The sequence below is a fragment of the Crinia signifera genome, chromosome 1 (genome assembly GCF_055691185.1).
Source record: "Crinia signifera chromosome 1, ASM5569118v1, whole genome shotgun sequence".
Lineage (NCBI taxonomy): Eukaryota > Metazoa > Chordata > Amphibia > Anura > Myobatrachidae > Crinia > Crinia signifera.
This window is the reverse complement of record NC_139217.1, coordinates 11,525,482-11,669,660: the sequence shown is the minus strand read 5'-3', so window position 1 is coordinate 11,669,660 and position 144,179 is coordinate 11,525,482. Positions and strand designations below refer to the sequence as shown.

At 45.7% G+C, this 144,179-nt stretch overlaps 1 protein-coding gene across 3 annotated transcripts; it reads left to right on the top strand.

Moving 5' to 3' along the window:
* Window positions 1-41,832: 41,832 nt before the first annotated feature.
* Window positions 41,833-140,055, top strand: LOC146062752 (uncharacterized). Of its 3 annotated transcripts, none has more exons than XM_083174867.1 (5): window positions 42,223-42,339; window positions 67,702-67,929; window positions 88,523-88,760; window positions 112,528-112,802; window positions 133,196-140,055. In XM_083174867.1, the coding sequence occupies exons 2-5, from the start codon at window positions 67,852-67,854 to the stop codon at window positions 138,275-138,277; spliced, it is 5,673 nt and encodes a 1,890-aa protein (XP_083030993.1). In that variant the 5' UTR covers window positions 42,223-42,339; window positions 67,702-67,851; the 3' UTR covers window positions 138,278-140,055. The 3 variants fall into 3 exon arrangements, with proteins under 3 accessions (XP_083031020.1, XP_083030993.1, XP_083030934.1); XM_083174808.1 differs by having other exon boundaries at window positions 42,236-42,411; XM_083174894.1 differs by lacking the exons at window positions 67,702-67,929; window positions 88,523-88,760 and having other exon boundaries at window positions 41,833-42,339.
* Window positions 140,056-144,179: the final 4,124 nt, after the last annotated feature.

Sequence of the window (144,179 nt, the reverse complement as noted above, 5' to 3'; positions counted from 1 at the left end):
TCACAAAGGACCAAGGGACATCACTCGTCTGCACGGATCGTAGCCATGCCCAACGCGTTTCGACAGAGGTCTTTGTCAGTGGGTGTGGTTATCTCCTGGTAACCAATCTCTTATATACACGTATAGCTAGTGCCGCCAAGCGAATACAATTAAAACAAGACTATTACATATAATTACTAATTAGCAAAAGGATAACATTGTGCACGCTGCTACTCATTTAAACGTGTTCGAAAGTACAATAATATTTCATAAAAATAAATAATAAAGTGCAAAAACTCCTAATGAAAAATAATATAATCTATAAACTGTACATTTAATTAATAATAAAGTGCTAGTGCTTAACGAATTATTATATATACAAAAGTATTTAATTTTGGACTATAAGAACTTATTTAAATACTATAAACAATTTAGTTTCGGAAGTGCCATTATTAGTTATTAAACCTATAATAATATTTTCATTGCTAACATTGTTAAACCTATACTATTTTTAAAGTGCTGACAAATATATACCAAAACACATTCATCGGTAGCAGCCTGCAAAATTTACAAAGGTAAACAATAAAAGAGAGAAAAGAATTATATATTATACAGACAAAATATATATACATAAAAATTGGCATAATAAAAATACTTATCAGAACATTTAATAAATCAAAACCGTATGGGTACATAAACAATACATTAATATCCCTAACCATAAAATATTATATTTCATATCAGTCAATAGAACAATAATTTAAAAATATTTTGAAAAAGAGAGAGAAACATTTGAATCAAATATACTAAGAGGCATGGTATAGTAGAAATTATTATAAAATCTCATCCGGCACACAACAGAGGGAAAGAGACCACAACTCAGCATCAGGGCGCATCAGACAAGACCGTCATCACATCAATGAGTGGGGCTATTTACCCAACTACACTCACGATGCTACGATTAGGTCAGATCACGCCATTACTGCAGAAAGGGAGTGATCTCACATCCTTCGTTCATACCAGATGGACTGTGTTCCTAATGTGTAGATCCAGAAAGTTTCGCGTTTTCCGAGTTTAATGCTCAGATCGCCACCTCTACTATCCAGCTTCACATGTTCGATAGCCTTAAAGGAGAAGTTACAGAGATTGGATTGGCAACAATTAAAAAAGTGCCTAGGTACACTATGGTGTGACACATTATTCTTTATATTCCTAAGACGCTCTAGGATACGGATCTTAAGAGGACGTTTGGTTTTACCAACATAGTGTTGGCCAAAACAACATTCTAAGAGGTATGCCATGTTTTCAGTAGTGCATGTTAGTTTACTCTTAATATCAAACGACTTGCTTTTGTCATGATTCCATACTTTAGACCTTTCTTTACTCGCATATTTGCAGGTCTTACACTTGTTACAAGGGAATAAAACTTTGAGTTGCTGTAACCACCCTGATACATTATTGATTTTCAAATTACTGGGTGCCAGCACAGACTTCAATGTGTTTGCTTTCTTAAACACTAACTGGGGTTTCCTTGGGAGAACCTCAGCAAAAAGAGGGTCAAGCAGCAAAACATCCCAATGTTTACTCAGTATATTTCTGATTTCTTTTTCATAAGAAATATACTGAGTAATAAACTGTATAAAAACCTCTTCTGTCTTGGAAACTGTAGCAGATCTTACATTGTACTCAAGTAATTCAGCTCTGTCTAGATCTCTGGCTCTCTTCTTGCAATTTTCTATAAGTGTGGGAGGGTATTATTTATATTTAAATCTATTCTCAAAAATGATAGATTGCTCATCGTATTTGGCGACAGTATCACAATTTTTCCTTATCCTTCTAAATTGTGAATAAGGTATGTTTGATAGCCATTTTGAATAATGACTACTGTCATAGTGTATATAACTATTACTGTCGACAGTTTTTATGTGAGTATATGTCGACACTCCAGCTCCTGTCGACCAATTACTCACATCCAACACTAGATCCAAATATTCGATTTTTTCCAAACTGCAGTTAGAGGTAAATCTCAGATTATACTGGTTGACATTCAGTTTATCAACAAACAGTTTGAATGATTCGATATCACCATCCCATATAATTAGGAGGTCATCGATATAACGTTTATAACACTTACTTTTAGATTTAAAGATGACATTTATTTCCTCATTGTTCTCCTTCCATTCACCTAAATATAAATTGGCAAGGCTAGGGGCATAAGGCGTCCCCATAGCCACGCCCCGTCGTTGCATAAAGAATTCTTTTTGAAAGACAAAATAGTTTTTCTCCATCACAAGTTTCAGACAATCGAGAAGGAAAGCACAAAACTTCTCATCAATATTTTCATCTTTTTCAAGGAAGTATTGTACTGCCGCATAACCACCTTCATGTGGTATCGACGTGTACAAGGCTTCCACATCAATTGTACATAGTAAATAGCTAGGATCCCATTGGAAATCCTTTAAAAACATTAACACTTGTGTGGAGTCCCTTAGATATGAACCAAGACTGGTAACATAGCTTCTGATATGCAAGTCAATAAACTCAGAGAGCGCAGAAGTCGCTGAACCTATCCCGGCGACTATTGGCCGTCCAGGCAGTTTAGTCAGTCGCTTATGGACTTTTGGCAGAAAATAAAATGTCGCCACTGTAGGATGTAATCTAATAACATATTGTGACTCTTTAAGGGATAAACATCCATTTTTGACACCGTCATTAACCAATGTGACAATCGTATCAATCACTTGACTAGTCGGATCAGTCTTGACCCTCATATAAGTTTCAGTGTCATTTAACAGGTGATAAGCTTCCTCTAGATCAAGGCTGGGCAATTGCGGCCCTCCAGATGTTGATGAACTACACATCCCAGCATGCCTTGCATCAGTTTCAGCATGGCCACATAGCAAAACTAAAGCAAAGCATCCTGGGATGTGTAGTTCATCAACATCTAGAGGGCCGCAATTGCCCAGCCCTGCTCTAGATAGTCGTCCTTATTCAGGACGACTATCCCCCCTCCCTTATTGGCCTGCTTTATAATCACATTATTGTTAGTTTCCAAGTTTTGTATAGCAGAATATTCATGTTTAGACATATTTAATTTCTTATTATTTTGAGTCTTACACAATTCCTCAAAATCTTGTTTGATGAGGCTTGAAAAAGTGTCAATATAACTCCCTCGAGACTCAACAGGGTAATAAGACAATTTAGGTTTTAACCCAGATCCTGAATCATGCGTTTCAATATTAGAGCATGAAGGAGCACTATCGCCCTTTTTAGCATAATGTCTTTTCAACGTCAATGTTCTGCTGAACTTGCTAGCGTCAATGAATAGATCAAAACCATTAGGGCCTTTGGTAGGTGCAAATGAAAGGCCTTTTGATAAAAGCGTTATTTTCTTCAGGTTTAAGCTCATAGTTAGACAGATTAAAAATACCGGTAACATTTAGTGATTTTGACGTCTTATTTTGTGACCCCTTTCCACCTCTTTTTCCCCGTCTAGTGGGTCTTGCTTTCTTTTTTCTTTCACCACTGGGCTTTCCCATCGATTCTTTTCCGATGGGTATCTGCCTCTGGGCTGTAATCTGTCTAAAAAAACATAATTTCTAGAGCTTCTATCATTTGCATTTACAAGTGGTTGATATCTGTTAGTAAGTGGAACCTCAAATTTGTCACTCCTAGAATATCTTCTAGGGTTATTTGTGTACCTTGGTTTTTGCCAACCATTAGTATATTCTCTATTATGGTCAGTATCATGTTGTCTAAATCTGGTGTTTCTATTACCGAAATTTCTGTCCTCTCTATTGCTACGTGCTTGCGGACAATTTTTAACATTATCATTCCGATAGTCCAAGACAGTGGTGGCCAACCCGTGGCTCTTGAGCCTCATGCGGCTCTCCCCCTTGTAAAGTGTGGCTCCTGCTCCCACTGCTGCCCGCCGCCCACCGTCCGTCCCAGTCCCCCCTGCTGCCAGTTCCCTGTATCCCTTCTCCTTCTGAGGGGAAGAGAGTGCGCATCGCGCATCTCTCCTACCCCTTACTGTGCACCCCTTACTGTGCACCCCTTACTATGCACCCCTTACTGTGTATCCTTGTGACTGGGCCGTCCGCCAGCGAGCTTTGATTGGTGGACAGCCCAGTCACAGGGAAGTGAGGGGGGAAGGAGACACGCGGTGTGCTGTGCTCTCCTCCCATCAGTGACATGACAGGAGGACTGCAGGGGGGACACCAGACTGTCCTCTCCCCGCCCGGCAGCAGCAGCAACAACGGTGAGTGCTGCTGCTGGAAAATTTTCACTGTGGGTGCATAGCAGTTTGTGGCACTGTGGCGGCATAGCAGTTTGTGGCACTGTGGGGGCATATCAGTGTGTGGCACTGTGGGGGCATAGCAGTTTGTGGCACTGTGGGGGCATAGCAGTTTGTGGCACTGTGGGGGCATAGCAGTTTGTGGCACTGTGGGGGCATACCAGCTTTTTGGCACTGTGGGGGGCATACCAGCTTTCTGGCACCATAGGGGCATACCTGGCACCGTGTGGGGGCATATGTGTATCTGGCACTATTGGGGGCATATGTATATATGGCACTGCACTATTTGAGGCATATTTGTATCACACCCACCCAAGGGGTCAAAATAGACTACGCCCCTTTTTTTGGCGCATGCGCCTTCGGAGCGCGCATGATGTCGGCTCTTTAGCTTGACTACCGATATGTTTCGGCTCTTTACCTCTGACCGGTTGGCCATCCATGGTCCAAGAGATCCCTCTTGAACTTCTTTACTTTGGTCTCGATGACCTCTTCCTCGATTTTATTTATTTTTGTATCACTTGCTCTTTTTAAAATGATGAATTCTTTAAGTTCTTTAATTGGCTCTGTTTTCTTCTCAAGTAGTGTAATTTCAGTATCTACATCAGTCTCTTTTTTTCTCTCGCTAATAATTAATTTCATCAGCTCAAAAGAGCATGAATCTAAAATTTTAACCATGTGTTTAAAAATTCTTTCCTTTCGTTACCAAACGTGGGATTCTTTAAAATTCTCAACCCTCTGGGTATACGTTTAGAGGCTATGTAATTTTCTAGGGTGGTAATCTTCCAACTTCATTTCATTTATTTTAACGCTAATTTCTCTAATTGGGCACATATGGAATCCAGGTCACTGCATTCATCAGTGGCTGAATTCACATTGTCCTGTCTAATGTCCATAGCTTCATTGAACCTTTTATGACAGTCTTCAAAATATTTAAATCTCTTATCCATGATCTAATTCAGGAGATAGGGGCTAACAATCCAATGCAATTCAAATAGATATATAACAAGTGTGTATAACACAGATAAATTGAACTAAAATGCGGCAATTGGTAATACGGTAAAAATAACATTTAATTAAAATTTAATTAAACTGGATATTTTTTCTATTATTTTTTCTTCTATCCAGTTTAATTGTTTTAATTAAATTTTAATTTTTATTATATATATTTTATTTTATTATAATTTTTTTTATTTTTTTATTATTATTATTATTTACACTATCATTATCCTGATCACTATTATTCTTTATGATCTTCAATCATTATTTTAATTTATTTTAATTTATTTTTCTTTACGTCCTTTCCGACTCTTACTAACAGAGTATCTTCCCATTTGATCAATTTTACACGTACACATATACATATCATTTTTTCAATATATATTTTTTCAATATTTTTTCTCGGTATTATACCCCCCTCTTTTTTGCATATACAGTCAATTCCATACTGTCTCGCAGAACCACATCACACCTTCACACGTTTAGCCATTTATTAATTCCTTACCCACGTCCCTTCACTGTCACCACACACTTTAGCTGTGCCTGCCATAGCACACACCGTAGCCATGGTCTATATATGCACCCTTTTTTACCTCCGGCACACCTATCTCCATGTTTACTTTATCTCTCTCACATTACCACTCACCAAAGCAAATATTCCCCTTCTTTTCCCATTACACTTCCCGAATTTTCTTAACTATCCATCACTCATTACACAGTGATTAATCACATTCTCATTCAATTACTTCTCACCTAGTGTGACAGTGCCCCTGTATGGTGTGATGCAAGATGGCGTACCTGGACTCTGGACTTGCCGGCTTCGGATCTTCACGGCCTCTTCTTGGAAGAACCGGTGGCAGGGAATGGCACAACCCAAGGAGGACCCACAGAAGCGACACTACTACAATTAGCAGCAACAAAGATTTATTTCAAAGAAGATACTTGTACCGGTTGCTGCAGTGCATTTACACATATATAACCATCAAGAACAGGTGTAACATGTAAACGTTCACTTTAAGGCATTAAAGAGTTAATGATTGCAAATAGAATGACATCATGGTGATAAAAATATAAAAGAGAAGAGACATTAAAGAGAATAATATTACGTCACTAAGACACTATACTGCATATATAACACTATCACAAAATATCCGACCGACAGGTGGCGCTATGCACCCTGTGTGTACTGAACTGTAGTCCCTGGTGCAAAAAAGTCACTGCACTTGAAGAAAGGTCCCGCGACGGAAATCCTCACAAGAGAGAATAGTCCCTAGCTTAGTGTGCACACTAACTTGTGTAGAACATAAAAGGTTAACAATCCTCTCAAGAGGGACAAGCAGATCCCCATCCCTTAGGGCAATCTCCTGTATCAGAGGCAAACAGGCAGTCCTGTTAGTGGGGTATCCAACACCCCAGTACCTGAATAATCAGCTGCAGTTGCTAGCTCCTGCTGCTCACGACTCCTGGGTGGCCACTGCCTAATTCTGTGCTGTAGGTCTCCTACAGGGCTCTATCTCCCTTCACATGCTGCTCACCCCTTCTTCTGGTCGGCAGTGCTGGCTGTCATTCACTGCTGGGTCCTTGCTCCCAGTGCCTGGTCTCAGATGTGGGCTTCTCTCTGCACAGCATCTCTGTATCTCCTTCCAGCCTGCATCAGCACATGTCTCTCTCTCTTCCTGCTTCTCATACTGCTGCTGCTGAAATCTGTTCTCTTCCTCACAGGCCCTGGGCAGCCAATCAGGGGAGGGGATGTCATGCTCCCTGCACATGCATAGGAGCTGGTGTCTTGCTGGGTCTGGTAACCCCTCATAGCCCTGCAGCTGCACATAGGAGGAAGCTTTCTCTAAGCAGCATTGGCTGCAATTAAAAGGGCTCCATAGAAGTACAGGAATAAAAGGGGGGTATAGGAATAAAAGTCGTACCCTCTGGAGCAGAGTACCACATACCTCCCTGCTTGAATTTTGCCTGTCCCCAGGCAACCAACCAGGGGCATTAAATCCTGACAAAGTCCTGTCAATGTCCATTTTAACACATTTAAATGGTGCCCAAGTAAACAGGTGAACACACACACATTCAACACATATGCATCGCTACCTCTCTGTCACCTGATTATCTAATGTGGGCTCCCTAAGCCAACCATCCCTCTGCCACAGGACTCCCATCCCTCTGCGGTCCAGGTGCTTCAGTGCTGTAAATTGATGACGCCCACTCTCACGGTGTACGACCGGCACTCAAGCACGTCTCACCTCTCGATCTCGCCTCTTGGATCGCAGAATCGCCTGCTGTATCTGGAAGGCAAATTCACCATCAATCACGGGCTTGAAACAGGTTTCGACCTTCTCATCCCTCTTTGACATTTCTCTATTGACCTTGGGTTCAGGTAATGGCATAGATGGTTCCGCTTCTGATGGCTCCACTGTCTCTGTCGCAGCCATGTGGACCACAGTTTTGAGGTTTCTCTCTGGTTCAGCCATTCTGGCATTTCTTGGCCTTAGATTCGCCACCCGGTAATCGGCATCGTCCATCTTGGGCACATACTCCCCCGTCGGCTCTGGAGAAAGTGGAGGCCTGGTCGCGTCTTTCCAGTTCTGATGGACTGCCTCACTCCGCACGACCAGTTTCTCATTTCCTCTCGGCAGTTCGCTTTGCCTCATGACGTCATGTTCTGGTGGGCGGGGCATCTGTTCCGGTCGAGGGCGGTTGACGCTAACCCTTTCATTCTCGCACTTGATCTCCCTTGGTTCGGCTCTACTTCCACCATGGCTGTACTCTTGCTGATAGTACGCTGGAGGCTCTTGATGGCGTGGGTAGTGCTCTGGGGCGCGTCTGTTACATGGCACCGGTGTTCCATCTGGCCTGGTCACGTTGGCGGCCTTGGTGCTTTTCTTCCCGCTCGTCAATTCAAATTCAACGGCTTCACCATCGCTCAGGCTCCGGAAGCTGTTTTGGGGATTGGTATGCTGGATGGCGGTATAGTGCATCTACACGCTATGGCCGGTGTCTGCGTGCTTAATGAAACCATACCCACGTGGACCACAGGACACGACCTGAAATTCTTCTTGGGCTGGCTCGTGGTCTACCCCTCGACGGTATCACACTGGCTCGTGGTCTACCCCTCGACAGTATCACACCGGATGTTCTTGTAGTGTTCTGAAACACTGCCGGTGGACCTCCTCTCCCGTGTCTTCTCACGGTCTGTGGGCATACATTGGTTCGGTCAGTGGGTAGTCGTCCTGACCTCCATGGGGGATTCCGCTGCTGTCTGCGCCCTCCGCCACATCACTTTGCTGTCTTTCCTGTTCATCCTCCGCCCATTCTTGACACATTTCACGCATCACCTTCATTACTTCGAGTAATGCACAGGCTATGGCCACGATGGGTTCCTGACTGGTGTCGGCTTGTGGAATGGCGGTTCCTTGCATCTCCTGGGGTTCTGCGTACTGTGAACGCCACATCTTGCCGTTCACAGCGGTCTTTTGCAATCCTGTTCGTAGACGCCAAGTGTGACAGTGCCCCTGTATGGTGTGATGCAAGATGGCGTACCTGGACTCTGGACTTGCCGGCTTCGGATCTTCACGGCCTCTTCTTGGAAGAACCGGTGGCAGGGAATGGCACAACCCAAGGAGGACCCACAGAAGCGATACTACTACAATTAGCAGCAACAAAGATTTATTTCAAAGAAGATACTTGTACCGGTTGCTGCAGTGCATTTACACATATATAACCATCAAGAAAAGGTGTAACATGTAAATGTTCACTTTAAGGCATTAAAGAGATAACGATTGCAAATAGAATGACGTCATGGTGATAAAAATACAAAAGAGAAGAGACATTAAAGAGAATAATATTACGTCACTAAGACAATATACTGCATATATAACACTATCACAAAATATCCGACCGACAGGTGGCGCTATGCACCATGTGTGTACTGAACTGTAGTCCCTGGTGCAAAACAGTCACTGCACTTGGAGAAAGGTCCCGCAACGGAAATCCTCACAAGAGAGAATAGTCCCTAGCTTAGTGTGCACACTAGCTTGTGTAGAACATATAGGGTTAACAATCCTCTCAAGAGGGACAAGCAGATCCCCATCCCTTAGGGCAATCTCCTGTATCAGAGGCAAACAGGCAGTCCTGTTAGTGGGGATATCCAACACCCCAGTACCTGAATAATCAGCTGCAGTTGCCAGCTCCTGCTGGTCACGACTCCTGGGTGGCCACTGCCTAATTCTGTGCTGTAGGTCTCTGCAGTCACTCCTACAGGGCTCTATCTCCCTTCACATGCTGCTCACCCCTTCTTCTGGTCGGCAGTGCTGGCTGTCATTTACTGCTGAGTCCTTGCTCCCAGTGCCTGGTCTCAGATGTGGGCTTCCCTCTGCACAGCATCTCTGTATCCCCTTCCAGCCTGCATCAGCACATGTCTCTCTCTCTTCCTGCTTCTCATCCTGCTGCTGCTGAAATCTGATCTCTTCCTCACAGGCCCTGGGCAGCCAATCAGGGGAGGGGATGTCATGCTCCCTGCACATGCATAGGAGCTGGTGTCTTGCTGGGTCTATTAACCCCTCACAGCCCTGCAGCTGCACATAGGAGGAAGCTTTCTCTAAGCAGCATTGGCTGCAATTAAAAGGGCTCCATAGAAGTACAGGGATAAAAGGGGGGTACAGGAATAAAAGTCGTACCCTCTGGAGCAGAGTACCACACTACCGCTCCCTTTATACACTTGTACCCTTCAGACATCTGACTACACAGATGCCACCACATACACCCATCATTATACCCTTATCAAACCATAAGCATAATCCACATTATCTTTCCAGTGATCAGTGATTAAGTCTATTATAACGCACACAACATGTTTCCCGTGCGCATTTAATTAAATGACCGGCAGAGGATCAAACAGTATACATTACAATTAGCAAAAATACACTTCTATATACACCCTAATTTGTACTAGCCTACTCTTCCTAATTGCAGGACACATTTTCTATCGCTACCCATCCATCATATTAAACACGGATAAATTATGTGCCGTACCAGACCGCACCATGGGTGACATTCTATGGAATGAGATTTTTTTTTTTGCGATTTTTTTCTCAAAAACGTCCGGAATCGCATGTTTTTCCATTTTTGCATATTTAATGAGCTGCGAAAATGTGAAAAAAGTGCGATTTTGGCCAACAAATTGGACATTCTGGAAATGCGATGGCTGTTTCTCACAGCACATCGCATCCAGATGTTTTCACATTGAAAAATATACAAATCGCATATTTAATGGTATGCGATTTGTATAAATGTGTCTAAAATTCGCCCAAAAATCAGACCAGGTTCTGATGGGCGAATTAGCCAGAACCTTGCACAGATCATTGAGATCTGTGCATGGTTCTGGTGGAAAAAAGGGGTTAAACAGTTAAAAAAAAAACTGCGCAGGGTCCCCCGCCAGAGCATAACCAGCCCCAGGCTCATTGAGCCGGTGCTGGTGACATAAAATCACGGTCCCCGACAAATAGGGGTCCCCTTGATTTAATGAAACCAGCACCAGGCTCAAGGTCCGGCGCTGGTTCCCAAAATACGGGGGACAAAATGACTAGGGGTCCCCGCATTTCAAGAACCAGCACCAGACCCAACCAGCCAGCAGGGTAATGCCACAGCCGGGGGACACTTATTATATAAGGTCCCGCGGCCAAAGCATTATCCCCCTGGCTGGTCAGCATGGGCAGGGGTCCTGGGGAAGTGGGGACCCCCCCAAAGAAGGGGTCCCCCCCCCTCCAGGACTTACCAGCCCATGCTGAAAGTCCGGGGCTGTCCCCGATGCCCCTGGGCGGTAGGCATCGGGCTGATGAAAAGTGTAAAAAAAGAATAAAAACTATTGTCTTATACTGTAGAACTATGAGTCCCAGCAAGCCTACCCCGCATGCTGGGACATGGAGAACCACAAGTCCCAGCATGCTGGGCATTAAAGGGCCCGCTGGCACTTGTAGTTCCACAGTACAAGAAATAGTTAAATAAAACACAAACTGACACCCAGAAAAATGGGCACGCATGGGAATTTAGAAGGTTTTAAAATGACTTGTACACATGCCGGCTCCTTATGTTAGTCGCAACAATCCTGGCTCAGGGGTCATACCCTCCACTGGATCTTGTGGAACACATTGTTTGCCCGGGAAGGGGGCATCCTACTAAGCTCTGGTGTGGAGCATCCGGTGCTGTGTGGATTTACACAGGTTTCTGCTATCACTGCTGTGTGGAATAAGTGATAGTTTTGTGATTTGGAACTGTGATGCTACAAGGACTGCCATTTTGGACTGCTACCCGATAACGTTTATATGCTACATTTGCCTCGTGTTCCTGTGTTTGTCTACCTGTGTGTGCTTTGGAAAATAAACCGATATTTTGGTTTCATCTGCTCGGTGTCTGAGTGATTGAAGAACTCGTATCCTCACAGACCCCTCCCGCAATTCGCTGCACCACCCCCCCCCCCAACTCCCGCGATTCGCGGCACCCACTCCCCCATCCCCTGCGACCCCCCCTCCCGCAATTCGCAGCACCACCTTCCGTCCCCCCTGACCCACCCTCCCGCGATTCACGGCAAATCCAGGATTAAATGGCACAAGCAAAACACTGACATGGCTATGGTCGACAATGAAAAAGGTTGACATGAGTTTTTTAATTTATTTTTCATTTTTTGAATGTTTTCATATTCATTCTTATGTGTCGACATGGACACCAATGAAGTGCCATTCTGTGTTTATTTTTTCATGTTGCGATTCGCGGCAACCCCCCCACCCCATGACCCCCCACCCCACAATTTGCGGAACCCCATCCCCCCGCGACCTCCCACGATTCGCGGCAACCCCCGCGACCCTCTCCCTCCGACGATTCGCGGCAACCCACCGGTCGCCCCCCCCTCCCGCGATTCCCGCCCCCCGTATGCCCACACACCCCTATCATTACCCAGCTTCCTGCTCTCCTGAACTGTAACTTCCACCACTGGGGAGTCGCTGACGCTGTGTTGCCCACATACCCCTATCATGCCTCATAGCCCAGCCTCCTGCTCTCTTGCACCCTAACTCCCACCCAGTAGGAAGAGACACTGACTCAGGGCCACCGTCCTGTACTCCTGTGCTGCCACGCTGGACCCCCACCCACTGGCAGAAGCTGCACAGTGTCTCCCACCCTCCTCTTTAGTCCCCCTTATGCCCACACACCCCTATCACTGTCCTGCCTCCTGTTCTCCTGCTCCGTAACTTCCGCCAGTGGGAAGCCGCTCACCCTGTGTTGCCCACATTCCCCTATCATGCTTTACCACCCAGCCTCCTGCTCTCATGCACCCTAACTTATTATTATTAGATAAAGAAACACAGAAGGCTGATTAAGCCTGAGGTGACATAAACCACTGAGGGTTCTCACAGGGTACACCCTGCTGTTGGTCACATGTTATTGTAATGAGGATGGGCACAAGGCCTATCAGAGCAGGGGGAGGGTTTAGACAGGGTAGGAATGATCACGAGTTAGAGTGATCACCCTCTGTCCAAGAAGTTGTCTGACCAGGCAAGACCTCCAGTGCAGCTTCCCCTGCGAAAATCAGTTTTTTTTTCGTTTTAGATTTAGATTTAAAATCTCCTATTCTGTCCCTCTTTCTATCCTGTACCTTGTTGGTGCTGCAGTTTAGACAGGCAGCCATGCCCCGTCCGTCCAGGGTCTCACGGCCGCCCGCCCGCCTTGCCGATGCTTCCTCCTGGGCTGGGGGGGCTGCTGGGTCCGGCTCCGCTTCCCCTCCAGGTCCTGTGGTCCGGAGGGGTGCACGGCCGGGATTGGTGGCTCCTGGCTCACGTGTGGGATGCGGCGAGCCAGGCGGGGTGCAGAGTGATGACGCGGCCAGGCGCCCGCGGCTTCTTCTCTCTAAGGGGGGTCGGGCAGGTGTAGCACCTGTGGTGCTGCTCGTCACGGGCGTGGGCTGGGCACCCGCCACCCATCACCCTCAGTGAATAGGCAGGCGGCGACCAGGTCTGGTACCCGCCAGGCGGGGAATGATTCAGGCCTGGTCGCGCCTGCAGCCCCCATTAACCCCCGATTATACAGTGATGTTGTGAGGGGAGGGGGGCACATTATGGCCCCAGGGGGCACCCTTCCAGCATTCATAGGCTGGCCAGTAGACTGGCCCAGCCTGCTGGGAGGGATAGCCAGCCCCCTGTGCCCCCTTCTGGAATTCCCAGATTAGCCAGCAATCTGGCAAGGGAGAGGGGGGCCATGTCAGGGGAGGTGCAGGCCTCAGAGCCCCCTGCAGTGGTTGCCCCCGCTGCCACCCCCACCCGTACAGGGAGGTTGGCGGCATTGTCCCAGTTATGCCTTGCTAGGTGCCATTTATTGCAGAGGTCCAGACGGGCCCCCCAGCGTACCGCAGGGAGTGGGTCTCCATTGGTCCCCACTGTAGGGCCCCCGCCTGTAGCTCAGGTGGCCCAGGGTCCCCAAACACCTGTAGCGGGGGAGGGCATGCAGCAGTTCATGGCCCTGCTGTCTTCCTTTATGGGGCAAGGGCAGGCTCCCAATTTGGTGTCTTCCGCCACTGCATCCACCCCTTCCACAGCCGTTTTGCCTGGGGTGGCGGCCTCTTCAGTGGCAGTGTCCGTCGTTTCCTCCCCTCTGAGTGCTTCCACACGTCTTCGGCTGTGGCTGTCAGGCCATCTGCCCCAGAGGTTACTGCCCACGGTGGACCTTTGGAGTTAAGTGTTGTGCCTCGAGACGGCACCTCAGGTGGGTCGCGCAAAAAGGGCAAGCGGCGCAGGCGTAGGGACTCCCGTACCTCCTCCTCCACCGGGCAGTCAGACTCCGCCACGTCCGGGGAAGAGGGAGGACGAAAATTACGTAGGCATCGGCGTCGCCATGGTCGACATCGCCGCCATTCCAGCTCCAGCGGTAGCTCGGGTTCCCCCCTTTACCCTAGGGGTGAGGTGGTGCATTGCGAGAACACTGCCGTGCTTAGGGGCCTGAGACACAGCGTGCAGGAGCGAATTAGGGATGGAAAATATGTTAGCTTTTTAAAAATGACAGTCCAAGACGAGAAGGATTACCGCGCAGCGACGCGAAAAGGGGGGATTGGCGAAGAGGCCTTCTGCACCTACCACCGGTGGCAAGCGGGCCTTTTCATGTTCGCCGCCTGTTACCTGGAAACTAGGCCCCAGGAACACATGAATATGGTGTGATACATGCACATGATCCATGCTATGTTCCTTTCCAATGGGGATTCGTCATGGCGCTCCTATGACGAGTGTTTCAGGCGTAAACAGTCGGGGCTGGCAATCATGAACTTTGGTTACAAAGATGTGGAGATTTGGATGGGCCCCAAACCAGCGGCTGCTCCGGCCGTTGCACCCCCCTCCAAAAAAGGCCCCGGCGCCCTTTCGTGCGGGAGGGGGGGCGGGGGGATCCTCCGCTGGTCAATGCTATGCATACAATGGAGCGGGCTGTTCCCTGGGTGCACGATGTAAGTACAAACACTGCTGCGCAAAGTGCTGGGGCCCCCACACAGCGAAGGAGTGTAGGAAGGGAAAACAGGGAGGCACACCTGCGGTGCAAGCTGCCAGAGGGCACCCTCAGTAAGGCCCCTTCCCCCGTTAGACTTGACCGCCTGGCCAGTTGGCTGGCGGCATTTCCCCGAAAGGGGGAGGTCGCCTCCTTGCGGTCGGGATTTAGCGAGGGTTTCCGCCTCACCGTCGACGGGGTGGTGGCGACCTCGACTCCCCGTAATTTGAAGTCCGCCATCCAGATGCCCGGGGTGGTTTTGGAGAAGGTCGCCAAGGAGGTGTCATTTGGTAGAATGGTGGGCCCTTTCACGGACCCCCCCCCCCCCGTGGTCGATCTGGTTTTCTCCCCAGTAGGGGTGGTTCCCAAAAAGGCGTCGGGCAAGTTTCGGCTTATTCAACACCTGTCACACCCTGTGGGCAGCTTGGTGAATGACACTATCCCCGAGGAGTTGTGCTGGGTGCGGTACCAGTCCTTCGAGCAGGCGTTGTCGATAGTTCGGGGTTTTGGCCCCGGTGCGCTGCTGGCTAAGATCGACATTGAGTCGGCCTTTCGCCTCCTCCCCCTGCACCCGGAGTCGTTTCGGTTCATGGGTTTTCACCTTCCCACAGGCTTCTATGTGAACAGGTGTATACCTATGGGCTGTTCGATTTCCTGCGCCTTTTTCGAGTGCTTTAGTAGCTTTCTGCACTGGTGCATGGTTATGGGATCGGGGGAGTCCGATGTGGCCCATTACCTGGATGATTTTCTGTGTGTGGGTCCCGCGGATTCTGCGTGCTGCGGGGCTTTGCTGACATACATGCAGGGCCTGTTTCAGTATCTGGGGGACCCCGTTGCGGTGGACAAGACGGAAGGGCCGGTGTCGTGCCTTTCTTTCTTGGGCATTGAAATTGACACCGTTTCCGGGTGCTGCAGGCTTCCCCTCGACAAGCTGGCGCGTTTACAGGCTGCGATATCCCTTGCACTCTCCACGGGTAAGCTTCAGTTGCGCCAGATGCAATCGCTGCTGGGTTTGCTACATTTTGCCTGTAGGGTAATCCCCATGGGCAGGGTTTTCTGTAGGAAGCTCGAGATATCCGTGTCGGGCATACGGCACCCTCTACACTTAATTCGGCTTTCAGCTGAGCTGAAGAGGGACCTGCGCATTTGGCTTTCCTTTTTAGAGCAGTTTAACAGGGTCCTTATATGGCCTTCTCCTCCCTGCGACAATGCTTAGCTGCAATTGTTCACTGATGCCGCAGGGGGGGTGGGTTTTGGAGCCTTCTTACACGGGTCATGGTGCGCCGCTCCGTGGCCTGTGGAGTGGGTAATGGAGGGCCTCACAAAGAATTTGCTGCTCCTCGAGCTGTTCCCCATAGGGGTGGCATTGGAGCTGTGGGGTGACAGGCTGCGCAACACTAGCATAGTGTTCTGGTGCGATAACTTGGGGGTGGTGCATGCGGTTAACTGGCAGGGTTCTGCCTCCCTTCCGGTGGTTCGCTTGCTCGCGTGTCTGGTTTTAAAATGCCTACTGCTTAATATACATTTCGTGGCAAGACATATTCCCGGAGTGGAGAACTCCGTGGCAGATGCCTTGTCCAGGGCTGACTGGGTTAAGTTCCAGACCCTAGCACCTGATGCCTCCCCTATTGGTGAATGTTGTCCCTCTTATGTTTGGCAGATGATCAGGCCGGAATGGAGGGGCTAGCCATGCGGACTATTGCGCCCAGGATGCTGCAATGCTATCGTGCGGGTTGGCATGAGTGGGAACAGTTCCAGGCTGTCTGCACCTCAAGCAGGTAAGACACCTAGTGCGGCCATGGTGGCCTTCGTTCGGAGTTTGTACTCTTTAGGTCGTTCTGTCGCCTCCGTGCGCAGGATGCTCGCAGGGGTGTCTTTTTTTCTGCATTGCAGGGTAGGGTGGACCCGTCCCGGTCGTTTTTTGGTGTCAAGAGCATTGCGTGGATGGCGGAGGGCCTCGCCGGCACTCCCAGACCGTAGGCGTCCGATTGATTGAAGTTGTTACCAGCTTTGCTGGGCGCCCTAGGGGACATTTGTTGGCCTGCCTATGAGGTCCTTTTGTTCTGAACGGCATATGCAATGGCTTATCATGGAGCCTTCAGGGTGCCTTCACCATTGTCCGTGGAAGATTTGGTGGTCCAGGTAGATTCGGTGCTTTGTCAACTGCGACGATCCAAGATGGACCAAGCCGGTAGGGGGCGGTGGCTGTCCCTGCTCCCATGTACGGTGGAGGGGGCATGCCCTGTGACGCTGGCTACGGCCTTTGCGCAGGCACGCCTGAATCTACTTGGTGCATGGTTGATGCACGAGGATGGGTCACCTCTCACCGAATACCAGTTTTGTCATGTTTTGGGATGGGCGCTGGAGGCCATGGGCCTTGATCCAAAGGAATTTGGGTCGCATTCCTTCCGGATCGGGGCTGCTACCTCGGCGGCTGCGGAGGGCCGCTCCGATGCAGAGATTCAATCTCTGGGTCGATGGCGCTTGGCAGCATTCCGCAGGTACATTCAGCCAACATTATCTATCACTGCTCACCATGGTCGACTGGACGCATAAGCGCTCGCCAACTTCCAGTAGGGGCCTTGAGGTGTTTTTTTACATTCGCCCGGGGGCACAATTTGGCAATCAATTTCAATCTGGCATGGCGTACCTGTTAGTTTACTCCGGGCGGTGTGTTTTGTGCCTCAAGAGCTGGTTGGCCACGGTTTTCTCTTCCCTCTCTCTCTAACCTGGTTGGTGTGTGAGTGTTGTTGTGGTGGTTCTCCGGCTAACTAACCTCTTGTGTGCATATTACAGGTCGACGGGACGTTAAGTCCGTGTGGATGTTTGGCCATTCCTTTGTATACTGGGCCTCGCAGGCGGCTCTCGCCTCTGATGTATGCATGTTTCCTCAAGCTGGGGAGGTTCGGTGGTTAGGAGTGAGGGGCATGAAGTGGTGTGCACTGCAGGCCCAGCTGATGCGGGTCGTGAAGCAGTTTGGGGTCCCGGAGGTCGTTATATTCCACTTAGGCGGGAATGACCTTGGGTGGGGATCCGCTGTGGAGCTGTGCTCTGTGATTGTCCGGGACCTCCACATCATTGCCCAAGTTTTGCCATCCTGTATGTTAGTGTGGTCCTCCATGATCTCCAGGAGAGTATGGAGGAACGCGAGATCATGCCCCCGCCTGGAGCGTTCACGCAAAAAGGTGAACTCAATGGTTGAAAGATACCTGCTAGCTAACGGTGGGGGTGTCATTCGCCATGACGCCATCGGCTTCCAGCGTCCTGAGCTGTACAGGAGCGATGGAGTTCATCTGAGCCCGGAGGGAATAGCTCTGTTTTTAGACAACATTTTTTCTTGGTTAGTGGCACGGTGCTGAGCGTTACTAGTGGTGGCGGTGGCTGCGGTCTAGGGCCTGGCTGTGGCGGTAAAGAACGGTCATTCTTTAAGAACTCTGTGTGTGTGTAGGTAGTGGGGTGCACTCTCCCTCGACATCGATTGTCATGGGCCATGCTTCTGTCTGGGGGATGGCCATCACCACCAGGCCTGGTGGCTGACCAGGGAGAGTGGTCACCCAGCGTTGTATGTATGCTTAAGTGATCTTTAACCCCACCTTTCCTATAGTGACCGTTCATTAGTGCCGCAACCATTCATAGTCTTAGTTTAATAAGGCGCCTAGAGAATTATGCTGCTTTATCCTATACCTTTATCTAACACTTAAGCCTAGAAATAACTCACACTGACACCTTAACTATAAATAAGACATGGACACCAACTGCGTAAGTTTAAAGGTCATCTAGAATATTTATTGAAAGATGGTATGACCCTAATTGTTTTAGGGATGGCAAGAAGAAGCACTTGAGACCAGCACCCTCAAAACGCGGATGCCCCTCATGGTGGCGACCAGGTCGCCCCACTCGCTGGCAACACTCAACAATTGTGTGTACAGCCCGCTCCGCAGCGGCATGCCACGCCCCTCCTAGGGCCAGACGCGGGCACTTCCAGGAAGTGTCCAGCGCCCCACCGCGTTGAGTCGGGACTCGCCTACCTTCTTGGCAGAGGGGCGGGCCATACCCCACGGAGACCACCTGACACCACACCTGAGTGCTGGTCGAGAGCGCTCAACCGCCACTGCCTTGGCACGCCTACCCCGCCGGGTCAACCAGTGCCACAAGGCCCGCCACCCCAAAACAACTACCTACGCCCTAACTACGCTAAACACAAAAGAATATCCTGCAGGAAAATAGCCATACCGGGGTCCGATAGATGAACCCCGTCCGGCCTATACAGCCTCGGGTTGTCTTTTACAATGGTGGGATGCCTGACTGCTTTACCACCCTTTGCCACTATGTATCTGGATACGGCGTGGTTCACTTTCTTTCTGGCCTTCTCAACAGCCTCTATGCTCCGACACCCCCGCCATGTGAAACGGGGAACTATGTCAGACCAAACCAGCAGTACACCTGGCCAACGCTCCTGTATCCTCGCCATGTCTTTCTCAATTTGTATGGTCAACGCAATGCCGGTCCGCTTGACCAAGTCATTGCCTCCCAGGTGTATAACTAACACATCTGGTCTGCCTAATCTCCGGGCTTTGGAGACCAGCAGGTCCCACAGGCCATCCCACTGAAAACCCCTAATGCCTAGCCACTGCACCTCCCGGGCCTGAGACAGCTCCGGAGCCGTGGCTGCCAAAGGGTGCCTAGCAGCCCAATATATATAGGAGTGCCCCACTAACCAAACCCTGCCCAGAGTCATTAAGGGAGGGGGAGGGGCTGAAAAAGAGAAAACCTAAGGTTAGCATATACCTTATACTGTAAAAACACAACTGAAATGCATTGACTATAGACCCGAGTGAAGGGAAAAAATCTTAAAAAACCTCTGGTGGACTGATGGGGGGAAGCCAATTGTAATTAAGTCCCCTGCAGAGGAAAAAGTAAAAAAAATTCCCTTCACACCGTCGATTCCGGAACGCTAACCGTTCCAAAACCGATTGTAAACAGTATGTTTTCGGGTCAGCGCAACAGGCGCTATTTACAACTTATCTAACCTTACATATTTCTTATAGGCGGATGACTTCCACCTCCCCACCGCTTGAACTGAGGAGGGTGGAAGCCCCGCTGCGGCTGCGCAAGTTGCCGCCCCGATTCGGAACGAATGCGTTCCATTTTCTTTCTCGGGGAGACCCAAGGCCGCGACACACCTCCGAAACACAGCCGCAAACTGGAATCGGGTAAGTGGCCCCACCTCTTTGTGTGCCAGGAACTGTGCCGCGGTGCCCGGTCCGCCCGAGACATACTCCTCAGCCAAAGATACAGGACATATCACCTTATTGCAGTGCGCTCTCAATGTTATCCAGACGCCCTTACCCGCTTGGTCTGTCTTTGACTTCCCTATCTTGCAAAGTATCTTCCCCTCGCGGAAAACTACATTTTCTTTAAGAAGCCCTGATAGCGCGTGTTTGTTAGCAGCCACTAACTCGCTTACCCTAAAGGCTCCAAAAAATGCGAAGGAAAACGCTACTTTGAAGAGCGCTGCCTCATATCCATTCTCAGCTACCTTATTTAAACACTGTATAAGGTCCCCCAGCATGCTCTCGTCAATTGGGTGACGGGAGTCTGGAACCCCCGGCTGCGCCCTAGCCCACCCTTTTAAAGCTTTAGCCAGCACAAAAGACCTAGTAGGATCGGGTTCACCTAGCAACTTGGAATGGAAAGCTATCCCTGCCAAAGCCGCCGCCATAGCCGACTTTGACCTGCCGTTTTTATAATGCTCCCAGACGATGGCTAGTAACCGGTCCTCGACCGACTTACCATAGGCCTCCGGTGAAACCCGAAAGGCTGACCAATCCCTCCAAGCCGCCCCATAAGCTCTACGTGTGGACGGGGCCAAAGATAGCAGGGCCAGTGACTTCATGCCGACTCTATGACCTGCCATACAAAAGGGGGACAGCTGTGATAGCCGCCTCTCGAACTGGAACCTCGAGAGTGCATCGACTCCCGGGACGTGTCGGGCCCTAAAGTGGATATTGTGCTGCAGGCAATGCAAAACTAGGAGTCTCAGTAGGCGTAATGCCTCTGGAGATGTGGCCCGCTGGTTATTAATCGCATGGACCACGCCTAGGTTGTCGCACCAGAACACTATGTTCTTGTCTCCCAACTGGCTGGCCCACAACTCTACCGCCACAATGATGGGAAAAAGTTCCAGCAGTAATAGATTGACCGTGAAACCACGGTCAATCCATGACTGCGGCCATGGCGCGCAGCACCATTCTCCCTGCAAGTAGGCCCCGAATCCCGTAGGGCCTGCAGCGTCCGTGTAGAGCTGTAGCTCTACACTGGAGGCTGGGTCCGCCGGCCACAGCAGCTCCCTGTTAAATTGCTCCAGGAAACTGGACCAGACCGCTAGGTCTCCCTTAATCTCTTGCCCTAGCCTAACTGTATGGTGCGGGTCTCTCACCCCCGCTGTGGCACTCTCCAGCTTCCTGCAGAAAACCCTACCCATCGGAATGATGCGGCAAGCGAAATTGAAAGATCCTAGCAGGGACTGAATCAGCCGCAGCCGGACCCTCCCCTTCCGCCGGCACTCCTCAATAAGCGCCTGCAGCTTTGCTACCTTATCCTCCGGCAGTCTGCAACATCCACCCTCAGAGTCTATTTCAATACCCAGATATGATAGCACCCTGGTGGGACCCTCCGTCTTGTCAGCTGCTATGGGGACCCCTAGAGCCGTCAGTATGTCCTTGGCCCCCTCCAGTATGCGCCGACAGGTGTCGTCCTCTCCCGGTCCCACAAAGAGAAAATCATCTAAATAATGAGCAACCCCTTTGCAGCTCACGCCTTCCTGTATGCACCAATGCAGGAAGGTGCTGAATTTCTCGAAGTAGGAACAGGAGACCGAGCACCCCATCGGCAGGCATTTGTCTATAAATATGCCCCCCTCCAGCTTAAAACCCATAAAACGGAAGGAATTGGGGTGCAAAGGGAGCAGCCGGAAAGCGGACTCTATGTCCAGTTTCGCCATGAGTGCCCCTTGACCAAAACCCTTCACAATCTCCAGCACTTCATCAAAGAGCTGGTATTGCACGCTACACTGGGATTCCGGAATGGCGTCGTTGATGGACCCTCCGGGGGGGTAAGACAAGTGTTGTATTAACCTATACTTCCCCGGCGTCTTCTTAGGGACTACGCCTAAAGGGGAGAAGCACATGCGGGGCAAGGGTTCGGCAGCAAAAGGGCCTGCCATCCTTCCCAGTTCTATTTCTGCATACACTTTCTGTCTCACGACCCCCGGAAAATCCCTTGCCGATTTGAGGTTCTTATGGGATATCACCAAGACTGACTCAGTGATGGGTAATTGAAAACCGAACTTAAAACCACTATATAAGAACTGTGCCGCCTCTCTATCAGGGTAAGAGGCTAGGCGGCGAGCCAACTCGTCCAGAACTATGATGGTGCCTTACTTGTTGCTAGGCCCTGCGTCACCCTGCTCCTGTGGCCTCCCAGACTTACAGAATTTTCCCGAGTGTCCTGCCCCGCACCAACGGCATTCATGCCTATAGCGGCACTTTGCGCCTCTCTCGCATTTGCCGTCGTTAAAGGCGAAGCATCTACCTTTGCCCGAAGACTTCGCCCCGGGTTTCCCCCCGAGAAAGGGCTTCCTGCCAGATTGCCCTGTGGATGGCTGGCCTTTCCCTATCACCTCTAGCCATATTTCCATGTGTTTGCAACCCATAGGCATACTTGTGGACCCCTCATGAGCCCGGCGGAACTTCTCATCATAGTCCCGCCAGGCCCCGTTCCTGTAGCTAATGAATGTTTCGTTTACCAGAAATAGGTAACGAAGAACATTCAAATGTTCATCCGGCCTGGTGCTAAGGTAGCACGAGGAGAAGATGAGGAATCCCCTGAGCCAATTGTGGAAGCTCTTGAAGGCGAGCTCCCCGTTGGCTGAGGATTTCTTCGCCTTATCGAACTCCTTTTTCATGTCGGCCGTTAAAGTAAAGAGGTCCACAAACTTCCCCTTCTTAATCCTCTCTTTCACTCCCCTACGGAGCCTCCGGGAAATGGCCGTGTTCGAACAATGAACCTTATCCCCAGCCGTGTCTGTAACGGGGGGGGGCGCGTCCTTCTGTTTGCGCTTTGTGCCTCTGACCCTCTTTGCTACTGCTCGCGCAACCAATTTAGCAAGCTTGCGCGGGCGCCCTGACTGCCCCTCGTCCCCGCTGCTAGCTGTGGAGTGGTAAGATGAGGATTCACACAAAGAATTGTCAGTGTTCTCACCCTCAGTGGATTCGGCCCCTTCCTCAGGCTCTGCCTCCGCCTCTTGCGTCACAGGTTGTTCTGAAGGCCTGGGCCTTGACGACCCGCCAGATTGTTCGGCGTCCCCTGAGGCGCCCAAAGGATCCCTGCCGCTGGAGGTCGCCGTGGCGGTCGGGGTAGATGACCTTGGAGCCGACCCGGAGGCTTGCAAGATCCCTTGGATGGCACTCTGTGTAGACCTCATGGCCCTCATGGCCCCGTCCGAACCTGTTGATGTTTCTGGAGACAAAGGCAAGGCATTACCCATGGAGCCTGACGTAGTGGAAAACCCTGCGCCACCCCTGGATGCCCGCCCCCTTTCGGCACTCCCTGTGGGTGAATAATGCGGCCGTGGAGGGGCGAAATTTGGCTGCTGCCCATATGGGTGGGGTTGACCCCCGCTCTGATAAGGATGCTGCAACCCTGAAGCCCAGCTAGCAGTGGGCTGCTGCTGGAACAATGGCCAAGCTGACCCGTAAGGCACCTGTGGCGTCCCACTGTTTTGGTGGAAATATGGGAAGCTGGGAGGTTGGCCCCAGGTAGGCTGGTGTGCCATATGGTGCTGCGCTGGTGGGTACCCCGGGTGGCCGGTTGCAACTGTTGTAGGGAAAGGCCAGGCCCCTTGTTGGTGGGGATTAGCGGGGGGCTGCTGCAATTGCTTGTACCCAGGATGAAATGAAGACGGGCCAAACCCTTGGTGCCCTTGCTGCAAGGGTGCTGGGGGGGCGAACATATCCTGTGGCGCCTGGGCTTGCCCAGAGCCCTGGTGCCATGCTGCTTGCTGCCCTGTAAACAAATGCGCTGTGGCAGGCCCCGTGCCCTCCCCGCTGCTGCGTGTTAACACTGGTTGCCCCCCAGTAAAGGCTCCTGCCTGCGGGGCGAAACTGCCCGGCAGCAGGGGATCTGCAGTGTGCGACAGGGAGGCCTGCAGTGTGACTATGGGCGGCCCCCTGAGGATTGTAGGCAGCCTTGCTGGGCCTCCTGTAATGACCTGCATGGGGCTGGCACTGGGTGCGGGAGGGGTTGATGCACCCCCGCTGCCTGCGTAAGGCAGCGCATAAACGGGGATACCCGGAGCTGGAGGAGGTGTACTCATGCCCCCCTGCTCCTCCTCGCGGTGAATCAAAGCCGCGTGAACCCCCGCCCTGGTACCAGGTGAGCCCGCTGTGTGAGCCTCAGGGGCCGCCAGCGCCTCGGCCGAGGTGCCTGGCATATCCCCGCGTGTTGGCGTGTTGTAGACACTACCAGCCGCGCTAGACGCGGCCTGGTGATGAGAGCGGGCAGCCGCCGGGGACCGCGTGATCCCCGCGACGGATGCTCCGCTGCTGCTGGGACTGACTGCTGAAAGGGGAACAATTCCGCGCTGCAGCGCCGGGGAGAGAGGGCGCACAGAGTCGCGCTGGCGCTCTGTGGACGCCATGTACTGGGCCGCAGCTGGTGTTTTACCACCCCCACGCCCGGCTACTGTGATCAGGGGGCGGGCGGCGTCCGCCAGCCAACGGGGGGGGAGCGCTGCGCTTAGGACGCCCTGACATCTTTAAGGTAATGAAACTAGCTAATGGACCAGATAAGTAAAATACTTAGCTTTTAGTGTCCTTGCGCTTGGTCAAACAGGATTGTCCCAGCAGAAATCCAGACTCAAAGAGGAAGTCCTTCCTGTCTGCTTTCCTATAAGTACCCCTCTCTAAGCTGACGCCCCCCAGCTACCTGATAGGGCAGATCTAACTGCCACTCACTATTTGCCTCCGGCCTTATCTTAATGTTTACAACTTTATTTAACTCTGCCAATTCACAGGCTCTTAATTACACTCGGGCCTATGCGGCCCTTGTTACATCTTGTCAAAATAAATTTGACATTCTTTTGAAACGCCAGCACTTTGTGTCGTGTCTTTATTTTAAGTTAAGTTACGTAAGGTTTAAAGTTACGTTTGTAGTTAAGTGTATCAACCGACAGGGTGGGCCAGGGGGATACCCGATGGTGAGTTTGTGTAGTTTGTTGATGTATACAAATTTAGAGATTGATGTTGGTGATGGAAATGTTTATGAAACATCAATGTTCCCTTGAAGATGTGATCTTAAATGTTATATGGTGATGGGTGTAGTTTGTGTGAATGTATTTGCTTGTGTTTATTTCTAAAATAAATTATTTGCATTTTATTTATTTATTTGTGGTGTAGTGGTTTGGGTGTGTGTTGAAATGAGTCTGTTACAACACAAAGTGCATTTATCTGTTACAACACAAAGTGCATATGTGAAGTGGTGTATGTTTTTATTTTGTGATTTAGTGTCATAATTTGTGGTCAGATATTAGGATTTTATTCAAATTTAACAATGTCCCCAATTTTTACAATTATAGACCAGGCCCAGAGACGTCACACGGCAAGAGGAGAATGCTGAACCATCCCATCCTCTTTCTCCTCTTCCTCCCAGCCTGTCCCCAGAAGTGCTCCCCAGCCATATCCTCTCCAAACCCAGTAGCTCCCAAAACTCCTTGCCCCTAATGACAGGGGCGGGTGGGCCTGCCGGAAAAACCGGGCATTTTCCCGGTGGGCCGGCCCATAATAGACATAGAGAGGCTGCTCACTCCCCTGGCTGGGCCACGGACCACACGGCCGTCATCTTTTTGCAGCTAGCGGCCGCGGCCGCAGCAGTTTTCCCCAAACAAATATGTCCGCAGCCAGCACCACCAGCTCTCTTACAGCAGCTGGCCGCGGGAGCAGCTGCGGACGGCCGCACATACGCACCAGCCCTCCCGCAGTTCTGTCCCTATGCATGTGCACCTGCGTGCAGGGAGGCGCCAGCCATGAGATGTGCCCTCCCTGCTGTCCATCCCTGCTGCTGTACTCAGGCAGAGTTGATCTCCCTCCTGGCTCGTCCCAACCCCCTTTGATGTCAGAGGATCTAAAGGGGGCAGAGCTACACGGGGAGCACAGTTAATGAAAGCATTTTAAAGAATTGATATACTGCCAGCCAGTTTTTAAGGTAAATAAAATGGTGGTGCTGGCATTATGCAGCACTAGTAATGTTGAGCATTATGCAGTGTCACTACTGTCGGCAACTCGTGTGGGCATTATGCGGTGTCACTACTGTAGGCAAGTGGTGTGGGAATTATGCGGTGTCACTACTATTGGCAATTTGTGTGGGAATTATGTGGTGTCACTATTGTCGGCAACTGCTGTGGGTATTATGTGGTGTCACTATTGTCGGCAACTGCTGTGGGCATTATGCGGTGTCACTACTGTCAGCAACTGCTGGTGGGCATTATGCGGTGTCACTACTGTCGGCAACTGCTGTAGGAATTATGCGGTGTCACTACTGTCAGCAACTGCTGGTGGGCATTATGCAGTGTCACTACTGTCGGCAACTGCTGTGGGAATTATGAAGTGTTACTACTGTCGGCAACTGGTGAGGGCATTATGCGGCGTCACTACTGTCGGCAACTGGTGTGGGAATTATGCGGCGTCACTACTATCGGCAACTGGTGAGGGCATTATGCAGTGTCCCTACTGTCGGCAACTGGTGTGAGAATTATGTGGTGTCACTACTATCAGCAACTGGTGTGGGAATTATGTGGTGTCACTATTGTCGGCAACTGCTGTGGGTATTATGTGGTGTCACTATTGTCGGCAACTGCTGTGGGCATTATGCGGTGTCACTACTGTCAGCAACTGCTGTGGGAATTATGAAGTTTCACTACTGTCGGCAACTGGTGAGGGCATTATGCGGCGTCACTACTGTCGGCAACTGGTGTGGGCATTATGCGGTGTCCCTACTGTCGGCAACTGGTGTGAGAATTATGTGGTGTCACTACTATCAGCAACTGGTGTGGGCATTATGTGGTGTCACTACTGTCGGCAACTGCTGTGGGCATTATACGGCGTCACTTCTGTCATCAACTGGTGTGGGCATTATACGGCGTCACTACTGTCGGCAACTGGTGTGGGAATTATGCGGCGTCACTACTGTCAGCAACTGGTGTGGGAATTATGCAGCGTCACTACTGTCGGCAACTGGTGTGGGCATTATGCAGTGTCACTACTGTCGGCAACTGGTGCGGGCATTACACAGCGCCACTACTGTTGGCAACTGGTGCAGGTGTTACCCAGGGCTAGTACTGTCAGCAACTGATGAGGGTATTAAGCAGCGCTACTACTGTCGGCAACTGGTGTGGGCATTATGCAGTGTCACTACTGTCAGCAACTGGTGCGGGTATTATGCAGTGTCCCTACTGTCGGCAAATGGTGAGGGCATTATGCAACGTCACTACTGTCAGCAACTTGTGTGGGCATTATGCGGCGTCACTACTGTCGGCAACTGGTGTGGGCATTATGCGGTGTCACTACTGTCAGCAACTGGTGTGGGCATTATGCAACATCACTACTGTCAGCAACTGGTGTGGGCATTATGCAACGTCACTACTGTCAGCAACTGGTGTGGGCATTATGCAGTGTCACTACTGTCGGCAACTAGTGTGGGCATTATGCAGTGTCACTACTGTCAGCAACTGGTGTGGGCATTATGCAGTGTCACTACTGTCAGCAACTGGTGTGGGCATTATGCAGTGTCACTACTGTCAGCAACTGGTGTGGGCATTATGCAGTGTCACTACTGTCAGCAACTGGTGAGGGCATTATGCAACGTCACTACTGTCAGCAACTGGTGTGGGCATTATGCGGTGTCACTACTGTCAGCAACTGGTGTGGGCATTATGCAACGTCACTACTGTCGGCAACTGGTGTGGGCATTATGCAACGTCACTACTGTCAGCAACTGGTGTGGGCATTATGCAGTGTCACTACTGTCAGCAACTGGTGTGGGCATTATGCGGTGTCACTACTGTCAGCAACTGGTGAGGGCATTATGCAACGTCACTACTGTCAGCAACTGGTGTGGGCATTATGCAGTGTCACTACTGTCAGCAACTGGTGCGGGTATTATGCAGTGTCCCTACTGTCGGCAAATGGTGAGGGCATTATGCAACGTCACTACTGTCAGCAACTTGTGTGGGCATTATGCGGCGTCACTACTGTCGGCAACTGGTGTGGGCATTATGCGGTGTCACTACTGTCAGCAACTGGTGTGGGCATTATGCAACATCACTACTGTCAGCAACTGGTGTGGGCATTATGCAACGTCACTACTGTCAGCAACTGGTGTGGGCATTATGCAGTGTCACTACTGTCGGCAACTAGTGTGGGCATTATGCAGTGTCACTACTGTCAGCAACTGGTGTGGGCATTATGCAGTGTCACTACTGTCAGCAACTGGTGTGGGCATTATGCAGTGTCACTACTGTCAGCAACTGGTGTGGGCATTATGCAGTGTCACTACTGTCAGCAACTGGTGAGGGCATTATGCAACGTCACTACTGTCAGCAACTGGTGTGGGCATTATGCGGTGTCACTACTGTCAGCAACTGGTGTGGGCATTATGCAACGTCACTACTGTCGGCAACTGGTGTGGGCATTATGCAACGTCACTACTGTCAGCAACTGGTGTGGGCATTATGCAGTGTCACTACTGTCAGCAACTGGTGTGGGCATTATGCGGTGTCACTACTGTCAGCAACTGGTGTGGGCATTATGCAACGTCACTACTGTCAGCAACTGGTGTGGGCATTATGCGGCGTCACTACTGTCAGCAACTGGTGTGGGCATTATGTGGCGTCACTACTGTCGGCAACTGGTGTGGGCATTATGCAGCGTCACTACTGTCAGCAACTGGTGTGGGCATTATGCGGTGTCACTACTGTCAGCAACTGGTGTGGGCATTATGCGGTGTCACTACTGTCAGCAACTGCTGTGGGCATTATACGGCGTCACTACTGTCGGAAACTGCTGTGGGCATTATGCGGCGTCACTTCTGTCATCAACTGGTGTGGGCATTATACGGCGTCACTACTGTCGGCAACTGGTGTGGGCATTATGCGGTGTCACTACTGTCAGCAACTGGTGTGGGCATTATGCGGCGTCACTACTGTCGGCAACTGGTGTGGGCATTATGCAGTGTCACTACTGTCAGCAACTGGTGTGGGCATTATGCGGCGTCACTACTGTCGGCAACTGGTGTGGGCATTATGCAGCGTCACTACTGTCAGCAACTGGCGTGGGCATTATGCGGCGTCACTACTGTCGGCAACTGGTGTTGGCATTATGTGGTGTCACTATTGTCGGCAACTGCTGTGGGCATTATGCGGTGTCACTACTGTCAGCAACTGCTGGTGGGCATTATGCAGTGTCACTACTGTCGCAACTGCTGTGGGAATTATGAAGTTTCACTACTGTCGGCAACTGGTGAGGGCATTATGCGGCGTCACTACTGTCGGCAACTGGTGTGGGCATTATGCGGTGTCCCTACTGTCGGCAACTGGTGTGAGAATTATGTGGTGTCACTACTATCAGCAACTGGTGTGGGCATTATGTGGTGTCACTACTGTCGGCAACTGCTGTGGGCATTATGCGGTGTCACTACTGTCGGCAACTGCTGTGGGCATTATGCGGCGACACTTCTGTCATCAACTGGTGTGGGCATTATACGGCGTCACTACTGTCGGCAATTGGTGTGGGAATTATGTGGCGTCACTACTGTCGGCAACTGGTGTGGGAATTATGCGGTGTCACTACTGTCAGCAACTGGTGTGGGCATTATGCGGTGTCACTACTGTCAGCAACTGGTGCGGGTATTATGCAGTGTCACTACTGTCGGCAACTGGTGAGGGCATTATGCAGCATCACTACTGTCGGCAACTGGTGAGGGCATTATGCAGCGTCACTACTGTCAGCAACTGGTGTGGGCATTATGCAGTGTCACTACTGTCAGCAACTGGTGTGGGCATTATGCAGTGTCACTACTGTCAGCAACTGGTGTGGGCATTATGCAACGTCACTACTGTCAGCAACTGGTGTGGGCATTATGCAGTGTCACTACTGTCAGCAACTGGTGTGGGCATTATGCGGTGTCACTACTGTCAGCAACTGGTGTGGGCATTATGCGGTGTCACTACTGTCAGCAACTGGTGTGGGCATTATGCGGTGTCACTACTGTCAGCAACTGGTGTGGGCATTATACGGCGTCACTACTGTCAGCAACTGGTGTGGGCATTATGCGGTGTCACTACTGTCGGCAACTGGTGTGGGCATTATGCAGTGTCACTACTGTCAGCAACTGGTGTGGGCATTATGCGGTGTCACTACTGTTAGCAACTGGTGTGGGCATTATGCAGTGTCACTACTGTCAGCAACTGGTGTGGGCATTATGCAGTGTCACTACTGTCAGCAACTGGTGTGGGCATTATGCAGTGTCACTACTGTCGGCAACTGGTGTGGGCATTATGCAGTGTCACTACTGTCAGCAACTGGTGTGGGCATTATGCGGTGTCACTACTGTCAGCAACTGGTGAGGGCATTATGCGGTGTCACTACTGTCAGCAACTGGTGTGGGCATTATGCAACGTCACTACTGTCGGCAACTGGCGTGGGCATTATGCAGTGTCACTACTGTCAGCAACTGGTGTGGGCATTATGCAGTGTCACTACTGTCAGCAACTGGTGTGGGCATTATGCAGTGTCACTACTGTCAGCAACTGGTGTGGGCATTATGCAGTGTCACTACTGTCAGCAACTGGTGTGGGCATTATGCAACGTCACAACTGTCAGCAACTGGTGTGGGCATTATGCGGCATCACTACTGTCAGCAACTGGTGTGGGCATTATGCGGCGTCACTACTGTCGGCAACTGGTGTGGGCATTATGCAGCGTCACTACTGTCAGCAACTGGTGTGGGCATTATGCGGTGTCACTACTGTCAGCAACTGGTGTGGGCATTATGCGGTGTCACTACTGTCAGCAACTGCTGTGGGCATTATACGGCGTCACTACTGTCGGCAACTGCTGTGGGCATTATGCGGCGTCACTTCTGTCATCAAATGGTGTGGGCATTATACGGTGTCACTACTGTCGGCAACTGGTGTGGGCATTATGCGGTGTCACTACTGTCAGCAACTGGTGTGGGCATTATGCGGCGTCACTACTGTCGGCAACTGGTGTGGGCATTATGCAGTGTCACTACTGTCAGCAACTGGTGTGGGCATTATGCGGCGTTACTACTGTCGGCAACTGGTGTGGGCATTATGCAGCGTCACTACTGTCAGCAACTGGCGTGGGCATTATGCGGCGTCACTACTGTCGGCAACTGGTGTTGGCATTATGTGGTGTCACTATTGTCGGCAACTGCTGTAGGCATTATGCGGTGTCACTACTGTCAGCAACTGCTGGTGGGCATTATGCAGTGTCACTACTGTCGGCAACTGCTGTGGGAATTATGAAGTTTCACTACTGTCGGCAACTGGTGAGGGCATTATGCGGCGTCACTACTGTCGGCAACTGGTGTGGGCATTATGCGGTGTCCCTACTGTCGGCAACTGGTGTGAGAATTATGTGGTGTCACTACTATCAGCAACTGGTGTGGGCATTATGTGGTGTCACTACTGTCGGCAACTGCTGTGGGCATTATGCGGTGTCACTACTGTCGGCAACTGCTGTGGGCATTATGCGGCGTCACTTCTGTCATCAACTGGTGTGGGCATTATACGGCGTCACTACTGTCGGCAACTGGTGTGGGAATTATGCAACGTCACTACTGTCAGCAACTGGTGTGGGCATTATGCGGCGTCACTACTGTCAGCAACTGGTGTGGGCATTATGCGGCGTCACTACTGTCGGCAACTGGTGTGGGCATTATGCAGCGTCACTACTGTCAGCAACTGGTGTGGGCATTATGCGGTGTCACTACTGTCAGCAACTGGGGTGGGCATTATGCGGTGTCACTACTGTCAGCAACTGCTGTGGGCATTATACGGCGTCACTACTGTCGGCAACTGCTGTGGGCATTATGCGGCGTCACTTCTGTCATCAACTGGTGTGGGCATTATACGGCGTCACTACTGTCGGCAACTGGTGTGGGCATTATGCGGTGTCACTACTGTCAGCAACTGGTGTGGGCATTATGCGGTGTCACTACTGTCAGCAACTGGTGTGGGCATTATGCGGTGTCACTACTGTCAGCAACTGCTGTGGGCATTATACGGCGTCACTACTGTCGGCAACTGCTGTGGGCATTATGCGGCGTCACTTCTGTCATCAACTGGTGTGGGCATTATACAGCGTCACTACTGTCGGCAACTGGTGTGGGCATTATGCGGTGTCACTACTGTCAGCAACTGGTGTGGGCATTATGCGGCGTCACTACTGTCGGCAACTAGTGTGGGCATTATGCAGTGTCACTACTGTCAGCAACTGGTGTGGGCATTATGCGGCGTCACTACTGTCGGCAACTGGTGTGGGCATTATGCAGCGTCACTACTGTCAGCAACTGGCGTGGGCATTATGCGGCGTCACTACTGTCGGCAACTGGTGTGGGCATTATGCAGCGTCACTACTGTCAGCAACTGGCCTGTTGGCAAATGGTGCAGGCTTTACACAGTGCTATTACTGTCGGCAACTGGTGCGGGCATTACGCAGCGCCACTACTGTCGGCAACTGTTCTTGTCTTACACACACACATATGTATCTTCCTATCTACTGTTTTTTTTAGAGCCAAACATATGACCAGGGAAAAGCTTTGCTCTAATATATATGCCTTCCCCCCAAGTATGAAGGAGGTTCTCCCTTAATAAGGGGAGGAGCAGCATGCGGTATGTAATGTAATGGTGGTGCTGGGTGCACTGCTCGCCTTTAATACAAAGTACAGCAGGAAGCACACACCTCATCTCCTGCAGCAATGGTGCACGGATTTATGTATTTCTTTATTAACAGTTTATTATATAGCATACATATTTCGCAGCACTTTACAGAGAATATTTGAACATTCTCATCAGTCTCTGCCCCAGTGGAGCTTACAATCTATATTACAATCTATATTCCCTACTAGTACACGCACACAGACATTCTGGGAGCCAATTAGCCTACCAGTATATTTTTTGAATTGTGGGATGAAACCGGAGTACCCGGAGGAAACCCACGCAAGTACGGGGAGAATTTACAAACTCTGCACAGTTAGGGCCATGGTGGGAATCGAACCCATGACCTCAGCGCTGTGAGGCAGTAATGCTATAACCATTACACCATCCATACTGTCCCGTATATATAACACATGGTGGGGATAGAACCCATGACCTCAGTGCTGTGAGGCAGTAATGCTATAACCATTACACCATCCATACTGTCCCGTATATATAACACATGGTGGGGATAGAACCCATGACCTCAGTGCTGTGAGGCAGTAATGCTAACCATTACACCATCTGTACTGCCCCGTATATATAACACATGGTGGGAATCAAACCCATGACCTCAGCGCTGTGAGGCAGTAATGCTATAACCATTACACCATCCATACTGTCCCGTATATATAACACATGGTGGGGATAGAACCCATGACCTCAGTGCTGTGAGGCAGTAATGCTAACCATTACACCATCTGTACTGCCCCGTATATATAACACATGGTGGGGATAGAACCCATGACCTCAGCGCTGTGAGGCAGTAATGCTAACCATTACACCGTCTGTACTGCCCCGTATATATATAACACATGGTGGGGATAGAGCCCATGACCTCAGTGCTGTGAGGCAGTAATGCTAACCATTACACCATCCGTACTGCCCTGTGTATAAATAACACATGGTGGTGATAGAACCCATGACCTCAGTGCTGTGAGGCAGTAATGCTAACCATTATACCATCCGTACTGCCCCGTATATATAACATATGGTGGGAATAGAGCCCATGACCTCAGCGCTGTAAAGCAGTAATGCTAACCATTACACCGTCCGTACTGCCCCGTATATATAACACATGGTGGGGATAGAACCCATGACCTCAGTGCTGTGAGGCAGTAATGCTAACCATTACACCGTCCGTACTGCCCCGTATATATAACACATGGTGGGGATAGAACCCATGACCTCAGCGCTGTGAGGCAGTAATGTAACCATTACACCATCCGTACTGCCCCGTATATATAACACATGGTGGGGATAGAACCCATGACCTCAGCGCTGTGAGGCAGTAATGTAACCATTACACCATCCGTACTGCCCCGTATATATAACACATGGTGGGGATAGAACCCATGACCTCAGTGCTGTGAGGCAGTAATGCTAACCATTACACCGTCCGTACTGCCCCATATATATAACACATGGTGGGGATAGAACCCATGACCTCAGCGCTGTGAGGCAGTAATGTAACCATTACACCATCCGTACTGCTCCGTATTTATAACACATGGTGGGGATAGAACAGCAGGCAGTAATGTAACCATTACACCATCCGTACTGCCCCGTATATATAACACATGGTGGGGATAGAACCCATGACCTCAGCGCTGTGAGGCAGTGATGCTAACCATTACACCGTCCGTACTGCCCCATATATATAACACATGGTGGGGATAGAACCCATGACCTCAGTGCAGTGAGGCAGTAATGTAACCATTACACCGTCCGTACTGCCCCGTATATATAACACATGGTGGGATAACACATGGTGGGAATAGAACCTCAGCGCTGTGAGGCAGTAATGCTAACCATTACACCATCCGTACTGCCCCGTATATATAACACATGGTGGGGATAGAACCCATGACCTCAGCGCTGTGAGGCAGTAATGTTAACCATTACACCATCCGTACTGCCCTGTATATATAACACATGGTGGGGATAGAACCCATGACCTCAGCGCTGTGAGGCAGTAATGATAACCATTACACCGTCCGTACTGCCACTTTTATATAACACATGGTGGGGATAGAACCCATGACCTCAGCGCTGTGAGGCAGTAATGTTAACCATTACACCATCCGTACTGCCCTGTATATATAACACATGGTGGGGATAGAACCCATGACCTCAGCACTGTGAGGCAGTAGTGCTAACCATGAGGTGCCATCCAGTCAGCGGCGTCTAGATGTTTGAAGTAATTAGAAAACCATCTATTTATTTTAGGAAGTAAAAAATATATATATATATATATATATATATATATATATATATATATATAAAATCCACGAACTGCGGCACTCCGGTCTGATTGAAGTCTCCAATTGGTCTTGTCTCCAGTCTTAATGAACCAAATCATGGTTTTGATGCACCATGATTTGATTCTTCATTTGCACACTTCAATCAGACCGCAGTGCCGCAGTCCGTAGATTATATCCCCTTCCCGACATTTGACATATATATATACGTCATGGCCGGGATGTACTTCCCGACACATGACGTATATATACGTCATGACTTTAAACTGTCCCCGCGTCTATAGACGCGGGGACAGAGGGACGATGTCTGCTGTCCCTGATGCCACCCCCCCGTCGGCGATCGCTGTGATTTCCATTCGCAGCGTTTTCCTGTGTTACCGGCGAATCAGACGCTCGGTAACACAGGTGTCAATCACCGCCGGGTGTGAGGGGGCATGAGGGGGTCATCGGTGACGACGACACCTCACCCCACCTGCCCCCAAGGCTGTGATTGGTCCGTCGGACCGACGGACCAATCACAGCCATGGCGCGCCATTTAAACTAACGGTGACTGCGATGCAGACGCCATTCCGGTCTGGAATTGCGTGCAGAGCGGTCACCGGCCAATCTGTCGTGATATACATACCTGAGCCTTGCCTGATACTTACCTGATCACCGCTGGTAGCGTGCTGCCAGCAGCTGGATGCTTCCTGGATCTTGTGACTTCCTGTGTGCTGCTGCTGCAGTGTCATAGAGTCACAGATAGTGATAGATAGTCAGAGATAGTGAGAGATAGTGGCATAGAGTGATAGAGAGTGCTATATTTTGTGTCTGCTGCACCCCCTTTTGTGCTGATCACTATATCTAAGCTAATCAGCAACTTTTTGGGGGTGCAGTGTTTTTTTTTATATATATACCTGTCAGTTGCACCAAAGGTTGTGCTGCCTGTGCAACTGACTGCTGCCCCCCCTGCTGCCCCCCCTTTTGTGCTGATCAGTTTAAATTAATTAAGATCAGCAACTTTTTGGGGGTCCAGGGTTTTTTTTTTTATATATATACCTGTCAGTTGCACCAAAGGTTGTGCTGCGTGTGCAACTGACTGCTGCCCCCCCTTTTGTGCTGATCAGTTTAAATTAATTAATCAGCAACTTTTTGGGGGTCCAGGGTTTTTTTTTTTATATATACCCTGTCAGGTTGCACCCACAGTTGTGTGCCTGCTGCCCCTCACTGCTAATCAGTGTTGCATCACTGCATCACTGATCTGCAGTTTTTTTTTTTGGAGAGTGCAGTGGGGTTTTGTTTTTACACCCACGTTGCTTTTGTGGGTGTCCTGTGGCCGCTGAGTGCTGATCAGTGATGTACAATCACTGAACAGCATTTTTGGCACAGGGTTGATATGATTTTTTTTCTGCAGTTTTTTTAAATTGTTTTTTTTTTTGGAGAGTGCTGTGGTATATTTTTTTTAAATTGTTTTTACACCCACGTTGCTTTTGTGGGTGTCCTGTGGCTGCTGATCAGTGACGTACATCACTGAACAGCATTTTTGGCACAGGGTTGATATCATTTTTTTTCTGCAGTTTTTTTAAATTGTTTTTTTTTTGTTTTTACACCCACGTTGCTTTTGTGGGTGTCCAGTTGCCTTTGAGCGCTGTTCAGTGACGGACGTTACTGACCAACATCTGTGCTCAATTTTTGGCACAGGACCTTTTTTTTTTAACCCCTTCAATTTTTTTTTTTTAATTGGGATCAAATTCCTGTATAAAGTATTTTTTTTTCTGCACTACATACACACTACACACTACATACCCCCCGTGTTGAAATAAAGTTTGTATCCCCCCTACACTATACACGTGTTGAAACATTACACTTACAGAAACACAAAAATAAAAATGGCATCCCAAATGTCATCCCAAATGTCATCCCAGTCATCCAGAAGAATGTATTCAGCGGAGGAGGCATATGCCATGCTTGCCACTGACTCTGACACAGCCAGTGATGCAAGCGGGGAATTTGAAGGATTCGTCTTAAGCTCCTCTTCCTCCTCTGGTGATGAGGGACCCCCTCAAAGATGCCCCCGTAGAGCAGCTGAGACCCCCCCCCAAATGATTGATCCCTTATGGACCCCACCACCAGACAATTTTGAGCCCCAGGTTCCTGAGTTTTTGGCCATCCCAGGAATCCAATTTGATTCAACAGGTCTCAGAGAAATTGACTTTTTCAAATTATTTTTCTCTGATGATTTTATAAATTTAATGGTGGACCAAAGTAATTTATATGCCCAGCAGTTTATTGCTCAAAACCCCACGTCATCATTTGCTAGGTGGACCCTTGTAGATGCAGTAGAGATGATGACGTTTTGGGGTCTGGTGTTACATATGGGCATAGTAAAAAAGCCAGAAATTAGGCAATATTGGAGTACAGATGTTCTGTACAGCACCCCATTTTACCGTATGGCCATGACTCGGACTCGTTTTGAGACAATCCTTACATTTTTACATTACACCGATAATGCACAGTGCCCACCCAGAGATGATCCCACCTTTGACCGGCTATTCAAAGTCAGGCCGGTCATTGATCATTTCAGTGCCAAATTTGCAGAGATGTACATCCCTGAAAAATGTATTTGTATCGACGAGTCCCTTATACATTTTAAAGGAAGGGTTAAATTCCGCCAGTACCTTCCCAATAAGAGGGCAAGGTATGGCATAAAAATGTATAAGCTGTGTGAAAGCACCTCAGGGTACACCCACAGGTTTAGGGTATATGAAGGGAAGGATTCAACAATTGAACCGGCAGAATGCCCCCCCTCCCTCGTAGGTGTTAGTGGAAAAATTGTCTGGGATTTAGTGCACCCCTTCCTGGATAAAGGTTATCACCTCTATGTGGATAACTTTTACACTAGCATCCCCCTGTTTAAGGCCCTTGGTTCAAGAGGTACAGCAGCTTGCGGTACTGTGCGCAAGAACCAAAGAGGCCTCCCAAAAACGCACATTGCCCAAGTACTGAGAAGGGGTGATAGCAGGGGAATATGCACCGAAAATATGTTGTTGGTCAAATATAAGGACAAGAGGGATGTCCTTATACTGACAACAATTCATGGAGACAGTACCACCTCCGTCCCTGTACGAGGTACCAGTACCCACACCTCAAAACCTAATTGTATCCTAGATTACAATAGATACATGGGCGGAGTGGATCTTTCAGATCAGGTACTGAAGCCGTACAGTCCCCTGCGGAAAACAAAAATCTGGTACAAGAAGCTGGCCGTGTATATCATCCAGATGGCACTGTATAACGCTTACGTGCTATTCCGTTCTACCGGCCAGAGGGGGACATTTATGCACTTTCAAGAGGAAGTCATAAAGGGCCTAATATTTGGGAACCAGCAGGCAGAGGGCCCCAGTACTTCTAGTACTGGCCCCCGTATTGTACCAGGGCAGCATTTTCCTAACGAAATCCCCTCCACTGCAAGAAAGGGCAGGACACAAAAAAGGTGCAAAGTTTGCTATAAAAAGGGAATAAGAAAGGATACTATTTTCCACTGTGAAACTTGCCCCGACAAACCCGGCCTATGTATAAAGGAGTGTTTTAAAATATACCACACATCTATGGATTATTAGGTTCATCATTTCACCGGGCTTCGGGGGTCTTGCTAATGCCACATAGCACCCACCATTCATTCCACCAGAATCTGAGCTGCAAAATCCAAAAATCACTCCTTCCCTTCTGAGTCCTGCCATGCACCCAACTGGTATTTTTTGGTCACATATGAGGCATTGCCATACTCAGGAGAAATTGGGGCACAGATTTTGGGGTGCTTTGTCTCCTTCATACCTTATGAAAATGAAAAATTTTGAGCCAGAACTGCATTTTTGTGTAAAAAATTTAATTTTTCATTTTCACTGCCTAGTTGTACCACAATTGGTGAAACCCCTGGGGGTTTGAAATGTACACTATACCCCTAAATGAATTCCCTGAGGGGTGTAGTTTGCAAAATGGGGTCACTTGTGGGGGGGTTCCACTGTATTGGTGCTTCGGGGGTCTTGCTAATGCGACATAGCACCCACCAACATTCCACCAGAATCTGTGCTGCAAAATCCAAATATCACTCCTTCCCTTCTGAGTCCTGCCATTTTTTGGTCACACATGAGGCATTGCCGTACTCGGGAGAAATTGGGGCACAGATTTTGGGGTGCTTTGTCTCCTTCATTCCTTGTGAAAATGAAAAATTTTGAGCCAGAACTGCATTTTTGTGTAAAAAATGTAATTTTTCATTTTCACTGCCCAGTTGTACCACAATTGGTGAAACCCCTGGGGGTTTGAAATGTACACTATACCCCTAGATGAATTCCCTGAGGGGTGTAGTTTGCAAAATGGGGTCACTTGTGGGGGGGTTCCACTGTATTGGTGCTTCGGGGGTCTTGCTAATGCGACATAGCACCCACCAACATTCCACCAGAATCTGAGCTGCAAAATCCAAAAATCACTCCTTCCCTTCTGAGTCCTGCCATGCACCCAAATGGTATTTTTTGGTCACATGTGAGGCATTGCCGTACTCGGGAGAAATTGGGGCACAGATTTTGGGGTGCTTTGTCTCCTTCATTCCTTGTGAAAATGAAAAATTTTGAGCCAGAACTGCATTTTTGTGTAAAAAATGTAATTTTTCATTTTCACTGCCCAGTTGTACCACAATTGGTGAAACCCCTGGGGGTTTGAAATGTACACTATACCCCTAGATGAATTCCCTGAGGGGTGTAGTTTGCAAAATGGGGTCACTTGTGGGGGGGTTCCACTGTATTGGTGCTTCGGGGGTCTTGCTAATGCGACATAGCACCCACCAACATTCCACCAGAATCTGAGCTGCAAAATCCAAAAATCACTCCTTCCCTTCTGAGTCCTGCCATGCACCCAAATGGTATTTTTTGGTCACATGTGAGGCATTGCCGTACTCAGGAGAAATTGGGGCACAGATTTTGGGGTGCTTTGTCTCCTTCATTCCTTGTGAAAATGAAAAATTTTGAGCCAGAACTGCATTTTTGTGTAAAAAGTTTAATTTTTCATTTTCACTGCCCAGTTGTACCACAATTGGTGAAACCCCTGGGGGTTTGAAATGTACACTATACCCCTAGATGAATTCCCTGAGGGGTGTAGTTTGCAAAATGGGGTCACTTGTGGGGGGGTTCCACTGTATTGGTGCTTCGGGGGTCTTGCTAATGCGACATAGCACCCACCAACATTCCACCAGAATCTGAGCTGCAAAATCCAAAAATCACTCCTTCCCTTCTGAGTCCTGCCATGCACCCAAATGGTATTTTTTGGTCACATGTGAGGCATTGCCGTACTCGGGAGAAATTGGGGCACAGATTTTGGGGTGCTTTGTCTCCTTCATTCCTTGTGAAAATGAAAAATTTTGAGCCAGAACTGCATTTTTGTGTAAAAAATGTAATTTTTCATTTGCACAGCCCAGTTGTATCAAAATTGGTGAAACCCCTGGGGGTTTGAAATGTACACTATACCCCTAGATGAATTCCCTGAGGGGTGTAGTTTGCAAAATGGGATCACTTGTGGGGGGGTTCCACTGTATTGGTGCTTCGGGGGTCTTGCTAATGCGACATAGCACCCACCAACATTCCACCAGAATCTGAGCTGCAAAATCAAAAAATCACTCCTTCCCTTCTGAGTCCTGCCATGCACCCAAATGGTATTTTTTGGTTTGAAATGTACACTATACCCCTAGATGAATTCCCTGAGGGGTGTCGTTTGCAAAATGGGGTCACTTGTGGGGGGGTTCCTAACTTTTAGCATCTTATGGTGCCTAGAAACCTACATGGTGCCTAAAAAATAATCTCATAAAAAGGAGGCTCCAAAATCAAGTAGGTGCTCCTTCTATTATGAAGCCTGTGGTTTGGTCAACGTGCACACTAGGGCCACATATAGGATATTTATGAAAACAAAAGAATTGGGGGAATCAATTTTTAGTCACATTTCTCTAGTAAAATCTACTGTGTTTCTTAGAAAAATGTATTAAAATTGCAAATCTGCAAAAAAAAATGAAATTTTGAAATTTCACCTACACTTTGTTTTAATTCCTGTGAAACACCTAAAGGGTTAACAAACTTCCAAAATGCTGTTTTGAATACTGTGAGGGGTGCAGTTTTTGAAATGGCATCATTTATGGGGGTGTCTCACATACAAGTCCCTCAAAGTCACATCAGAACTGAACTGGTCCCTAAAAAAATCAGTGTTTGAAATTTTCTTGAAAATTTGAGAATTTGCTATTCATATTTTAAGCCTCCTAGTGTCCAAAAAATTTAAAAGGAAGTTGAAATAATGATGGAAACATAAAGTAGACATATGGTCTATGTTAGTTAATAACTATTTTGAGTGGTATGATTATTTGTCTCACAAGCAGAAAATTTAACATTTTGAAAATTGCTAAATTTTCCATTTTTTTACGACATTTTGGTATTTTTCACAAAAAAACACAGACTGTATCGACCCAAAATTTTCCACTAACTTGAAGTACAATGTGTCACGAGAAAACAATCTCAAAATCACTGGGATAAGTAAAAGCAAAAAAAAAGTTGTCCCCACTTAAGTGATACATGTCAGATTTGAAAAAAAGGGCTCTGTCAGGAAGGCAAAAACTGGCTGCGTCAGGAAGGGGTTAAATGTGTGAGCCGTTGTGATATATATGAGGATAGATAAATAGACATATAGGGGGAAATATACTAATATGCAGAGCCGGCCCTAGGCATAGGCAGGCTAGGCAATTGCCTAGGGCATCAGCCTATGCCTAGGGGCAGCAGTCTCCTATGCCCTGTGCTGCCGAGAGAGGGAGCGGGTACAGTTTACTAAGCCCGGGTATGTTAGGGGGGCCCGGCTCACCTCCCTCCTCCTCCCTGGATCCCAGGTTTCTCGGTGGTGTGGTCGCTTAGAGCACCACCACAGTGTCCCTTTTGCAGCTTGTTTGTTACGTATCAGAGGCTGAACAGAGGCAGCCGGCCAACCAGAGCAGCAGGAACATTGGCATCATGGGATATGTAGTTTATCGTTTTCTGGGTCACATTTCAAGCAGTTAAGGATAAACTACAAATCCCATGAGGCCATTGTGCCCCCCTGCTTTGACTGACAGAGAGAAAGGAGCCGAGGAAGCATGTCTGGAGTCTGTGATAAGGCTGTCGTTTCAGAAGGGAGTCAGCCCTGCAGTTCTCTGCCTCCCCCTGCCTCCTCTGTGTTTATAAAACCATCAGGTTAGCAGCATGACAGCATCAGTAAAAAGACTCCTCCATTGTGCACAAATATGTGCTTTCATCACTAACAGGGTAAAGATCCATTTTATCTCTCTCTCTCTCTCTCTCTCTCTCTCTCTCTCTCTCTCATGTAAATAATATACATATAACCATACATAAATAAAACAATTAAAAACAATTGATATCCAGCATTTCTACAGATGATGTTTCAATTAATTCAATGGTATAACTTTTTATGATGGATTTGTTAATACAGTCCCTTGCTTTTTGTTAAATACTTTTGATTAATTGAGATCAGTTCACATATCTCCAAAGATTTGTATAGCTCAGTTCCCATTTAAGTGTGACAGTTCATGTCACACTTAAATGGGATTTAGTTGCATATAGGATTTAGTTGCATATAAGTGTTTCGTTAATTATTAGCACTGTGGAGTTCGCCGCAGGTCACTCTCAGCGTGCGGCCAAAGTAGCGTTGGTCACAGGAACCAGTTAGAGCAATAGGAGATGGAGCTGAAGTTGGGGGCGATGTGAAGCAATGTTGGTAGCAGAGTTAAACGGCTTGATGCATTTCTCCGTCATCAATGGCTGACGGTTTCCTTTACATATGCTCATTGCCTGGGGTTTCTTGCTCATTGCCTGGGGGTCACTGCTCATAGTGCACTAGTGATCCATGGGAATATAGATCATTATGCATTGTGTAATGTGACTATGGGTCACTACAGGCTGTGTAATGTGACTATGGGTCACTACGTGCTGTGTAATGTGACTGTGGGACACTGTGTCCTGTGTAATGTGACTGTGGGTGACTACGTGCTGTGTAATGTGACTAGGAATGGGATCATTCGTCAGACTGCATTTAGGTCTACAGTCATTAGGTCGACCCCACTAGGTCGACTGGCAGGAAGGTCGACCTGACTTAAGGTCGACATGGGCCAAGGTCGACATGACTTAAGGTCGAATTTGCATAAAGGTCGACATGAGGAAGGTCGACTGGTCATAAGGTCGACATGGGTTTTTCACTGTTTTTTTATCCGAATGTCGACACAGTCGACATGGACACAGTTGGCAATGAGAATCGGACCCTCGCATCGCTCGCTTCGCTCGCGATGCTTCGGGCACGGTGCCTCGCTGCGCTCGGCACACTATTTTATTCTCCCACCACGCCCTAGTGGATGGTAGGGCATGAAATACCGCCTGTCGGCACATGTCGGCTCAAAAAACAGTGAAAAACCCATGTCATTCTATTTACATTAGACAGCATGTAGTGACCCATAATCACATTACACAGCGCATAGTGACCCATAGTCATATTACACAGCACATAGTGACCCATAGTCATATTACACAGCACATAGTGACCCATATTCACATTACACAGCACATAGTAACCCATAGTCATATTACACAGCACATAGTGACCCATATTCACATTACACAGCGCATAGTGGACCATATTCACATTACACAGCACATAGTGACCCATATTCACATTACACAGCACATAGTGACCCATAGTCATATTACACAGCACATAGTGACCCATATTCACATTACACAGCACATAGTAACCCATATTCACATTACACAGCACGTAGTGACCCATAGTCACATTACACAGCACGTAGTGACCCATAGTCACATTACACAGGACATAGTGTCCCACAGTCACATTACACAGCACGTAGTGACCCATAGTCACATTACACAGCCCGGAGTGACCCATAGTCACAGGGATGCCGTCATCTATTAGAATGAACTTAGGTCTACAGTCATTAGGTCGACCCCACTAGGTCGACTGGCAGGAAGGTCGACCTGACTTAAGATCGACATGGGCCAAGGTCGACATGACTTAAGGTCGAATTTGCATAAAGGTCGACATGAGGAAGGTCGACTGGTCATAAGGTCGACATGGGTTTTTCACTGTTTTTTGAGCTGACATGTGCCGACAGGCGGTATTTCATGCCCTACCATCCACTAGGGCGTGGTGGGAGAATAAAATAGTGTGCCGAGCGCAGCGAGGCACCGTGCCCGAAGCATCGCGAGCGAAGCGAGCGATGCGAGGGTCCGATTCTCATTGCCAACTGTGTCCATGTCGACTGTGTCGACATTCGGATAAAAAAACAGTGAAAAACCCATGTCGACCTTATGACCAGTCGACCTTCCTCATGTCGACCTTTATGCAAATTCGACCTTAAGTCATGTCGACCTTGGCCCATGTCGATCTTAAGTCAGGTCGACCTTCCTGCCAGTCGACCTAGTGGGGTCGACCTAATGACTGTAGACCTAAGTTCATTCTAATAGATGACCGCATCCCTGTGACTATGGGTCACTCCGGGCTGTGTAATGTGACTATGGGTCACTACGTGCTGTGTAATGTGACTGTGGGACACTATGTCCTGTGTAATGTGACTATGGGTCACTACGTGCTGTGTAATGTGACTGTGGGACACTATGTCCTGTGTAATGTGACTATGGGTCACTACAGGCTGTGTAATGTGACTATGGGTCACTGCGTGCTGTGTAATGTGACTGTGGGACACTATGTCCTGTGTAATGTGACTATGGGTCACTACAGGCTGTGTAATGTGACTATGGGTCACTACCGGCTGTGTAATGTGACTATGGGTCACTACGGGCTGTGTAATGTGACTATGGGTCACTACGGGCTGTGTAATGTGACTATGGGTCACTACGTCCTTTGTAATGTGACTATGGGTCACTACGTCCTGTGTAATGTGACTGTGGGACACTATGTCCTGTGTAATGTGACTGTGGGACACTATGTCCTGTGTAATGTAACTATGGGTCACTACGGGCTGTGTAATGTGACTATGGGTGACTACGTGCTGTGTAATGTGAATATGGGTCACTACGCGCTGTGTAATATGACTATGGGTCACTATGTGCTGTGTAATGTGAATATGGTCCACTATGCGCTGTGTAATGTGATTATGGGTCACTACATGCTGTGTAATGTAAATAGAATGATATGGGTGCAGGGTGTACAGCGTGTGAGCCCCCAGGACCCAGGGGACCATGTGCGCTGCACACCTTGCACCCATTATGGATACATCAGTGGATGATGGGTGTTGCTGGCTTCTGCTGAGTTATATATGCTTTACCGGGAGAGGGGAGCTGGATCAGAGATAGAACTAGCACCAGTGCTGGGGGGCACCAGCCAAAATTTTGCCTAGGGCATCAAATTAGCTAGGGCCGGCTCTGCTAATATGAAAAACCTAGTTTTTCGTATTAGTATTTCCCCTACGACTGCATACCGCTGTTTCAGTCATATGCAAAGTCGTGTTCCGGAGGGGAATGTACAAAGCAGTCAGATACGACTGCTTTGTAACCCTCCGATGGTGTAACAATTCGTATTAGCTGGCCATATATACGGTCGCTAATACAAATTTTTCTGGCAGTCTGCACGGTCAGATCCGTGCAGACTGCAGAGTGTAAAATAAAATAGAAAAAAAAAAACAGCGTGCCCCCCCCCCAGCCATAACCAGCACCAGGCTGAAAGAGCCGGGGCCGGTAATTAAAAATCAGGGAACCCGACAAATAGGGGTTCCCCGATTTTTAACAACCAGCCCCAGGCTCTAGGTCCGGGGCTGGTTCCCAAAATACGGGGGACAAAATGACTAGGGGTCCTCCGTATTTTAAGAACCAGCCCCAGGCCAAACCAGCCAGCAGGGTAATGCCACAGCCGGAGGGAGACTTTTTATACAAGTCCCCCCGGCCAAAGCATTCAGCCCTTACCGACCAGTCAGCCTGGCCAGGGGCCCTGGGGGAGTGGGGACCCCCCCAATAAAGGGGTCCCCCCCCTCCAGGACTTACCTGACCAGGCTGAAGCCTGGTGCTGTCCCCACCGGGCTGATCTTGGCCACCGGGCTGATCTTGGTGTAAAAAATAGAACAATAAACTATTGTTTTAAACTGTGGAACTATGAGTCCCAGCAAGCTTCCCCTGCAAGCTGGGACTTGGTGAACCACAAGTAACAGCCTGCGGGGCATTAAAGGGCCCGCTGGGTCTTGTAGTTCCACAGTAAAAAAAATAGTTAAATAAATACACACTGACACCTGAAAAATAAAAGTTTAATACATACATTACACACACACTGATACTTACCTATCTTGATCCTGTAGGTAGGTCCCAGAGTCTTGATCCGGTGCCTTTTCCTGGTTCCGGATCTATGTTGGCATTCTTCACCATGTCGATCTTCATGTCGGCGTCAGGTCCGGGTCCGAAGAAATCTATGGTGAACCTGTGGAAGGAAATCCAACTCACCCAGGTCCTCCATGGAAGTTCTTCTGGCTTGGTCCAACGTTGTCCAGGCATTCTTCCATCTTCTTCCATCTTCTGGCTTCCTTTTCAAGCTGCCGGCGACTCCAGCAAAGCTCCCCGAAAAATTTGTGGTTTTTTGTGCTTCTCTATACATGTTGATTATTGCCTTAATCCATATACGGGCGATCCAGTCCGATTTGGGAAATTTGATGCTATATATGCATTGTTTAAGTATGAAAATTTAATAATTTGAGTAGATACTTTTGTGTGTGAATTCACGGAATGGGCAACAGTAATGCATAAAAAAACAGTAACCTGAGCTTGTATTCTCTATAGGGAAACTTTGTAGCTATATATTTAAAATACAATCCAACCAGACTTATATTGTACCAATTCTGTGTTCTGTACACACTAACCAATCTATAAACATTAGAATCCACATATTCTGTGGACTTTCTCAATCTTTCCTTTTCTGATACTTATTCAGAGTTCACTCATCGGCGGGTTAACAAAGGGCTAGATGCCGACAGCAGTAACTCCTTAAGAGCTGTCAGGATTCTGAGACACGGAGCTTAGACACTGAACCTCCCTCTCCGCTGTTACATACATGAGAGGAACCAGTAAGTGTTAGTGGCTAGTCCTGTACAAGCTCCCCTTTAATATTCTCCAATCCTTTTTCTGCTCTGTTTTCTATATTAAAAAATATAAGGTTTTTTGGTAAGCAGAAGAAACTCATGCTGTATCCAATGTAATTCTATATGATGCAGCACAGCAGGTAATCTGCTCTGATAGCCTTATCTTTTCTTACTTGTACTATCCACTCTTACTTTCCACAAATAGGATTTAAGTTACAATATAATTTGTTGCAATATACTTTTGTGTGATACATAATATCCAATTTCAGACTTACCAGATCACAGGGACATCTCTAACTTATTAAAGTGGTAATACAATTTTCTTACCCATATCTTCTTGAATTCTAATGTACAATTCTTCGCCTAGCACGGTTCATTCTACTTGATTTTTGTGCTACACACATAGATAAAACATATATATTAGTAGCACAAACTAATCTCGCACTGTATGTTTGTCTTAGTTATATGTGATGTATGTTTTTTTATCAAAATTGAATAAAATATTTTAAACATTGTATAGATTTAGTAAGTAGTGCCCCAGCAAAAAAGAGTTTCTTTTCTCTTTTCTTTTTGAATATTTAATTTAAACTCTATGGGAGCACCGCCAGACATGTTATTTAGTTTATAAAATAATCCTGTAGAACATGGTTAGGGTCTCCATAAATTAATAGGATATACCCTTATTTTTCCAAAAATTCTGGCTGAATGAAATTGTTTTAGCCTGTGCATAGTAACAATCCCCCCCTTTTTTTTTAAAGCTCCCCGACTGTCAGAGCCACAGAGATCCTTCCTCCTCGGCATCTGGACTAAGACTGAATTCTGTCCAATCAGAAGCCGACTTTCCTGGCTCCTGATTGGCCGCTAGGCAGCTTGAAAAAGAAGCCAGAAGATGGAAGAAGATGGAAGAATGCCTGGACAACGTCGGACCAAGCCAGAACTTCCATGGAGGACCTGGGTGAGTTGGATTTCCTTCCACAGGTCCACCATGGATTTCTTCGGACCCGGACCTGACGCCGACGCCGACATGAAGATCGACATGGTGAAGAATGCCAACATGGATCCGGAACCAGGAAAAGGCACCGGATCAAGACTCTGGGACCTACCTACGGGATCAAGATACTGTAGGTAAGTATCAGTGTGTGTGTAATGTATGTATGTATTAAACTTTTATTTTTCAGGTGTCAGTGTGTATTTATTTAACTATTTTTTTTACTGTGGAACTACAAGACCCAGCGGGCCCTTTAATGCCCCGCAGGCTGGGACTTGTGGTTCACCAAGTCCCAGCTTGCAGGGGAGGCTTGCTGGGACTCATAGTTCCACAGTTTAAAACAATAGTTTATTATTCTATTTTTTACACCAAGATCAGCCTGGTGACCACAGCCCAGAGTCACCGGGGACAGCACCAGGCTTCAGCCTGGTCAGGTAAGTTCTGGAGGGGGGGGGGACCCCTTTATTGGGGGGGTCCCCACTCCCCCAGGGCCCCTGGCCAGGCTGACTGGTCGGTAAGGGCTGAATGCTTTGGCCGGGGGGACTTGTATAAAAAGTCTCCCTCCGGCTGTGGCATTACCCTGCTGGCTGGTTTGGCCTGGGGCTGGTTCTTAAAATACAGGGGACCCCTAGTCATTTTGTCCCCCGTATTTTGGGAACCAGCCCCGGACCTGGAGCCTGGGGCTGGTTGTTAAAAATCGGGGAACCCCTATTTGTCGGGTTCCCTGATTTTTAATTACCGGCCCCGGATCTTTCAGCCTGGTGCTGGTTACAGCTGTGGGGGGGACCCCACGCTGTTTTTTTTTTATTATTCATTTTTTCAATTTTTTTTACACTGCAGCATGCACGGATCTGACTGATCCGTGTAGGCTTAAGCCAAATACGACAGGAACATCAAGGTGTATTTTCCTGTCGAATTTTGGTGCCTGTTTTACACCACTTAGCAGCCGTATTATCAATACGGCTGCTTAGTAAATCAGGAACCACCATTCTTTTGAATGGTGATTCCTGTCGTATTCTATCGATGGTGTAGACATTCGTATTTGTAAATACAAATACGAATGTCCCATCATTAGGACTACGAATTGTTGTATTTTCGGGATTGTAAATCCCGAAAATACAAATGTGTAAAAAATAGGTTTCTGCCTACGAATACACCTATTTTTTACGAATCCATTTTGGTAAATTTCCCCCATAGTGTCAAATGTGATTGCTGTTTTCTATTTTTGGCACCTCTCAATGATTTTCTTTGCTGTTGTGGAGCCCAATGTGTTTTTATGTTATTCCTGTGGGGGCTAGCGTTTAATGTTTTTTTTTTTTTTCTGGTGTCACTGTGTTTTTTTCCTGATGGGACCACCAATGTGTATTGTTTTCTGTTTGGGACAATTTTTGTTTTTTCTTTGGGGGCCAGTGTGGTTTTTTTTGAGGGGGGGGGGGGGGGGGCATAATATATTTTTATTTTCTTTGGCGTCCCCCCCCCCCTATTGGGGGTCAGTATGTTTGTTACCTGTTGTGGGTCAGGTTTTTTTCCTGTGGGGTCAATGCTTTTTATGTATTTGGTGGCCATGCTATGGTGTCCGTACAGAGTTGCTGATGGGCGTGTTGTTATCGGAGTGATATGGGCGAGTTGCTGATAGTGGTGGCACATAGAGAAGCTGATTTGCATGTATTGGAGGCCATACTGAGATGGATCATCTGCACCTAGGATAATGCAGCCAATGGTGGCAGCGTAGCAGCATTAGCATAAAGTCTCATATGCAACTGCATCAAAAAATACAAGGAAGGCCGCAACTGCATGCAACTCTAAATCAGATTCTATTAGTAGGGATCCGCCCCCTCTTGACAGGCTCCACCCCTTCAGCAGACCCCACCCCCCAGGGCTGCTTCCATACATTTTTACGGGCTGGTTTTACATCCCAATCCACCCCTGCCTAATGATCATTATTTTCATTTAGAGTTTGAGAGGACTTTCAGGTCATGCGTAAGAAGCCTTAATGGGATATGTAACACCGTCTATGGGATATGTAGATACACATGCACATGTTGCCTTCATCCCATCCCCATAAGCTGAATTCCAATTATACTGTATTTCCCATATTTTTGGCCTGAGATCTCGGTATGTAGAAACTTCCAGACCAGCTTCTGAGTACAGACTAGGGGCGAATTGTAATAGGGTGCGATTTTTAGACATGTGTGTTTTTTGGTCATAAACTTCAGAATTTGCACATTTTTACCTGTCAAATTTTTGATACACTTCAATTTGCATCCAGATATTTTCCTATTTTAAAGTATACGTGCAAATGTAATAGGGTGCAATTTTTGGTAAACGTTACCAAAAATCGAAAGTTCAGACAGACAAGTTTGACAGAACCATGTACAGATAGGTACACCATGCGCACTGTGGCTAGTCAGCCCTGGATGTGGTACCTGGAGAAGTGGGGACCCCCCCAATCAGTGGCAAACGCAGGATTTTAAGAAGGGGGTTTCCAAAGGGGCGGAGCAAAGCACGGAGATGGACACTTAGGTGACCCAGTATATGCTGGGTCAGTTAAAGTATTATAGATAGACCAAATGTATATAAATAATAATAATAATAAAATAATAATAATATATGCACACACACACATATATATATACATGCATAACAGCAGTGTAGACCCCTGGGCATAGCAATGTATTGGGGCCCCTACCGATCCTCCAGCGGTAGGGGTGGGGGAAGCTTTGATGTCCCGCGGGTGGTAGGGGGTATTATATCAACCGCTCAGCATGTAGGGCCTGGATCAGTAATTTCCACTAATTACCCCTTTACTGCACAGATGGTGGGAGATGGGGTGGAAGAAGGGGGCATTGGGCTGAATGAAGGGGCCCTGATACATAACTTCCAGTGTGGTAGAGGATGATTAATACACAGAGGAGGGGTGTATGGTGGAATGGGCTTATTATTCATAATTTTCTGATGGGAGGACAGCTTGCTTGACTGCAGATATCTCCAGTTCCCAGATATAGATTTCTTAGATTTTAATGGAATTAAAAACTAGAGAATCCCACCTACCAAATGGTATTGGGAACTAGGGGATCAGAGTTCAGGAGGCAAAGCAATCTGCCAACGAGTATATAAAACTACATACCAGGTGTGTGGAGCTGGAGCAGTAACCAGCTGCTGGAAGGCTGATATCTCTGGTTCTGGGAAAAGTAGAGACAAACTTCTACTGTCATTCAAAGGGGGAGAGTCCCAGCTTTTAGAATATACCCTCAGAAAAACTCTAAGAGACAGAACCTGAAATATCTGACTGGGAAGAGCAATTAACAGGCTTGGACGGGGACCACTGTTTTGAAGTCAGATATCTCTGGTTCCCAAGGGCCGATTTTTTAAATTCTTGTACCCATGGAAAGAGGGGACCCTCAGCTTTCAGCCTAGGGCCCTTAGACTCCTGGGGGGTTTCTGGGTACTCAGAACCCCCCCCTGCGTGCGCTACTGCCCAATGAAGGGAACCACCACAGGCTTCACCTGTCCAGGGCTGAAGCCTGGAGCTGTCCCTGGAATCCCAGGATGGTGGATGCCAAGCTGAAATTAGAATAAAAAAATTATGCTTTTTACAGGTGAACTACAAGTCCTAGCATGCAGGGCATTAAAGGGCCCCCTTAGACTTGTATTTCACCTGTAAAAAAAGAATGTTAAATAAGGACACACACACTAGTAGAACTTTATTACACACATTTAACACAAATATACATTACCCTTCCTGTCTCCAGTGGTGATTCTCCATCGCAGCACACACACACACACACACACCCCGGAATTGACTGCGGACTGATATGGGTCCCCTTGCACTACTGACATTGGGGAATGCTTCGGTCATTGTGCTGGGGAAGCCGCACAACCCTCACCTGGCTTTATTTATCTCCATGGAGATGCTTCTAGCAAATCATTGTTGGGCTGCTTCTCCAGTCAGGTGAGCTGTGACAGAGAATCACAGTGTGCATATTGATTAATAATATGTGTAATAAAGTTCTACTATTATCAGTGTGTGTGTGTGGGTGTGTGTGTCTTTATTTTAACATTCTTTTTACAGGTGAACTAAAAGTGTAAGGGAGCCCATTAAAGCCCTGCATGCTGGGACTTGTGGTTCACCTGGGGAGGGACCCTTTATTAAAGGGGTCCCCACTCCCCCAGGTACACTGTCCAGGGCTGACCTGCCACGGTATGCATGGTATTGTCGGGGGACCTTATGTAATAAGTGTCCCCCGGCTGTGGCATGAAACATCTGGCTGTTGGAGCCCGGTGCTGGTTTCAAAACATGGGGGACCCCCAGTTTTTTGTCCCCCTGTTATTTTTGAACCAGGAATGGTCCAAGATTCTGGTGCTAATTTCTGAACTACACATTTTTCACTTGGATTTTTTTAAACCAGGACCGGTTCAATGAGCACGGGGCAGTTTATGCTCAGGAGGGGGGACCCAGGTGTCCCCGGGCCTCATCTCATCTCTAGCCACCAGAACTCCTCTGAGAACTAGTAGACATCTCCAGACCAGCTTCTGAGCAGAGAACGAGTGTCCTCGGGCCTCATCTCATCTCTAGCACCAGAACTCCTATGAGAACTAGAAGACATCTCCAGACCAGCTTCTGAGCAGAGAACAGGTGACCCCAGGCCTCATCTCGTCTCTAGCCATCAGAACTCCTTTGAAAACTAGTAGACTCTTCCAGACCAGCTTCTGAGCAGAGAACAGGTGACCCCGGGCCTCATCTCGTCTCTAGCCATCAGAACTCCTTTGAAAACTAGTAGACTCTTCCACACCAGCTTCTGAGCAGAAAACAGGTGTCCCCAGGCCTCATCTCATCTTTAGCCACCAGAACTCCTCTGAGAACTAGTAGACATCTCCAGACCAGCTTCTGAGCAGAGAACAGGTGTCCCCAGGCCTCATCTCGTCTCTAGCACCAGAACTCCTATGAGAACTAGAAGACATATCCAGACCAGCTTCTGAGCAGAGAACAGGTGTAGCCGGGCCTCATCTCGTCTCTAGCCACCAGAACTCCTTTGAAAACTAGTAGACTCTTCCAGACCAGATTCTGAGCAGAAAACAGGTGTCCCCAGGCCTCATCTCATCTTTAGCCACCAGACCTCCTCTGAGAACTAGTAGACATCTCCAGACCAGCTTCTGAGCAGAGAACAGGTGTCCCCGGTCCTCATATCGTCTCTAGCCACCAGAACTCCTCTGAGAACTAGTAGACTCTTCCAGCCCAGCTTCTAAGCAGAGAACAGGTGTCACCGGGCCTCATCTCATCTCTAGCCATCAGAACACCTCTGAGAACTAGTAGACATCTCCAGACCAGCTTCTGAGCAGAGAACAGGTGTCCCCGGGCCTCATCTCACCTCTAGCCACCAGAACTCCTCTGAGAACTAGTAGACATCTCCAGACCAGCTTCTGAGCAGAGAACAGGTGTCCCCGGGCCTCATCTCGTCTCTAGCCACCAGAACTCCTCTGAGAACTAGTAGACATCTCCTGACCAGCTTATGAGCAGAGAACAGGTGTCCTCGGGCCTCATCTCGTCTCTAGCCACCAGAACTCTTATGAGAAGTAGAAGACATCTCCTGACCAGCTTCTGAGCAGAGAAAAGGTGTCCTCGGGCCTCATCTCGTCTCTAGCCAAAATAACTTATCTGAGAACTAGTAGACATCTCCAGACCAGCTTCTGAGCAGAGAACAGGTGTCCCCGGGCCTCATCTCGTCTCTAGCCACCAGAACTCCTCTGAGAACTAGTAGACATCTCCAGACCAGCTTCTGAGCAAAGAACAGGTGTCTCTGGACCTCATCTCACCTCTAGCCACCAGAACTCCTCTGAGAACTAGTAGACATCTCCAGACCAGCTTCTGAGCAGAGAACAGGTGTCCCTGGGACTCATCTCGTCTCTAGCCACCAGAACTCCTCTGAGAACTAGTAGACATCTCCAGACCAGCTTCTGAGCAGAGAACAGGTGTCCCCGGGCCTCATCTCGTCTCTAGCCACCAGAACTCCTCTAAGAACTAGTAGACACTTGCAATGGGGCAGTGGCCATTTACCAGCAGTATCATATTGCACAGACATAAAGCTTTGTCCGCAGCATCTTTATCCCAGTGACCTGTGCTGCGCTGTACCTGCCACTGACTTCCTGTAATTCCAGAGAGGTAAGAATTTTGTACGAGTGGGTGTAAGGAGTGGGCACCCCAGGGCATTGCCCCTATTGTACTGTATATACACCACTCCGCACAGTGTTACATTCTGTGTTAGATTAACCAAGAAAACATGACAGTTATCCCTGGTATGTGGGTTAGGGTTACATGGCAGTTACATTACAGGTAAAATTCCTGAAATTCAGCAGACACAGGTATCACTATGACAGAGTGTTAGCTACTGTATATAAGGCCAGTGTCACCCAGTCTGAGCTGTATGTCAGGGCTCCTGCGGTCAGCTATCTCTGGTGAGTACAGTCTGCAGTACATGTGTCTCTCTATATACTGTATATAAGGCCAGTGTCACCCAGTCTGAGCCGTATGTCAGGGCTCCTGCGTGTCAGCCATCTCTGGTGAGTACAGTCTGCTGTACATGTGTCTCTATATACTGTATATAAGGCCAGTGTCACCCAGTCTGGTGCTGAAAGGGGGGGGGGGAGCAGGTACATTTTATCCGGACCTGGGTCTGTCAGGGGGGCCCCGGTATGGACACACATTCTTTTTTTAATTTGGTGGCGAGTGTGCCGGGTCTGAGTGCGCCAGAGTCAGCTTTTCAATGGCGGCATTGGGAGTGCAGATGTGTTCAGACATTGGGGCAGCAGCATCACAGAGGTCCTTTTATTGGGGAGGACAGAGAAAGGGTGTCTTTGGTTGGTGCACCAAAAGAGAATTTTATAATAAAACATGACTTTTATTGTTTTCATTAAAATAGTTGCAAAGATATAAAAAAATACGAAAAAAACATAGGATAACATTAAGTGATTTAAAAAGGATATAGTATATCCTCACCTAGTGGGACCCCACTTCATACTGTCCCTGAATAATTTTATAAAGCACGGTGGTTGAAATTTAAGAGTGGAAAAGTTATGTCTGGTATTGACAGTTTTACAGTGTGTGTGCTCATCCAGGATGTAACAATTGTCAGATACAATGTATATAATCCTGGGGCTCACTATGCAGTAGCAATAAGCGCCTGAACACGGGTGTGATCCCGTTTCAGCGCTACCGCTGGCTGGCTGGAGCCGCTAGTGCCACAGCCTGTGTGCTGACCGCAGAGCTGTGTCTGAGGTGTGCTGCTGTGCACTACTTTGCTCTTGCGTGTCAGATCAGACAGGAGTGTACACGGCTCTTGCGTGTCACTGTACTACAGGGAACAGTGTGCTACGGATACCCTGTGTCACCACCGGCCTAAACAAATCAAAATACAATCATATGGGGGGAAGGGAAGTGGGGTTTAACACACTAGGTGTGCAGTCAAGCGTACGCTTTCGCAAAAGCTTCTTCAGGGTCCTGCACACGATTCCCTGTAGTACAGTGACACGGACTCTAGCGCAAGAGCCGTGTACACTCCTGTCTGATCTGACACGCAAGAGCGAAGTAGTGCACAGCAGCACACCTCAGACACAGCTCTGCGGTCAGCACACAGGCTGTGGAACTAGCGGCTCCAGCCAGCCAGTGGTAGCGCTGAAACGGGATCACACCCGTGTGATAGTGAGCCCCAGGAATATATACATTGTATCTGATAATGAGAAGGGATAGGAACATGCAGCTTGCACTGACATGTACTACCAGGGAGCGCTATGGTGTGTAGCACAATAATTACCACTATTTCTTATAACAATGTAAAATTTTTTATTAAAAATAAATAAAATATCAACAATAAGAATACATATATGTGCACTTCATAAGTATTTCATTTTGCAATTGCAAGACAAAGACGAACAGGACTCACAACATTTAACATAAAGAGGCTTTTCTTATAGCTTGATTTGCTGATATGAGGCTGGATTTAAAAGTCAATCAAAGCAACAAATTTTGTGCAAGCAAGGCTTTTTGTATAGTTACCAGTCCCGCATAGTTGGAGGAGACAAATCTCCAAATGGTGTGTCCGGCTTGTTTAGTGTCCGTGCTGTTAGGTACACAAATTACCTCTGTAGAGTGAGAGGAGCTCTCCTGTTTAATACGGAGTAGAGATGGAAAAGCTCTGCATCACCAATAAGTCCAACAGCTGCTCTGGTCAGTGTGGCAGCGATTATCTGCGGAGATGGTATCTGGCTATCAGTGGTCAGCAACAAAACGCGTTTCTCCGCCTTAGGGTCAGCGGCTTCCTCAGTTGTGCACAACTGAGGAAGCCGCTGACCCTAAGGCGGAGAAACGCGTTTTGTTGCTGACCACTGATAGCCAGATACCATCTCCGCAGATAATCGCTGCCACACTGACCAGAGCAGCTGTTGGACTTATTGGTGATGCAGAGCTTTTCCATCTCTACTCCGTATTAAACAGGAGAGCTCCTCTCACTCTACAGAGGTAATTTGTGTACCTAACAGCACGGACACTAAACAAGCCGGACACACCATTTGGAGATTTGTCTCCTCCAACTATGCGGGACTGGTAACTATACAAAAAGCCTTGCTTGCACAAAATTTGTTGCTTTGATTGACTTTTAAATCCAGCCTCATATCAGCAAATCAAGCTATAAGAAAAGCCTCTTTATGTTAAATGTTGTGAGTCCTGTTCGTCTTTGTCTTGCAATTGCAAAATGAAATACTTATGAAGTGCACATATATGTATTCTTATTGTTGATATTTTATTTATTTTTAATAAAAATTTTTACATTGTTATAAGAAATAGTGGTAATTATTGTGCTACATACCATAGCGCTCCCTGGTAGTACATGTCAGTGCAAGCTGCATGTTCCTATCCCTACTTGTTCTGCTTGAGTTACACAAACTCTAACAGGGAGCAGCAACGGTGTGCATTGGTGTGATCTCTCAGGTGCATAAAAACCAGCGCTTCTATATAGCCCTTTTAGGGCTTCCCCTCCATTGTATCTGATAATTGTTACATCCTGGATAAGCACACACACTGTAAAACTGTCAATACCAGACATAACTTTTCAACTCTTAAATTTCAACCACCGTGCTTTATAAAATTATAAAATTATTCAGGGACAGTGTGAAGTGGGGTCCCACTAGGTGAGGATATATTATATCCTTTTTTAAATCATGTTGTCCTATGTGTTTTTCGTGTTTTTTTATATCTTCGCAACTATTTTAATGAAACCAATAAAAGTCATGTTTTATTATTAAATTCTCTTTTGGTGCACCAACCAAATACACCCTTTCTCTGTCCTCCCCAATATATTCATTCTGTGTCTATGGTAGCACACCCTCGCATATCGAAATATTGAATACTAATAGTGCACAAAGAGGGTCCACCCGCATAATAAGTTTGTGATTTCTGTGCGACTGGCACATCTCTCCCCAATTTCCATCACAGAGGTCCTTCCAGTCTCTGACTCCAGGGCCTGCTGAGAGCCAGCCACGTGACTTGGGAGTGACTTGGCTCGGCAACAGGAGGATACTTTGGGTAGGTAGTCCCTGGGTCTCAGGAGGAGCTGGATCAGAGAAAGGCCACCTTCCATGGGAGTACCACCCACTCCGCAGAATCCAGCCCACCCCGCTCCCCACATTCCCATCCCAGCTGTCACCAGCAGCAGCAGGTGTCGTGCCATGTCTCCAGTCCAGCAGTCCCAGACCTGGTTCCCCACCCATGTCCAGGTCACTGTGTTCCAAGTTGGAAGGTGGGTGGCTGGTTGCTCTGTGTCTGCTGCCTCCCTGCATGCTGCTGGGGCTGAGATCCAACTCTGGAAGTCAGCATGTCACCCCTGGCAGAGCATGTACTGTAACTCCATGGCAACAAGCATGTTAACCCCTGGCAAAGCATGTAACCCATGGCAGATCATGTAACTCCATGACAACGAGCGTGTTAACTCTTGGCAAAGCATGTAAATCCATGGCAATGAGCATGTTAACCCCTGCAAAGCATGTAACATATGGCTGAGCATGTAAATCTATGGCAACAAGCATGTTAACCCCTGGCAGAACATTTAACCCCTGGCAGAGCAGGTTAATCCTATGGCAAAGAGCATGTTAACCCAGGCATGTCCAAAATATGGCCCGCCAGCTGTTGTGAAACTACAAATCCCATCATGCCATGCCACAGTTTTGCTTTTAGGGAATGCTAAAACTATGGCAAGGCATGCTGGGATGTGTAGTTTCATAACAGCTGGAGGGCCATAGTTTGGACATGCCTTTATTAACCCCTGGCAGAGCATGGAACCCCGAGCAGAGCATGTAATCCCGAGCAGAGCATGTAACCCCGAGCAAAGCATGTAACCCCTGGCAGAGCATTTAATCCCATGGCAAAGAGCATGTTAACCCCTGGCAGAGAATGTTAACCCCTGGCAGAGCATGTTAACCCCTGGCAGAGCATGTAACTCCAGGAAGAGCATGTAACTCCAGGCAGAGCATGTAAACCCATGGCAACGAGCATGTTAAGCCCTGGCAGATCATGTAACCTCTGGCAGAGCAGGTTAATCGCATGGCAAAGAGCATGCTAACCCCTGGCAGAGAATGTTAATTAATTAATTAATTAATTACTCATAAGCATTGAGTCTTGTTGGCAAGCACTGCTTTCAATCATGATGTCATAATTAAACCAACACCCAACTACCTTGTTACTAGGGAAAGATTTAGTGGCCCTGGGGCAGGGGCTGATGTGACTGATACGCTCTCTGTAATGTGTGTACATGTGATAGATAATATAGAGTGTAAGCAGCACTGGGGCAGGGACTGATGTGACTGATACACTCACTGTAATGTGTGTGTACATGTGATAGGGAATATAGAGTGTAAGCACCACTGGGGCAGGGGCTGATGTGACTGATACGCTCTCTGTAATGTGTGTACATGTGATAGGGAATATAGAGTGTAAGCAGCACTGGGGCAGGGACTGATGTGACTGATACACTCACTGTAATGTGTGTGTACATGTGATAGGGAATATAGAGTGTAAGCACCACTGGGGCAGGGGCTGATGTGACTGATACGCTCTCTGTAATGTGTGTACATGTGATAGGGAATATAGAGTGTAAGCAGCACTGGGGCAGGGACTGATGTGACTGATACACTCACTGTAATGTGTGTGTACATGTGATAGGGAATATAGAGTGTAAGCAGCACTGGGGCAGGGACTGATGTGACTGATACACTCTCTGTAATGTGTGTGTACATGTGATAGGGAATATAGAGTGTAAGCAGCACTGGGGCAGGGGCTGATGTGACTGATACGCTCTCTGTAATGTGTGTACATGTGATAGGGAATATAGAGTGTAAGCACCACTGGGGCAGGGGCTGATGTGACTGATACGCTCTCTGTAATGTGTGTACATGTGATAGGGAATATAGAGTGTAAGCAGCACTGGGGCAGGGGCTGATGTGACTGATACGCTCTCTGTAATGTGTGTACATGTGATAGGGAATATAGAGTGTAAGCACCACTGGGGCAGGGGCTGATGTGACTGATACGCTCTCTGTAATGTGTGTACATGTGGTAGGGAATATAGAGTGTAAGCACCACTGGGGCAGGTGCTGATGTGACTGATACGCTCTCTGTAATGTGTGTGTACATGAGGTAGGGAATATACAGTGTAAGCACCACTGGGGCAGGGGCTGATGTGACTGATACGCTCTCTGTAATGTATGCGTACAAGTGATAGATAATATAGAGTGTAAGCACCACTGGGGCAGGGGCTGATGTGACTGATACGCTCTCTGTAATGTGTGTACATGTGATAGGGAATATAGAGTGTAAGCACTACTGGGGCAGGGACTAATGTGACTGGTATGCTCTCTGTAATGTGTGTACATGCGATAGGGAATATAGAGTGTAAGCAGCACTGGGGCAGGGACTGATGTGACTGATACACTCTCTGTAATGTGTGTACATGTGATAGGGAATATAGAGTGTAAGCACCACTGGGGCAGGGACTAATGTGACTGGTATGCTCTCTGTAATGTGTGTACATGCGATAGGGAATATAGAGTGTAAGCAGCACTGGGGCAGGGGCTGATGTGACTGATAGGCTCTCTGTAATGTGTGTACATGCGATAGGGAATATAGAGTGTAAGCAGCACTGGGGCAGGGACTGATGTGACTGATACGCTCTCTGTAATGTATGTACATGTGATAGGGAATATAGAGTGTAAGCACCACTGGGGCAGGGACTAATGTGACTAGTATGCTCTCTGTAATGTGTGTACATGCGATAGGGAATATAGAGTGTAAGCACCACTGGGGCAGGGGCTGATGTGACTGATACGCTCTCTGTAATGTGTGTACATGTGATAGGGAATATAGAGTGTAAGCACCACTGGGGCAGGGGCTGATGTGACTGATACGCTCTCTGTAATGTGTGTACATGTGATAGGGAATATAGAGTGTAAGCACCACTGGGGCAGGGGCTGATGTGACTGATACGCTCTCTGTAATGTGTGTACATGCGATAGGGAATATAGAGTGTAAGCACCACTGGGGCAGGGGCTGATGTGACTGATACGCTCTCTGTAATGTGTGTACATGTGATAGGGAATATAGAGTGTAAGCACCACTGGGGCAGGGACTAATGTGACTAGTATGCTCTCTGTAATGTGTGTACATGTGATAGGGAATATAGAGTGTAAGCAGCACTGAGGCAGGGGCTGATGTGACTGATACGCTCTCTGTAATGTGTGTGTACATGTGATAGGGAATATAGAGTGTAAGCACCACTGGGGCAGGTGCTGATGTGACTGATACGCTCTCTGTAATGTGTGTGTACATGAGGTAGGGAATATACAGTGTAAGCACCACTGGGGCAGGGGCTGATGTGACTGATACGCTCTCTGTAATGTATGCGTACAAGTGATAGATAATATAGAGTGTAAGCACCACTGGGGCAGGGGCTGATGTGACTGATACGCTCTCTGTAATGTGTGTACATGTGATAGGGAATATAGAGTGTAAGCACTACTGGGGCAGGGACTAATGTGACTGGTATGCTCTCTGTAATGTGTGTACATGCGATAGGGAATATAGAGTGTAAGCAGCACTGGGGCAGGGACTGATGTGACTGATACACTCTCTGTAATGTGTGTACATGTGATAGGGAATATAGAGTGTAAGCACCACTGGGGCAGGGACTAATGTGACTGGTATGCTCTCTGTAATGTGTGTACATGCGATAGGGAATATAGAGTGTAAGCAGCACTGGGGCAGGGGCTGATGTGACTGATAGGCTCTCTGTAATGTGTGTACATGCGATAGGGAATATAGAGTGTAAGCAGCACTGGGGCAGGGACTGATGTGACTGATACGCTCTCTGTAATGTATGTACATGTGATAGGGAATATAGAGTGTAAGCACCACTGGGGCAGGGACTAATGTGACTAGTATGCTCTCTGTAATGTGTGTACATGCGATAGGGAATATAGAGTGTAAGCACCACTGGGGCAGGGGCTGATGTGACTGATACGCTCTCTGTAATGTGTGTACATGTGATAGGGAATATAGAGTGTAAGCACCACTGGGGCAGGGGCTGATGTGACTGATACGCTCTCTGTAATGTGTGTACATGCGATAGGGAATATAGAGTGTAAGCACCACTGGGGCAGGGGCTGATGTGACTGATACGCTCTCTGTAATGTGTGTACATGTGATAGGGAATATAGAGTGTAAGCACCACTGGGGCAGGGACTAATGTGACTAGTATGCTCTCTGTAATGTGTGTACATGTGATAGGGAATATAGAGTGTAAGCAGCACTGAGGCAGGGGCTGATGTGACTGATACGCTCTCTGTAATGTGTGTGTACATGTGATAGGGAATATAGAGTGTAAGCACCACTGGGGCAGGGGCTGATGTGACTGATACGCTCTCTGTAATGTGTGTATACATGTGATAGGGAATATACAGTGTAAGAACCACTGGTGCAGGGGCTGATGTGACTGATACGCTCTCTGTAATGTGTGTACATGTGCAGGGGCGGATCCAGGATAAAATGACAGGGGGGGCACCATGATAAAAGAGGGTTTAGGTGGGGGAGGGGCAGTGTTAGTGGTGCCAGTGTACATGCTAAGAGAGCGGCAGAGAGAGGGTGGGAATGGGATTAAAAATAGGCGCTGGCATTTAAAGTACTCAGGCCCTTCATGGCGACAAAAGCGAAGGATGTAGTTGAACGCGCGCCGAAGGCGCGCTCCGGAAAAGGGGTGTGTTCACTCAACAGAGGTGTGTCCTTGAGTGTAGTCTACAACACCATATACAACTTCTACACATTATGCAACAAAATACTAGACCCCTTTATACTTCCCCCTTACACATGATGCCAAATGGATTGAGCCAAAATTCACATAATGCCACATGGATTGTGTCAAAATTCACATAATGCCACATGGATTAAGCCAAAATTTACATAATAACACACGGATTGAGCCAAAATTCACATAATGCCACATGGATTGTGTCAAAATTCACATAATGCCACATGGATGGAGTCAAAATTCACATAATGCCACATGGATTGAGCCAAAATTCACATAATGCCACACAGATTGATCCAAAATTCACATAATGCCACACGGATTGAGCCAAAATTTACATAATAACACACGGACTGAGCCAAAATTCACATAATGCCACACGGATTGAGACAAAATTCACATAATGCCACACGGATTGAGACAAAATTCACATAATGCCACATGGATTGAGACAAAATTCCATAATGCCACACAGATTAAGCCAAAATTCACATAATGCAACATGGATTGAGCCAAAATTCACATAATGCCACATATATTAAGCCAAAATTCACATAATGCCACACGGATTGAGCCAAAATTCACATAATGCCATACGGATTGAGACAGAATTCACATAATGCCACACAGATTAAGCCAAAATTCACAATACGCTTCATAAACAGGGACATTGTCCACCAAAGGCACGCATTACACATTTACACCATAATGTCCATTACACGTTAAGTTACACGCCATTATGTCCATGATGTATTATGCCAAACACCATAATGTCTATTAAAAATTATGCTACATAAGTGCTGCTTATCTACATGCTCACTGCCAAGGGTTCCATGCTCATTGCCAGAGGTTCCATGCTCGTTGCCATGTGGGATTACATGTTCATTGCCAAGGGGGAATACATGCTCGCGGTAAATGGGGGACAGCCGCCGCCAGGCAGAAGTGATAGCCACTGACAGTGGCAGAGCCTGGCTGTATTCAGAGCACTGCAGGTCCTGGCTATTTGAAATAATACCCCTTTCACACCAGAAAATGCATTCCCAGTTTGGCCCCTTTTACACCAGCCTAGTTCCTGCATTTTCTGGTGTGAGGGGGAGAGAAAACCACCCCTCCCCCCTTTAACCAGTTATCTAATTTAACCGGCTATATCTTCCGAAGCAACTGACCCATTTACATGAGTATCATACTGAAGAACTTTTGAGTAGGCTTTGAATGATTTTGGTCCAGTGAAACTGGAACGTTTGGTTCTAGAGTAATCTGCCCTCAAAGAACATGAACAGCCATGAAATTACATTTAAAAAAAAAACAAATCGGTTTACACACAATATCTCTGGAACCGATTGACCGATATGGACCAGCCTGGTATCATATTGAAGGCCCAGCGATTTGGAATTAAGGGAGATCAACCACAAGCTTCTCTGTTGCCAGGGCGGGAACTGGCAGCCATCGGAACCGGGTGGGGGCCGGAATTGACGGTCCCATATTATCCTATGGGGAAAAAACGTTACAGCTTTGCCAGGTGATATCTCTGGTTCCCGGGGGGCTAGAGACACGGGGCTGGGCTCGTTGGAAAGCCCTGGTCCTCAGCTACCCCCCCCCCTGAATCCGCCACTATACATGTGATAGGGAATATAGAGTGTGCACATGTGCACCAGTTACATGATCTAGGAAATGTGACAGTTTGTAATGTCTACATCTGTGCACCAGCTAGTTGGTCTGGGAAATGTGACAGGTAGTAATGGATACTTCTGTTCACCAGCTAAGTGGTCTGGGAAATGTGACAGCTAGTAATGAATACACATGTGCACCAGCTACATGATCTAGGAAATGTGACAGTTTGTAATTGCTACATCTGTGCACCGGCTAGGTGATCTTGGAAATGTGATAGTTAGTAATGACTGCAACTGTGCACCAGCTAGGTGGTCTGGGAAATGTGACAGTTAGTAATGACTACACCTGTGCACCAGCTAGGTGGTCTGGGAAATGTGACAGGTAGTAATGGATACTTCTGTTCACCAGCTAGGGAAATGTGACAGTTAGTAATGACTACACCTGTGCACCAGCTAGGTGGTCTGGGAAATGTGACAGGTAGTAATGGATACTTCTGTTCACCAGCTAGGTGGTCTGGGAAATGTGACAGCTAGTAATGAATACACATGTGCACCAGCTACATGATCTAGGAAATGTGACAGTTTTTAATTGCTACATCTGTGCACCGGCTAGGTGATCTTGGAAATGTGATAGTTAGTAATGACTGCAACTGTGCACCAGCTAGGTGGTCTGGGAAATGTGACAGTTAGTAATGACTACACCTGTGCACCAGCTAGGTGGTCTGGGAAATGTGACAGGTAGTAATGGATACTTCTGTTCACCAGCTAGGTGGTCTGGGAAATGTGACAGCTAGTAATGAATACACCTGTGCACCAGCTACATGAACTAGGAAATGTGACAGTTTGTAATTGCTGCATCTGTGCACCGGCTAGGTGATCTTGGAAATGTGATAGTTAGTAATGACTACATCTGTGCACCCGCTAGGTGGTCTGGGAAATGTGACAGTTAGTAATGACTACACCTGTGCACCAGCTAGGTGGTCTGGGAAATGTGACAGCTAGTAATGAATACACATGTGCACCAGCTACATGATCTAGGAAATGTGACAGTTTGTAATTGCTATATCTGTGCACCGGCTAGGTCAGGGGTCTTCAACCCGTGGCCCGCGGTCCGCAAGTGGCCCGCTGAGTTGTTTTGACTGGCCCGCCTGTAAATGCCGTTTAAAAAAAAAAAAAAAGCTGAAAGTGCCGTTTGAAAAGGCCAAAACCTTCCACGCTCATCCCTTTACATGGGGGACGCGGCGGAGGAGGACGTGCAGTGGCTGGGGTGGACGGGACATGCGCATTGTGGATTTCCTGAAGCTGCGCACATGTCCCGCCCGCGCCCTTTCAGAGAAGACAGCCGCGCGAGTGACAACCGGCTCCAGACCTCTGATGCTGCGCATCCGTCCCTGCCTGCCTCCTTCTCATTGAAGACAGCCGCTGCCGCCAGCAGGAGCGGCCCTCTGAAGGGGACATGGAGATTAAGTCAGGTTTCTTAAGGGGAGGGGGGTGGGGGTGAGCTGCCTGCCTGCAATGCGGTGCTGACTGGGGGGGTGAGATGGCTGCCATGCGGTGCTGACTGGGGGGGTGTGATCTGGCTGCAATGCTGTGCTGACTTTCGGGGGGAGGGAGGTTAAGCTGGCAATGTTGTGCTGAATATTGGGGGAGGGGAGCATCTGGCTGCGCAGTGCTGACTATGGGGGAGGGGGGCTGGCAGTGCTGTGCTGATTATCAATGGGGGCGGGGGGTCGGCTGTGCGGAGATGCCTATGTTTGGGAGGGAAGCTGTGCTTTCTATCTATGAAGGGCTGTGCTTTATGGGGGCTGTGCTGGCTATCTAGAATTACCCCTTTCTGACCAGTGACACTACTGGTGGTATTTTATGAGGGACACTACTGGTGGCATTTTATGAGGGACACTACTGGTGGCATTTTATGAGGGACACTACTGGTGGCATTTATGAGGGACACTACTGGTGGCATCATATGTATAAGCCGGAACATTGGGGGCATTATAGTGCAAGGTGCAATGGGCATCATGGTGTGTGGCATAATGTGTAATGGGCATTATGGTGTGTGGCACAATGCGTAATGGGCATTACAGATGAACAGTGTATATTGATTTAAGTAGCCTGTCATTGCTTGGGCTTGATTTGTGAGGAGTACTAGGTCACTGTGTGGGCCTTCATGTTTATATGTCACTGTGCAGCCTTTAGCCAGCCAACTTAAGCGTGGAAGGACAACAACCATTCCTGCGGTAACCAATGTCTGGTCATGCAGGTTGCACAAGTGAAATGTCAGGTAATGGTTTTCCTGCTAGTTCACACACTTATAATTAGACCACGCCCTTAGAATTAGGCCACACCCCTTTTTGGGAGCGCGCGCCTACGGCGTGCACAATTTCTTCAATATAATATTATGTGTGGGGGGCTGCTTTTTTTATTTTTGCACTGGGACCCTAATTGTCTAGAAATAGCCCTGGTGCTGACTATATATTGGGGGCAGGGTTTATGTGAATGGGCAGCTGTGCCAACTATTTATGTGGGGGCTGTGATGTCTATCTATGAAAGGCTGTGCTAAATACCACAGTAGAGATTAGTGGCCCTCGAACTTAGTTTAATTTTTTAATGTGGCCCACACTGTCGTTGAGGTTGAAGACCCCTGGGCTAGGTGATCTTGGAAATGTGATAGTTAGTAATGACTGCAACTGTGCACCAGTTAGGTGGTCTGGGAAATGTGACAGTTAGTAATGACTACACCTGTGCACCAGCTAGGTGGTCTGGGAAATGTGACAGTTAGTAATGGATACTTCCGTTCACCAGCTAGGTGGTCTGGGAAATGTGACAGCTAGTAATGAATACACATGTGCACCAGCTACATGATCTAGGAAATGTGACAGTTTGTAATTGCTACATCTGTGCACCGGCTAGGTGATCTTGGAAATGTGATAGTTAGTAATGACTGTAACTGTGCACCAGCTAGGTGGTTTGGGAAATGTGACAGGTAGTATTGGATACTTCTGTTCACCAGCTAGGTGGTCTGGGAAATGTGACAGCTAGTAATGAATACACATGTGCACCAGCTACATGATCTAGGAAATGTGACAGTTTGTAATTGCTACATCTGTGCAACAGCTAGGTGATCTGGGAAATGTAATAGTTAGTGATGACTGCAACTGTGCACCAGCTAGGTTGTCTGGGTAATGTGACAGTTAGTAATGACTACACCTGTGCACCAGCTAGGTGATCTTGGAAATGTGATAGTTAGTAATGACTGCAACTGTGCACCAGCTAGGTTGTCTGGGTAATGTGACAGTTAGTAATGACTACACCTGTGCACCAGCTAGATGGTCTGGGAAATGTGACAGTTAGTAATGACTACACCTGTGCACCAGCTAGGCGATTTTGAAAATGGTATTAGCAACACTTTACTGAGCCCATTGTATTTATTTTTTTACAGAATGTGCTGTAAACTGATTAACGTGTTAATTTCAGAGTTCTTTAATTTGTGTGTATTATGCTTCTAGTGCCATTTTCGATCAGATAGAGGAAGAGATCTCTAGAATATAAAAAGCCATCCCCAGGGATAGAAGGAAGAGTATCCACCACTAGAGGGCAGCAGAGGTCCAATACTAACGGAGAAGTAGCAAGAGATTTGCAGCAAGGAAATAACCACAATGGGAAGGCTCACTATTAAGAATGAGACACCGTATGATTTTACATATTTGCATGGCCTAATTTGGTGGACAGGAGAGGTGAGTCTATAGCTCCAATTCCAAATCAGGGGCAAATGCAGAAATTATGAAGGGTGGGTTTCTGGATATGTGCGTGATATATATATTAATATATATTATAATGGGCTGTCAAAGTGACAAAGGGGCATTTGGACCCCGAACCATTGGTTCACATGGTTTCTACTTAATACATTTCTGCTTTGTAAACAGAGGGCACCAAAGCAACTGTACAAGGGCTTGATTTTGCACACCCTAATGCCACTTACATATTGCATCACACACCATAAGACGTCACACAATATATAGTGATTGTCCATTAACACTAGCTTAACTCTCTATATTACCCCTAGAAATAAATCATACAGACACATCTTATCACTAAAGATAAAAACATGGACAACCACTGCATAAGTTGCATAGGTCATGGCTAGTTAGTAACTGGTATGACCCTATTTGTAAAGGGATGGCTAGGAACAGCGCTTGGAGACCATCTCTGGTCAATTGGTGTTAATAATGGCAGAAACTAAAACACCCCAACCTATAACAAGGGCGATGAACACCCCACCTATCTAAAGGTACAAACTATGCTGTGATGATCTCACTGCCCCTTTTATGGCATGGTGACGACATTTCCAGGAAGTGGCCCACATCCCCCCACAGAGGTAGAACTCACCAGCCGTCCTGGTCAAGAGGGGCAATACCGCACAACAACCACCTGTACCTCAACATGACCTCCGGTGGAGAGCTCCTTCCGGCCACAGCCCAGTTCTAAAATTACCCCTCCAGGTTAACCACTGCAGAACCGTGGCCCAATAACGCGTAAACACAGCTGTAAACTAAAAGTGCAGTAAAGGCAGAGTGTCATGTGCTAAAAACTGCAAGGCTGCAACTGTCCTACATGGCACACAAGCCCTTGCCAGCAGCACTGGGCAGATGTCACTGGAATCCTGGGCACCCAAAGACACCCAGCAACCCTTGCCTAGCTGATCAGTCTTAGAACGGCGGATCTTGCCCATTGCCAGTCCATACTGGAAGACCATGTCTTTGAACAACAGACCTGAATCATGAGACCTCTTATCAGCCACTACCAGTTTGCTAATATGAAACACACCGAAGAAAGCAAATGTGCAAGCAACCTGAACAGGGTTTCCTCAAAACTTGCTCTCAGGAAACCAGGGTGAGCATGCAATAAAATTACGCCCCAAATCCATGCAGCGTCAGTAAACAGCTGCAGTATGGAATTAGGGGATGATTTTGAGGGCCACAATTAAACTGAACCAGGAAAGTGGACCAGAAGACCAGGTCCTCATGAATCTCCTGGGACAATCCAATTGTATGATGTGGGTCCCTGACTCCCAGGGCCGTTTCTAGACAATTTAGCTCCCAGGGCAAAGAAAGAAAAATGCGCCCCCCCCCCCCCCCCCAAATACATAACATGACATAGAAGAAATTGCACGCGCCTACGGCGCGCGCGTCGGAGTAGGGGGTGTGGTTTATTTTAAATGGGGTGTGGTTTAATATAAGGGTCGTGGTCTAGCAGGAAAACTATTACCTTACATCTCACTTTTGCAACCTGCATGTCCCGACATTGGTTACCGCAGGAATTGTCATTGTCCTCCCGCACTTAAGTTGGCCGGCTGAAGGCCACACAGTGACATAAAAATATAAAGGCCCATACAGTGACGTAGGGCGGGATGTATTAATATACATCGCCGCCCTTCGCCTGGCAGCCGCCGCGATGCTGCCGCATAGGTACACATATGCGGCTAACATCGGGTTGCGGTGACAGAGACCCCCGCGATACCTGTGATGTGGTCTGCGGGGGTCTCCGTCACATCCCGGCGGCTGCCAGTGTCCCCCTGCGTCTCCTCCTCCCCCCTGCAGCCGGATGTCCTGCCGGCTGTGACACCTGGGGGAGGAGATCAAAGGAGGACGGGGGGGGGGGGGGGCGCGCGGACGGCAGACGGCGGGCGGCGAAAGACACCAATAGGCTTCTATAGGGTATCGCCACCCAGAGGGTGGCGATACCGTGCCTAGCGAAAACGGGGCGGACGAGTATTGATACATAGGAAAATACGGTAAAACGGGTGTTTTACCGCATTTTCCCATTAGTACATCCCGCCCCTAGTACGCTTCACAGATCAAGGCCAAACAATGACAGGCTACTTAAATCATTATACACTATTTATCCATGATGCCAATTACACATGACGCCGCATACCGTGTTGACAATTACACATTATGTCGCACACCGTGATGACAATTACAAATTATGTCGCACACCATGATGACAATTACACATTATGTCACACACACCGTGATGACAATTACACATTATGTCGCACACCATGATGCCCATTAGACCCCACACTGTGATGGCAATTAAACAATTACTCCCCACACCGTAATGCCTATTGCACATTCTGACCCACGCGCCGCTGCCGCACAACAGATGCCGTTTACTAATATGCCCCAAGTGCCAGATATGCCCCCACAGTGCCATACATATATGCCCACACAGTGCCATACATATATGCCCCCACAGTGCCATACATATATGCCCCCACAGTGCCATACACATATGCCCCCACAGTGCCACACATATATGCCCCACAGTGCCAAATATGCCCCCACAGTGGCACACATATGCCCCCACAGTGGCACACATATGCCCCCACGGTGCCACAGATATGCCCCCACGGTGCCACGGATATGCCCCCACGGTGCCACGGATACGCCCCAACAGTGCCACACATATGCCCCCACAGTGCCACATATTCCCCCAAAGTGCCACACATATGCCCCCACAGTGTCACACATATGCCCCAAAGTGCTAGAAGCAGCACAACTCACTGACTGGGTCTCCCCCTCCGCTGCCATCGTTGTTGTTGCTGCTGCTGCTTTGCTTTCCTGGGGAGGGGAGGGGAGCGGAGCGCATCGCACGCCTCTCCTTCACTGTGTGTAGCTGAGCCGTCAGCCATTCATAGCTCGCGGGCTGGCTCCTGATTGGCTGCCGGCCCGCGAGCTCACTGATTGGCTGACAGCCCAGTGAGCGAGGGGAAGGAGAGGCGCGCGATGCGCTCCCCTTCCCTGGGAAATCAGCTGGGCGCTTGAGCGGCGCTTGTGGCGGCCGGGGAGAGGGGGAAGAAGGGAGGCAGCAGCGTTGGGGGGAGCTGACGGGCGCCCCGGCTGTTAACAGAGGCGGACAAGCCGTGCGGCGCCCCGGGCTGCTGCACGGCTTGTCCGCCTCTAGAAACGGCCCTGCTGACTCCTGCCGTGGCCCTCTCGAAAGCTCCGAAGAGTCTGGTGGCAAAAAAACCAATGCTTTCCCGCTGTACAGTCTCTCGGACCTACAAAAGGAAATCATCAGGGTAGCGTGCCACACTGTGGCAACCTTTATCAGACTGTATGTACCACTGCAAAAAAGTGCTAAATTACTCAAAGTAGGAACAGGAGACAGAACAGCCCATGGGCAGGGACTTGTCAACGGAAAAACCGCCATCTAATTGAAAACACATAAAACTGAAGGGTCCAGGTGAAGCTACAAAAAGTGGAAGGCGGACTCAATGTCCAACTTGGCCATTAGTGTGCAACCCCCAGAACTGAGGAGCAGGCTGAGGACCTCATCAAACAGTTAATACCGAACACTTCGGATTTCTTTATTATGGAAGAACCGTGGGGGTCAAACAGGTGCTGAATCAACCGGTATTTACCGGGAGCTTTCTTAGGTACCACACCCCAGGGGGGATAAGCACATATCAGGCAGTGGCTCCAATGGAAAACCGGCCCAATGCCACCTCGGCCTGCACCTTCTACCGTACCACCAGCGGAAAGTTTCTGGCCGACTTCAAATTCCTGCTAGAAACTACATATATATATATATATATATATATATATATATATATATATATATATATATATATATATATATATATATATATATATAACCTCCGATACAACAGGCGTCACTCCGGGTCTTGGGTGAAAACAACGTGATATTTATTTTATCCTTCTAACGGTCAACGCCGTTTCGGGCAGTCGCCCTTCGTCAGGACCAGAAGTAACAAAAAATACAACAGTGCAACAACAATGTGTAAAAGAAAAGTGAACTTACATATAGGGGACCCGCCGTGTAGCGTCCTCCTCCGTCTGGGACTCCCGCTGACAACTTCCGGGGTCTCCCGGAAGTGACCTGTCCGTCCTGGCAGCGGAGGAGGCCACACTAGGGAAACAGTGCAATATGCCAATACATTATAAAACTGTTTTAAAGTGCAATGTGCTTAATATAGCTGTGTTTATAATATAATCTGGTGCTTATACATGTGCGTTAATAATGAAAAAACATTTAATACAGACACATTTAAAAACAGTACTGCGCACTGTCCCTGTGCTTATTGCTGAACAACCACAAGATGGCGATGTGGCGCAACATTATCCCCAGCAATAATTGCTCCAAGTAATTATTTTTATAAATTTCATTATGCAGGTAATCAGGGGTTATCGCATCAGGGAATGTATGGGGACAATGTTTACCATATTAATGTTAGATCTTTCATAGAGATGCATACATTTGCAAAAAAGCATATAAGTATAACACTCTAAAACACTTCCAAGGAAATATATACTAGTGCCTATGTCCCTCACTATTACGTATCCTCTCTCACCAGGAATGAATACTGTACTTATAAGAAGCTGCCTAAATTCATAGTCTCGTTGAGGCCTCCTGGTCTCAGGGTCCCCAGCGTATGGATCCACCTACTCTCAATTTGTAATAGGCTTTTGCCTCTATCCCCACCTCTTAGAGATTCTGGAGCCTGGTCTATTAGTTGAAACCGTAAATTGGCTACCCCATGCCTGGCCTCTAAGAAGTGTCTGGCCACAGTTTGCTCGCTATGGTCTTTTTCTAGAGCTGCTCGAATTGCAGTTCTATGGTTAGCCATGCGGTCTTTTATTGTGCAAATGGTCTTCCCGACATAATTCAACCCACACGGGCATGTCAACAAATAAACCACGTATTTGGACATGCACGTGAGTACTGGCTTGATGTTGAATACCTTACCCGTGTGGGGATGTCGGAAAGTGGTACCAGGGGTCATATAGCTACAGGTTACACATCCTGTGCACCTGTAGCAGCCCCCTTTACGGGAAAGAAAATGAGTGGGTTTGTTCTGAAGATTCGAGATGTCAGTCTTCACTATTTGATCCCCTATGCTTCTGCCCCTTACATAACCGGTTTGTAAACGGGTGTTTTTGAGGCTGGGGATGTTGGGATCTGTGGAGACAATTGGCCACATGCTTTTGGCCTTTTTGACAATCCCAGGGCTTTTATCTGAATGGTGTTTAACCCATGTAAAAATTCCCGTATTTGCATTGGTGTCCTGTTGTTTGCTTTTGAGGAGTTCCTGTCTTGGGACATTGATGGCTTTTATCCTAGCCTCTCTGAGGAGTTGATACGGGTAACCCCTCTCCAGGAACTTATTAAGCATGGCATCTAATTGAGTGTCCCTAACTGACATGTCGCTATTCACCCTACATATCTGAATAAATTGGGAGTAGGGCAAGCTGGCGGTAGTAGCCCGTGGATGAAAACTTTGAAATTGCAACATCATGTTGCGGTCAGTGGGTTTCGTGAAAAGTTGGGTACTGATCTTATTCCCATTTTTCGTGATGCGGACATCCAAGAAGTCCAACTGATTGGGACTAATAGTGTAAGTCAATTTGACCGGACTGTTGGTACCATTGTGCTGCTCTAGCAGCTTGACCAGAACATCTTGAGGTCCTGCCCACAGCAGAATCAGGTCGTCTATATATCTATAGTAAAATAATGCATGTTGTTTGAACAATTCATTACACAAAAATATTTCACTCTCGACCTGGAACATAAATGCATTAGCATAAACTGGAGCGGACGGAGAACCCATAGCACACCCTGACACTTGATGATAATACTTTTTGTCATATATAAAGATGTTGTGAGTAAGGGTAAATTCCAGAAGTTGTAAGATAAACTCTGGACTGGGACCGTTGTAATGGGTGCTGTGTGCCATGAGTTCTCCTACCGCTCGTAATCCCTGCTGGTGGGGAATACAGGTATATAGGCTGGTTACATCTATACCCACCAACAGAGTGTCGGTGGGGATGTCCCCCAGCTCCTGTAACTTAATTAGCAGTGAGGTGGTGTCCTTAAGATATGTGCTCGTGTTTTGTACACAATTTTGTAAACACGAGTCAACATATCTAGCAACTGGTTCACACAGAGAGCCCCTGGCAGAAATGATGGGTCTACCAGGGGGCCTCTGTGGATTTTTGTGGAGCTTCGGTATGATATAAAATACCGGCGTGATAGGATGTTTTCTTAGCAGACTCTTTTTGGCATCAGGTGTAGTATGCTGATTTGTAATGGCTCTGTCCAATATGACTTCTAATTCTCGGTAATGCTGTGACGTTGGGTCCGCAGCAAGAAGCTCATAGGTCAGTCCATCTGCCAGCAGACGTTCACACTCTTCCTTATAGAAAGATAGGTCCATAACCACCACCGCCCCTCCTTTGTCCGCCGAACGAACAATGATGTCAGTTCTTTCACTTAAATCCTTAAGTGCTTTTTGCTCCTCTTTACTTAGATTTTGTGTGGAAGCACTTGCGACATCTTGGCAGCTGTTTTCCAATATGCGGGCAAAGGTCTTGAGGGAGGGGTTATTGGACAACGGGTCGAAGGTGCTTGGTGGTTTTAATTGTTGCAACACCTTTTCTTGTGGGGAGGGATTCAATTGTGGGGTCTTGTTTTTATCGAAGTGTTCACGTAAACGTAACTTTCTTTGCAGGCGGTAATTATCGATCTTCCATTTAAAATCGTTGTGTGCCACTGTTGGCACAAAATTAAGCCCCTTATTGAGCACTGATTTTTCTGCCGGGGTTAATACCGCACTGGAAAGATTGAACACGACGTCTAGCGACCCTTTCTTGGCTGCCGCCTTCCTCTCCCTTTCCCCCTGGCCACCTCGTCTCGGTCGCTTCGAATCGTGTCGGCATCTCTGGCTCTGGTGCCCACAGCTAAAGGGATCTGTACTCTTTGGCGCCCTTGTCTTTGTTGCTGGGGTTGTTCCCCTTCACTAGCAGAGGTGCTAGTGTCCCGGGTACTATAAGATGCCTGGTTGCACAACGCAACACAAGAGCTCCTCGCAGAAACTGGCGCAACCAGGCATCTTATAGTACCCGGGACACTAGCACCTCTGCTAGTGAAGGGGAACAACCCCAGCAACAAAGACAAGGGCGCCAAAGAGTACAGATCCCTTTAGCTGTGGGCACCAGAGCCAGAGATGCCGACACGATTCGAAGCGACCGAGACGAGGTGGCCAGGGGGAAAGGGAGAGGAAGGCGGCAGCCAAGAAAGGGTCGCTAGACGTCGTGTTCAATCTTTCCAGTGCGGTATTAACCCCGGCAGAAAAATCAGTGCTCAATAAGGGGCTTAATTTTGTGCCAACAGTGGCACACAACGATTTTAAATGGAAGATCGATAATTACCGCCTGCAAAGAAAGTTACGTTTACGTGAACACTTCGATAAAAACAAGACCCCACAATTGAATCCCTCCCCACAAGAAAAGGTGTTGCAACAATTAAAACCACCAAGCACCTTCGACCCGTTGTCCAATAACCCCTCCCTCAAGACCTTTGCCCGCATATTGGAAAACAGCTGCCAAGATGTCGCAAGTGCTTCCACACAAAATCTAAGTAAAGAGGAGCGAAAAGCACTTAAGGATTTAAGTGAAAGAACTGACATCATTGTTCGTTCGGCGGACAAAGGAGGGGCGGTGGTGGTTATGGACCTATCTTTCTATAAGGAAGAGTGTGAACGTCTGCTGGCAGATGGACTGACCTATGAGCTTCTTGCTGCGGACCCAACGTCACAGCATTACCGAGAATTAGAAGTCATATTGGACAGAGCCATTACAAATCAGCATACTACACCTGATGCCAAAAAGAGTCTGCTAAGAAAACATCCTATCACGCCGGTATTTTATATCATACCGAAGCTCCACAAAAATCCACAGAGGCCCCCTGGTAGACCCATCATTTCTGCCAGGGGCTCTCTGTGTGAACCAGTTGCTAGATATGTTGACTCGTGTTTACAAAATTGTGTACAAAACACGAGCACATATCTTAAGGACACCACCTCACTGCTAATTAAGTTACAGGAGCTGGGGGACATCCCCACCGACACTCTGTTGGTGGGTATAGATGTAACCAGCCTCTATACCTGTATTCCCCACCAGCAGGGATTACGAGCGGTAGGAGAACTCATGGCACACAGCACCCATTACAACGGTCCCAGTCCAGAGTTTATCTTACAACTTCTGGAATTTACCCTTACTCACAACATCTTTATATATGACAAAAAGTATTATCATCAAGTGTCAGGGTGTGCTATGGGTTCTCCGTCCGCTCCAGTTTATGCTAATGCATTTATGTTCCAGGTCGAGAGTGAAATATTTTTGTGTAATGAATTGTTCAAACAACATGCATTATTTTACTATAGATATATAGACGACCTGATTCTGCTGTGGGCAGGACCTCAAGATGTTCTGGTCAAGCTGCTAGAGCAGCACAATGGTACCAACAGTCCGGTCAAATTGACTTACACTATTAGTCCCAATCAGTTGGACTTCTTGGATGTCCGCATCACGAAAAATGGGAATAAGATCAGTACCCAACTTTTCACGAAACCCACTGACCGCAACATGATGTTGCAATTTCAAAGTTTTCATCCACGGGCTACTACCGCCAGCTTGCCCTACTCCCAATTTATTCGGGTATGTAGGGTGAATAGCGACATGTCAGTTAGGGACACTCAATTAGATGCCATGCTTAATAAGTTCCTGGAGAGGGGTTACCCGTATCAACTCCTCAGAGAGGCTAGGATAAAAGCCATCAATGTCCCAAGACAGGAACTCCTCAAAAGCAAACAACAGGACACCAATGCAAATACGGGAATTTTTACATGGGTGAAACACCATTCAGATAAAAGCCCTGGGATTGTCAAAAAGGCCAAAAGCATGTGGCCAATTGTCTCCACAGATCCCAACATCCCCAGCCTCAAAAACACCCGTTTACAAACCGGTTATGTAAGGGGCAGAAGCATAGGGGATCAAATAGTGAAGACTGACATCTCGAATCTTCAGAACAAACCCACTCATTTTCTTTCCCGTAAAGGGGGCTGCTACAGGTGCACAGGATGTGTAACCTGTAGCTATATGACCCCTGGTACCACTTTCCGACATCCCCACACGGGTAAGGTATTCAACATCAAGCCAGTACTCACGTGCATGTCCAAATACGTGGTTTATTTGTTGACATGCCCGTGTGGGTTGAATTATGTCGGGAAGACCATTTGCACAATAAAAGACCGCATGGCTAACCATAGAACTGCAATTCGAGCAGCTCTAGAAAAAGACCATAGCGAGCAAACTGTGGCCAGACACTTCTTAGAGGCCAGGCATGGGGTAGCCAATTTACGGTTTCAACTAATAGACCAGGCTCCAGAATCTCTAAGAGGTGGGGATAGAGGCAAAAGCCTATTACAAATTGAGAGTAGGTGGATCCATACGCTGGGGACCCTGAGACCAGGAGGCCTCAACGAGACTATGAATTTAGGCAGCTTCTTATAAGTACAGTATTCATTCCTGGTGAGAGAGGATACGTAATAGTGAGGGACATAGGCACTAGTATATATTTCCTTGGAAGTGTTTTAGAGTGTTATACTTATATGCTTTTTTGCAAATGTATGCATCTCTATGAAAGATCTAACATTAATATGGTAAACATTGTCCCCATACATTCCCTGATGCGATAACCCCTGATTACCTGCATAATGAAATTTATAAAAATAATTACTTGGAGCAATTATTGCTGGGGATAATGTTGCGCCACATCGCCATCTTGTGGTTGTTCAGCAATAAGCACAGGGACAGTGCGCAGTACTGTTTTTAAATGTGTCTGTATTAAATGTTTTTTCATTATTAACGCACATGTATAAGCACCAGATTATATTATAAACACAGCTATATTAAGCACATTGCACTTTAAAACAGTTTTATAATGTATTGGCATATTGCACTGTTTCCCTAGTGTGGCCTCCTCCGCTGCCAGGACGGACAGGTCACTTCCGGGAGACCCCGGAAGTTGTCAGCGGGAGTCCCAGACGGAGGAGGACGCTACACGGCGGGTCCCCTATATGTAAGTTCACTTTTCTTTTACACATTGTTGTTGCACTGTTGTATTTTTTGTTACTTCTGGTCCTGACGAAGGGCGACTGCCCGAAACGGCGTTGACCGTTAGAAGGATAAAATAAATATCACGTTGTTTTCACCCAAGACCCGGAGTGACGCCTGTTGTATCGGAGGTTGTATCAGTGGCAGCAAGGCCACTTGGGAAGGCACCCGGGCGTATACAGCTGTTTGAGCGAGGAGTGCCGGACACCCCACACGTTCTATATATATATATATATATATATATATATAGTGGAACAGTGGTAAAAACAAGCAAAGTTTCAACAGCAATGTGTCGTCATCAGGCTCACTGTGCAATAAAACAAACAACCCTTAAAAACCTTAAGATGCTGGTCAAAGCGCGGGAAACGGACCTCCGTGTGCCGAGCAGCAACAGAATCATCAAATCTAGCCCAGATGGGGAAGACTATCCCAGTGGAAGATTTATACAAAGACCTACTTAAACTACACAAACGTCATACAGACTATTTTATGCACGGTGTTACTTTGAGTGACTATCATAGATCTATGAAAATACCGAGGGGACTACGTGTGCGCAATAGTCCCACAATCGGTAAGAATGATCCAGCATTTTGTAAAAAGTGGGTGTCGATCGTTAATAAGTGCTCTCTAGATCTTATTTTACTTATTATTGAACAATGCACCAAGGAACTGACGGTTACATCTGAGAAAATCACCGCCTTTGAGGCATTGCGTAAAGTGGAGCTACAAAGTGATATCACAACAAACTGGTATAACAAATTATCAGCGCAGATCCAATCATACAAACAGGAACTGGTGAAATTCAAGAAGGAAAAGAGGGCTAAAGTTGATCTCGATTATGAGAATAACTTGGTATATAGATGGACAGAAACTTCCCGTGAATCGGGTAATAAGAAACCATTTTTCCGCAGATACCGGGGTAAATTTAACAGAAACCAGGATTCATCGAGTTCAAATCCTCTAACAGGTGAACGGTGACCTGGTGCGGACCTTGGAGGGCATTTTACCCGCAGACCTGGTGGCTGTATGTGACCCGGGACCCATATATGCTATATCCACGCCTGTTTGAACTGTATTCACAACACAGTTCAACGCCATCTGAAACTGATTCCGAGGTTGGAATAATGATTTGATAGCTGATGTTCCAACATAGAAGTGCCCTGGATATCTAATTAAGGGAAGTACACCATTCCCCATCACCATTCAGCGCTGGTTGAAGGGTTTATTTTACTCCTTTTTGCACTCGTATTTTGTGCAGCAGATAAGGGGGGTGCCCTGGTGATACAGGATGCTGACAATTATCATTGGCAAGTAATGAAGCACTTGGACGACACCAGCACATATAGTAGATTACAACAAGACTCCTGTCTTTAAGGGCCTTATTTTGGTTCATTCTTTAACCTCATTCTCTAACCTCATCTCCATTCATACACCCTCCCGCCCTCTACGGTCAGCTGACGACTGTCGTCTCTCCTCCACCCTGATCACTGCTTCCCATGCTAGAGTACAGGACTTTGCCCGTGCTGCACCCCTTCAGTGGAACGCACTCCCTCGCTCCATTAGACTCTCCCCGACCTTGCAAAGCTTCAAACGGGCACTGAAAACTCACCTATTCATCAAAGCGTACCCTTCCACTGCATAAACCAGCTGGTTCTCCGACCCCTTGCCTGTTTACATCCTGCTATCTAACCACCACCAGTGGCGTAAGTTCATCCCAGGGGCCCGGAGGCAAGATGAATGCCGGTGCCCCCCCCCCCCAAAACTCCCAACATATTTTTATACATATACATACACGTATGGGGCTTGGAGGGGCGCTAGCATTCATCTTGCCTGCGGACGCCCTGCGAGAGTATCCAGTGCAGCAGAAGGGAAGGGGAAAGTCGGTGGTAGCAGGCAAGAGCCGGGCGCAGTACATGAAGACGCCCGGCGAGGGGAGGGGGGGGGGTATTGTCTCTTACCCGGCTCCCAGGTCCTGGCTTACTGCTGCATCAGTGGCTCGCTCCCCCGCGCTGGCTGTGGCCTGCCTCCCTCCTGGCTCATCGTCGCTTTCGCTGGCTCTCACTAGCTCAGGCGGATGTCAGGCCCTTCCACGGAGCAGTGAGCAGCCAGCGACGTGACAGGGTGGATCAGGGGAGGGGGGCGCTGCGCGGTGCCGCTTCGCGGCCACTGACTGCAAGGGGTGGGGGGCATCCCCACCAGCACCACTAATCAAGGGCTGATCAGCGGAACATTGGGACTCGGAGGCAATGGAGCCAGTGCCCCCTTTGAGGCTGGCGCCCGGCGGCACATGACTCCATTGCCTCCGGGAGTTCCGCCACTGACCACCACCCCCTCGCTTGCACCTCTTGTAATCTGTCTGTCTCCCCTTCCTACTAGATTGTAAGCTCCTCCGAGTAGGGCCCTCTTCCCTCCTGGTGTCAAAGCCCACTTATCTTCACATTTCACTCACAGCTCTCCTTTACTCCAACACTCAGTGACCATCTTCATACTCATCTCCATCATTGGCCTCAAGCCTCTAGTTGTATGTTGATTGAGTCCTCACTACTTACATTTAAGCTGTAATGTGTATTGAACTGTGGTGCTCTTTATTTGTACTGTATTTTTGTTATTTATTCAATGTTATGCCAAGTTTTGTCTCCCTGTATTGTTCCTTTGTACGGCGCTGCGAAACACTTGTGGCGCCTTATAAATAAAATTATAATAATAATAATAATTCTTTCTGACAAAATCCTTCTTAGATGGGCAAAACCATGTGCACTGCAGGTGGGGCCAATGTAACATGTGCAGAGAGAATTAGATTTGGGTGGGGTTTTACTTCAAAGTGAGATCTATATTGCAGTGTAAAAATAAAGCAGTCAGTATTTTCCCTGCACAGAAACAAAATTACTCACCCAAATCTAATTCTCTCTGCACAAGTTACATCTGCCCCCCCCCCCCCTGCAGTGCACATGGTTTTGTCAGAAAGAATGAACCAAAATAAGGCCCTAAGAGACTTTTGCAAGAGACGTTACAAATGGCGGTGGATAAGAAAGAGATCTCTAAAGTTAATGGAGGCACTGATTCCTAAGCACCCAATAGTACCTGTGATGTACGGTATTCCAAAGATTCACAAATCTGTGAGCATGATGACGACACATTGCTGTTGAAAAGTTGCTTGTTTTACCACTGTTCCACTAAAAGGATTTTGATTTAATTGTGCTGAAGTGCTGCATTTTTGTTTGCTGGTCTATATATAATGTATGTGGACACATTTGTGTGTATATATATATATATATATATATATATATATATATATATATATATATATATGTCAAAAGGTCAAAAAGAACGTCACTCCCGGCTCTTGTAACTTGTCAAATAGATTTTATCTGTATGTGCCAACGGCGTTTCGAGCCTGAGGCTCGTCTTCAGGACAATAACCTATATATATATATATATATATATATATATATATATATATATATATATATATATCATCCAAAGGCCTAGGGTCTAGGATAAATGACGGCACTCAGAGACTTTCCAGCATAAAAAGAAGTGTATTAAAAACACAAACAGCGGGTAACGCTTCGGGGGACAAACCCCTTCTTCAGACCCTTCCTGACATTCCTTTTAGACACATGCCGCACAGTGGTGATACAGGTATAAAATTAGCTCAGTGGGAATCATTAAGTTGTAACCTGTAGATATTAAAGCTAATTCGGCAAAGAAAATCCCAAACAGTACAGAGTAAAGACAAAATCACTGAGGGTCCACTGGCTATTTGAGGCATGTGCTTTACAGTTTAGGACAGAAAGTAGTATTGCACGTTACAATTATAATGTGACTTATAAAGCAAGGACCTAGTGCAAGTTGCATGGCACACGCTACACAGTACACAGCAACGATGTACATTATATATGTTCAATTAAGTCCAGGAAGTACCTGTGCACACCTTTGGTCACATGATCAGAGCACAGGTCAGAGCAACAAGGTCACAGGCAATCCACTGGAGGACAGAATCATGTGACTGCAAGTGTCATGGCGGCACCCAAGCAGCGTGGAACAGCATGGGATGCCGACCAGACTCCAGAGTGATGTCACACAGATCCTGCCATGGAGAATACCCAGGGACAGCGCAGGACAAGGACCTGCGTCGCAGGACGCACCAGCGTGCGGGTAACGAATGCGGACGCGGTTGCAGATGCGAACGCACACTGCAGTTTCTGACAGTACCCCCCCTTTAAAGGTGGGCTCCGAACACCTTTTAGCCTTGTCTGGATTCTCTTGGAGAAACTGTGCAATCAAACAAGGAGCGTGGACGTCAGCATCATTAACCCAACTTCTCTCTTCAGTACCATATCCCTTCCAGTCTATCAGATACTGGATGTGACCATACCTGCATCAAATATCTAGCACTTTGTTGACCTCAAACTCCACCCCACGGTGAGTGCGTACTTTGGGAAGTACCGGAGAGGACGACTGGAACCGATTCAACACGAGAGGTCTTAGTAATGAGTTATGGAAGGAGTTGGTTATCCTGAGATAATGAGGTAACTGAGCTTGTAGGTTTACAGGATTAATCATCTGCATTACAGGATACGGACCAATGAATCTTGGGGCAAATTTCATGGAAAGAACGCGCAATCTTATATTGCGGGTGGAGAGCCAGACTTTGTCACCCGGTTTAAGCTCGGGAACTTTTTTCCTTCTGCGATCCGCAAAGAATTTTTACTTCTTGGATGCCTTCTTTAGGGCAAGATGTACATTCTTCCAAATTTGGGAAAAATGCACATAGGCAGACTTGGCAGCAGGTACCTCCATTGGTGGTAGATCCTCAAATACTGGAGGGCGAGGATGTTGCCCAAACACTGTGAAGAAGGGAGTGTGGCCAGTGGACGTATGATATCTGAAGTTGTGCGCAAATTCTGCCCAGGGCAGCAGATCGATCCAGTCATCTTGGGAGGACAAAACATATAGGCGGAGGAAGTTCTCAAGGTCCTGGTTGACCCTCTCCATCTGTCCTTTGACTGGGGATGGTATGCTGATGAGAATTTGAGGTCCACCTTGAATACTTTGCATAAAGCCCTCCAGAACCTGGCGACAAATTGGACACCGCGGTTAGATACGATCTCTATAGGAAGCTTAAAAATGTTCTGGACAAACAATTTTGCCAGTTGCGGGGCAGAAGGCAGACCCTTCAGGGGTACAAAATGGGCCATTTAAAAAAAACGATCCACCCTGACCCATATGGTATTGAACTCCTGGGACTTCGGAAGATCAGAGATGAAGTCCATTGAGATATGGGTCCATGGACAATTAGGAATCGAGAGTAGCACAAATGTGCCAGCCGGAGCTTGGTGGAAGACCTTGTGTTGCGCACATATAGGACAGGAAGCTACAAAGTCCTTGACATCCTTCCGAAGATGGGGCCACCAATAGGACCAATGAATGATCTCCCAGGTTTTCAAGATGGCAGGGTGACCAAAAGATTGAGATGAATGAGCTTTGGATGTAGCTCAGGGGGCACAAATATCTTCCCTCGGGCGGCACAGACGACAAGTCAGTAGAAGCAAAGGCTGTAGGATTTCTTATTGGATTGGATTCGGGTATACCGATGTCCTCTTCTAGGGAACGGGACAAAGCAACGGCTTTGGCATTCTGGGAACCAGGAAGAAACAAAATCTTAAAATTAAACCTGGAGAAGAACAAGAACCAACGAGACTGTCTGGGGTTCAAACACTGAGCGGACTGAATGTACAGAAGGTTCTTGTGGTCTGTGTAGATTGTCACTGGATGCTTGGCTCCCTCCAGAAGGTAACGCCACTCTTCTAGAGCCAATTTAATAGCCAATAACTCCTGGTCACCGATGGCGTAATTCTTCTCTGCCGGTAGGAATTTGCGTGGAGAATCGTAACCGATGAATGGCCTGGAAACTGCTGGAATGTCAGCAGTCTGGGAACTGCTGGAAAGTCAGCAGTCAGGGAACTGTTAGGTTTGTATGAAGTGTTGACATCTGTGTTGACTTGGGAGTTGAAGGTGGTGATGGCCCTTTAAGGGCAATGCAAACTTGCTGGCAGTTGCTGGAGAGCTCTAGCTTCTTCCTCTGGAGAACTGCAGATGGTATAAGCAGCTGGAAGATGTCCTGGCAGGTGAAGGGTGTCCAGGGAGCTTTCAGGAATCAACAGCAGCTGTATCAGAGTACTCAGGAACACAGGTACTCAGGAACAAGGGAATCTGGAGCCTAGAACGCTGACTCCTGGTAGCACACATGATTAAGACTAGTTGTTCAAGGCAGGGGTAATGGGCCAGAGGCCTTACCTATATCTCCCCAGCTGGTCTGTGATTGGCTGCAACCTGCAGCAGCAATTAAGTCCAGGAAGTACCTGTGTACACCTTTGGTCACATGAGTCAGTGCACAGGTCAGAGCAACAATGTCACAGGCAATCCAGGATGCACCAGCGTGCGGGTAAGGAATGCGGACGCGGTTGCAGATGCGAACGCACACTGCGGATTCTGACATCCTCCTCCTAACCTCTTTGCTCCTGCTATCCTGCCTACCCTACCTCCCATCTGTTCCCATCTGTTCCTACTTATCCTATTATTTTTCGTTTGTCCACCCACCTCCTTTTAGTCTGTTAACTCTTAGGAGTAGGGCCCTCCTTCCTCACGTACTCACCCTACCTCTTTACCTCACCTGCCCTGTTCTTCCCTTCCTCCACTTCATCTTCAGTCTCCTTGACAATTTTAGTTCTATCAGCTGTACCCCTATTTATGCTGTATTTTATCATCACACCCGTCCAGGCCACCCCTTCCCCGGGCTGCTTAAAACAATGTCCCGGGCCAGGGATTTAAATGCCAATCCGCCCCTGGCTCTATGGAGACTGACTGAATTCTGGGTATGGGAGCAACACCAGATATATTCAATTTAGAGTCAGGTTGCAACTCTATGTGATCGTAGTAAGGCCTCAAATTAACATCTGGGACTGTGTGACAACCATAGGCGAATCTAGAATTATGGTAATGGGTGGTCCCAGATCTAGATAAAAAAGCCGGGGGACCTTTGCGCGGCTGTGCCGCGCGCCAAAAAGGGGCGTTGCCTCACGGGAAGGAGGCGTGGCATCACAAAAGGGGTGTGGTATTACACTTTAGACCATACACAGTAATGCCCATTACATATTTTAGCAAACTCCGTAATACACATTACACATAAAGCCACACCGTAATGCCAATTACACATAAGGCCACACACCATAATGCCCATTACACATTGTGCCACACATCATGATGCCCATTACATACTATATAACAAAATGTAATGCCCATTACATATTTGCCACATAAGTGCAGCTTACCTACGTGCTCATTGCTAGGGGGTTCTTGCTTGATGGCACCATAGTACCCATTACACATGATGCCGCACACCATAGTACCCATTACACATGATGTCGAACACCATAGTACCCATTACACATGATGCTGCACACATATTGTCCCTTACACATGATGCTGCACACACAGTGGCGGATTCGGGGGGGGGGGGGCACCCGGGCACGTGCCCCCTCTGTCATTTAATATTGTATCTGAGGACCAGGGCTTTCCAACGAGCCCAGCCCCGTGTTTCTAGCCCCCGGGAACCGAAGATATCGCCTGGCAAAGCTGTAACGTTTTTTCCCCATAGGATAATATGGGACCCGTCAATTCTGACCCCTACCCGGTTCCGACGGCTGCCAGTTCCCCACCTGGCATCCCAGAAGCTTGAGGTTGATATCATTCAATTCCAAATCGCTGGGCCTTCAATATGATACCAGGCTGGTCCATATCGGTCATATTGGTTCCGGAGATATTGCACGTAAACCGATTTTTTTATTAAATTTCATAGCTGTTCATGTTCTTTGAGGGCAGATTACTCTGGAACCAAACGTTCCAGTTTCACTGGACCAAAATCATTCAAAGCCCACTCAAAAGTTCTTCAATATGATACTCGTCTCATGTAAATGGGTCAGTTGGTCCTGAAGATATAGCCGGTTAAATCAGATAACGGGTTAAAGGGAGGGGAGTGGTGGTTTTCTCTCCCCCTCACACCAGAAAATGCAGTGACTAGGCTGGTGTAAAAGGGGCCAACCTGGGAATGCATTTTCTGGTGTGAAAGGGGTATTATTTATAATAGCCGGGACCTGCAGTGCTCTGCATACAGCCAGGCTCTGCCACTGTCAGTAGCTATCACTTCTGCCTGGCGGCAGCTGTCCCCCATTTACCGCGAGCATGTATTCCCCCTTGGCAATGAGCATGTAATCCCACATGGCAACGAGCATGGAACCTCTGGCAATGAGCATGGAACCCTTGGCAATGAGCATGTAGATAAGCAGCACTTATGTAGCATAATTTTTAATAGGCATTATGGTGTTTGGCATAATACATAATGGACATAATGGCGTGTAACTTAACGTGTAATGGACATTATGGTGTAAATGTTTAATGCGCGCCTTTGGTGGACAATGTCGCTGTTTATGAAGCGTATTGTGAATTTTGGCTTAATCTGTGTGGCATTATGTGAATTCTGGCTCAATCCGTGTAGCATTATGTGAATTTTGGCTCAATCCATTTGGCATTATGTGAATTTTGGCTCATTCCATTTATCATCATGTGTATAATGGGGTCTAGTATTTTTTTGCATAATGTGTAGAAGTTGTATATGGTGTTGTACACTACACTCAAGGACACGCCCCCTGTTGAGTGGCCACACCCCCTTTTCCGGAGCGCGCCTTCTGCGCGCGCACAACTACATCCATCACTTTTGTCACCATGGTGGGCCTGCGTACTTTTTTAATCCCATTCCCACCCTCTCTCTGAAGCTCTCTTAGCATGTACAATGGCACCACTAACCCTGCCCCTCCCCCACCTAAATCCTCTTTTATCATGGTGCCCCCCCTGTCATTTTATCCTGGATCCGCCCCTGTGCACACATAATGTCCCTTACACATGATGCTGCACACATAATGCTCCTTACACATGATGCTGCACACATAATACCCCTTACATATGATGCTGCACACCGTAATGCCCCTTACATATTAAGCCACACATTATGCATAATGCCCCCACATACCGCCACTTGTAGCGTCCCTTAAGCAATGTCCCCCCCAAAGTGCCACTTACTGTAAATTTTTATATGAGCCTTCGCTGCTGCTGCAGGGAGAGATGAAGAGTGGTGCAGCTGCTTCTATGGGGAGAGGAGCAGAGCGCAGCGCAGAGCACGCTCCCACTCCCCTCCTGGTGTCTCCTCTAGCCGAGTGGACATTTGAAATATTGTGCGCTATTGTTGTGCGTGACGTCGGGGGAGCACGCCGGGTGCCGGCACCACATGATTAAAGGGAGGGCGGGCTGAGGTGAAAGCGGGGAGAAGAATTGGAGCAGAAGCTGCAGGGGTGACAGTCATTGACAGCTGGGCAGGGGGCTGCCCAGCTGTATTCAGAGCAGTGCAGGTCACGGCTATTTGAAATAATACCCCTTTCACAAAAGAAAATGCAGGGATTTACTCGGGAATATGGTCCCAGGATCATGCAGGGACATTCCCATTATACACCAACCTGCATTTTCTGGTGTGAGGGGGAGAGAAAACCACTCCCCTCTCCCTACCCCCCTTTAACCAACCAGCTATATCTTTGGAACCAACTGACCCATTTACATGACACCAGTATCATATTAAAGAACTTTTGAGTTGGTCCCGTGAAACTGGGCTGTTTGTTTCCAGAGAAATCTGCCCTCAAAGAACATAAACAGTCATGAAATTACATTTAAGAAATGAACAAAAAACGGTTTAACCTCAATATCCCTGGAACCAATTAACCCATATGGATCCAGCCTGGTATCAGATTGAAGGCCCTGCGATTTGGGTTTGACTGAGATCAACTTTGAGCTTCAGTGATGCCAAAGGGGGAACTGGCAGCCGTTGGAATTGGGTGGGGGTTGGAATTAGCGGGTCCCATGTTATCCTATAGGGAAAACGTTCCAGCTTTGCCTGGCAGTATCTCCAGTTCCCAGGGGGCTAGAGACACGGGGCTGGGCTCGTTGGAAAGCCCCAGCCCTCAGCTGTAAAATGGGCTAATGGATGGTCCTGTGCACCCCCGGACCACCCCCTAGATTCGCCTATGGTGACAACTTGTGTGCATACAGCAATTGTCTACCATCAAGTGTACAGCAATTGCATCTGAGGATACCGCTATAAATGTCACTTTGGGGCAGATTTAACAACCAGGGTGAGATGTACTAAGTCATGTGTTATATCTGCCCCCATGTGTTATCCTACAGTATTTTGCCCTCTGTTTCCCATGTATGCAGTTTAAGTCTTTGGCCTAATTTTGTTTAGGGAGGTGGATTGCTTCATGCTGAGGAAATAGTCTGGGCAGAAAAGAATCCAATTCCCTGCTGCCTATACTTGAAGTATGGACATCACTCTGTAGAAGGTCTGGAAAGTACCTACGACTTCAAGTCGGAGTTCTTTGGCCTACTAAGTCGAAAATATATCCTCCGCGTTTCTGACAATCAGGAAAAAATCCTTCTCATTTGTGAAGGTTTTGACGAAGTCTTGGAATGTACAAACTACGGTAAGAAAGTGATGAACCTTTTCTTATAGCCAAGAATCATTTAGTTTGTGATTGTATAGTTAAGTCTTATTGGTTATCCTTTTTTTTACTTCTTTTTTATTGAAAATTCTGTGCAATTCATACATTTTCATATGTTGTACAAGTAATGACTTAACATACAATTAGTGCCAATAAAATTGCTTTCCATTAAAAAAGAAAAACAATATTAAACATTTCACTTTGTAAATAATTATAACATTATATCAATCCTATCATTTTTATTTATGTAATGTTTTTATTGATTGTGAAACGTATATATGTGTTTTATCTTAACCATCAATTCACCATGTTACTTTTAGATTTAACATTTGACTTTAATTAATCCCCCTTCAGTCCTCCCCGATATTTCCTCTATCTCTTTCTATCTAATTTGATTTATTTTATTTCCTTCCCTCAGAATGGGTCATTTCCATTACTTTGTAACTCTAGCTCATACCATGAGGTCGAGGCCACTGACTTCTTCAAGATGTTTTTGGCCTGCATAGGCCGGGTTTTAGCGTGTGGTAGCCATATGTCAAAGAACATTTTAGCTTTTTCTCCTTATCTCTGATCATTTCTATCCAGTCCATCTGGAATAAATATGTTATTCTGGGGATTAGTAAAGATTATGTAAGTGCATGTATGAGTGTCCACTGTGATAATATTGTCTTTCTTGTGGCTGCTGCTATTTTGGCCAGTAATATACGTTGCCCTCGTGAGAGTCTAGTTTGCAAGGGATAGATGTCCCACAAAGCCCATTCGGGTGTAGGGATTACCTCGATGTCACACCTATCTTGTATGTATTTACTTACTTTTCCCCAAAATCTCTTTACTTCCCCGTATCCCCACATACAATAGAGTAAGCCCGCATTTAGACATTAGAAACAGTTTGCATCTGTAGATGCTTCCATATGAAACCTCCTATTTGGAGTATAGTAGGCCCTGTGGAACAATTTATATTGCATTTCCATATAAGAAACACCCATAGGCGAATCTAGAATTATGGTAATGGGTGGTCCCAAATCTAGACATAACAGTAGGGGAACTTAGCGCGGCGCAGCCGCGCGCCAAAAAGGGGCGTGGCCTCATGGGAAGGAGGCGTGGCATCACAAAAAGGGGTGTGGTGTTACACTTTAGACCATACACAGTAATGCCCATAACACATTTTAGCAAACTCTGTAATACCCATTACACATAAAGCCACACGCCGTAATGCCACTTACACATAAGGCCACACACCATAATGCACATTACACATTGTGCCACACATCATGATGCCCATTACATACTATATAACAACCATTATGACCATTACATATTTGCCACATAAGTGCTGCTTACCTACGTGCTCATTGCTAGGGGGTTCTTGCTTGATGGCACCATAGTACCCATTACACATGATGCCGCACACCATAGTACCCATTACACATGATGCCGCACACCATAGTACCCATTACACATGATGCCGCACACCATAGTACCCATTACACATGATGCTGCACACCATAGTACCCATTACACATGATGCCGCGCACCATAGTACCCATTACACATGATGCCGCACACCATAGTACCCATTACACATGATGCTGCACACATAATGTCCCTTACACATGATGCAGCACACATAATGCCGCTTACACATGATGCTGCACACCATAATGCCCCTTACACATTAAGCCACACATTATGCATAATACCCCCACATACCGCTACTTGTAGCGTCCCTTAAGCAATGCCCCCAAAAGTGCCACTTACTGTAAATTTTTATATGAGCCTTCGCTGCTGCTGCAGGGAGAGATGGAGAGCGGTGCAGCTGCTTCTATGGGGAGAGGAGCAGAGCGCAGCGCAGAGCACACTCACACTCCCCTCCTGGTGTCCCCTCTATCCGAGTGGACATTTGAAATATTGTGCGCGCTGCTGTTGATGTGCGTGATTTCGGGGGAGCACGCCGGGCGCCAGCACCACATGATTAAAGGGGGGGGAGGCTGAGGTGAAAGCGGGAAGAAGAATTGGAGTGGAAGCTGCAGGGGTGACAGTCATTGACAGCTGGGCAGAGAGCAGGGGGCTGCCCGGCTGTATTCAGAGCACTGCAGGTCACGGCTGTTTGAAATAATACCCCTTTCACAACAGAAAGTTCAGGGATTTACCCGGGAATATGGTCCCGGGATCATGCAGGGACATTCCCAGGCTGACACCTTATACACCAGCCCTGCATTTTCTGGTGTGAGGGGGAGAGACAACCACTTCCCTCTCCCTACCCCCCTTTAACCAACCAGCTATATCTTCGGAACCAACTGACCCATTTAGATGAGACCAGTATCATATTGAGGAACTTTTGAGTTGGCTTCGAATGATTTTGGTCCCATGAAACTGGGCTGTTTGGTTACAGAGAAATCTGCCCTCAAAGAACATAAACAGTCATGAAATTACATTTAAGAAATGAAAAAAAAAAAAAAAAAAACGGTTTAACCTCAATATCCCTGGAACCAATTAACCCATATGGATCCAGCCTGGTATCAGATTGAAGGCCCAGCAATTTGGGTTCGACTGAGATCAACCTCGAGCTTCAGTGATGCCGAAGGGGGAACTGGCAGCCGTTGAACTGGGTGGGGGTTGGAATTAGCGGGTCCCATGTTATCCTATAGGGAAAATGTTCCAACTTTGCCTGGTCGTATCTCCAGTTCCCAGGGGGCTAGAGACACGGGGCTGGGCTCGTTGGAAAGCTCCATCCCTCAGCTACAAAATGGGCTAATGGGTGGTCCTGTGCACCCCCGGACCTTACAGATATTTATTTATACGAATAAACGCTGTCAGCACAGATTGAAGGGTTACTACTGGTAGATCTTCTTTCCATCTTGCCAGCCCTGTCCATAGGCGTGCGCAGGGGGGGTGCCGGGGGTGCACAGGCACCTCCTAATGACAGGACCTTGCTGCACGATTGCAGCAAGGTCCTACATCACAGAATATAATTTTTTTTTTCCTGGAGCCGGCTGCCTGTAGGGGGAGCTGAAGTGCACAGACAGCTCCTCTCAGGCCTAACTGAAACAGTGCTGGCCGAGTGGCCGGGTGAGGAGTGAGGAGAGGACTTCCTGGTGTTTGAATGTGCTGCAGGTAAGCTGGAACAGGGGGATTGTATGTTATATGAGGCTATGACTTTGTTTTAGCGGGGAAGGGGGAAGGTATACTGGTCTTTAATAATGCTGGCTGTTTTTTTGTTATGTCATAAAGGTGTGTGTTTATCAGCTTTTTGTAAGTATACTGTGTGTGTGCATAGGGGGGCTGTGTATATGTGCACTACGTGTGTGGGAGGGGACTCTGTGTACTGTGTGTGTATTTGGGTGTGCAAAGGCTGTGCATATGTATACTATGTGTGAGGGGGCTCTGTAAGTATGTATGTGTGTGTATACTATGGGCCTTATTCAGATGCACTCGGCTGCATGGGGGGGGGGCGGAGATGGGCGGGGGGGCGCCGGTCTGCCCCATTACCATATGGGAACGCCCAGCATTCCATGGGCGTTTCCATGAGAATGCTGGGCGTTCTCATGGTAATGAGGCAGTGACGCGGGTGTGTGGGCCGGGTAGCTGACATCACCGGATGTCAGCTGCCCGCCCATATCACGCCAGCGTGCACGCAAATGTAAGTAACTTAAAAGTCACTTATATATGCGTGCACGCTAAACATCATTCGATGGTCGGTGACCATCGAATGATGTGGGCGGACACCCCAGCAATGCGAATGGATGTTAATGCAAAACATCCATTCGCTGCTGTGCGGGCTAAGCCGCACTTTGAGGGGGCGACGGGGGGGGGGGTGGTTCACCGAGCGGGGTTGGATGGACTCGCAAGGCTGCGAATTCGCACCCTTGCGAATCAACCTGAATAACCCCCTATGTGTGGGGGCGGGCATTTGCCCCTGGGTACTTGGGGTACAAGTGTGGTGCACCCACTAATAAAACGGGCTGCGCACGCCTATGGCCCTGTCTGTATACTATCTATCTGGATTTGCCGTTTAATCTGTGCATACAGTAGGGAGGTTGTATATATTTTTTTTTTGCCCGACATATCATTACTTCCATATCTTGGGCGAAATTTACTAAGAATACCAATACGAAATTTCGTGTTCCGGAGGGGAATTTACAAAGCAGTCAGATACGACTGCTTTGTAACCCTCCGATGTCGTATTAATTCGTTTTAGCAGCCAATAGAATCATTCAGAGGAGAAGCGCTGAAGATGAACTTTCAGCGATTCTTCTGTTCGTTGATGCCGGGATGCCGTTTTGTTTCCAAGTACCGGAGGACTACTACGGAACGAAGAGGACAGATCTACGCCTGAGGAGACCTGTGAGTAGAATTTCCTTCCACAGGTCCCCTATGGATTTCTGCTGACCTCTGGATCCCAGGGCCGGACGCCTGGACCCCGGAGCCGGACCCCTGGACCATGGAGCCCCGGACCCCTGGACCATGGAGCCCTGGACTCAGGGACCAACCTACGGGCTCAAGATAGGTAAGTATTAGTATGTGTGGGCTTTGGATGTAATAAAACTTTATTTTTCTTGGGTGTCAGTGTGTTTATTTGACTATTTTTACTACTGTGGAACTACAAGTGCCAGCGGGCCCTTTACTGCCCCACATGCTGGGACCTGTGGTTCTCCAAGTCCCAAGTTGCGGGGGAGGCTTGCTAGGACTCATAGTTTCACAGTATTAAACAATAGTTTATTCTATTTTTTTTACATATAATCAGCCTGGTGACCACCGCTCCATGGTCACCGGGGACAGCACCAGGCTTCAGCCTGGTCAGGTAAGTCCTGGAGGGGGGGACCCCTTTATTGGGGGGCTCCCCACTCTCCCAGGGACCCTGGCCAGGCTGACTGGTCAGTAGGGTGAATGTTTTGGCCGCAGGAACTTATATAATAAGTGTCCCCCGGCTGTGACATTACCCAGCTGGCTGGTTTGGCCTGGGGCTGTTTCTTAAAATACGGGGGGGCCCCTAGTCATTTTGTCCCCCATATTTTGGGAACCAGCCCTGGCCATGGAGCCTGGGGCTGGTTTCAGAAAAATTGGGGAACCACTATTTGTTGGGTTTCCTGATTTTTTTTATTACCAGCCACGGCTATTTTAGCCTGGTGCTGGTTACAGCCGTGGGGGGGACCCCACGCTGTTTTATTTTTATTTATTTATTATTATTTTTTTAACACTAAAGCCTGCAAATAGGACAGGAAAATAAAGAGTATTTTCCTGCTGTATTTGCCCGGCCATTCGCTGACGAATTTTAATACGGCCGCTTAGTAAATCAGGAACCACCATTCTTTTGAATGGTGATTTCTGTCGTATTGTATCGATGGTGTAGACATTCGTATTTTTAAATACAAATACAAATGTCCCATCAATACAAATACGAAAATTTGTATATTTGGCATAGTAAATGCCAAACATACGAATACACCAAATTTTTTTTTATTTTCGGACGAAAATACGATTTTTTTTCACAAATTCATCTTACTAAATTTCCCCCCTTCTGTTATGTCTCTAATTGTGGGTTTTATCATATCATTATTTACATAGCTTCTCAGCTGAAAATAATGGAAACTAGAGATATTTAGATTACTATATTTTTCAGTTAACTGTTCGTAGGTTCGTAGGTAAGCATTGAAATGTCTTTTTCCTGACGTCTGTGATTGTCCTAATACCTCCTCTCATCAGTTCTGTGATATTTTCTAATTCTGTATTAGTGGTGCTTGGGTTATTATATTATAGTGAACTGATAAGAATATTGATTTATATGGTGACAGTCCCTGCCTGGACCGAACCACTCTCCATGCAGTACAAGTAGCTGTTAGTAGTGGGTTATCTAAGACCCTTGGTGGAATTTGGAGGGTCTCATATATAATAGGCTATTTAATGGAATATCCGGACAAAATGCTTGTTCTAGGGAAACATTTGTGCAGTTGTCAGTGTTGTTTATCCAGTCTATTGCGTACCTATAATTTGCTGCCAGAACATAGCTACGTATACATGGCAAATTTATTCCTCCTAAAACAACTTTTGACTTAACTTAAACATGGATATCCTGGGATTTTTCCTGCCCGTATAAAGGTACTAATCGATGTATTTACTGTTCTTAAATCTGTTTCCTTTAAGATATATGGTAGCATTTGTGTATAGTATAAAAGTCGTGGAAACACCAATATATGATTAATGGCACACTCCTCCAGGATTTAAAATCTTTCAATATACGTGTTATTATAGGTTGAATGTTATTATTGTATAGATCTGTCATATTTTTTGATAATTTAATACCTAAATATGTCAGAGTTGAGATTGCCGAAGGAAAGTAAAAGGAAGGTTATCTGCCCCTCCGTCTTTTGCTTTGGCATGTAATGCCGGATCCTTAGTCTTTGTTTTATTTATATTAAATCCTGACACCTGTTTGAAGCCTAATAATATTTGTATTGTTCCTGAAATTTCTTCTTGAGGGTTTGTAAAATACAGTAGCGTCATCAGCGTACGCTAATACCTTCAGTGCCTCTTTCCCTACTTGTATGCCCTGCCATGCATTATTGAAGTAGAGGTGTCTTATCAAAGAATCTATCGCAAGATCAAACAACAGAGGAGATAATGGGCAGCCTTGCCTAATACCTCGAGACAAAGCAAACTTTGCTTTGTTCATACCATTGATTGTTATAAATGCTGTGGGGGAGGAATACATCATATGGAAAAAAAGTGATAAACCCTATTCCCAGATTTTGAGCATGCAGCACCCTAAGGAGGTGTGACCATGACACCCGGTTAAAGGCCTTGTCTGCATCACAACTGATCATTACTGAACTCCCCTCAGTCTTAGATTCTGCTTGAATTATGGCTGCTATTGCTTGACGTACAATATGTACTGACGATCTGCCACGTATAAAACCTGACTGAGCCGGGTGAAGCAACTTAGGTAATACTCGTTACAGTCGTTCTGCCATAATGGCCGTCAATATTTTCAGATCTTGGTTCAGTAGAGATATAGGGCGATGTAAAGCCATTTGCGTGGGATCTTTACCCACTTTGGGCAAGATAATGATTCTTGCTTTATTAAAATATTTGTCTGGTGTCTTTCCCTCTAATATAGAATTAAATATGGACTGGAGATGTGGTGTCAAATGGGGTGTCAGAATTTTGTAGTACTCAGCCCTCAACCCATCTGGACCGGGGGTTTTACCCCTAGCTAATTTCCCAATGCGATCCCTAATTTTCAGCTCTGAAATTGGTTTTGCCAGGTCTATATTTTCCACATTTGATAGTTTGGGGGCGTTAGCTCTTTTAATAAAATCCATTCCCAGGGATGGGTTATCTATTGGCGCTTCATATAATTGGAAGTAATATTTTAGAAATAGATTGGCTATATCCGCTTTTGTATTAAATTTGTTGTACTCCTACCACTAGTTTAGATATATGTGTCATTGGGCGTTTACTTCTGACTATAGAAGCTAGCAGTTTACCTGCTTTATTACCTCCCCTAAAATATTGATTTTTTTTGACAATCTAAACTATGTTGTGCTTTCTCTGTACAAAGAGCATCATACAATGCTTTTGTATCTAGATATATTTTACGAGTTTCTGGAGTGTTATTACCCAACATAGTGGAATATGTACTAGATATCTCCCTTCTAAGGTCCACTAACTTTTTGCTTAATTGTTTATGTTTAATTGCCACATATGCGATGATGTAGCCTCGTAAGACTGGCTTAGATGTGGCCCAAAAAAGATTTATGTCTTCTATGTGTTGATTATTCTCTTCCACATAATTAAAAAATTGACGTTCCATGTATGTCTTAAATTTTGAGGAGTCCATTAAATATGAAGGAAATCTCCAATTATATTAGTAAGGCCATGGGGAAGGGTGTGCCAAAGTAAACCATGTGGGGGCATGATCGGTTCAAAGGGGTCCACATAAAGTAAACCCTTAAGCCCCACACAGAGTGATACCTCGCTGGCCTATTCCTTTGTACAATACCAGGACTTACATTCTTTATTTCCATTTATCTTTTCTCTTTTTTCATTTTTTTCCATTTTTTTCATTATTTTTTTTTGTGTTCTACACCAGCATTAATAAATTACACCACTATTTTTAAACGAATACTGACTCTACTTCTAAATTTCTTCCGCATATACTATACCTCTCATTTAAGGTGAGCACAAGGTATTACACCAAACTATACAAGATAGATTACTGGGTGATTTGGACACGCCCCAAAACCTGGCAGCTTCCTCTTCACATACATTCTGACGATCTTGAGTGCTTCTGTCTATCTCTATACATTTACCCTATTTAATAACACGTTTGGTATCAACCAAAAGTCAATTCTAGACGATGTGTGATGAGCGTGAGAGTAAAATGTGAATTCCCTATCCACTGGATGTTGAAATCTCCATTGATCAGTGAGGTGTAGGGCATCCATTATTAGAGATATTGCCGGGGGGGGGTTATTACTCCTAATATGTGTTAAAATCCCCTCCCAATATTATAGGTGAAATGTAATAGGATGAAAGAATTAGAAAGTTTAGAAAACCAGTTGTATTTTGCAGTGTAAATGATTGCCGCTTTAAAAAAAACCCTGGAGATTTCTTACCAAATCTCTCACTCTCTGATTCTTTCATCCTATTAAATTTCACCCTATATGTCCTTCCGCCCATTCCTGTACTTGCACGTATAATTTGGTAAAGAAACTTGTATTAGGACCTGTAGGGGCATATACTGTGGCGATCGTGTATAGTGCGCCTTCTACCTTCATTTTTAGGACAGAAATCTTCCCTCTAGATCCCTTAATATATCTAGGATATTATATTGTAGTGATTTGTTGACAATAATCATTACCTCTCTCTGTTTGGTGGTATATGAGGCCTTTATGATGTCTGTAAACCATTTGTCTTTAAATGTGTTCAGATCCCCCTCTCCCCAGTGGGTTTCTTGAGGTACTGCTATGTCAGGTTTTAACCTCCTTAAATGTTGCAGTATCTTCTTCTTCTTTAGTGGGGAGTTCAGGCCCTCTATATTCCAGAAAAGGAATTTAATACATTCCCGCACCCCTGACACATTTGCCCTATTAGCCATTTCCTTTTTTGGGGGGTAATATCTACAGTATTCCTCCCTTGCCCCCTGACCTCTTCCATCCCTTAACTAAGGAGTCTATACATTGTACCCTATACCATTTTTCTTTACCTTGTACCTGAAACGCCTTAGAACCAATTGCCTGAGGTAGTGTCCCTATCTGACATCTCTTAACCTTTAATAAATACCTGCTGTAATAACATTGCCCTTGTCTCCATTTTTCCTCATTTAGCCCTTCAGATATCCAGAGAGCTTTATTACCTGAAAAATTACTATGCCAGAAAACTATTTTTTTAACATTTAACCTTACTTGTGCATACAAACTATTCGAGCCCTCGAACATTTTTAAACAGAAGACAGAGAGAAAAACTGCTTAATTCTATAAACTTTAAACCAATTAGTGTTTGTGCTATAATAGTGAATCCTAACCCACCCAAATAGTGGGCCAGGGTTTGAAGAAGGCCTATCAAAATCCAAATAATTCTGTCTACATAACTTTTTACTTGTAAACTACCCCCCCCCCCTCTATTGTCATAACTCCTACAAATCTATAAGTAGAGTCTATCCCTCTTTTATAATCATATTGTGAGTATATCAACCAAAACTCATATATATTCTTAGTGAACTTGCGAGTATTTTGTTGATTCTTACTTATCCTCTTTACCAACTGTTGTTTTGGGCCAATGAGGTGTACCTTCTCCACCATCATGGTCATTTATATATGTACATTGTAATTCCTTGGGAAGCCATTTTGATACAAGTTCCATCAGGTCTCTGTTTTTCACTGATTCCGATAGGCCTATTAGGCATATGTTATTATGTAGATTTCGATTTACAATCTCTTCCAGTTTCTCTTGAATAACTGTCAGAGATGATGCTTGAGCCGCTATGGTTGCCTTTGCTATATCTAATTCTTCCTCCACTGCCATGATTCTTTTCTCTGCTTCTTCAAACCGTGCATTGTACTCTTTAAGTTGGGCTGCTATCGATTCTATGGCCTTCTTCAGGCCTGTTAATTTGTTGTCCAACAGGGGGGCCAGGATATCTGATATCTCCTGAGCCTTGAAGGTCGAGGACGAGCTTTGTTGCGGGGTATCATTTAAATCTTTTGATAAATCTTTGTCCAATAAAGATAGTAATAAAAGATTGGCCATTATTCTTTATGTCCTTTGGCCAACACGGCATTCCCCTTTCCTCCTTTTTTGGCTTTCTCCATGTATTTATCCATAGGACAATTGACAATTCAATAGTACTTTTACCGTAGGTGTATCTGTCTGGTTACTCTTTCTTTCGCCTCTCTATAAAGTTCTTATTTGTAATCCACCAGCTTTATTAAATGAATATGGGGTTGGTATTCTGGTATTCTAGCTCTGGTTAAGTTGCTTATTGGGTGATAATACTACTGCGTTTCTTTAACCATTGCCAAATGTTCCAAATTAGAGGTTAGCTGTGGTACCTAGTGAAAGGCCTTTCAATTAGGCCAGCAGATGGTTACTTATCTTCACTTAGATTCCCTTACCAGGAGGTTTTAATGAAAATTGTTGTCCACCATGAAGTGGGCACCCAAGTCCAGTCAGGGAGGCTCTTTTATAATTGTTGTGTGGTGTCACCGCACCTACCATCCCCTTTACTGTCTCCTCCACTGCCCGTCCTAGCTTCTTTCACAAAATAGGGTTGATGCAGGGCTCTATTTCCAGGCTTAGCTGTGTGCCAGTCTTTTCCTTTCCTCTTTCAGCCCATACAGGTAACCTCTGCCTCACAGCAGAGGTTACCTGTGACAGCCTGTGTCACTTTCACTGCGGTCAGGAGGGGGGGTGGGGGGTCTGGTATCGCGCACGCTATGACCGCGCTAACCCACTCATCGGGTACTCCTGCTGCACCGCCGCACCCGGCAAGCCGCGCCCGCAGCCTCAGTCAGTCCAGGCCCCGGAGCGGCGGAAGCCGCCCCTCACCTCACTTCCGCAAGGCAGACTCCCGCCACCGCAGACCTCGATCCCCTGTAGTCAGAGCGTGTGGCTGGGTAGGTTTATTTTGCTTTCTAGCGCTTCTATGAGCGTGTTGATTCCGGGGGTCAGGCTCTCTCTGTGTCCCCGTTCGCTGATGGGTCATCTCTGGCGTATTTCTGGCTGCTATCCGCTAGTCAGACCGGAGCAGGGAATAGTGAGGTTTTTTACAAGCGCTAAGGGGATGGAGGTGGGTGGGTACCGTAGGTATGCAGAGTGCAGAGGCAGGTATAATGATAATAGCAGTGAGAGAAGTAGATGAAATGAAATAAAATAAATTAAAAATAAATCAAAAATAAAAATAAATATAAAAATAATAAAAATAAAAATAAAATAATAAAAACAAATAGACACGACCAAATTGATGTTTATACTCCTTATTGGAGTTTGTGGAAGCAGTCCAGTAGTGTGGAGAGAGCTAGGCTGGCTTGCCCTGCACTAAATACGTACTGCCGCAAGACGCAGGCTGAGTACCTTTCTGGCGGGGTTCCGGAGTTTTTTTCACAAGTGACGTCACCTGCCGGCTTTTACCTTGCGCTTGCAGCGGCACTGGCGGGGGCTTGCTCTGTGTCTCCGTCTGGGGGCTTCTTAGTTCAACCAACGCGTTTCACACAACGGTGCTTTTTCAAGGATGTTTGTGGCTTCATTTTTTCTTCTTTATATAGGACAATCTTTATTGATAAAAACGGAAGTCTAAAAACGGAAGTTAAGAATAACCAGCGGGAACCTCATGGTCTTCTTGGGCTATTAATTAGCTGTTGGCTGGCATTTGGTCTTTGATTTTTTTAAAAACAATACAAAATAAAAATAAAAAGAAGGCAAAAATAAAAATAAAAAGAAGGAAAAATAATAAAAATAAAAATAAAATAAGATAGAAATAAAATAAAATAAAAATAAATAAATAGAAAAATAAAAATGAAAATAAATAATAAAAATAAAATTAAAATAAATAAAAATAAAAAATAAAAATAAAAATAAAAATACATATAAAATTAAAAATAAGAAAATAGGTGTAGACAAAATGTGAAGTAGAAATAAAAGGGGAAAGAAAATACCCAATTGAGATGACTGGGGGACCAGAGCAGGGAGCTTGCTTGAAGTGCGGCCGTATGCTAGGTCCACCCACCGAAACTCAAGATGCTCTCTATTGGTAATTCTGAATGGTAATTCTTATTGGTAATACTTATTGGTAATTCTTATTGGTAATACTTATTGGTAATTCTTATTGGTAATTCTTATTGGTAATACTTATTGGTAATTCTTATTGGTAATACTTATTGGTAATTCTTATTGGTAATACTTAATGGTAATACTTATTGGTAATACTTATTGGTAATACTTATTGGTAATACTTATTGGTAATACTTATTGGTAATTCTTATTGGTAATACTTATTGGTAATTCTTATTGGTAATACTTATTGGTAATTCTTATTGGTAATACTTATTTTGGTAATTCTTATTGGTAATTCTTATTGGTAATTCTTATTGGTAATTCTTATTGGTAATACTTATTGGTAATTCTTATTGGTAATTCTTATTGGTAATACTTATTGGTAATTCTTATTGGTAATACTTATTGGTAATACTTATTTGTAATTCTTATTGGAAATACTTATTGGTAATACTTATTAGTAAAACTTCTTGGTAATATTTATTGCTAATACTTATTGGTAATACTTATTGGTAATACTTATTGGTAATACTTATTGCTAATACTTATTGCTAATACTTATTGGTAATACTTCTAGATAATACTTATTGGTAATGCTTATTGGTAATACTTATTGGTAATACTTATTGGTAAATCTTATTGGTAATACTTATTGGTAATACTTATTGGTAATTCTTATTGGTAATACTTATTGGTAATTCTTATTGGTAATACTTATTGGTAATTCTTATTGGTAATACTTATTAGTAATACTTATTAGTAATACTTATTGGTAATACTTATTGGTAATTCTTATTGGTAATACTTATTAGTAATACTTATTGGTAATACTTATTGGTAATTCTTATTGGTAATACTTATTGCTAATACTTATTGGTAATTCTTATTGGTAATACTTATTGCTAATACTTATTGGTAATTCTTATTGGTAATTCTTATTGGTAATTCTTATTGGTAATACTTATTGGTAATACTTCTAGATAATACTTATTGGTAATACTTATTGGTAATACTTATTGGTAATAATTGCATTCTTACAGATAGATCAAGGCATTATCTCCTCATTGCAGTGCTTCTTCTGTCCATATAATAAATGAGGCAGGAGGACAAGGGGAGCATGAAAGTTACCACCAGGGCACCCAAAGTGTAACAACTTCACTCACCACACCTAGCTTGCCTTGTTCTGAAACCAGTGGATCGCAAGAAATAGATGGTGGCATGGATAGTCAAATTGGTGTTCCACTGATCTTGCTGCTGCCACTGCAGTCACAGGTCACATAATATGTACCATCGGTCACATGATCGCAAGCTACATCCACAGACTGGAAACCATCTGCTAATGTCTCTCTATCTCTATCCACTTCCTGATCACATGACAATGCACATAAACTATATACAGGATACTACAGTGGAAATTTACTAAAATGGGACTTCTATTTGACATTGGGTATTGCTAGAGGCAACCAATCAGAATATACTTATGTATTTATCATCTTCAAGAAGATAATAGATAGTATCTGATCAGTTTCCCATAGCAACCTCCCATGTGAAATAGAACTCCCATATTTAGAAACATAAAATGAAATTTACATTTAACCAATGCCTGCATTTATTACATTAAAAATAGTGGTGGAAATCTACTAAGGCAAATAAACCTTTCTAGTAAAATACAAATTTTTTAGGTGTATACATATTTTCTGTATTTACTATCCTGGAAATACGTAAATTCGTATTGATGGCACATTCGTATTTGTAAATACAAATATGAATGGATACTCCATCGATAGTATACAACTAGGAATCGCCATTCAAAATAATGGTGATTCCTAATTTACTTAGTGGCCGTATTGAAAATTAGCTAATTGGCGGTAAACGGCCACTAATTGCCATCCAAAAACACCAGGAAAATACATTTAATTTTCCTGGAGTATTTGGCAGAAGCCTGCACGGATAAGTCAGATCCGTGCAGGCTGCAGTGTAATAAAGAATAGAAGAGTGTACAGCTTCAGGATCAGGTTGGAGATTGCGGTGCAGGTAAGGTTGTAGTGTGTTATCATCAGATTTCTTATTAGCAGGAGTCTTTCCTACTTTTTTGGAATTCCCAATTAGTGGATCAAGCTCACGATGAGGATATGCAGAGCTACAGAAAACAGACAGTAAATCCTTGATACATATTAGGAATGGGTCCATTTAATCAACATCCATTGAACCCCATAGCATGTGGGTAAATCATGGAGTCATGGTATTAGCCGCCACCGCCGCCTGTCATACTTACACGTCAGTGATCTTTCTCCTTCACTTGCCGGGATGGGGGCTGGTGGCAAACAGCCTGTAACTCTCTCTTTGGCGGACGGTTGCCAAGCAATGCCCCGAGCTTCAGTCCTGTGAGTGACGGCAGAGTAGCATCGGAGCGCTGCCTGGCAACGTCCCGGACTTCCATCGAGCGGCTCTGCAGCACACAGGGGGACAACGCTGGGTGGTGGTTTTGAATATAAGGCCAGCGTCTGCTGGGCACAGATGCCAGTTATACTGTAGTTCTGCTTTGCTTGGTCTTGTTAGAGTGTTCCTGGTTCCCAGGCTCCACTGTCCGCTGTGCATTGTTCCTGTCTCGTGCTGCCCTGCAGTCAAGCTTGTTCCAGTATAGGAAACAGAAGACCAGCACTATATAAATTTGGTGATGATATTACCAATAAAAAATAAATATTATGCAATATGTTAAAGTATTCCTACCGGTTCTGCTGTCTTGTTTAACCCCTTGAGAGGTTTCTCCTGCCCCAGCAAAACCCACCACAGAAAGCTAGAAGCCGTCCCCCCCCCTCGCCTCCGCTACGGCGTTATTACGCCAGAGCTTCCTTGCTGCCTCTCTCCCCCCTGCCTAAGCCGCCTGTCACATTTAGCAGTGATGTCAGCGGCAGGCTGGGGGATGTTCGTGGCTCAGGAGGACCCGGGTGCCTGAGCGCTTCCAAGTCCCCACGAGCCGAGCCGACCGTACCCAACCCTGCCGCCGACGTCACTGTAAAATAAGTGATGGGCTGGTGGTCATGGCAGGGGAGCTCCGGCGCACCGATCGCCAGAGCAAAGGTGACGGGGGGACGACGACTGGGGGGATCTGGGGGGAGTGTGTGTGCTCCAGAGGTGCTGCGCCAGTAGTGCCCGCCTGGACACCACTGGTGCACACCTATTCTATATTATTGGTATGCCCGTAAATTTTCCGGGACAGCCCGCTGCGGCAGCGCAAAAATTTCCGGGCATACCACTCAAGGGGTTAAGGCCGCTCAATGCCCCAATAATGGAAAAAGACAAGGAAAAAAACACAAAACTGTGCAGAGTTGGAATACTCTTGAAATAACATGGATTTACAGTATACAACAATAATATAATAAGCTGTACAACTAATAGGTGGCCACTATTATAAGATCATAACGCAATCACAGTAAAATACAAATAAATAAAACAACCTTTAAACATATACTGTATGTCAATTATGGTTAGGTAAAGAGCCCTTCAAGCAGATGGTTAATAGCGTCTCTATATGGTAATTGGTGCTAAGAACATAATCTATAGTAAGTATCTTATGATTAGTTGCTTTTAGGAAAAGTTATAGGCAGTTCTGTGGGCGCATAGGGATATCAAGGGATATCAACTTTATCCTCTAAATAGCTTGTTAAAAGTAAGTAGGTTAAGCATACCTCCCAACTTTCCGGCTGCAGAAATAGGGACACTCGCGCGACGAAGCCGAATCCAAAAGGGGGTGTGGCTTATGCAAATGAGGGGCGTGGCTTATGCAAATGAGCCGTGTCCCCGTTTTCGGCCGCGAATAGACGCTGTGCGCATGCGCACAGCGTCTATTCTGTCAAATTGGGGGGGCTCCGAACTGCCCCCCCCCCCCCGCAGCGGGACACCTCCGGCCGCGGGTGGGACAGCGGGAAAGGACCCGGTAATCGGGACTGTCCCGCTGAAATCGGGATTGTTGGGAGGTATGGGTTAAGCCTTGTGGTTACCTTGCTGTATGTTCATTTTGAAGTCATGTCTGAAGGTTTTTAGGGATAGGGGAAGGGGGATAAATCCGCACAAGCTGGTGCTACAGCACCAAAGTTACCCCAAACAAGACATTATCAATTGTAGATCTCAGAGGGGGTGCAGCCAAAGACAATAATTTTAACGACAGAAAAGAGGACAGAGAAGAATGTCTTTTTTGTTGGCGCACAAAAAGAGGTTTTTAGAAGAATGTATGAGTTAAAAAGTTTTTCTTTATTAGAATATATTTAAAATAAAACTGTCCAGTATGTGAAATATTCCATGTACATATATATGTGTGAAAACCCTTTCTTAATTTTATAGGTTTTAAATAATAAATTGCACTTCAAATGTGATCTGTGTCCTTTTATGTGATATGTTAGGTCCTTATATACTAGGGAGTTTTTATGCTTATTCTGTAAGGACGTTAATACGTTATTCCTTAACTGTATTTATTAAAAATTATTATTTACAGTTTTACTCCCTTTGTGATGCTATTCTTAGGTTGTTCTGTTATTGACTGATTTATGCGAGTTTAGTGCTCACGAATGAATCACTTGATCTTTTACTGCTACACACCACTTGTTCCTGGCTTTAGTGTGCACACATATATATGTACATGGAATATTTCACATACTGGACAGTTTTATTTTAAATATATTCTAATAAAGAAAAAATTTTAACTCATACATTCTTCTAAAAACCTCTTTTTGTGCGCCAACAAAAAAGACATTCTTCTCTGTCCTCTTTTCTGAAGTCATGTCTGGCCAGACAGAGAATAAAAAGGTACCTTACAACCTTAGAAGATAGAGATGTCCTCTTGTGCCTCCCAGTTGCTGACGCTGAATGTCTTTAGGGCAACTTTATGAACCACCAGTAAAATTGACTTTCTGCAGGGTACAGAATAGGATCCTGGAATGCATATAAGAGATGGATGCCTGTGTCTCTTGTGTCCCTTACGCATTTCTCCGCCTGCTGTTAGCCTCAGCGGCTTCTTCAGAAAGAGATTTTGTACAGTGCAATGCTTGGCCCAGGTTTCAGCTACAGCCTGTAAGTCTGGCCAACCCCTGAACTTCCTGTGGATTACCATCACCCAGATAAGTCAGGGGTTGTGTGCACTTATTATCTTTTTCAGTGTCATCTTGTGCATTGTAGCATCCGTGCTCTAGTGATATATTTTGCCACGTTCCCATCTTGTGTATGGTTACACCTGGTATTTTGTAAGACCTGGTGGCATCGGGGTTGGAGCCGGCATAACCAGCTCCTTTGAACGCGGACTGTTAAAGGTGAATCCTAGCACTGCCCGTGTTTGCCAACCATGGGTATAGGGTTCTGGTTTGATGGTACCTCCCACATGGCCTGCCAGTGAGGGCGAGAGGGGGGGGAGAGTATTCAATAAAAGGATATCAGGATATTAGTGTAGCATGTATTTTGGCACAGGATATTCAAATTAGACAGTTATGCAAACTGCTGTTATTTGAGGACACAGATTTTCTTTATTGCCTGCAGTGGGGTACAATGTCCAGTAGGGGGAGTCCAGGTATCACAGCTGGGGGCTCACATGTAGAGATGCTGAGCACAATATAAATATAAATATAAAGGACACTGAGTGAATATCACAGTCAAAGTCAGCACTTTCTAAAAATGACAGGACTTGCAATGTCACATAAATTAAGTGGTGGGTCAACTTAGTCCTCTAATAAGGTGCTGGAAGTTCTACTAGGCTGGTGTTTGCTGTATAATAAGTGTGCAGTGGGCTGCAGGGTATGTAGTCCCTCTTAAGTCTCTCAGGTGATGCTGAGGACCACTGCACTGTTGGGGTATAACCAGCAGGCAGGGACCAGGGGCAATAGGCAAATAGATAGCCCCCAAGTTGTAGATGCTATGAGAGGTGCCATTGGCAAGATAGCCACCGCATCCAGTGAACTGCAGGAGGCACCTAGAGGTGTTGCACAATCCTTGGGTACAGATGCATGGGGAATCTTGCAAAGCATCAAGGGCAGGTAAGCAGAGGTAGCGGGTAAGGTTAGAGTCACCAGGCTTACTGTTTTGTGGTCCTGGCATGATCACAGCTCCTCCGGCCATCTGGAGCCCTGGAAAAGTGCGGCTGGGGGTCTCTTTCTTGGTTAAGCCACATCCCTTCTGCATACCTCCCAACTTTTAGTTAAGCCGAGGAGGGACACAGGCAGACGTGGCTTGCGGGAGGGGCCTATAATTGCTTCATCCTGCAAGTCCACGTCCCTGTTTTACGCTGTGGGGCTTGGTCCAGAGAGTCTCGCCAAGCCCCAAGCACCTCTGGCTGTGGGAATAGATGCTGTGCGCATGCTACTTACTGCTGGCCAGCAACTAAGGGGGGACTCCCACTGAAACCGGGACGCTCCCACAGTTATCGGGACGGTTGGGAGGTATGCTTCCGTGGGATATCATCCTTAGACTAATAGACAGACAAAATGAGTGAATCAGTCCTTGGAGCAGTTTTTTTCAAAGTGCCATAATGATTGGGTTGAAAATTTACCCATGGCTGAATTTGCATATAACAATTAATGTTATTCAGCGAGTAAAATTTCCCCTTTCATTTCTGTTTATGGATATAATCCCAGTGCAAATTCATTTGAACCTGTCCTGTCGGATTTAGATGCTCCTGCTCTGGTGTCACAGAGGAGAAGGTTCTGGAAGGTTTGGAGTGCAGCCCTTTCTGCTTCTGCTAGCTCCAAGAGACTCTGATCATCGCAGAAAGCCGTGTAGGTTTAAAACAGGAAATTTGTTATGGTTATCCGTGAAAAACATCAAGTTTTGCCGACTCACACAGAAACTGGAGCCCTGGTCTATTGGACCTTTTCAGTTCATCAAGCAAATTAACCTGGTTGCATTCTGTCTCCTTCTCCCTAAAACCCTCAAAATGAACAATGCTTTTCACTGTTCTTTCCAAAAGCTTGCAGTCCACCTGCAGGGTTCTGGTATCTTTCAGTTTAGGAGACCGTCTCAGGGGCGGATTGGGAAATCAAACCAGCCCGGGAAATATCTCGCTGCAGCCCTAAACCGGGGGGGGGGGGGGGGGGGGCGTCAATGTTGTGCGCTGCAGGAGCGCCCAAATTTTTTGGGGGCGTGGCCTATTGGTGTGGGCGTGGCCTATTTCACCATGCCCCATTTTTGCATATACATATACATTATACATATGCCGCACACCGTGATGCCCATTATACATATGCCGCACACCCTGATGCCATTATACATATGCCGCACACCGTGATGCCCATTATACATATGCCGCACACCCTGATGCCCATTATACATATGCTACACACCGTGATGCCCATTATACATATGCCGCACACCGTGATGCACATTATACATATGCCACACACCCTGATGCCCATTATACATATGCCACACACCCTGATGCCCATTATACATATACCACACAGTGTGATGCTCCATTATACATATGCCGCACACCGTGATGCCCATTATACATATGCCACACACCCTGATGCCCATTATACATATGCCACACACCCTGATGCCCATTATACATATACCACACAGTGTGATGCTCCATTATACATATGCCGCACACCGTGATGCCCATTATACATATGCCACACACCGTGATGCCCATTATACATATGCTGCACACCGTGATGCCCATTATACATATGCCGCACACCGTGATGCCCATTATACATATGCCGCACACCGTGATGCCCATTATACATATGCCGCACACCGTGATGCCCATTATACATATGCCGCACACCGTGATGCCCATTATACATATGCCACACCGTGATACTCCATTATACATATGCCACACACCGTGATGCCCATTATACATATGTCACACCGTGATGCTCCATTATACATATGCCGCACACCCTGATGCCCATTATACATATGCCGCACACCGTTATGCCCATTATACATATGCCGCACACCGTGATGCCCATTATACATATGCCGCACACCCTGATGCCATTATACATATGCCGCACACCGTGATGCCCATTATACATATGCCGCACACCCTGATGCCCATTATACATATGCCACACCGTGATACTCCCTTATACATATGCCACACACCGTGATGCCCATTATACATATGTCACACACCGTGATGCTCCATTATACATATGCCGCACACCCTGATGCCATTATACATATGCCGCACACCGTGATGCCCATTATACATATGCCACACACCGTGATGCCCATTATACATATGCCACACATCCTGATGCCATTATACATATGCCGCACACCGTGATGCTCCATTATACATATGCTGCTCACCGTGATGCCCATTATACATATGTCACACACCGTGATGCTCCATTATAATATGCCGCACACCCTGATGCCATTATACATATGCCGCACACCGTGATGCCCATTATACATATGCCGCACACTGTGATGCCCATTATACATATGCCACACCGTGATACTCCATTATACATATGCCACACACCGTGATGCCCATTATACATATGTCACACACCGTGATGCTCCATTATACATATGCTGCTCACCGTGATGCCCATTATACATATGTCACACACCGTGATGCTCCATTATACATATGCCGCACACCGTGATGCCCATTATACATATGCCGCACACTGTGATGCCCATTATACATATGCCACACCGTGATACTCCATTATACATATGCCACACACCGTGATGCCCATTATACATATGTCACACACCGTGATGCTCCATTATACATATGCTGCTCACCGTGATGCCCATTATACATATGTCACACACCGTGATGCTCCATTATACATATGCCACACACCGTGATGCCCATTATACATATGCCACACACCCTGATGCCCATTATACATATGCCACACACCCTGATGCCCATTATACATATACCACACAGTGTGATGCTCCATTATACATATGCCGCACACCGTGATGCCCATTATACATATGCCACACACCGTGATGCCCATTATACATATGCCACACACCGTGATGCCCATTATACATATGCCACACACCGTGATGCTCCATTATACATATGCCGCACACCGTGATGCCCATTATACATATGCCGCACACCGTGATGCCCATTATACATATGCCACACACCGTGATGCCCATTATACATATGCCACACACCGTGATGCCCATTATACATATGCCGCACACCGTGATGCCCCTTATACATATACCGCACACTCTGATTCCCATTATACATATGCCGCACACCGTGATGCCCATTATACATATGCCACACACCGTGATGGGTTGCCAGCCAATAGCAGCACACATTTACATGCCAACCCCCCCCCTCCCTGCACATATGAACATGTCACCCCCCCCCCACACACACACACACACACATATTAACATGTTACACAGTACACACACCCCTCCCAAGCACATTAACATATAATGCCCATCCCCAGCCCACATTACATACCTGGCTGGCTTGCTGTAGAACTGCTCCTGGCTCTGCCCATGCCTGGCTGGCTCTTCCAGTGTATGGCTGTGGCTGCCAGGCTGCTGCTGCTGCTATAGGGTGGATAGTAGAAGGGTGGGCGGCGCTGCACACTACTCATTAATTCTGCCGCCCATCCTGTTTTGAAAACTTGCGCTTCCTGCTGGGGAGGGATCAATTCAACAGCATCGCTGATGCTCAGAGGGGCCGCGGGAGCTGCTGCGTGCGGCCGCGCATGCGCACCAGCGCTCCCGCGGCCATCTTAGTTGTGGGCACGGGATGCACGGGATGAGGCCGGCCGCAGCCATCTTAGTTGTGGGCAAAAGTGCTGTGGCCGCGGCCGCTAACCGTGGGGATAGCGGTCGGGTGGTCCGCGGCCCAGCCAGGGGGGACGAGCGGCCGCTACATGGCTGAAATGGGCCGGCCCACCGGGAAATAGCCCGGTTTCCCGGTGGGCCAATCCGCCCATGGACCGTCTCCACTGATGGTTCAAGGACAAAAAGAATTTGTAGTTGAGAGAATCATAGACTCCAGATTCATTCATAAACAATTACATTTCTTGGTTCATAGGAAAAGCTATGGCCTTGAAGACAAAATGTGGGATCCGAAGGGAGCATTTTGATTAAGGAGTTTCTTGGGAAGCATTGATCCAGGGGTTATTTAATCCCCCATAAAGGGGAGGAGTAAATGTCAGCAATAATACTGCCAGTACCTCAGTAGTCACCACATCTCAGCAGTTACCTGGTAATCAGATGAAAGCGTCTGATACACTTACTGAGCAAAGACTTCCGGATGCTGCTAGGTAACTCAGACGCCAGAAGATGGCATTGCCTGTTTCCACAGGAAGATCTGTTATGTGAAGTCACTCATCTGTTAGATACACCTCCGGGTCTTAGTGGTTGGTGGATGGTCCTTTATATTCTCACGCGACCGTCGCTGAGATGCCAGTTATAGCTTATCCCTGTGCATGTTGCTACTCCTGGTCCTCACCTTGTGGTGTCAGTTGTGATCCTGTGGCACCTGCATCTCGATCTGATCTATCTACTGGTCCAGCCAGAGTCTGTGAGGTGCGACGTTATCCCCTGTGGTTTAGTACTCATGCGCACTTGTGCAAACCTTTCCATTGTATTATTGTGTGCTGGTTTTCGGTTGGTACTTCAGCTATTTATATTCTCCAGCCGGTTTCACACCTCCGGTAATTATATGCTGTTAGCTAGTTGTGCCTCACCTTGACCTGCACTCTATCACTCTTATTTTACATATTGGTTTTTTGGTTGTGCCTGTTATCATTTGTGGTTCTGTTTAGCTTTAGCCTTTCCTGTTGGTCCCCTTCTCTGGTGTTCCTTTACCTTGCCCATCCCCCAATAGTAGCCTTCTCTTTTATAAGACCGGGGGGCATCTTGGTACAGGTTGGACCTAATTCACCTGGGAAAGGTAAAGGTGAAGCTTTAGTTTGCAGGAGGCTAACAGGCAGCGTGGCAAGCGTAACAATTTCTACTGTAGAGGTTCAGTAGTGCATCAGTGCTGCGGACAACAGAGATCTCATCAGGCATGCCGAGGGTTCAAGAAGGAGGGAGCAGTCCTGCTTATTTGGTCAGTCTAATATCTGATGGCAGCCCTGGCCTTAACTAGACCCCACAATCAAAAATATAGTTTATGCTGTTTGTAGTGTTTAGGTATTTTGCACTGCTCACCATGAATAAGAATAATTGGAATACATTAACTCATACTGATACTACTCTATATAAATATTCTCATTGTGAAAAGCACACGGCTACCGGACCGAGGGGTAGATTTATTAAGCTCAGTTAAGTGATCAAGTGTCTGGTTTTTATCACTGGCCAATCAGCTTCTACCTGTCTTTTTTCAACCCAAGCCTGTAACGTCACAGTTAGGATCTGATTGGCCAGTTATAAAAACCAGACCCTTGATCACTTAACTGAGCTTAATAAATCTACCCCTCAGATCTCCATAAGGGAAGTTAAATGTTGTCTCTCATTATAGGTAAAGTGGAGGAAGACAAAAAGCGAAGTCAGCAGGAGGAAGAGCGGAGGAGAAATGAACAGATCGCCCGGGAGAGACAGATTCAGGAAGAGATTGCCCGGGAGAGACGGATTCAGGAACAGATCGCACGAGAAAATAAGGCTCTACAAGTAAATCTGGGCAATACCCTAGAGAGGCTCCAGGCGATCAACGAGCAAGGAATTACAGAGCAGCAGCAATCACACTTTGTACAACGCCTGCTGGAAAATGACGCTCCTTCTCTGCACAACACTGAGGTAACCAATCTCTCCGGTAGATGTCATGTGAGGGTACCGGGGTCCTCATGCCTACTGTCTGCTCAGGTCAGCAGCAGCCAGTGGCCACCGGAAAACATGAGGGAGGGGTTGCGCCGATGCACTGAGGAAGTGGTGTGTGTTTTTTTTATGTGTCCGCGCACCATTCATCAACTTCTATATATCAGCACATCTTCATGTTGGGGGGTCAGGGAGCAGGGAGCTTTCTCCCTTCTTACCTCCTGCTGCAACCCGCCAGACGGTATGCCCGGCGTCGGGGCTGCTTGGGCGCGGAGCCTGGGGTATGGCAGGAACGGAAGCAGGAGCTGTTTCCCTGCCTCCTGCTGCAGCCCGACACACCGCACGTAGGTGGGCAGTCTTGCCCATGGACGGGAGAAAAAGGTCCATGGGAGGAGCTGCATGCAGTCGGGCATGCGCGCAGCCCTCCCGTTGCCATATTTTTGGTAGAATAAAAATGGGCAGCGGCTGTGTTTGTATTTAAAGGCGCAGGAAGTCCGGCGGGCCATATAAATGTCCTCAGCGGGCCGCATGTGGCCCACGGGCCGTCGTTTGAGGACCCCTGCCCTAATACATTATACAAATGAACATAAGGGGCGTACCTGGGTGGTGAATGTCTTACCTGTACAAATCTGGAAATCCCAAGGGTTAGCTGGACCCTGTAACCCCTATCCCTAATTTTAGGAGTACAAGATGCCATATTCAGTGCATATATATTCAGAAACACTTTACCAACTATATAAAAATCCCCACACATTAGTATATATATGGATCTATGAATGTTTGTGTGTATGTATGTTCCATCAAAAAAGGGTCTGTCCTTTACACATCAGGGAAGCAACATATGGCAAACTTGCATAACATAGAGGGGGTAGAGGACATTCATTGGGTCCAGATCAGGTTCACAGCCACTACCACCCGCATTCCCAAAACTGCCGGGGTCCCGGGACCAAAAAAAGGGGTCCAGCCACTACAAGGTGGGTCAGGGATGCCAAACATAGTATGACAGAGTTGCATTACATAAAGGGGGTAGAGATGGCATGGCGAGCGGTTAAGAAGGATAAAATGTAAGTAATGCTAATTGCACTATATATATATTGTAAAGATACAGTGAAACGCGTTGAGAGGGGACGGTGAAACGCGTTGATGGTACTAGCGCGGAGTGGATGCCCCCAGATAAAGTTCTGTTTACACATTCGACACTATGTGTCCGTTTCCTGCAGTTTGTCCAGTTCCTCTTTTTCTTTATAGAGTGGCAGCTCCTCTCCTGTTGATTCCTGTTCCAGGGAATCTCTATATGAAGATCTGGAAAAAAAGTGAGATGGGCGCCTTCTGGTGCAGTACGTTGGTATTTACTCGGATCCCTCCACCTTTAGTGAACAAGTCACCCCTAATGTGTATAGGTGTACTGTAATTAGTGGTCTCCAACCACTGTTTTATGAGTTTATTCAATAGATGCCTCTGGGTGTCTGGTAGCCTCGATCTTTCTCAGCCCCACGCTCTTTCTCTCAAAACACCACAGGTTGTAGGAATAGAAAAAGGAATAGAATAGTGTAATATTGCTAAAACGATTTATTAATAATACAAACAAGACAAATTTGCCCGTACAATGTAAAAAAGTTTAAGAGCTTATCTGATGCATTGATGAGGTCAGTTAGTCATCGCATAGGTAAGAGTCCCCTCTCAACGCGTTTCATCCCCCGCCACAAAGGCTTGGACTTCCTCAGGAGAAGTATTGTGGGTAACATTTCTGGATTTACTATGCAAGTAGGTATGCATTAGCTTCCCGATGTCCCTGTTGCCCAGCATCTAGTGGAGACTGCCAGCCCATGCAGTCAGAAGACACAATAGGCCTAATTCAGACCTGAATGCAAAGCTGCTCCTTTTTGGAGCTGAGCGATCAGGGGTACGCCACCTTGCCAGAGTGATATCCTGCCAGTAGATAAGGCACACTTTTTCTTCAAACTAATTGGTTTTGACAGGTCCACGCCCCTTTTATACAGTTTGATATCAAACGTGATAGCCCCGTATCACGTTTGATATGAAAGTTGTATAAATAATATTAACCCCCGTATTAAAATATAATTGGTTTGATACTGTAACTTCATACACTGATATTGACTATGTCAAATAACACCACAGCTGTATAAATTAATTTATAAAGATCGCTTAATTAATCTTAACCAGCTGGAAGAATTTCTAAACATAATGCTAAAAAGATGTTAGAAAAATACGGTATACAACAGATATATAATTCGTAGAACTGTAGATCTTGTTTTATATCAAATTTGATTTGTGTAGGATGTCGCGCAACGCTGATCATCAAAACAGCCAGCTGAAAGCCTGGTATTATAACGTATTAAAGCCGGGTAGTTTTTGCGGCATTGATAAATATTATAAAGCCTTGAAAAATAAATTTAAAAGATCCGATGTGAGAAAATGGTTACAAGAGCAAGACGCGTACACATTGCACAAACCGGCTAGAAAAAACTATAAAAGGAATATGATATGTGTATCCGATATAAATCAACAGTGGCAATGTGATTTGGTATCGCTCATAGATCTGGCAAAGCACAACGACGGCGTAAAATATATATTAACCGTCATCGATATATTCAGTAAGAGGGCCTGGGCTGAAAGTCTGACTGCTAAGAGCGCGACGACTGTCGCTAAGGCTTTTGAAAAATTATTCCAACAGGGGGACGTACCGAGGAAACTACAAACCGATAACGGTAAAGAGTTTCTAAACAAAGTCCTAAAAAAGTTGTTAGAAAAATACGGTATACAACATTTCACAACCAATAATGATGTGAAAGCAGCCGTTATAGAACGCTTCAATAGGACTTTAAAAACACGAATGTGGCGATATTTCACGGCGAATAATACATACCGATATATAGACGTTTTACAAGCGTTCATTACCAGTTATAATAATACATACCATAGAACGATTAAGCGAGCGCCGAATGAGGTGGATGGCTCTAATGCGCTGGATGTCTTCAAGACGATATATGGCGATTACTTTAGAAGCAAGAAAACAAAGTCTTGTTTAGCGGTCGGGGACCACGTTCGTATCTCAAAATATAAGGATATATTTCAGAAAGGTTACGAACAGAGTTTTTCTGAGGAAATATTTGTAATACGCGGCGTGAACACTAAAGGGCTTAAGCCGCTTTACACGTTGGAGGATCTCTACGGGGAAGCTATAACGGGTAGTTTTTACCCCGAAGAACTTCAAAGTATACCGAAAAACTATAATAGGATTTACAAAGTGGAGAAGATTTTAAAAAATAAGACGGTTAGAGGGAGGAAATACGTATTAGTCAAGTGGCGCGGATACCCCACAAAATTTAACAGTTGGGTCGCTGCATCGGAGATAAAAGATATATAAACAAAGAGGAAGATGGATGACAAACCCTTCTACATAACATTGCCGAGTAACGCCTCAGCCGATACATTTCCACAAAATAAGATTTCTGACTATACCACAAAGCTAGCAAGGCCGATAGACTTAAGTGGAGATTGGGAAGTAGCTCTTACAGAAATACAATACCCACACACCTGGAATACACTCGATGTGCGTGATTGTGTGTTGAAAATAACAAAGTGGGATGGGACGAGCGGTACAGTAACGAAGGTTTGCGTTAAACCGGGGTTTTATGAAACTATCGAGGCGTTACTGGATTTTTTCAACGCTGAAATTGGCCGATATAAACTGGAAGGTTTAAAACTATGGTACGATCCGCTTGAACGAGACATATTCATCGACAATAAGGCGATGTACAACATCTCAGCCGGTCCTAAATTGTCGAGAATACTGGGGTTATACCCGAAAACTAAGTTTTTAAAACCGTGCGCCGACATCAGCGGAGAACAATATACGCTCTTCGTGTACACAGATATTATCGAACATCAGAGGGTCGGTGATAGTTATGTTCCGTTGTTGCGCACCGTTGAAATAAAGGGCCGTAACAACGAGATGGTCACTATACGGTATGAGAAGCCCGATTATGTTCCGTTGTGCAAAACGCATTTTGACACTATAGCCATAGAGATAAAGAATGATCAGAACGAAAACATGTCATTCAAGTTTGGGAAAGCGAACGTGAAACTACATTTCAGACGTCGCAAATCCGAATTTTATTAAAGACAATGGTAGCCGTTAAAAATTATGGTGACCCGGGGCTCTACGCGCAATATTATAAAACACACATGTGTTTGATAAAAATAATGTGTAATACAAAATTGTTTGTGTAACTTGTAACTAATGTTGTGATTGAAATGCTGTATGTACATTGCTTATGGTTACTTTCTATTAAAAAATCTTGCTTATTGAACTTTATATCGCGTGATTGCGTATTTTTGCAGACAAACTGATTAGAATCAAAGAACAAAACAGTATTTTATAAATCATAATCATATTTTATTGGTACAGACAAAATGTATTTACAGCAAAATAATCACGAATAACACGATAAACTTTACATTTAAAACAATACACTAAATATACATGATACAATACAAATTAAACGTCATCGTACAAATTAAACACACAAAAATACATTGTATAAAAACATTATAAATTAGTTACATGTTAAAGGTTCAACCACTGCGAATCCTGAAACAGATTTACGGATCTTTTCCTCGGTAGTAAGTAGCCGTGTGGCGTTGTTAGCCCGGGGGAATTTAAAACATTTATACAACTTTTTTTAATGTTGTGTATTGGGGAGGCTATATTTACATTGCCAATTTCATCATCGTAGATTTCAGCTTTTAAGCGATCTAACTGTAATCTGTTTGATGCATTACCAACTAGAGTGGATGGGATATTCAACTCAGCCATAGCGCGCATAAATTCAATCCAGCCGTTAGGCATTTTATGACTTGTCACGCTGTGATTTTGCGTGACACCCCTTATCAAGTCTAACACATTGGATCCTGGCACTGTGACGCCTTTATACATAAACACACCCTTGCTGTCCCAATTCGCAATGTCTTTAGAGCGAACCATTTTACTCATTAGTATTTCACAGTTCTTTTTATACCGCGCATTAACACTGTTCAAGACATCGTGGTAAACAGCGTCGGTAGCCTCGTCTTGTGTAGGATTAGTTGTATCCTCAACAGCATTTGCACCGGGTGATAAAAGCGTTAAAGTTGACATTTCTCTATCAGTTTGTTTACTCAACACCAGGTATCTCTGTAACACAGCTGTGTAGCGTTTTGCTTTTTCATACTCTGATAAAGCATTATTATGTAGTATACTTATGATCTCAGCATCTAGGCTTTGCGTGGCTGTTTTGCGTATATCATCGCTGATTGGTTTGTTGTTTAAACGGTCTATCTGTTGCTGGGGTACCAGATACATTTTCTCAGCGTATTCCATCACCGATTAGACAGTAGTCCTGTAATTAATGGAATAGCAAATCCTAGCAACGATCCGATAAACCCACCCGACTGTTTCACCAACCTCTTCTTTTTCCCAATGGCGCATTTCTTATTACAAAGCGATTTTATAAGGTTCCTCTTCTTTTTAAGGTAGTTCAACTGACGCTGTGACAGGGGTATTTTACCTTTAAGCGTATTGAGAGCAATCTCACATATGGCTGTCACCAAATCGTTTGAAGCGTTGGATAATATAGCGTTTCTTTGGGCCGGTTTGGCTTTAATGAGGGTTTTTAAAAGGGCCCAATTACGCCTTATCCTGGTCGACATGTTCACAGCTGTTAGAAGTGATAATGAATGACTATAGGATGCGCGGTTATAGCTATTTAGAACCCCGCTTCTTAACAACATAAGCTACTGGTGTGTCGGGCGGAAATAAACCGCTTCGTAAACGATAATCATCAAGGGCATTGTTTCTTAAATCAACCAGTAAATAACCGTATGGTGGCTCCGTAGCGGACTCATAGGCTTCAAGAAAAAAAACGATATTTTGATGGGTACATTTGTCTAGCCAGAATGCTAACCTGCATTTTATCCCGGGGGTTTTTAAACAGGACCATATATTTTGTGTTTAAATGTATAGTCCTGCTCTTTCTACCTTGACAAAATATGTTTTGCACAAGGTACATGATACTGAGATTACGATGGTGCACATACTTTGTGAACGCTTTCTCAACCTCAGAATTATTACTCGCTGCATCCATCAAGTCATCTATCACTGTTAAATTAACCTTATCAGGGGGAAAAAGCTGGTCGTCGCTAAATGACTCCGGCAACCCCTCTATAAAACGCATACCGGGGTGAGCACTCAGAAGTTGGTCATATATTGGTTGCCAACAGGTGTAAAACCAAACAATATTATCAGGTACATGCGTCATATGTGTGGATGCGTGTTGTATTAGCGTTTTCACAAAATAACTTTTCCCCGAATTGGAGGGCCCAGCTAAAATACAGGAGAAGGGGTGTTGAAAACGGATGTCCATCTTAATAACCAAACGGTAGGGTTGTAAAATTATCCGTGAGGTTGCGTTTAGTGTAAACGCACTTTTGCGTTTTCTGCAGCATACGGGTTTCAATCTGCCAGTACTTTTTCACACGTACTATACCGGGCTGCCTGGTCACAATTTTTTTCTGATCCTCGCCTTTGGGGTTTAAAGGATAATCTAAGACCAGTTCTTTCAGACTGTCAAAGTTAACGTGCTGCTCATTACAAACATTCAACGTTATACCTTTGACCTTGAGGCTCGTCTTGCCGTTGCTTAGTCGATAGCCGTATGACTTGGGGCCAGCTGAAACAAACTCTGTTATATGCGCACCAGCTGGTAGTTCGCTGGTCAATTCCCCTAGATAATCGCCTAATGGCGGATTCCAGTCACCGGGCCTGCTGACAAAAATTACAGAATCTGTATCGTGATACAGACATCTATCTTGTAATCTATCCAATAGGTTGTACAACTCGATGCGTGCGTGCGCTGTGGTAAATGCTGCTATAAATATATTTGTAGTTGAAGCCCTGGTATAATGGTCTTTGGCGTATTTCCAGTTGACCATAACAGTTTCTGAGTCTATGAAGTCTAAAGCAGACACCTCATAGTGTGGTTGGAAGGCATATTCAAAAAGCTTATCAGGATCTGTCACTAGACAAGTATTGGGCATGTTGCTACGTTGACCAAATTTACCCCATAATGAGTTTAAAAACAATTTAGAAATTTGTCTTTTGGCGGGGTTGACATTTATGTGTTCGCGTCTTAAAGCTATGCCCTCATTTTTTTGATACGCGTCTATGTACTCTTGTTGTTTCACAGAGTCTGTACACCAATCGGGGTAACCAGAAGCCTCCTGTTTATCTCTGAGGTGTGCTTTAATGTAACCTGAAAACAAATCATCAGATCTCTCATCAAAATGCCACACCTCATAGATTTTACACACTTTGTACCCCTTTTCTATAGCAAGATTTATCTCCACTGTGCACCATGTGCCGGTTAGGGCGCGGTTTTCTGAGTCATGAACACACGGCTCACACTGTCCAGATTCGGCGCATGTGCGACACAGTGGAAACATTAACTTACCATTCATTTTAACCGGTAAAACCGGAAAGAAAAGGCCTCGCGGAGGATTAATTTTTAATTTAACAAAACCGAAATACTTTGTGACATCATCAAAGTCCTTATAAATGATGCGTGGGTGACGTATAGGATATGTTTTGGTTTTGTTGACAAATGGGTATAGGCTAGTAAAGTCAAAATAGTGTATTTTTTCATCGCACTCTGTCTTGTGATAAAGTTTTATGGCGTTAGTGCGGCCGCCATAAAGACCATCACGAGGATCCAAGGGATCAGGGATTTCCAAACCTTTCAGAAAAACCTGTAGCTCCTCATCTGCCTCCCTCATTTTCTTCCACTCACACCCCCACATCTCCCTTATCTGAAATCCACACCGTTTAAGGAATTGTATCCTCAACTGCGTCTTGTGACGCAGTTGACCGTAGGTTGTTTTAGTCAGATTGTTTTCATCATCGGCTTTGTAGCAGGCGTCACAACCGTGATAAAAACACCCCTGGAATTCAAAAGCTGTTGGCACGCCGTTAATCACGGCGTAACCGTCCAGACTGTATCTGCCGACTTTCTTCTCACCCCCTTGTAAAGCGTGTCTTATACTCACACCTTCTTTGTGTTCTATGTACATTAACCACTGTATGGCTGGTGTTGAGTAACGCTTCTGGGTCTTGTGATAGTTATCACCCGGTACAAGAGCCAATGTGTTTGCCTGTAAATATTTACAACGATACATAGCCATACAAACCGACGCTAAAGTCGTCAGTTGGAATGGATCAACGTGACGTTTAACGGCTACATCTTTTTTCTCTGCCGCTATTACAAATTCCTGTTCTGTCATGGCTATAACGGCTGATCTGAAAGCGGCGCACCCTTTTTGCAATATTCTCACATCCTCTTTACAATATCGTATTAATTCTTTTTGAAAATTAAACGACTTGTGTTTGTTTTTTTCGTACCACTCTGTAACATCAGCGGCCTCCTCAGGCATCATGTGTTGTAGGCCAAAATATTCTATTGAGGGCATGTCCCCTATGTAATTTTGGTTATCGGCTGTGTTAAAAAAATCCGGGAAATGACCTTTAACGCCATCAAATCCCATGGCCTTTGGAAATCTGCTCAATTTCATGGGGAGAAAGTTGAGAGAGTCTATAAACCTAATCTTCAGATCTTTTATTGTGATACACATTATATTTCCGCCATTAGAGATGAGGGATACTGTATACCGTTCTTTGATGATCTTGTTCAATACAAAATACGCATCATACCGCCCAGCGTTATGAGCTATGAATGTGTAATGCGCAAATTTTGGTTTCATGAATGTCTTTACAAAATCATCGATACAGCCTTTGCCCTTAAACTCCCAGGATTTCTCACCCATTATTGTGAGAGCGTAACAGTAGTTTGGTATATGTATACCTGTCTCCTGCATACATTCAAAATCATAAAAGATGTATTTGGTGGTGGGTTCTTCCGCTTTGATGGGCTGTATGTAACACAAATGATCCGCAAACCCATCAACATATGCCTTGCAAGTAGAACACTTTAGCCCCTGACACTCATGAGACCTGCGACGGTAGAGACAACACCTGTCGCAATAAACATGTTCAAGACAGGATATTTTGCGATCTAAAGCTAAGGATTTGTGCTCCTCTAAACATTCACGCGATCTGCAAAATACCCTACAAACCGAGCATCTTAATGCGGAAACCCCATCATCAGCGCACGCTTGTCTGTGACAAGCCTTACAAAAGAAAAGACAATCGTGGCTATTCCTGCGCTCAAAAGTTCGATTACAGAAGCCACAGAAATTTCTCTCGCCGAGAAACGCTGCTATATTAATCACGCCATAATAGTGTGAATCGTGATATAATACATACAGGGTATCATCGTAGTACGATACTGAAGAAAAGTAATGCCAAGAACCATTATTATGATATAATATTGTAATTTTTGTTTTTAAGTGTTTTTCAAAAACAACAACGTCGCTAAAGCTGACTGCTTTATCGATCGGTAGGTTCAAATCCTTATGAATTTGAAGCGCCCGATCGTGTATTTCAGCGTCTGTGGCATTACCTTTATCCAGAAGTTTGCAGATCGATGCCGCAAAGCACAAATAATTGTGCGTATTGTTGAAATCATACAGGTGTCTTCTGCGCCTTTCTATAATTAAGCTGTATGGAATGCGTCTAAGGCCGCGACCAGTTAGGGCCCCACCCGCTCTATTTCTAAAAACAGTGATCACAAACCTTAAACCCGTGGCTAATAAGAATTCAGCGTTACTTTGAAGAGTGTTTGTAATTTGATTCAAGAAACTGACTGCGTCTAATGATTCTTGCGGCTTTCGGTGTGAGTAGATGGCGTTGTGTATACCACCCCCCTCCAATCTTAACTGTACACGATCATTAGGGTCAACACCAACCATGAATTCATCAATCATAACCTGTATAGCGTTGTGTACGGCTTCAACACCCTCTGCAAATGATGTAACTCTTTCCAAATTAACAAATTGAAAATGATTATGATACTCAATAGCTCTGAAATTAGGATGGTGTCGCTCATACCTGTTAACAGCTTCTAAGTACACATCTCACCGACCTTCACCATTACCGGGTGGCGCACCCCCCTCTATGTCATTATGCATGGGTGTTGCGGGGTGTTCAACATTGTCAGGTGACGCCGCGTCACCCGGTAATGGTTGGTCCGGTGATTTGTCAGCCTGTGCACACGGGGTTGGGGGTGTGCCTCGCACCCTGTGTTGTTTACGCTTTCTCAGCCTGTATATGCATTTTAAAGCCTGTTTTATTTTCGAACGGCGAAATAAGTGTGAGATTTTGCACGGTACATTTGCTTTAATTCTTGGGGTTTTTTTACACACATGTAAATTACGTTTCAGCCCATACCCCACCATGCCTAGTCACGGGTCAGTTTCAATTATCTCGGCAAAATGATACATGTTCGCTTTAATAAACTCCCTAGTCTTCACAGTCTCTTCTATATGATTTGACATCACATTCATGTACATTTCTACAAGTTCTTTAATGATTTCTGGCTTCTTTTTTGAACCATAAAGCTCATCTTTTATACGGTTCAACAGGGAATTGACATTTCTACGCATGTACCCTATATGCTCACGCATCCTCCCCATGACCGCGTAGTATTGTATTTCCGCATCTTGTCCTAATTGCTCCTCATTCTGACCCCCATCAACTATGTCTGTTGATACCACGGTCGGCGGGGCATCCGCATCGCCCAATGCGGTTGCCTCGCCGACCGTAGTAAAAACACTGGGTAGTTTTGTGTAATCATCACCCATTACTTTATCAGGGATTCCGGCTACAGATGTTACAACCTCATCATCATTCTGTGGGCTACCTGAGTCTGACTCTTTACTAGGGGTGATAAAAAATGTTTGCCCATTTAAGTCCTCATCATTAGCGGATAATGTATCTGCAGGCGTGTTACTGACCACGCTTTGCGTTTCTGCAGTAGGACGTTCCTGCGTGTCTGAAATCACGATGACATCATCATCCGTCAGCGGAGTGTATCTCTCTCTTGACAGTCGTAAAGTTTTACGAGTCTTCACAGTCTTTGTATTACCAGCAATGTCAATGTCGGATTCAGTAGGTGTTGCAGGTGTGGTAAATGCGTGCGGGTAATCCACATTACTCACGGTTGGCACTGTTTGTAATGCAATCCTTTTTCTTACGGGTCTACCTTCCGAATATTTCAGCCTTCTTTTAAGGTCTGATAAATCTGACTTGTTTTCTTGCCCCGTTCGACTTTTTGGATTTCTCCGCTTGCTTGGCTTGAAATCGTCGCGGTCAGTGGCCATGATCTCGGCCCTAGATACATCTTCTTGGTGTTGTGGGTCGATCACCGTTTTAGCGCATTCTCCCCCATCCATTTCAGCATTGAGTGGTTGAGCAACCCTGGCCGCGGCTATCATTTTTGCGTATTGTCGCGGATCCACTGTAAATAAAAAATAACAACGTTTTAGTTACACATTCGCGGACACTAAGACAACCGCTTTATAACACCTTCAGGCCCGCCTCCCAAAACACCCAACCCTCCATGTCGGTTTGCATCTACACAGTCTGTTTAATACCTGTGGTTTCCAATTGTAAAGAGCAATGGTGAATGCGGTCCTATATAAGAAACTAAATAAATAAACATTACATTACACACCTGGGTATTTACCAGATATTTCCAACGGCGTGGTTCCTACTGTAATAAAAATAACACTGTTTTAGTTACACATACACGGACACAAAGACATTCGCTTTATAACACCTTCAGGTTCACCTCCCAAACCCCGCCTTGTCGGCTTACGTCTACACAGTCTGTTTAATACCTGTGGTTTCCATTTGTAAAGAACAATGGTAAATGTTGTGCTATATAAGAAACCAAATAAATAAACATAACATTACATAACATACGTGGGTATTTGTCAAAGGTTTGCGCAGGCATGGTTCCTTTAGCCATTGCCCAGAAAGCTTGATCGATGGTCTGGGCTCTTTTTGTGCCTTTAGCCAATGCGCAGTTGGGTTGTTTGGCGTTTGATCTAACACCCGATGTCGGTTCTCTGTATCCGGATGGTCCAGCTTCACACGTATCGGCCCTAGGTACCGTAGGTTCATACCTGCTAGCTATAGCATCTGTAATACATATATTATCAATTAACGACACATTCGCTGACTTGAGAAAAAAAAATAAAAAATAAACACCATTTAAGTCATGATAACAACAACCCATGTGGCCACTATTCATGATTTTGCGGCGATATGCAACATTTAACACAAAAACACATTATAAAAACACCACTAGCCATGTGTCAAAATTCACCTTGTATAGCCGGGGTCTGGTATAACGGTTTATAGTGTTTTGCCGATGGTAAATTCCAGAGATCATCCATTATGTGTTCTGCATCAGCTTTCGACATAATCGGTGATACTAACAGAGAACAAATAACATTAATATTACAGGCGGTATAAAAATGAATATAACAGGATATATATATATTTATATATATATATGTGAGAGAGCGAGAGAGTGCGCGCGAGATAGCGTGAGAGAGAGAGAGAGAGAGAGAGAGTGTGAGAGAGACATATTTTTGGAAATTTAGACACGCACCCCGTATATTTCTTTTAACATACATCACATTTTTGATGACTTATATGAATCTGTATACCTACATTTTTGCGATTCGGACAAATCAGAGTATGCGGCGTATGGGTTTTCGAATGTCGTCAGATCCGGCCCGACTGTGAAATCCGAACCAAATGATCCAACTTCAGATGCGTCATTTGTGATATCTGAAACTGATTTATGGAATTAACAACTTTAATAAAAAATAATATATACATAAAAAATAAAATAAAAATTAACACAACAATTTTGTAGAACGAAAAATACAAACAACACGTGTAACATTTATACCAATAGGGCGCTTGTCTTAACAGACCTCGTGACTAACACAACTGAGCCTGGTAATAATAATTAACACCAACAGCGTAACATTTATAACCCTGTCAATAGGCCCTGTGTCTTAACAAATCATCCCCTAGCAACAACAATGTGTCTTTGATCTGTAAACTTACACGTATTTGGCTGCTCATTTGATTGCTGTTGATAGCTGGGTAAATCTTGAAAATCTCTGAGACTTATTGTATTTGCATTAATGGTTTTGTATTCCTTTCTCTGAAATATATAATAATATGTTGATATAACAATACAATAAGCTATTGTTAAACTATTGTAAATATCATATACACACCTGCATGTTGATGTTTTGTTAATTGATACAGTAGCTTAAGTCGTGGTGAATATTTATAGTTCAAAGTCAATTTCTGCAACAATCACTGTTGATAATAACAGACAACAATAAGCATCCATAACGAAATTTGCGTGCACAAAATCACATAAAACTACCAATGTGGTGTCTCTCACAAAAAACCTCATCTATGAATACATCCTGACATTGTATTCTATAGATCAGCCAATAAAAATTAATTACAGGGGCTCCAACAAAGCTACTGCAGAATCTCATCATATCACATGTGTAGTCAGCAGACAGCACATACACGGCATCATTGTGGAGGCCCAACTTATAAAATTACACTATAATAACAAAATCACTTTATACATCCGTTATACCAAAATCTGCGTGCGGCTTTACACATGAAAATGTAATAACTAGCTCATTATTTAAAATCATTATGTATAATACTTTGATACAATATTAAAATGAAGCTATTTATAAATATCAAAGCCGTAATACCAAAAAACCTCATCTATGAATACATCCTGACATTGTATTCTATAGATCAGCCAATAAAAATTAATTACAGGGGATCCAACAAAGCTACTGCAGAATCACATCATATCACATGTGTAGTCAGCAGACAGCCATACATGGCAGCATTGTGGAGGCCCAGCAGTTTGAGAACCACTGCGGTAATGTATCATCCCCCCTTGCTAAAACTTATAAAATTACACTATAATAACAAAAAACACTTTATACATCCGTTATACCATAATCTACGATGACTAACATTAACTAACTGTAAATTGTAATAACACAATATACTGTATTTTTAAAAGCAATATGTATAATGTACAGTCCACAATACACTAATCACAGCTCTACACATGCAAATGGTCAGTTATAGCACTATAGGCACAATATTTTCTTTCCTAAATAAATGATCAACTACAAGCAGCCAGTATGCCAGTATGCATTCCCAATACAATACAATACAATGCATACAGCAACAAACTATATTTTAAGATTGTTTAAAAGCATACTAAAACCCCTGCCACTAAATAAAACATTTGCTATGTATAATATGTTGTTAATACTATTATAAAATATTAAAACTACACTATTTAGAAATATTGTATATATATATATAGAAATTTAAAATAGACTTACCCCCTCTGTTCTGGAACAAAACTTCAAGTTCTCTGTCTTGAATAGTGTGTGTGGTAGCTGACTGGTAGCTGTCTGGTCCCATGGAGAACATATTTATACACTTCAGCGTCAGTTAACACATCTGTGTTGCATTTGTCTCATTTGAATATTCATGAGTTGTGTTTCAAAGTCATAGACAGGCATAACAAATATATATATATATATATATATATATATATATATATATATTTGTTATGCTTTTTAATTCAAAATATATTTTTGATTTAAATAATATAGCATATTATCCAAAACACAGCTGTGTTCAGAATATATTGCTCGATAAAATGACACCAAATTGTCCTGTATAAAACCCTTATTCTTATTATTAAATAAATGACAGATATGGTTTACTATCAACAGCATACTTCAATTTTATATTTTATTTACCAGCATTGATAGACATATATATATATATACTGTATATATCTATTTTATTTATCAGCATTGCAATGGCAATACATGTCCACTAGATGTCATCCATGCTCTGTTGCAAAGTTTTCATGGCCTCTCTTTGATCTGTCTATCCTAATTAAACAGATAGCTATGTGAAAAAAAAATTTTCAGGGGTGTAATGAATTTAATTGCAAACACACTACTACCCTGTCTAAGCTAATTACTCCATACGTGAATGTCTGTGTCTTCAAAGACTATGGAATACGGTGTTTAAAATTACTTTTGAAAATTACAGTCATCCGTCATATCTGATGTCTTTCTAAAGTAACTCTATACTTCTCAGGCTGTGTGTCTTTAAATTTAAATGCCTACAACATGTCAGACCCAGACTGAATGGCTCCTGTATCTTTAAATGCATAACAGATGTATACCCAGACATCTTTGTTATGTACTCTGATATTTCATTTATTTTAAAAGCAAGATGGTCCTTAGATGGTGTGGAAGTTATCGTGTGGAATATAACTTTTTATTTTTTATTTTTTATACCCCAAATGGTCAGAATCTTTGTTTGCCGCACTCTCCATGTTCTAAGGTATGTTATATTATAAATTTTATAGTTTTTTGGATCTTTTAAATTTATTTTTCAAAGCTTTATAATATTTATCAATGCCGCAAAATCTACCCGTTATAATACCAGGCTTTCAGCTGGCTGTTTTGATGATCAGCGTTGCGCGACATCCTACACAAATCAAATTTGATATAAAACAAGATCTACAGTTCTACGAATTATATATCTGTTGTATACCGTATTTTTCTAACATCTTTTTTAGCATTATGTTTAGAAATTCTTCCAGCTGGTTAAGATTAATTAAGCGATCTTTATAAATTAATTTATACAGCTGTGGTGTTATTTGACATAGTCAATATCAGTGTATGAAGTTACAGTATCAAACCAAATATATTTTAATACGGGGGTTAATATTATTTATACAACTTTCATATCAAACGTGATACGGGGCTATCACGTTTGATATCAAACTGTATAAAAGGGGCGTGGACCTGTCAAAACCAATTAGTTTGAAGAAAAAGTGTGCCTTATCTACTCCTGCCCTGTGCAAGCCTTTGATTTGCATAGCATGGTTTGTGAAAAGTAGATGGATTATGGATTCCCCTATAAATCCATTTCCAAGACACTCAACATCGAATCATTTTCCCAGGTTGTATAGTCTGTGAGTAGCCCAGGACTTACTCAGCTGGTGCAGTTGAAACAGTCTAATCAAGTCCGGAGCTGATGTCAGACGACTTCCCCTGAAAAGACTGGGAATGCCTGTGTGACAATGAAACTGTAACGAACCTGTAAAGATGGCACCTGAATCTGAATCGGACCGCGGCAGCAGCTTCTGGGATCTTCACGGCCCTTTCGACGAGGGGGGGGGGCACCTATGGCAGGAAATGAGACACCCCGGGAGAGGCCCACAAAGTAGTAACTACGTTTCGCAGCAACAAATATTTATTTAAAAGAAGATACTTGTACCGGTTGCTGCAGTGCATTTACACATATAAGAACAACAAGAAAAGATGTAACATGTAAACATCCACTTTAAGGCATTGGATATTCAATGACCACCTCAGTGTGAATCAATGGTCAAGCTGCAGCGGTCATTACCGACTCTACCAAAAGACATTGAAAAAGGACGATTGCATAATAAATGATGTCATAACAATGACAGTACGAAAGACATTCAAAAGAGAATGATATTAAAGAGAATGACTTAGACAAGTTACTGCACATGTGATACTATAACACAAAATGTTCACCAGGTGGCGCTACACACCCTGTATACATTGAACTGTAGTCCCTGGTGCAAATAACACAGTTCCTGAATTTGAATAAAGATCCTCACTAGAAAGATTAGGGCCCTACACTAGTGTGCACACTAATTTATGTAGACCAGAACAGGTTAGTGGTCCTCATTCAAGAGGGACAGGCGAGCTTCCATTCTCTAGGGTAGCTCCCTGTAGGAAATGCAGCAAACAGGCTACAAAGGGAGCCTTACTATAACACTGGCCAAGGCGATGGGGTCAGAGGCCCTGCAGGTAGCTGGTAGGAGCTGGTTCAGGGGTGTCCCCATAACTGGAGGTGCTTGGGAGTTCCCCTTGGATGGGGCAACAGAGCTGCTGAGTAGCTGGTTAAGTGGGGGTCCTAGGGCCTCAAGGCACTGTGGCAGCGCTTTCTGTTAGGGCACTGTAAAACCCAGGGTGGCCAAAGGAAGGCAGTGTCCCGGCTGGCTGTGGGTGATGGGGGAGTCAGGGTGCATCAGCCGGGCAGTGGGTTGTAAGGTGCGGGGTAGTGGGGTGTCCCTGGTGCAGCCGGCAACCTGGGAGAAAGGTGAGAGCCCAGGTACCTGTCACTCAGATGCAGATGCCAGCTCCTGCCGGTAATGATTCTTCCAGCTCCTTCCGTGGACTGGCTCCCGGCTCCATGCTGGATCCGCCCCGTTTCTCGTCCGGGCAGCAGCTCTTCTTGACTGCAGCTAGCTCCTACCGTGCTGCCCAGCCTTCTCAATGGTTCTCCCCGGCGCACCCGCTCCCGCCGATGACGTCGCCCGGCTCTCCTCTTCTCTGTTGTCAATCACCACTGGCTTGTGTCTCCCGGGCAGCTGGTCCGTCCACGCCCGCTGTGTTGCCTGGCTGCATGCTGCTCTGCAAAGCAGGAAAACAGGCTCTCCTCTCCTGCACTGCCACTGCACGCTTCCTCCTCTGCCGGGCACACTCTGCTCTCTGCATGCCTCCTCACTAACCTCCGAATTCCCCTCTTTGCGCCACTGGGGCAGCCAATCAGGAGCATGACAGGCTCCTTTTACGTGCAAGGGAGCTGGGTCCTTTGGTTAACCCTTTCTGCCCCAGTCAGCAGGCAAAAGGGTCTGTTCGGACAGCGCTGGCTATATTTTAGTGGGGTGCCACACCTGCATTTTCCCTGACACTCCAATAAAACGTCCATGTTACCACTGACAAATTCTGGTTTCATGTCAATCACCTGGTAAACAGCCAGTAATTAGTAGCAGGATTTTGTCACAGGATGGCCTTGCACATGCGTTCTATGGGCCATACACAACTGCCCATCCTGCAAATTCACAGCTGTGCAATCATGTCTGAATTAGGCCCAAGGTCCTGGTTACTAACCTCACCTCAGAGGCATGCACTTCCATAACAAATAACAGATGTGGATTTGGATGGAGGAGGAGTACTGGCACCAACATGAAGGCCTTCTTTAAGACTTTAAAGTATAGCCTGGGATGACCAACTGAAGGTATCAGTTCCTTTCTTAGCTCCATGATAGGTGCAAGAATTGTAGAAAAGTAGCAAATTAACCTTTAAGAATGAGTGAATCCTAGGAAGTGTTGTATGACTATAAAAGTGCTTAGACAAACCCAGTGCAGAGCAGCCTGCAGTTTTTTCCAGGCATCACTTTATTGGAATTTTTCCTGAGAAAATCATGGCTAGGTTGAATAGGATCTTCAAAGATATCCTGTGCCCTTGAAAACGGGCGACAATAAAGGAATTTTAAATGCTTAAGCCAGTCTGAGGAGTGCCACTACTTCACGTATCTACATGGATCCCCTTACCAGGGAAATCGGGATGGCACCCCAGCAAGTTAATTCATGGTAATATGGACTGCCGGACACCAACCTCTATATATATATATATATATATATTAGTGTACTGCTGCTGAGATCCTATACAGGTGATGGCAGTCATACAGTAATAAGAGGGAAGTGCAGGAACAGAGGAAGGGGCATGCTGGGAGGTATGTATATATATATTGGTGTACTGCTGCTGAGATCCTATACAGGTGATACAGGTGATGGCAGTCATGCAGTAATAAGAGGGAAGTCCCAGAGTAGAGCAATGTGTCCCTCCTTTAGAGGGTCATGTTGGGAGGTATGGAGATAGGGGCAGGAACTGTAAGGCACTGGAACACTGGAGGCTGTCTGGAAGCAATCTCATACAGCATCAGAGCTGGTAAGCAATGATGCACAAGCAATGACTGCTAGTTTGATCTGGGAACATAAAACCCTTGGGTTTCACTGAATGGACAGCAAGGCAAATGGGAATTACAAAACCTGGAACATATTCTGAATAGAGGAATCAGTGTGAACCAGGGAACTTGCATGATGGTTGCAGTAGATCTCACACAGCTAGGAATTCTACAGGTGCCAGTTAGTAGTACTGCAGTCTCACAGGAAAGCATGATTGCAGTCTGGCTGCAATACTAGAGACCATAGGAACTGAAAATCAGACATGACAGGCCAGGTATACAAGATTCAAACAGGATCGTGACACATGCACTATATCTGACTTCCTTGAGCTGCAAACTAGGCTTCATCTTTGATACAAACTTTTGCCAATTATTACAAATACATCATTTTATTTTTCATTCCAGAGGTCCCCATGTCCAACTGTATCCTCACACGCCTATAATTCTTATGCATTTTTAACCATTCCTCTAATGCAGTCTACAGTGTATAATAATAAGCTTAATTACTTTCCATATTTGAGAAGACCCATTGTGAAAGTAAACAAGAGATGGATACGAGACTGACTCTGTACTCTGATTGGGCTACTATTTGGTAAATTAGGAGAAGACAATCTGGGGACCATGTCAAAATGCTCCATATTTGGCCTATTGCCTCCCAGTTTTAGAAGAATTATATAATTTACTAGAACCAATGAGATTTTTGAAACATGCTATTGCTATTGACTGTTCATTGATTTTGGTTATTGTAACAATTTTTGAAAAATATTGGCTGCATTTTCCACATTATGGGGCTCATTCAGGTTGGATTACTAATTTTAGAAAATGCTCAAGTGATCTGGTTATGCATGTGGATGCAAACTGCAGATGAAAAGGTGAACGCTTCACAGTAACAATCCGGCCCCAGTTTGACTAAAAGGAAGCAAGCGATTGTGGGTTCAAACATGCGGTTTGGTTGAAAAAATGCAGACATTCCTTGGCACTTTAGGGAGGATCTCTGACAACAGCGATGACATTGTCAAGCCTTTCTGTGGAAGATAAGTGGAAGCCTCTGACTTACTTAGATTTGCACAGATGGTAAAATCTTTTCAATATCACTTCAGGAGGAGTGCAAAAAAGCCCCTTGCGGGCTCGTGATGCTGTGGGCTTGGTAGCTTGCCATAGGTTCTATTCTCCATCTGTGGGAGTTATGGACCCCCATGAGGGAAAATAGCACCTGTTGGTAGCGACTGTCAGGTGGTTGAACAGTCGGGATTTCAGGTGTCGTATACTGACTGTCGGGTTTTGACTGTCTCGGCGTGTCATCCGGCATCGCATATGCAATGGGTATTATGGGCAACACAATTTAGCGATCCAACCTGACTTAGCCCTAATGTTTACCAGGATTTGTGGTGATGATGATGAATATGATGATGAGGGTGATAATATGTATTAATATATATAGAAAATACTAAGAAGAGTTTTATATTTCTTCCAGATTAAAGTTGTGGAAGAAACCTTTACTAAATTATTGGAGAAATACAACATTCAAGAGAGTGAATCCATCGAACACAGAAGCATTGCAGATAGAATTATGTTTCTCCAGCATCGCCTGGTGACGGAGTATGCTACAAAGAATAAATTAGACATGGATCTCCAGAATATAAAAGGGATTTTTGCTCATGAAAAACATTCACTTACACAAAAACTGAGTCTTCTAGATGCAATAATGAACCTCACCCGAAGTGCTCCTATCCTAAAACGGAAAAAGGAAGACAAGAAGGATTATTACATCTCATGCATCATAGATAAACTTTACCAAGACAACAAGACCTTAGCTGTGAATCTTATGAACAGTATTGTCTCCAAGTTTTCAAAGCCTTGTCAGGAATACCTGAGTCAGATATTATTCAATGAGATCTGGACACCAACTTATGCTTTAGAATTTTACTTTGAGGCATGTAAAAATGCAATTTCTCAGGATAAAGTGGAAAAGATCCTTCAGCAAGTCCAAACATACCATATAGGACAGAAGTTTGCAATATATGCCCTAAATGAAAATGATCCAATAAGCTATCTGAAGTATCAAATTCAGAAGGACAAGGATTTAGAGTCAATCTTACAGGAGATGAGGGCCTATGAATATTCAGACAGTATGCTGGTTGTTCTTAAACAAGTCCTACCCAGAGTATCTAAAGATCTTTCTCAACTTAAAATTCTAGATAAAAATCTAAAGGAAAATTTCACAACAGAGATCAGAACAATTAATTTGGACAATCCAAGCCTGGAAGATTTAGTGAAGATATTAATTGGCTTGTCGGTTGCTGTCAAGGTCACAACGACTGTTCCTACAGAAGAGGAAAGTGGGTATTTCCCACGGGTTACCCAGCTTGCTTCTCTTTTGGTTCTGCTCCTGTCCAAGACCCCAGACAGTAATGGCTGCATGTTGGAAATCGCGACAGGTGAAGGAAAATCTTGTATTGTGGCCATGTTTGCTCTTATACAAGCTATCAGGGGAAAGATGGTGGATGTGATAACTAGTTCCCCAGTGTTGGCTCGTCGTGATCAGGAGGAGTGGAAAAAACTCTATGACATGTTTAATGTGACAAGTAGCGTAGCTCCTAATCCAAAATTATATCTAAGTACTGATTTCCAGCAGAGAGAAACAATTATACAGGAGACATATAAAGCACAAATTGTATACGGAACAGTGGATCATTTTGCTGCCGATACCCTGAGACAAACGTTTGAAAAAAAGGAAACTCGTGGGGTTCGCAAGTGTGATGTTGCTATAGTGGATGAGGTGGACTTTATGACCTTAGACAGTGGGGTTCAGATCACCTATCTCTCTAATGAAGCCACTGGCATGAGGCACTTAGACCAGCTGCTGACTGCAATCTGGGCAAATGTTTGTATGTGCCAGGGAATTGAAGATTCGGAGACAGGAGAAATTCTCTGGGCAACGGGAATCCAGTATTTCCATAAACTGGCTGTAGATGCTGTGGGGTTGGGAACATCAGAACATTTTAGTGCAATTGATATTATCCGGTGTGGGGTGACCATTGGGCTCCTAAGTGAAGATGACCTACAGATGTCACTGAAGGAAGAAGGTGATTCTTCTGTATTCACGTCCACAGATCAGAGCAATCAGAAGTTGGAGAATCTAATCTGTAAATTTGGACCCTCTCAGCAGAAAGATCTATTGACCGTGTTAGGAAATGTCTTTGATAATTTGATCAATTTTAAATTTTATAAACTGCAGGATGGGAAAGCAGCTTATCTAAGCTCAAGTTCAACTTCAGAAGAAAGTGAAACCATATGTGTACTACTTCTGGAACAAGGACAGGCTTCTTTATTGATGACTGAAAAAGATCTAATTGACTCAGCAGTTGAAGAAATAAAATCTAAAACAAAATATTCTGACAACTATAAACCCCCTAATGCAGGAGGAGACCAAGATGAAAGTGTTATTCTGCTGCCAGCATACCTGAGGGAATACACAGAGAACCGACTCCGTGTCTTTGTAGAAAATGCTCTCAGAGCCATATTGATGGAGAACTACAGGGAATACATAATTAATTTCAGTGATGAGTCTTGTTCACATGAGAGTGACTGTATCATTCCCATCGACTTCAAATCCACCGGTGTTCTGGAGAAGAACAAGCGCTGGGGAAATGGACTTCAGCAGTTCATAGAGCTCAAGCATCAATTGGCCATAACCCCTTTGTCCAATGTAACCAATTTCATGTCCAACTACCACTTCTTCCAACAATATGTTGGTAATTCTGGGATCTATGGGGTGTCGGGGACCCTGGGTGATGAGGCAGAATTTAGTTTCCTGAAGAAGCATTATAAAACATCCTGCTATGTCATGCCCACGTATCGTTACACAAAAAGGGTGGAGCTTCCAGTTCTGCAGGTGAAAGGTGGGAGGATGTCATGGATCACAGAGATTTGTGAGAGAGTGGTGTCCAAAGCTCGGTCAAAAGAGTTGCTCAGCGGTCAAGCTGTCCTTGTGATTTGTGAAGATATAAAAACAGCAGAAGAACTCCAGCAGAAGTTGGAAGAATATAAGACCACATTAGATAACCCTACCACGGACACCAGGAGTGATTTAGGTAAAATTACCAAGTACACCAGGAGCGATAAGGATAATGTAGAAATGAGAATTTTTGATTCTGGAGAGGTTATCTTGGCTACAAACCTGGCTGGTAGAGGAACAGACATTAAGGTCACTGAGCAGGTAAACCAGAGTGGAGGACTAGCTGTGATTCTCACTCATTTTCCTGCTAACAGGAGAGTAGAGAAACAAGTATTTGGACGCACGTCTCGGAGTGGTAACCCAGGCATGGTTCAAATGATCCTAAATCATCAGGATTTGCCTTCTTCATACCAAGGTCAACCATTAGAGATCATGAGACATCTGAGGAAAAACTATGAGAGGGAACATATTGCAAACATGGAGAATAATGAACTCTTTGAGGTGATCAACCGCCAAAAGCTCTTTGTTGTCTTCTGTGACCATCTGGATAGTTTTCTGAAAAACTATGACACTTCTCTGAGAGAACCAATTTACAATAAAAAAAATAATGAGGCCTTGTGGTCAGAATTATCTCAAAGTATTATGATAGACTACCAACCAGCCCTTAAAGCCTTAAAAGAGACCTGGGCCCTGTGGTTGACACTTCATGAAGAAGACATCAATAACCAGGAAAACATAGAGCAACTGAAGCTTGACCTTTGTAAGGTCCTGGATAGGAGATCCCAAAGCCTTCTAAAGGGAGAATCTGAAAACTTTTATGACTTTGTGAAGGTGGCCATGTACCGAACATTACTACATATCCAGAACAAGAAGGAGGATTATGGTGCCTTACAATACTGGAAGAAAGTAGAAAGCACTGACCATGTGTACCGCGCCATCTCACTTTACAATTGTGCCTTCATAAAAATCAATTTACAGAAAGGTGATTATAAGAAGGAGGCCATTGTACTGCTAGAAGAGGCAAAGGAAAGCATGCACGTCTATGTCTCTGAAGTGGCTAACACCCTCTTGTTTGGACAAATGACCAAAAGAACAAAACATGAGCCACACAATGATGTGACAAATTTTATGTTACAGATGCAAACACGCATTGGCTTGCTCAAAACTTGGGTTGGTTTTATTGATAGCACTTTGGCAAAACTAAAGGATCTTCAGGAGAAAAATAAGGATGCAGTAGCAAAAGAGAAAGCAGTGTTCAGTCTATCTACAAACAGAGGTCAGGTGGTCTCTGATGAGATGTCTGTGCTTTATGATTACGGAATGTCATTTGTATTTGAGGTGGAACAGGAGCCAGAATTCTGTATTGATGCTCTGCTGTGTTGTGTGCTTGGTGGATTACAGGTGTTGGCTGGGGCATTGATATGTGCTTTAAGCCTAGGTACAGCCAGTACATTTGGGATGGGTCTTATCGCAGAGGGTGTTAGTGATGTGATATCAGGAGTAGTAGGTATGATAACAGGGACTTTCAGCTGGGCAGAATGGGCAATTGCGAAGGCCATTAGTATTGGAGTATCACTACTGACAGGAGGATTCAGTGTTGTAATGAAATCGGCAAAGACAATATCCAAGGTTTCCAAAGAAATCCTGAATGGAACGCGGAAGTTTACCTCTGTAGCAGAGAACATGAAGTCAGGAGGAAAGATCTTATCTTCAGCCACCACTGGGGTAAAATCCCTGTTTTCCACACAAGGTGCTGTGGTTCAGTCTATCAAGTCTCTCCAATCAGAAACTGGCAAACAAATGATGATCAAGACAGCAGCTAATGCAGGAAAGGAAGTAGTGAAAAAAGCAGCTGAAACAGCAATAATATATGGATTTGACAAAGCATCAGAGGCGGCACTAAATCCAGTTTTGGAGAAGGCAATGAAAGAGCAAATAATCAGCTGTGTGAATGAGAACAAGGATCTGGAGATAGCTCTGATTAACTTCATTGTAACTAAGGCTGTTCCAGAGATCACGCTAAAAGCTGAGCATCCTGGGAATTATAATATAGTATCCAGTATTGAGGAACTCCTAAAGAAAACAGCATGTGAGGCCTGCAGTATTGCAGTCAAAGGAGCACTAAGTAATTATGGGACCTTGCAGTCAGTCCTATCAGGTGTTGGAAAGGTCACAGATAGTATACTGAAAGCACAAAAGGCACCAGGAGCTTTGCAGAAGGGCATCACAATAAGTGTCATTATTGTACAAGAGGCCATACAACTCACAGAGATTATTAAATCGTTACCCACTAAATCTCTGATCGATGACCAGGTTGTACCCACTATTATCAGCCACATAGCAGACAGCTCCTCCTACACAGAGGATGGGCGGAGCCAGCTCCCGGACGTGACCAGGGTGAGAGAAGAGCTCCAGAGAACAATATCTCAGCGTCTCTCCGATGAGTTTACTGTTTTCTTGTCAAATGAGATAAGAAGCGGAGTGAGCAGTGCAGTGAAAGACATGTGTGTCACAGAGGTCACCAACAAGGCGGAGAAGACATTCCCTGCTCTAAAACAGGCTGATCTGAATAATATGTCCAACAGCCCTCCCAGCTAGAAGCTGTCACACAGCACATTGCACAGCATTACATACTGCTTTGCACAGCATCACACTGCCCAGCACATTACACAGGACATTACACAGCACATTGCACAGCATCACACAGTACATAACACAGTACATTTCACAGTCGTACATCACATTACACAGTATCACACAGCACATCACAAAGTGACATAATTACACAGAACATTATACAGCTCCATACAGCACATTATGTCATTACCCAGCACACAGCATCACACATCACGTTACACAGCACATTACAGTGTCACAGAGCTCATTACACATCACACAGCGCATTTCACAGCATCATACACCACACAGCGCATTACACAGCATCACACAGCACATCACAAAGCAGCACATAACACAGTGCATTGCCCAGAATATTACACAGCGCCACACAGCACAGCATCACACAGTGCCAAACAGCATATTACACAGTATCACACAGCACCAGCACATTACACAGCACATCACACAGTGCATTATAATGCACATTTCACAGTGCCACACAGCAGTGGCGTAAGTTCCTACCAGGTGCCCGGAGGCAAAAATTATGGTGGCGCCCCCTACCCCCAGCCTCCATCGGTGAATGTGCAGCAGCACAGCTGGGGGGGGGGGGGCGGAAAGGAGGAAGTGATGTAATTGCAATGTGATCAATGACATTACTTCTTATGAGCTTAGTGATAAGCTCATATGAATCTTCATTTTTTGGGGTCTGGCTCTGATAAAGAGCCCTAAAAGTTAATATTAATAGTTTTTGCACCCATTTTCAATTATATTGTGGTGCATGCCAACTACTGGGCATCTATACAAATAGATGTATATCAATAATTGTCTCAGATCAGCATTAGTAGGTAATGTGCTGATTGCTTTGGGTCTAGCCATGCAACTCAATCAAAAGATCTTGACTGGATATCTAAAGGGCTGCCGGACGGGGTCCCGACAGTCGGGATCCCGACAGGCATTTACCCGACGTTGTGATCCCGACTGTCAAAACACCGACAGCTGGGTTCCCGACGGCCGTCAGCTATTTTCCCTTGTGGGGGTCCACGACCCCCATAGAGGGAGAATAGAATATGTGGCTCGCATAGCGAGTCACCGTGCCCACAGCGTGGGGAGCGCAGCGAGCCCGCAAGGGGCTTAGTTGCTCTCACCATGCTGTCTGAGTCCGGCCAGTCGGGATCCCGACGTCGGGCTAATGACTGTCGGGATCCCAACTGTCGGACCCCTGTACCACACCCACACAGTTATGATTTGGGTGCCATGGGCGCCAAAACTACGGTTTCACATTTGTTCTTGCACCTCCGGAGGCTGCGAGAAAAAAATGTGATGTAAGCGGCTAATGGGCGAATGATTGCCGAAACAATTGAATAGCTCAAATAGATGGCAAACTGTGGGTATGTGCCACAAATAAATTGCCCCTATTATCCCCTACAGAGAAAAAAATTCACATTAACACCACCAAAGAAAAACATCCACCACAGAAAAAATACTACATTGTACCCCACGAAAAAACACATTCCTGCAAAATAAACACATTATTCCATACAAAAAAAACTACTGTACATTATTCCAACACAAAACCCCACATTACAGTATACACACTAAAAACATTCCGCACAAAACAATCACCTTATTCCAACAAATTAAAAACACATTATTCCCCAGAAAAAAATGCACTGTTCTAACACAAAACACATTCATAAAAAAATACACCCCCCAATTTTTTTTTTAAATCCAAATAGGCAAATACATCTTATCCACAATAACCCCCCCCCCCCCCCTCCCAAAAAAAAAAACGGGGCCGCTGCAGCAGGGATTTATTTTTACCTGAGGATTCGACTGAATTGAAATAAGAGGGCTGCGGCAGCCGAACACAGCATGTGTTTGTGTGCCACTGCCTTGTTCCCATCCTCCCGCTCACTACCTTCCTGCAGCCTGCGCGCTGTCCTGTCACCGCGGTGCACAGCCGGAGTCAGGACCACCAAATTCCATTAGACAGCCGCCGGAAGTTCAACGCTGTTCAATGGCACCGGCGGCTGTCTGTCACTGTGTGCTCAGCTGCGCTGCGGATCGGAAATAAAGACCCGATCCGCAGCGTGTAAGTAGTGGGGGTGGCGCGGGAGTTCTCAGGGTGACACAGGGAGCCTGACTCTGGCTGTGATTGTGGAGTTGAGTGGAAGTGCCCCTGCCAGGGCCTGGCGCCCGGCGGCAGGAGCCTCCACTGCCTCCCAGAGTTCCGCCACTGCCACACAGCACATTACACAGGGTAACATAGCACATTACAGTGTTACTCAGCACATTACACAAAGTATTAAACAGCATACTGTATAACACAGCATCACACAGCATATTACAGTTTTACACAGCAAATTATAGTACTGCACAGCACATAACAGTGTCACACAGCAAGTTACACAGCATCGCACATCACATTACACAACACATTACACAGTGTCACACAGCACATAACAAAGTGTTACAGAGCTCATTATACAGTGTCACACAGCACATTACAAAGCATCACACACAGCATGTTACACAACATCACAAAGCACAATACATTGTGTCGCACTGTACATTACAGAGGGTAACACAGCACATTACACAGTGTCATACAGCACATTACACAGCATCACACAGCACATTACACAGTGTCACACAGCACATTACACAGCATCACACAGCAAGTTACACAGCATCTCACAGCATGTTACAGAGCATCACACAACACTTTACACAGCACATTACACAGTGTCAAACGGCACATTACAGAGGGTCACACAGCACATTATAGTGTCAAAGTGCACATAACAAAGTGTTGCAGATCACATTACACAGCACATTACACAGCATCACACAGCAAATTACAGTTTTACACAGCACATAAAGTGTTACAGAGCTCATTATACAATATCACACAGCACATTTTATAGCATCACATATCATGTCACAGAGCTCATTATACATTGTCACAGAGCTCATTACATAGGATCACACAGCATTGCAGAGCACATTACACAGTGTCGCACAGCACATTGCACAGTGTCACACAGCAGATTACAGAGTGTCACACAGAAGATTACAGAGTGTCACACAGAACATTACACAGTGTCACACAGCACATGACAAAGTGTTACAGAGCTCATTATACAGTGTCACACAGCACATTACAAAGCATCACACAGCATGTTACACAACTTCACACAGCACATTACAGAGGGTCACCCAGCACATTACACAGTGTCACACAGCACATTACACAGCACATAACAAAGTGTTTCAGAGCTCATAATACAGTGTCACACAGCACATTACAAAGTATCACACAGCATGTTACACAGCGTCACACAGCACATTACACAGTCGCACAGCACATTACAGTCACACAGCTCATTAAAAAGTGTTCCACAGCATGTTAGTAGTGTCACACAGCACATTACACAGCATCACAAAGCAAATTACACAGTGTCACACAGCACATTACACAGTGTTACAGAGCTCATTTCAGTGTCACAGAGCACAAAACACTGCGTCACAAAGCACATTACAGTGTCACACAGCACATAACAAAGTGTTACAGAGCTCGTTATACAGTGTCACACAGCACATATGGCAGTGTCACACAGCACATAACTCATTGTCACACTACATTATAAAGCATTACACAGCATGTTACAGGGCGTCACACAGAACATTACACAGTGTCCCACAGCACATTACAGAGGGTCACACAGCACATTACAGTGTCACACAGCACATAACTCATTGTCACACTACATTATAAAGCATTACACAGCATGTTACAGGGCGTCACACAGAACATTACACAGTGTCCCACAGCACATTACAGAGGGTCACACAGCACATTACAACATCACACAGCACATTACAGTGTCACACAGCACATTACAGTGTCACACAGTACATTATAAAGCATTACACAGCATGTTACAGGGCGTCACACAGAACATTACACAGTGTCCCACAGCACATTACAGAGGGTCACACAGCACATTACAGAGGGTCCCACAGCACATTACAACATCACACAGCACATTACAGTGTCACACAGCACATTACAGTGTCACACAGTACATTATAAAGCATTACACAGCATGTTACAGGGCGTCACACAGAACATTACACAGTGTCCCACAGCACATTACAAAGGGTCCCACAGCACATTACAGTGTCACACAGCACATTACAAAGGGTCCCACAGCACATTACAGAGGGTCCCACAGCACATTACAGTGTCACACATCACATTACAGCATCACACAGCACATTACAGTGTCACACAGCACATTACAGTGTCACACAGCACATTACAGCATCACACAGCACATTACAGTGTCACACATCACATTACAGCATCACACAGCACATTACAGTGTCACACAGCACATTACGAAGTGTTTTACACATATCCCGGTACACAGCACATTACACAGTGGGTTACACAGCACATTACACAGTGTCACACTGCACATTACAAAGTTTTACAGATCACGTCACACAGCACATTACACAGTGTCAAACCGCACATTACAGTCACACAGCACATAACAAAGTGTTACACAGCATGTTAGTAGTGTCACACAGCACATTACACAGCCTCACAAAGCATATTACACCGTGTCACACAGCACATTACACAGTGTCAAACCGCACATTTGTGAGACCATGTGGTGTGACTCTCTGACTTAATGAATCAGAGCAATCTATTTCCATCACAGTATTTTACAGACCCTACCCTCTTGCTGCCTTACATATGTTATTAACATTATATCTTCTGGTGACTTCTGTTAAAATATGACATTATAAGGTCTTCATTTATTATCTTGACTCTGAAGTTAAATAATCTATAAAGGTTATTCTAACATGTGGCAGGTTAGGGTTGTTAGTGCAGTTAGTAGAGGGATAGACATGTGGGTTACTTGCTTAGTGTATACCTGTATACCGCTATAAAGGTTATTCTAACATGTGGCAGGTTAGGGTTGTTAGTGCAGTTAGTAGAGGGATAGACATGTGGGTTACTTGCTTAGTGTATACCTGTATACCGCTATAAAGGTTATTCTAACATGTGGCAGGTTAGGGTTGTTAGTGCAGTTAGTAGAGGGATAGACATGTGGGTTACTTGCTTAGTGTATACCTGTATAACTCTATAAAGGTTATTCTAACATGTGGCAGGTTAGGGTTGTTAGTGCAGTTAGTAGAAGGATAGACATGTGGGTTACTTGCTTAGTGTATACCTGTATACCGCTATAAAGGTTATTCTAACATGTGGCAGGTTAGGGTTGTTAGTGCAGTTAGTAGAAGGATAGACATGTGGGTTACTTGCTTAGTGTATACCTGTATAACTCTATAAAGGTTATTCTAACATGTGGCAGGTTAGGGTTGTTACACCAGTTAGTAGAGGGATAGACATGTGGGTTACTTGCTTAGTGTATACCTGTATAACTCTATAAAGGTTATTCTAACATGTGGCAGGTTAGGGTTGTTAGTGCAGTTAGTAGAGGGATAGACATGTGGGTTACTTGCTTAGTGTATACCTGTATACCGCTATAAAGGTTATTCTAACATGTGGCAGGTTAGGGTTGTTAGTGCAGTTAGTAGAGGGATAGACATGTGGGTTACTTGCTTAGTGTATACCTGTATAACTCTATAAAGGTTATTCTAACATGTGGCAGGTTAGGGTTGTTAGTGCAGTTAGTAGAAGGATAGACATGTGGGTTACTTGCTTAGTGTATACCTGTATACCGCTATAAAGGTTATTCTAACATGTGGCAGGTTAGGGTTGTTAGTGCAGTTAGTAGAAGGATAGACATGTGGGTTACTTGCTTAGTGTATACCTGTATAACTCTATAAAGGTTATTCTAACATG

Excerpts from the sequence above, each read along its gene's own strand:
- LOC146062752 (XM_083174867.1), top strand. The coding sequence starts at position 67,852 with ATGGGAAGGCTCACTATTAAGAATGAGACACCGTATGATTTTACATAT. Across the intron at positions 88,761-112,527 it reads CTTGGAATGTACAAACTACG|GTAAAGTGGAGGAAGACAAA; the intron begins GTAAGAAAGTGA and ends CTCTCATTATAG. Across the intron at positions 112,803-133,195 it reads CTTCTCTGCACAACACTGAG|ATTAAAGTTGTGGAAGAAAC; the intron begins GTAACCAATCTC and ends TATTTCTTCCAG.